General features: G+C 44.2%; 6 protein-coding genes across 7 annotated transcripts; 3 read left to right on the top strand and 3 right to left on the bottom strand.

Annotated features, from left to right (window-relative positions):
• Positions 1-10,504: 10,504 nt before the first annotated feature.
• Positions 10,505-24,767, bottom strand: LOC311113773 (RAS protein activator like-3-like). The gene is made up of 18 exons (XM_084157083.1): positions 23,651-24,767; positions 22,499-22,638; positions 22,172-22,250; positions 20,142-20,209; positions 19,855-19,940; positions 19,639-19,771; positions 19,390-19,488; positions 17,966-18,643; positions 17,705-17,849; positions 17,408-17,552; positions 15,976-16,212; positions 15,480-15,681; positions 12,629-12,720; positions 12,171-12,483; positions 11,876-11,986; positions 11,533-11,723; positions 11,336-11,420; positions 10,505-11,202 (listed from the first exon to the last, which is right to left on the bottom strand). Exons 1-18 carry the CDS (start codon positions 24,279-24,281, stop codon positions 11,086-11,088), a joined length of 3,552 nt encoding a protein of 1,183 aa, XP_084013209.1. The 5' UTR covers positions 24,282-24,767; the 3' UTR covers positions 10,505-11,085.
• Positions 24,768-39,991: 15,224 nt separating this feature from the next.
• LOC311113718 (N-acetylmuramoyl-L-alanine amidase-like) lies at positions 39,992-42,716 on the bottom strand. 2 transcript variants are annotated; one of them, XM_084157025.1, is made up of 5 exons: positions 42,388-42,716; positions 41,256-42,104; positions 40,889-41,099; positions 40,333-40,638; positions 39,992-40,076 (listed from the first exon to the last, which is right to left on the bottom strand). In XM_084157025.1, the coding sequence occupies exons 1-5, from the start codon at positions 42,449-42,451 to the stop codon at positions 40,061-40,063; spliced, it is 1,446 nt and encodes a 481-aa protein (XP_084013151.1). In that variant the 5' UTR covers positions 42,452-42,716; the 3' UTR covers positions 39,992-40,060. The 2 variants fall into 2 exon arrangements, with proteins under 2 accessions (XP_084013151.1, XP_084013150.1); XM_084157024.1 differs by having other exon boundaries at positions 40,344-40,638.
• An 832-nt stretch (positions 42,717-43,548) lies between these two features.
• LOC311113483 (trafficking protein particle complex subunit 5-like) lies at positions 43,549-46,012 on the top strand. Its single transcript, XM_084156707.1, has 3 exons — positions 43,549-43,634; positions 44,224-44,496; positions 44,758-46,012. The coding sequence occupies exons 2-3, from the start codon at positions 44,227-44,229 to the stop codon at positions 45,052-45,054; spliced, it is 567 nt and encodes a 188-aa protein (XP_084012833.1). The 5' UTR covers positions 43,549-43,634; positions 44,224-44,226; the 3' UTR covers positions 45,055-46,012.
• Positions 46,013-46,218: 206 nt separating this feature from the next.
• LOC311113659 (mucolipin-1-like) lies at positions 46,219-66,954 on the top strand. The gene is made up of 14 exons (XM_084156935.1): positions 46,219-46,441; positions 57,386-57,657; positions 57,983-58,150; positions 58,750-58,906; positions 59,666-59,747; positions 60,091-60,187; positions 60,419-60,518; positions 61,047-61,153; positions 61,931-62,080; positions 62,270-62,371; positions 62,461-62,583; positions 63,049-63,255; positions 64,109-64,239; positions 64,556-66,954. The coding sequence occupies exons 1-14, from the start codon at positions 46,396-46,398 to the stop codon at positions 64,590-64,592; spliced, it is 1,779 nt and encodes a 592-aa protein (XP_084013061.1). The 5' UTR covers positions 46,219-46,395; the 3' UTR covers positions 64,593-66,954.
• A 23,232-nt stretch (positions 66,955-90,186) lies between these two features.
• Positions 90,187-109,476, top strand: LOC311113656 (uncharacterized protein). Its single transcript, XM_084156931.1, has 5 exons — positions 90,187-90,943; positions 91,214-91,295; positions 101,214-101,371; positions 101,538-104,072; positions 108,376-109,476. Exons 1-5 carry the CDS (start codon positions 90,280-90,282, stop codon positions 109,389-109,391), a joined length of 4,455 nt encoding a protein of 1,484 aa, XP_084013057.1. The 5' UTR covers positions 90,187-90,279; the 3' UTR covers positions 109,392-109,476.
• A 5,778-nt stretch (positions 109,477-115,254) lies between these two features.
• Positions 115,255-117,552, bottom strand: LOC311113772 (uncharacterized protein). The gene is made up of 2 exons (XM_084157082.1): positions 117,238-117,552; positions 115,255-116,580 (listed from the first exon to the last, which is right to left on the bottom strand). The coding sequence occupies exons 1-2, from the start codon at positions 117,401-117,403 to the stop codon at positions 115,661-115,663; spliced, it is 1,086 nt and encodes a 361-aa protein (XP_084013208.1). The 5' UTR covers positions 117,404-117,552; the 3' UTR covers positions 115,255-115,660.
• Positions 117,553-126,192: the final 8,640 nt, after the last annotated feature.

Here is a 126,192-nt window from a genome sequence, read left to right as displayed (position 1 = left end):
TTAAGTGGGAGAACTTGCACAATTGGTGGCTGACTAAATACTTTTTTTCCCCACTGTACAAATTTTTTTGTATGAACAGTGTATGTGTAATGTGATTTACCCAAATACTTTTGCTGACATCTTGTCTATTTCAAGTCTTCTCTCACTGATCGAGATAAGTGGGTGTCCACCCCAAAATGCTGCATGTCATGATGACCGAGACCTGTCTCGATCAATGAGTGAGAAAACTTGAAATAAACATGATGGCGGTGCACATATTGTTGGATTACTTTATGGCGCAAAAAAAGTATTTATTTTAATAACGGAGCAAATTCAAACTGACCCCCTGCAACTGGACACAGATATTTTGAGACTCCTGTTTCCACGAATCGAGGATGAAGACGATATCGCTAAGGTTGGTCGAAAATTCTCTGTGCTACACCAAACAGTACTTATCCTGTAACTCACAGTAATGGATACCAAAAATATTTGGTTAAATCACATTATCTGGTGCAACAATATGTAGCTAAGAGAACTGGTGATCAGCAGATGATGGAGAGAAATTGCAATTGCAAAGAAACATACAGTAAGTTCAGGGAATGCTTGTAAAGCTTTGGAAGGAGTGTTGTCATGATCAAACTGCCATTCAGCTCTTCATGAGTCATTAGCTTGAAATCCAGCATAATATCCCTCGAGAGGGATACATTTCACTGGATACAGTTCTGCTACAGTGACACACAGGCAAAGGAATTCTGGTTTTGTATCTAGAAATTTCTCTAGGAAGAAGCCCAGGCACCACACGGTAATGTCTGTAAGACTAAAACAAATACTCTATTGTACAGTTTGAACAACAGTTGAACCGTGCCAGCATAATGTCAACATTAGGGTAGACTAGTTGAACATGCATACACGTGCACAGGCACATAATTTACATTTACAACAATATCTAGACTAATAGAATGAAATATGGCATAACCCTCAACCTTTGTACAGTGACCAGACCGTTCAAATGAGCCATGTCTATCAGGCATGCTTAGGAAAATATTTTTTATAGTAAAACCAGCTTCAGTTTTAGTAAATTGTTGTATTATTGTTTCTCCTCACTGTTTGCTAGTAAACTTAGGTAGTTTGCTGGATATGCAATACTTAGATTCCAAAGAGATGTAAATAACAAGTATTGCATCATGCCTATAATTTTGTGAGATTAAAATGCATCCACGGTCATAATCATAACCAATGTCAACCCTCGTCAATTATGTTACATAGCTAGCTAGTAAATGTATTTACAGTTGCTGAAGTTACACATTTGCTAACATGGTAACAAATGTGAGGTGTGGCGTATAACATGTTAGCAGGCATCAGGCTAACTAGCCAGCCAACTCCATTCATGTTCTAACGTTTGCTGGTAAACCTAGCTTTAGGTGGCTGGTTGTAATGTTGTAGCTTGCTGTTTAGCAGCTAGCCATATCTACGACTAAAAAGAGAGGTTTTACAATCGAGATACAAAAAAGCTCAGATTGTAACACTATTATATTTCTAGTCATAGATATGGCTACCGGTAGTTGTTTACCTACCTAGCTAGCTACATAGCTAGCTAAGTTAGCAAACAGAACAATTGTTAGATTTCCCCCCCACTGTAACACAGTAGTAGCTATGTTAGCCAGCAATGCACAATATGGGTTTAAGTAAACTAAAGTTAGCTAGCAAGCCTTTCCATCTACCAGAAGACGGTTAGGCCTATCATTAGCATCGCTATATTTTTCCTGTTCCTTAATTGTTTGAAACCTGGACATTTTACTTCATTTTATGAGGTATGTCTTAACTTGCTGCAAAGTAGCCTATAGCCAAAATCCCACCATAGAAACGTGGATGTAATTATTTTAAGACTTCCTCATATGCGCTCTCCTGTTCTATTGGATTTTCAAATAAACGTTATTTCATTGTCTAGCGGCCAAAGGCATTATTGTCACGACCGTCAAAAGGAGTAGACCAATGCGCAGCGTGGAATGCGAACATACTTTATTATATTCACCACACGAACAAAAACAACAAAACGATACGTGAAGTCCTTGGTAACAAACACAAACCAACACGGAACAAGATCCCACAATACACTGTGCCAAACAGGCTGCCTAAGTATGGTTCCCAATCAGAGACAACAAGCAACAGCTGATTCTCGTTGCCTCTGATTGAGAACCACCCCGGCCAACATAGATACACATGAACTAGAAACTGAAACAAAGAACACAAAACATAGACTCTACACACCCTCAACATAAAAGAGTCCCTAGAGCCAGGGCGTGACAATTATCCTAGTCATATTAGCAACTGTCAAGTTGCGTCAATTCAAATCTGGTATTAGGAACAAAAGAGGTCAATACACGTCTTCTAAAATAGACTAGTATTTTAATTAATGCAAAACCTTCAATGGTAAATATGATGTTCATATATACGGGCTCCCTGAAATACCACGCAGGGCAGACAGAGAACTAATCCATTGTTACAGGTTCTCCTTAAAATACTCAGACAGTTTTTAGTTCCCGCTCTCTGCTGAGCCTATCAGGGTAGAGACTGAGCGTGGTTTAGACTTACTCAGCCAATCCGTTGGCGCACCGGCTGGTCCCAGCCTCTTGGCACTCCACCGTTGCACACTGTTGCCAGGCATCAGTTCTTATCATAACAACCTGTCATGGTGAGAAGAGCCAGCTCCCCTAGACACCATTCCTACGTCCAAGGATGGTTCACAGATCACAAAGAAGCAGTATAGTCTAGTATTTGGAGACACAAATTATTATCTCATCTTACCCCCTAAAACAGCTCCTCACATTAATCACAACTTGCCAGGTGAAACAACCCACATCAGCACAGTACAGACCCTCCATGCCTTAATCATTAATGCGTTCCTTCCAAGCTAGTCATCCCATCCATCTATGAGAATAATAAATCCCCACAATCCCCCTTTTCACACCCACTGGGTGTGAACCCAAAATAAGAAAACACAGGGTGTCATTCATTAAAATACAATACAAACAAAAAGAATCACACTTTTATTAATAGGCCATAATGATACTAAAAAATAAAAACCCTCAGTCCATCTACACCCAACTTGCAAATTGTTGGTTACCAGTCACCAAGGAACTTCAAACCATCACATAAGGAAAGACAAACATTCACAATGGTTAACTTGATTAATAAAGCATAAAACACAAACAGGGAAGTACATTTTGGCCCCCTTTAGACACCCTCTAGAGTGTCACTCCACCAAGCCTGGTAGGTCATATCCTTCATTCCTTAGGTCGGAGTCCGGGATTGGGCCGTATCTCACCATCTGTTAGGAAACCACCTTCTCCATCTCCTTTTCTCACCAACCCTCAGACACAGAGAATAAGCCAACATCCACAAAGAACAAGTATACCCATAGAAGCTATAACTTCACCCAGAATAGTTACAACAATAGTTTTCCATTTACCAAATATGTTATCAAACCAACCGTTTATGGAGCTATCAATTCCAGAGTTCTCAGCCAGTTCGTTCGCCAGCGTGGTTACTCCCTGAAGCACTTTGGTCACGGACCCGTCCGGTGCTGTATTGTTGTTTGAGGATGAAAGTACAGCACATATATCCAAACAGAACACAAACTCCGCCCCGCTCAGCCAAAAGCATATCTAAAGCTATTCTATTCTGCCATGTCATTAAGCTAGTTGTCGCTGTCTGCTCAGCTAATCCCTTTATTGCATCACGAGTGTGGTTTATAAATCTTTGCTGGTTATAGTAAATATAATTTATCCAATCTACGTTTTTATTAATTGTTGACCACCAAAAAAGACTTGATTCAAACCCAGCTGCGATCTGATTCCTAGCTTTGAATTGTTCTGGAACCCCTCGAGGTACTCCTATCCCATCAATATATATCCTTTCATCAAAGGATCCCGGGAGGAGGTCCCACTTTCTACGTGACAACTCACCAGTCTCTGACACGTTTGATTGTTTACGTATGTAGGTGAGTTCACAATCAGTTATCACCACACAACCATCAGATGTCAGCACGGTTCCTAAAATCCTCTGGCTGCAACAAAGAGGAGAGATTAGTCATGGTCTCTTTAGTTGTGATATTCTCTGTGTGGGAGCAGGAGCTAAGATGCCCTACCCTGTATCCTCTCTTACTAGTCCTAGAAAAACAATAAGAATCCCCTGTGACTTCAAACGGAGGCAACCTAGGTTGGGGTGACTTTGTTATCGGGGGATACAGATAGTGCAAGTTACTACAAGACTCTTTCACCACATTCCCAGGTGGCTTGCATGGAGGATAAACCTGACAGAGAGTTAAAGCCTGTCAAGGGGAACGGAGTAGTTGTTAACCTTGGTTTGGCTGTCCCACAGGCATAACAGTCCTCTTTAGACATAGTTCTTGCCGTATACTAAATCCATTCCAACCACAGGTCAAGATTTCTACACCCCGTCTCCACCTGTCCTACTTTCTTCAGGTCTATAGTTTGCACTATCTTTACCACAGCCCCGGTCTCACTACCTCCCTCAGAGAGGTTTACTCTATAGGGTGCCCCAGTTGAAGAGGATATCTCACTTGTTCAGGTCTGTAACCTGTTTTAGCATAATTCAGACTTTCAGACAGTACCTACCCTTATATGGGTCGCACTGCCATTTCTGGTAATTCCCTACTTTCACAATACTACACCTGTCCCTAAACTGTGTATGTAGATTGACATATCCCCCCCCCCCCCGCTTGGTATGAGCAACTACATAGTCCCAGGATGTACATGGTGACATACATATGGTGATGTCCTTCCCTAAAGTCCCTAGTACTTCCCCTTTCCCTACGTCTAGCTGTCTCCTATGCCTTCGTAGACTGTGCTCAGGTATTATTTTATCAACTTGTGTTAGGTTAACTACTACTTCTGGCTGATCAGGAGGGTTTGAGTGTGCTAGGAATATGGCCCCCACAATCAGACAGCTACCTACCGTCGGGAGACCTGTGAATCCCCACCCTCGCCCTGAGAACATGTCAGACGCCAGAGGCCAACCCATTGCTTTTACCTTCTATCGAACTCACACAGGGATGATCAGACAGGGTAAGGGAATCTTCGTTAAGGAACCAACCCCTGAGCCCTAGTGGTGATCGGTTCTTTCTCCTAACTCTGTGTTTGTTCATCAGGTGTAACTGGGTTTACCTGTTTGCAGTGTGTGACATGCACCCAGGTGGATCTAATAGGACTTGATAGGGCCCTTCCCAACAGGCCTGCTTCCAGTTTTTCTTCTTTTAGGGACTGGATCCACACCCAGTCTCCTGGTGAGATAGAGTGGGTCACCTTCTCCTTTAGTTCACCTGTGGGGCACAAAACCTCTGACATACGGGTGTGGTTCATAAACTATCTTCACACATACATGTTCAGCTCTCAATTTCTATTGTTGTTGGGGTTTTTTAAAAGTATTTTGTCCTCTCCTTCGTATATATTTATTATTTAATCCTATCACTCCCCTTTTGACACATGATTTGCCCATGTGTCAATATTACCACCTACCTAAACAATCACTTAGGTAGTATTGGTAATTCATTATCCAATTGCCATCCCTCCACTCTCTCTTCTGTTATTTTATGGTTTAAATCATATATATTATTACCAAATTATAATCTTCTTCACACTTTTCACAGTACTATAAATTACCCTCAACTTAGTAAAATAAACTATCTTAAAGTCCTCCTCTCATGCCTTTAGAATTTACTAGTGTGGATGATTAATTAACACCAGAAGGTTAAAACAGAGTTCAGAGGCAATTGAAATTATTCAACGAAATGTTCCATCCCATAGTATACCAAACATTACCATTATTCTAAATATTAATTCTAAATATTTCATAAATGTTAGTTATCCCAAGTGTTCATTAAGTCCTCATGACATTCATTCTCATAAGAAATCATATATACCCCAAACTCAGCCAAAACCTAAAAAACACCATAAAATTCACTGTGTGTGCTCCTCTAAGACCTATCACCCTTGACCTGCTGAAAACCCTATTTGAAAAACAACAACCACAAATAGCCAGGCCTCACTTAATTTGGTAGCTCACTTTTATGACCTAAATACTGCCTAACTGAGATGAGCTAATCTCTTTCTCCTGGTTATAATCTAAAGATGGTAGTACACACAAAACATGATACAGATATCCCCAGTCTTAACCCATCAATAATTGTTTGTATCAATCTAATTCCTCATAACTAATCCATAAAACCACTCAAAATTCCTAGTGTATACAATGATTATTTAATTGATTACCCTAACTCTGCTACATGTGATCTCATCTCAAATTATCCATTATCAATTATTTGTTCAACCCCCTAGGAAAATATGTCTCCCCTTCTACTGTTCCTGTCCCCCCTGCTTCACCAATCCAGAACCCACCACAGGCTGGCGCTATTCCCCCAGCACAACAGCCAATGTCCCTTGCATCCCCGTAACCAAAATAAATTATCGTTCTAAAATGTACCAATAATTTATATTTTCCCGCTAACCCATTTCAGTTCGCTATTCAATTTCTTTAACTGTTCTCTCTGATTAGGCCCTAATTAATAAAACAAATACTTACTATCGTTGATAAGCATACATTTAATGATGTTCCTAACATTTGAACTCTCTCTCACCCTCCCCTTGCTCCTTCGGGGAAAGCGCATGGGGACCTTGTAACATATTTTCACAGACCTTTCTAGAATACTTCTACTTAAACTATCTAATTCAACGTTTCACATTTCTCAATCCACATAGTAATCTAGGTATATAGCCCCACTGCGAAAGCTTTACTCACTGTCCCTACCTGTTTTCGAACCAGGAACCCTCTACATACATCGCCAGGCACTCCACACCATCTGCGATGCTCTCAAAGTAACTACTTCCAGTTCATAGAGCAAGTGACGTCACCAAATGAAAGTCGCACTAGCTTTTCACCTCAGCAAAAAACTCTCTCTCCCTTCACCCATTCCCTATTGAATAAGTGAGTTTTTCTATTTAACCCCAAAACACGCTACAAATAGTCCATTCAACATTACCAAACTAAATACTCAGTAGCATCCGGTCACCACCCACACTCATACACACAGACTTCGCCTCATGCCACCGAAATGCCAAATAAACCATAATAGTTCAGTGGAGCCCCCTATTGGCTCTCCACTATTGATACATTACTTCCATAACCACATTAGTTATGGTCCGATTACCCATTAAACCTTATTACATGATCAAACAACGCCACAACCTTAAACTCATATGGGGCGGCAGGCAGCTTAGTGACCAATAGCGCCGCGCCAACAACCGAGAGGTCGCCGGTTCAATGAGCAAGCCCATACGTATATATCGTTATAAATTTATAGGTACCTCTCAAACAATCGACCCATGGTGTTCCCAGCCAACTCCCAGTCTATCATGGCTCCAAAAGCCACACTTTCGCTGTCTCCAGCCCCTCCCCTCGCAACTCTACCTTCCGTGTCCTCTGGGAGTAGGCTCTTTTGAGGAGCTGTGTTTCTTGTTTTAGTGTTTTCAATATTCTGCCGTTAATTAAGGTACTTTAGTCTATTTATTTAAATCAAATCATTCCCACCTAATTAGTTAAAGTTGGTGCACGTTTATATTTAAACGATAAACCGAATTATTTCAGTCTAATTGTTTAACCAGTATTTTGCAGGGTCAAACATCAAACGTTACATCAAATAATCAACAAAAAAAAGCCTCATCCCAAGCACCTAAAACCAGTATTATGCTATGTCTAACACCAAACGCCACAGTTCAATCATATCAGCTCAAACGTTTCAGTTCAGTCACACAATTCATCACTTTAGCTTTATGTTCCTAATTGTTATTAACGGGTTATACGGTTTAAGCAACCACAAACCCAACAGTTATCCCCAAATTATACAGTTTGAACAGCCACAGACGTCTTTTGTTTCCCAATTAGTTTTCTATCAAGGTATACAGGTTTATCATTCACACTCTCATGCATACGACAACACTCGCACTGTCTAACTTTTTATAGTACCTCCTATGGGTGTCTTTTGTTAACATTTGCACAATTTAAACTTTATTTCCTAATTGTAATTCTCATTATTTACTGTTTTAAAATATTATTTGTATTCACAGCCAAAAATGGTACACAGTTAAACGTAGTATACAGTTATCACACAGCAAAAATAGTACACAGTTATCGCACTCACTCACAATATACAGTCATAATCCTATCACACAGTCAAATATGTCACACAGTCATAAATGACACACTTACACTCCACACACAATCTATTTGGGCACACAGCCTCTTCTATTTGGGCACACAGCCTCCTCTACTATCTTCAAAATACTCCGCTGAACCTAGCCGTACCCTCGAAGTTACGGACCTTGCCAGTCGCTAGTATTTATCTAAAATTTCCCGAACCTAGCCGTATCCTCGTAGTTACGGACCTTGCCGGTGTAATTCTTTGAACCTAGCCGTATCCACGTAGTTATGAACCTTGCCGATAGCAATTACTTAAGTTAATTATTCCCTGTATCTCCGAACCTAGCCGTATTCTCGCAGTTATAGACCTTGCCGATAGATGTCAGTATTGTCTCCTGAACCTAGCCGTACCCCACAGTTACGGACCTTGCCGGTAGCACAAATACTCTCTGGTACCATGGTTTAACATCACATTCACCAAAGGTTTGCATGTCACAATATTGTGCTTATCTACTCATAATAGTTTCATAATTTAGTTCACTTACATCAAACAGGTGTTTCACAAAATTAATTTGGATAAAGCCAATGTGCAGAACTTTAGTTATATAACAATAGGTGTCTGCTTACCTTTTTTTAGTAGTCCGGACTCTTTGTGAAACACACCGTCCAATGACAGAGATGACCAAATGGGCCGGACAATACCCAGCGAATTCCCTTTACCAGATCACGTCGGAAGTCACCAATTGTCAAGTTGCGTCAATTCAAATCTGGTATTAGGAACAAAAGAGGTCAATACACGTCTTCTAAAATAGACTATTATTTTAATTAATGCAAAACCTTCAATGGTAAATATGATGTTCGTATATACGGGCTCCCTGAAATACCACGCAGGGCAGACAGAGAACTAATCCGTTGTTACAGGTTCTCCTTAAAATACTCTGACAGTTTTTAGTTCCCGCTCTCTGCTGAGCCTATCAGGGTAGAGACTGAGCGTGGTTTAGACTTACTCAGCCAATCCGTTGGCGCACCGGCTGGTCCCAGCCTCTTGGCGCTCCACCGTTGCACACTGTTGCCAGGCATCAGTTCTTATCATAACAACCTGTCATGGTGAGAAGAGCCAGCTCCCCTAGACACCATTCCTACGTCCAAGGACGGTTCACAGATCACAAAGAAGCAGTATAGTCTAGTATTTGGAGACACAAATTATTATCTCATCTTACCCCCTAAAACAGCTCCTCACATTAATCACAGCTTGCCAGGTGAAACAACCCACATCAGCACAGTCCAGACCCTCCATGCCTTAATCATTAATGTATTCATTTACATTTACATTTACATTTACGTCATTTAGCAGACGCTCTTATCCAGAGCGACTTACAAATTGGTGCATTCACCCTATAGCCAGTGGGATAACCACTTTACAATTTATTTATTTTTTTATTTTTTTATTTATTTTTATATATTTTTTTTGGGGGGGGGGGGGGGGGGGGGGGTAGAATGATTATTTTATCCTATCCCAGGTATTCCTTAAAGAGGTGGGGTTTCAAATGTCTCCGGAAGGTGGTGAGTGACTCCGCTGTCCTGGCGTCGTGAGGGAGCTTGTTCCACCATTGGGGTGCCAGAGCAGCGAACAGTTTTGACTGGGCTGAGCGGGAACTGTGATTCCGCAGAGGTAGGGGAGCCAGCAGGCCAGAGGTGGATGAACGCAATGCCCTCGTTTGGGTGTAGGGACTGATCAGAGCCTGAAGGTACGGAGGTGCCGTTCCCCTCATTCCTTCCAAGCTTGTCATCCCATCCATCTATGAGAATAATAAATCCCCACACAACCCATGATAGTTGTTGCATCTTTAGAACCCTTTTCTTTCTAAATTTCGAACATATTTCCATCTCTGTCCATGAAACCACTTGCATGTGCGGTGCGATTTTAGAACGGTGTTTTCCCGCAAATTGCATTTTGGAACATTTGTGCGTAGGCCTACTGCCATGTGCACATTGCTATGCTTAAAATGTGAAGAAAGAATAGTTTATCAACATCTTAAGCTAAACATTCTGATCTGTTCCATCAGCCTTATTATTTGATACCGCGTATACCTCCACTACACTACTTTGCATCAGTTGGGATTAAGTGAGTATACGCAATGCCCCCCAAAAAGTGGGTATACAGCGTATACTCTCCAATAAACCAATTTAACTATTCTCTGACTCCTTGCATGGACATTCTCATCAGTTAATTTTTATTTATTTAGCAATAGTCATTCATACCAAGTAGACCACATAGTCACACACAACACAAGTTCACACAAACACTTTGAAAGGTACATTGTTTGTTTGAGTTTTATTTATTTAATTAAGTTCACAGAAATTGTAAATCTGCATTCAAAATGGAGATGGAAAATGGACAACATTCTAAGAAGTGGTGTATCAAAAGAGGGCAAAGATGTATTTAATTACATATCAAGGTGTGGTCTCCTTACAATTCATTTTGTTAAACATGCAGCGAGCGAAATTGTTCTTGCCGTAGGCTTTTATTAATATTTAGGTTTCTACACTCAAATTAGATCAGTCTATTTCTGTCAAATCAACAAAATGCACTTCCACAAATATTTCATTTCAAGTCCAGTGTACACAATAAGTGCAACCTTAGCGATAGTTTAGCATACCTGTGACTTTTTAGTTCATTTCTGTTTTTGCCATTGGACACTGAGGTTAAGATTCATGAATACATTTGCTCAGTTTTATCATGAGAAAAGCATTATACCTGTATTTCTGAAAGTGACCCACCCATCAGGCAAAACAACATTATTCTGGGGGTTGTATTTGGAAGAACATGAAAGCTATGGGGACTAAACTACACATATGTCTAGATTATAACTCTGTGCTGCCAGTCTGACTTCAGTTGCTGTTGACATGATTAGCCCCGATCCCAGGGTACTGTGTGTTGTTCTGGTCACCGGTGTAGTCTCCACTGAGCTGGTGCCTGTCCTTCATCAGGTCTGCAAACTGCTCCTCCTGAGAACACACAGCAACAAACGGCTCCATTTTGTTTCGTTTTTCAAGTCAAGGAAAATTCATATGTAACCTTAACGCTAGTCATGACTTAATTACTTATCTTAATGATTGTGGTAGATATCGCCAGTCTTACCAGTACGTTCATTCGCTCAGCTGCTGCCACGGCAACGTTCAGCTTCCTCTCGTCCTCCTCCCTCTCCTCCTCGATAACCCCCAGCCTATGACACCGATTAACAATTACATTTCAGTTCATATTCAAACCAAATAAACTCTCATTCATCTGAAAGGTTGTGAATTTTATTTGATGTCCCTCTTACTCCACTGTCTCACCTGAAAGTGGCGCTGGCGAGCTGTTCCTCACGGACAGCCAGAAGATTCCGCAGTTCATTAACCTCAGCCAGCAGGACTGCATTCTGATCTTGGCTTTGGACAATGAAGTCCTCCAGCCGCTTGGCCATCTCCAACTCACGCTCTGTCACCTGCTCCACCCCCAGGCGGAGCTCCGACAGCTCCTGTGCATGCTGGGTAAATCAGAAATTAGAAATCACAAATCAACATCATGGGGATCAAGAAACTTCATCATTGCAGTATTTATTTGATGAGCTAAAGTAATCAATGTGAAAGAGGAAGGAGCAGCATTACTGGATGATAAATAATATGAAGATGAACCCACCCTGTCCAGTAGGTTGATCTCTTCATTCTCTATCTTCCTCTCGTACGGCTCCTTGCAGTGGGACACTTTGATCCAAGGCACTGGAGCAGGAGGAGACTTTACACCAACACTCTGACACAAGAAGAGGGGATGCTTTCATGAGATTCAATCACTCCTCCCACCCATCGACTCTCGACAGAACAACCACATGACAATGCTTGGTTATGACTATGAACCATATACTTCATAAGGATAATATCAACATAAAATAGAATGTTGACAATTGAAACCACATGACCAAGATTTCCAAACTCACGTTCTGTGGTGATGAAATATCAAGTGGAGGGTTGGCTTCCTGCTCTGCATCTTGGTCCTCCAGCGGCAGATTCTCAGTGCTACCCTGTCTCCTCAGTAGCTGTTTAGGGACCGCCGGCCGTCTGTGCGGTGCACTCTGGGTCCTGGATACTGGCTTCCTCGCTCTGGCACTCCTCCTGTCTCGATCAATCCCCTGAAAGCTTTCTTTCCGCTGGCCGCCCTTCACATCCATATGCAGCTGGGAGTTGTGCAGAGGGCTGTACTTGCCCAGGTCTTTAGGGGGCACGTAGGTCGGCTTGGATTGACCAATGTTGCTGTTGTGAGAAAAAAAAAATCAGGACAATAAAGCGAGATGTAAAGAAGATTGTGAAGCTGTGTATGCACACAAGTAGGTCTACAAAAATGTTTATGTGCAATACACATGGGATGCACATACAGAAGAGCACTCGCCAAGCTCACCTGCTAACAGTAATCCGTGGAGCATCTGGGCCCAGAGATTCAGTAATCTGGTTCAGGATTGAAGGCAGAGGGTGCAGTTTGTCTATGGTGTCCTGAGGAAGAGATATGAACAGCATGTTAGCTACCACATAACCTTACCGTGGGAGGTTTCAGTTTCGTTTAAAGTTTTATTTGTCACATGCACAAATACAGTGAAATGCTTAATTTGCAAGCCCTACCCAACAGCGCAGTATTCAATATCAAATCAAATCACATTTTATTTGTCACATGCGCCGAATACAACAGGTGTAGACTCTACCGTGAAAAGCTTACTTACAAGCCCTTAATCAACAATGCAGAGTTTTTTCAAAAGTAAGTAAGGAAATATTTGCTAAAAAAATAATTACAACTAAAGGTAACACAATAAAATAACACTAACGAGGCTATAGCCAGGAGGTACCGGTGTCGAGTCAATGTGCGGGGGTACAGGTTAATTGAGGTAATGTACATGTAGGTAGGGGTAAAGTGACTATGCATAGATGATAAACAGCGAGTAGCAGCAGCGTAAAAAAGGGGTTCAATGCAAATAGAGTAGCCATTTGATTAACTGTTTAGCAGTCTTATGGCTTGGGGGTAGAAGCTGTTAGGGAGCCTTTTGGACCTAGAGTTAGGGCTCCGGTACTGCTTGCCTTGCGGTAGCAGAGAGAACAGTCTATGACTTGGGTGGATGGAGTCTTTTACAATTTTTAGGGCCTTCCTCTGACACCACCTGGTATAGAGGTCCTGAATGGCAGGAACCTTGGCCCCAGTGATGCACTGGGCTGTACGCTCTACGCCGAGCAGTTGCCATACCAAGCGGTGATGCAACCAGTCAGGATGTTCTCGATGGTGAAGCTGTAGAACTTTTTGAGGATCTGAGGACCCATGCCAAATATTTTCAGTCTCCTGAGGAGGAATAGGCGTTGCCCTCTTCACGACTGTCTTAGTGTGTTTGGACCATGATAGATTGTTAGTGATGTAGACACCAAGGAACCACTCCACTACAGCCTTGTCGATGTGAATAGGGGCATTCTAGGCCCTCCTTTTCCAGTAGTCTACGATCAGCTACTTTCTCTTGATCACATTGAGGGAGAGGTTGCTGTCCTGGCACCACACTGCCAGGTCTCTAACATCCTCCCTATAGGCTGTCTCATCGTTTTCGGTGATCAGGCCTACCACCGTTGTGTCGTCTGCAAACTTAATGATGGTGTTGGAGTCATGTGTGCCATGCAGTTGTGGGTGAACAGGGAGTACAGGAGGGGACTAAGCACCCACTCCTGAGGGGCTCCCGTGTTGAGGATCAGTGTAGCAGATGTGTTGTTGCCTACCCTTACCACCTGGGGGCGGCCTGTCAGGAAGTCAAGGATACAGTTGCAGAGGGAGGTGTTTAGTCCCAGGGTCCTTAGCTTAATCATGAGCTTTGAGGGCACTATGATGTTGAACGCTGAGCTGTAGTCAACGAACACCATTCTTACGTAGATGTTCCTTTTGTCCAGGTGGGAAAGGGCAGTGTGGAGTACAATAGAGATTGCGTCATCTGTGGATCTGTTGGGGCGGTATTGCAAATTATAGTGGGTTTAGGTTTCTGGGATGATGGTGTTGATGTGAGCCATGACCAGCCTTTCAAAGCACTTCATGGATACAGACGTGAGTGCTACGGGGCGGTAGTCATTTAGGCAGGTTACCTTGGCATTCTTGAGCACAGGGACTATGGTGGTCTGCTTGAAACATGTAGATATTACAGACTCTGTCAGGGAGAGGTTGAAAATGTCAGTGAAAACACTTGCCAGTTGGTCAGCGCATGCTCTGAAAACACATCCTGGTAATCCGTCTGGCCCTGCAGCCTTGTGAATGTTGATCTGTTTAAAGGTCTTATTGACATCGGCTACGGAGAGAGTGATCACACAGTCGTATGGAACATGGTCAGTGTTGCTAGCCTTGAAGCGAGCATAGAAGGAATTTAACGTCTGGTAGGCTTGCGTCACTCGGCAGCTCGTGGGGGTATTCCCTTTGTAATCCGTAATAGTTTGCAAGCCCTGCCACATCCGATAAGCGTCAGCCAGTGACTGATGTGGTATACTCCTCAATGCCATCGGATGAATCCCGGAACATGTTCCAGTCTGTGCTAGCAAAACTGTCCTGTAGCTTAGCATCCGCGTCATCTGACCACTTCTGTATTGAGCGAGTCACTGGTTCTTCCTGCTTGAGTTTTTGCTTGTAAGCAGGAATCAGGAGGATAGAATTATGGTCAGATTTGCCATATGGAGGGCGAGGGAGAGCTTTGTACGCGTCTCTGTGTGTGGAGTAAAGGTGGTCTAGAGTATTTTATTATTTTTTCTCTGGTGGCACATGTGACATGCTGGTAGAAATTATAGTATAACTAATACAAATAATAAAAACAAGAGAAATTCGAAATAAGAGAGGAAGCTATAGAGAACAGTCTATGTCTCTGGATGCCAGTACCAAATTTACAATGTGCAGGGATACTGGAGTATTTGAGGTAGATATGTACATGAGGCAGGGATTGAGAAAGTGACTGTTGGCAGGATAAATAATAATAGTAGACAGTATGGCAGCAGCATAAGTGGTGTGTGTGTGTGTGTGTGTGTGTGTGTGGTGGTGGTGGTGTGCGTGTGTGTGTGTGTGTGTATGTGTGCGTGGTGGTGTGTGTGTGTGTGTGTGTGCAAGAGTATCAGTGTAGGCGTGCTAGATATAGATATACATGTAAACAGGGCTGAAAAGTGACTGGTAGCAGGAATATAGGAATACAGGAATGTCATAGCATAATCCTTGCCGCACTACACTGCCTTTGATGCAGTTGACTTATGCCTACCTGCTTCATTGGGGAAATTATGTCGACCAGCAGGCTGTGTAGGACAGCCAGACGCAGAGGCAAGTCCACATAGCCATCGAAGGATGTCATTGGGATCTCTATGTCTGGGCTGGACACTGTCTGAAGGAAGCCCCTCATCCTCTCCCAGTGCTGCTGCAGAAAGTCATTCATGAACAGCATGTACTCCTCCTTCTCCCCAAACCTGTGTTAGTGGAAGAGAATGGGGTATGGATTAGTGTTGGAGGAGGGAACGTCTGGTTTGGGAATATTGGAGAGAAGATGTTTATTCTTGACTTGGACCATATAGTTTGAAGAATTGAATGAGTGTCAAGTCTATCATTTCCATCATTCTGTCAGATGTTTTGGAGGTATATTACATCATGCATGATGCTGCTGCATCATATTGTATCTAGTAGCTCATCTCTAAGGTTGGTATCCATGGATACATGGATGAAGTATGATGGGGTGCAGACAGAGGTGAAGCCAACACACTCACAGGGTGAAGTTGGCCAGGTTCTGGATGACCTTGGCGGTGAAAGTGAGGGTGCGCAGGATGGCCGGCTCTGGATAGGGCTGTGTCAGACCAAACAGGGAGGGGCTGAGGATGGCGGGACACAGAAAACGGAGGAATAGCGAGGCAGAGATGAGGCGCTGGCCGATTTCAGGTCGTCCCTGCTCCTTGCACAGCGTCACCCAGCTGGAGAAGACCCTGTTCAGCTCTTCAGGGAAAGATCTGTGAGGTAAATGGTGGAAAGAGCAGTCAATTACAGCCTTGGATTTCCTGTGAGTGAATATGAATCAGCGTTCATTTGATAGCATTCTTCTGGCTAAGACTGCTCTCCCCATTTTCTATTTAAGTGATAATGCCCGAGAGGCTGGTGTTTGGAGGATATATTGGCAGGGTGTTGTTAGACCCGAGACGAAGTCGAGGTCCAGGAAACCGTGCCAATATATCCTCCAAACACCGGCTTGGAGGGCATTATCACTTTTATACAACGGGTTACCAACATATTTAAATAATGATTTACATATTTTCATTAAAAACGTTATTTTTATTAATTTATTCATACTATTTCATCCTTCCACAAGATATAGTCCCGACACAAATCTAGTGTTGCTACCCAAGCCGGCTGGTCCTTCGTTCTATTGGTTCGCGACCCAGTCGACCAGTCTTTTTGTTCTGTATCTATGGACGCGACCCAGTCGTTCAGTCTTTTTGTTCTGTATCTATAGACGCGACCCAGTCGTTCATTCTAAATGTTCCATTGCCATACTGGCTGGCAACGTTCTTATCCCTTGCTTGCTAGCTAGCCAACTACGGCTAATTTACAGTCACGTCAAAAAGTGCAGCCAGAATAACAGCAAAGTAGCTTCATTTGCGTTTGTTTAAGCTGTTTTCTAGTGACATTTATTTCTAGACATCCATAACAATGAGCTAATGAGGCGCGATTTCGCCTGGCATAGAAAATGTGCTCACTCGTCAGGACACTTGTTCAGAGGAGCTAGCCAACACCACAGCTAACACAATCACTTCAAATTGAAGCTGGAAAGACTGCAAACTACAGTAGCTGCACTTTCTTTCGTTTGACCTTTTTTCAATTTACATGTCTTTGTATATATCCATACAAATTATGCCAGCTGATTCATGATTTCGACTGGCTGAGAAACGCTGCCTGTCTGTCTCGTCCCGACTCGTTCATTACTATGGGACAGCTGGAGATCGAATTTGAATAATATTAGGGTTAGGGTTAGGGTTAGGGTTAGGGTGGTAACTTGTGGGTTAGGGTTAGGGTTAGGGTTAGGGTTAGGGTGGTAACTTGTGGAATAGACACCGGCTGGAATGCGGTTTTAACCAATCAGCATTCAGGATTAGACCCACCCGTTGTATAACTTTGCATATTGTTTCCCATCAGGTCTCTGTCACTCACCCGTGCATCTCAGTGATTTTCTGCACTGCCTCCTCACAGCTCTCCCTCAGGTGCCGCTGGTTGTTTGACAGCTCAGAGGCGGGGCATTTGCGAGGGTCCACTTCACAGCTCTCTACTGAGGCATACAGTCGAGTGATGAAGTCCCCTGTAAGAAGAGAGATGGCACAGTTTTCCATGACAACAGTTCATAAGAGGAAGGTCTAAGAAAGAGTTAAAACAGATCCACTGTTACCCAGGGTGGGAAAAATTGTATTTCCAAAAGCCTAAAAGCTGATCTCATCCACAGATATTCCTTACCCAGGGTGTCGATGAGGTACTTCTGCCCCACCAGCTTCATGTACTCATCAATGGCCTTGGTGGCCAGAGTGTTCTCCCTGAAGATCAGTGCCTCTTTCTCCCCAAGGCGCTCCACCTCTGCATTACCCAACTCGATAAGGAACTCCTGGAACATAAACACACAGAATAAGCGCTTCTAGCAAGTTATGACTAGCTGACTACTGTAAAGGTCTACTTTAAATGCTTATCATGAAGCAGCGGTCACCCCTTTGTTTTGCTTACCTTGGCCTTGCCAATGCTTTGCAAGACGTGGACCAGTGCCCCGGCTAGTTCCTCCTTCTCCCTGACAGACAGCAGTGGCTGCAGGTTCCTGCACATAGCCACATAGTCCACTGTCACAAACTCTGCAAACTCCTTATACCTCTCGATGGGCAGCACCTGCAGGTTCTGAAAGCGGGCCTTGACACGGAGCGACGCTTGGGGCCCCAGTTGCTCCTTCGTCCCACCGGCACTAGACGCCTTGTAGGGAATGATCGGGTGCCACTTCTCCTGGAAGGCCCTTCCCCGGATGTCGGCCAGGGATATGGCCACACTGCCAAGGGGATGCAGGGTGGACTCATCCCGGGAGTGACGCTTCTTCTTGGGCTCCTCATCGCGGAAGAGGTGCAGGGTGATCTGGGAGACCGACGGCAAGTTGTCCAGCTCAAAAAACTCTCCCCAGAACAGCTGGCAGCCTCCGACCACCCCGCCGCTGCCCCCAAGCACCCCACCCGAGGCACCAGAGGACCCATCACCAGCCAAGCTGGAGTGATGGGAAGACTTGCCCACGGCTCGGCTGGTGGTGCGGGCGAACAAGGTGCCGTCCAGGTGCAGCTCGCAGTAGTATCGCCTCTTGGGGAGCAGGTCCTTGGCCTCGTTCACCCACAGACTGAGGGAGTTCTCTGTCCGCTCACAGTTGTCCTAACGGAGACAGAACATGTTAGAACATCAATCAGTGAGTATACAATATGGAGTCCTAGAACATCATGGCAATGTGGCATACATTAAAGGAGAAGTTTTCTTTTGTACCAAAAAAATACATTTTTGATGTAATATTCAATTTTGTTGCGACTCCAGTGGTACCTCTCCATTCTATAAGTAACTGCCAAAATAAAGGAAACACTTATGAGGGATAGATAGTACTGTATATTGAAAGCATGGGGTGCTTCCACTCAGGAAGTTCCAGACACTTGTAGAATCTATGCCAAGGCGCACTGAAGCTGTTCTGGCGGCTCCTGGTGGCCTAACGCCTTATTAAGACACTTTATGTTGGCAGTTACCTATAGCAGCAGACTACATGAAGAATGGAACAGCTGGATAGGGGAAACCGCTTGAATCGCACAAAAGGGAATATAATGTTGCGGATAAAGTGTGGAGTGACACAATTTCATGCGTACAACATCTAAAGACCTGCATCACTATATTGAGAGCTTTACTGTTTCTAAAAGGACTTATTTGGGTGTTTTTGGAGCCTTTGTTCAGGTTTTTTCGGGGGCTCAATACTATACAACAAGGATGAGGAAGTGATTCGCTGTTTGGGATAAGTTTCTCAAAAACAAGTGAAATAACAAAGGTGTCTGGACCCTACTATAACATTCCATTTACATAAAAAACTACTTCTCCTTTAACTGGTATGGAAGATTAATGTTTTTAAATAGTTTCTTTACCTTATTGGGCTGAGCAGCCCGTCTCAGGTCCTCTATCCAGCGGTCTCGCTCAGCAGCTGAGGTGCACCCAAAACAGTGGTTGTTCTCTGAGTTTATCACCTAGGACGTCAACAGTCAATACCAACAGTCAATACATGACAGGACAGAGTGAGGCAGAGATGCTATTGGGCAGTATTTAACATGAACTTAGTCAAATCACTTTAAGACATGGGATGAGTGTAGAAGTTACAGGTCAAAGGTCAGGTCTACCTCAAAGCAGTACTTCTCCCCCAGGATGGAGCTGTGTACGGGCCTGATAACCGTACTGGTGTCTGCGCTCAGATCCAGGTTTCCTGCAGCGCTGACTGGGATGGACACGGACTCCCGTGATCCATGGAGCCTGCTGGACAGACAGGAAGGAGGAGAGGAGTCAATGACGAACAGCCTGCCTTACACACCAAGAGCACTATGAGACTGACCGCATACCTGCTCCCTTTGTTCAACCCAATGGTGTTTAACTGGGTATTGCTCTTTCGCATGGCTCCACCATAGAAACGCCGCTTGATCAGCCCCTAGAGACAGAGGGCGGGAAGAAGACCATTAAAGAGGGGGGAGGGAGAGAGAAGAGTAAGAAGATGGGTAGATGAAGTTCAATTCATCCCCAGAGGAATACTGATTAGCAGGCCCTGAATCATACAGAAACGTCAGGAAATCCACAGCTGTTATGAATCATGTAATAACAGTGTCTTATCTGTGGAGTACGCAGTACTCACCCTCACTCCTCCATCTTGGCCCTTCAGTCTGGGGCCTCCAGTAGGGGCCATGTGGTCGGGGCTGCATTCTGCAGGTCCAGGAGATACACACAGTTAGCATGTAAACACACTTTTGACATGATCCCTCCCCTCCCTCGAAAAAATGGCAACCTTTATCAGAGCGCTTCGGGCGTAAAGTGGGCATTGTGGGTTGTCTCTGTTATTGTTGCTCCATATGGAGATATACTGTATATCTTGTTACATATCACTCACATCTTACATATGTACGTCTGTACATTTTCCTCTTTATTTGGAAACCATTGGGGAGGGACAACCTGTGGTTGATCTAATCTCCCCAAACTAAATTGCACAGTCCTCTGAAACCACCAGGGGAAGTGTAGTCATTTCCTCCTTTCTGCATTTCCTCTGAAGATCGAACAAATAACTGCTCAAATAGATGAGGCTGCAAGGCTGAAGATTATTCAGACTGGGTTTGACTAACTAATCTAGAACAGTGCATGTACTGTATAACTGAACATTAATACACCGGCTTTGAAATGTTATTGATAACCACTTTAGCTGAAGTCTCTCCATCCCCGAGTGGCGCAGTGGTCTAAGGCACTGCATCGCAGTGCTAGCTGTGCCACTAGAGATCCTGGTTCGAATCCAGGCTCTGTCGTAGCCGGCCGCGACCGGGAGACCCATGGGGCGGCGCACAATTGGCCCAGCGTCGTCCAGGGGAGGGAATGGCCGGCAGGGATGTAGCTCAGTTGGTAGAGCATGGCGTTTGCAACGCCAGGGTTGTGGGTTTGATTCCCACGGGGGGCCAGTATGAAAAAATATAATAATGTATGCACTACCTAACTGTAAGTCGCTCTGGATAAGAGCGTCTGCGAAAATGTAAATCAGTAAGAAAAGTCTAAAGTAAGAAGGTTGAGGGATGAATAGGCTCAGTGTCAAAATGAGTCAGCCATTGAAAAGTATTCTGACAGTCACACCGGATATTGCTTTTATCTAGTGGCCGAGACAGGGCAGGAACCTTCCAAGTGCAGCCTTAATTTTAGACATTGAATAACTTGGTTTAGAGATTACAAAGATCCTTAGTACCACAGCAGAGCAGAAAATCAGCCGTGGTGTCACTCCACGTGAATAAAACAACCATTGAGACACTTCTTTGGCTAAAAGAATACATTTACCTATGGCAGTAACTAAAGCGATCATACAGTACATCACTTTTCTTTAGAGCATTCGTTAAAAATTCACCTTTTGATATTCTCCTTTCATGGACATAATCAAGTAAAAGATTTGTCTGAATCAATAGCAATTGTGACTGTACAAATAAACGTACACAATTCTTAGAATCTAATCCTTTGCTTACCCAAAGCGCCTCCACATGCAATCCAGCGTCTAAATCCCATCATTGAGAGAGAGATCTGTCGAACCCGCTTCTCCTAATCACACGTAAGAGTGAACACTGTTTCACCTCTCATGGTTCTCCTCTCTTCACCAAATAGGCCTTGCCAGTGTAGCCATCACACAGAACTAATCAATATCCAAAATTCTATATCCGGACTAAACCCACAAGCTAATACTAATAAAATGAACATGAATGAGAGCAGCTACAGACACTGCTTCTTCTCAACCAGCCCTGACTGGTCTTCTGGAACACCCAGATGTGATGCTATCTACCCCCCAAATTTTGAGGAAACAATTTGAAAGTCACTCGCATGCATAATCACGTCAGCTATTTCCTCTGTGTCTGCCCTACCGTTACTCTGATAGACTCTCTAGTGGTTGTGATGCTGCCGAATGGATGTTCTCCTTGCAAAGACATCCCTGACTCACTCTTGCACAGTATTTCTGAGGATCAACCATTTTGATGAGAAAGTGGACTTCACTGTTGATTCACTGTTTTATCTTCTTTGTGTCTCTGATGAGGACGTTAGGAAAGCTATTAGAGAAAGCATGGTATTGGATCATAGTTCTAGGAACCCCATTCATATGAAACACTGCTCTAGTCTAAAGCCATGTGGCGGTATTGGAGTACTGACCCATGTTGACATCTGCCAGGTTCTGGATGCTGAGGTTTGACAGGCAGCTGCTGACTCGGTTCCTGGTCCACATCACTGGCTGAGTTAGGGAGTAGAAGAGACACACACTAACTTAATAACCTAGAGAGAAACCATAACTGTCAACCTCATACAGTCAAGTGTGAGTTTCCATTGAGAGTGCAGTGCTCCCAGTAATAGTACTAACTGTTAAACACAATGCTTCAAGGTTGTGTTGACTCCATGTTGTTTAATGGAAGTGCAATGCTAAGTGTTGTTGTGTAATTTTCAGTGTAGGTGATGTGAATGGTCTGTGTCTGTGTCGTGTACCTCTTCCTCCTGGGTGATGAGGATCTGTCCATCCTCCAGGACACAGTTGTTGATGTCCCAAATGGGGACGTCCTGGGGAGGGGCCCATGACAGCCTGGTTAGCTCTAGGGACGCAGCTGCAGGCCCGCTCCCACCCGCATCTACACACACACACACCATGACAACAGCACAGTAGATCAGTACACAATGGGATGGACCAAATCACTGCAATAGTCACTTGAAATCCTGGCCTTTTTATTTGAACTATCTGTGTGACACAACTAACTAGAGTTGCATGACATAGTCTACAATAGATGCCACTAATTTGGACTAATTTTGATTACCCTAGTCGTGCCTCTGTGATTGGACACAGTTATTTTAACAATACTCTATATCTGTGTCTGACATTGGCACAAACGGAGCTCTCTGAGATTTCCTAATTACAGTATAGTAGGAAACCAGCAATGGTTGTTCTGGGGGATAATTGAGCGCACACGCTGGCCCTTGGATGTTTTTCATTCGGAGTAATTATGGCATTATGTCGTTATCTGACACAGCGCATGGCCACTCCCATTTCTAGTTTGTAGTTGTTGTTTTGAAGCTATCTTCCACTGCCCCCGCCCTCCCCCCTCCCCATCTATGATGAACCATAGCTCTCACACATCCTGTGTCAGTTTTTTTTCTAGTCTAAGTATGGCTGTATTACCGTCAACTTCTCCTAAATCGTATCACATACTGTAAATTTTTTCATCCATATCTGTATCTTCAGGTGTATTCTAGTCAAATAGACCCACTGAAAAGTCCACTCAAAATGGTCTCTGACGTGCATGGGTGATAATAATGGTTTTGGTTTTATGCCAACTTGCTTCTTTAAAGGGTAGAATGCTTACCAACCATGTCAAATGCCATCGTGGGTTCTTAGACACACTAAATGCCATGTATACAACACCAGATATCAGCATTTCACTGAAGGAAAATGACTGAAAATCAAAACTAGACTGAAATCTAGAGACTAACTAAACTTTACCGATTAAAACCTAGAATTTAAAACTGTACTCAAAATGGTTGACATACAGTGATGTAGGAAGAGCATGGCACTGTCATATGTGTGGTGCTAGGTGTGCATTCCGATGCCAAGGCAATCTGCTTATAGTGTGCATTCTGTGCCCTCACCTTGTAGGAGGGTCGGGGTGCTGTTTCTGCTCAGCAGCCGGGGCTTCATGAGCTTCTGCGAGACAGTGCGAATGTACTTCCTGAACAGGGCCCCTCCGCCCCCTTTCTGTGGCGTGTCCGTGGGGGACGGCTCCGATGCCTCTGCGGTGGCCGCCGGTCCCGATGTTGCCTGGGCTGAAGAGGAGGAGGAGGGGGACAGTGTAGTGAACAGCGACCCTGGAGGCTCAGACTGGGCCCTTCTGAAGGGGTTCTTCCTGGAGGCAGGGTTCTTCTCCAGCCTGGGGGCCTCCCCTCCTCGTCCAGCGGTTGAGGCCCTGTCCCCGGGATCCTCGCTCATGGCTTTCCGCCAGCTCTGCATCTTATTACTCCATTTGGTGGTGGTGGTGGTCTTCTCCATCTTCTCTGTTGTTGATGCTGTGACTCCACCCTCTCCTCTCGTCCCATCGAGGGTTGCTGCCTTGGCCCCGGTGTGCCACTTGTAGGTGTTGAGAGGGTCGACGTCCTCAGGAGGAGGGGCGTCTTGAGGCTGCTCAGCAGGGATCTCCTTGTTCTCCTCTGTGGGGCCCGTCTCCTCTGGAATCTGTTGAGCTTCTGGCTCAGATTCATCCTCCTGGTTTGTGCCCATTTTCATCTTGGTATCTGTGACTTTATCTTTTTTTTAGCTTGCTCCTCTCACTGTTTTCAAGAATGGATTGGAATAAATCGTCCTTACCTCCCTACTTGAACTCCCTTCAAAATGTAATCGCTTAGGATGACTAATAATCTGGACATTACTTGTTTTTCTTTCTTGATTCTTTTTTTATTTCTGTGTTCCAAAATGTAATCCGGCAACATCAGTCTGACTGCTTCGTATGTAGTTCCTTTGCTGTGACTCTTCACGCCCTCAACTTCTCACACTCAACGGTTGCTTCCTTTCACTGTGTCACTAACACGTTATTGTTTTTCATGTATTTTAGTATTCTCTCTGCTCTCTCACCTCTCCCCTTCTTCATCTTGCCATCCTATCCAAGAGTTCTCTTTTTACTTTACCTCAAATCCTCCCACCCCTTCTGTAATGTTCTTAATGCCTTACTGGCCCTTGTCTTGAACAGAGTAGTGTTCAATTCCTCCGCTGCTTGGAAGAAATCTCCTCATAAAATCCTCAGGACGTCTTCACGTGTATGGTTTAGGTAACTGAAACTGTTGTTTAGTTTGTGAAGTTGTCCTCCACCTCACAGGAAGTGTGTCAGTTCACCCAATCATTTTGAAAGCGCCAGAGAGGAACAGAGGTCGTTTTCAAATGTTCTTCCCACTTGCCTACCCTTTCTTTGTATATGAAATGTAAATACAGGCTTGGTTTTGATTTGTTAATTTAGACTAGATATCATTTTTTTTGCATCTGTGCCTTCCTTTACTCAGATGGCTCTTATTTCTTCACACCTTCCTCTTTTTTAAATTTATAACATTGATTGAGACATATGCTCTGATGCTATCATAATTTCACAACTCTGTCCTATTCACCAGTTCTCTCAACTATTCGGATCAAACCTGAAGTTCATACATTAACGACAACTAGATGTAAAATATTTATTGAATGATAATTAATAGAACATCATCACCATCTGTGGGTCGTCTGACACAGATACATGTGGTTGTTTGTGTTTAGTGGCTGTTGGGCTCAGTTTCCTGTCTAAACCAGCAGAAGTTCCTGCCAGCCATACAGGTTCACTAGACTCTCTAAACCACTTCCTGTGTTGATGCTGCGCAGTTGTGACACATGCACCTGTTAAATATTTCACTCTCACACACTGGTCAATGTGTGTTTCATGAAATTATGGCTGTGAGTTTGAATTGGACAGGCAGCCAAGAATTCTGATCCAACACCATTGGATAGTTGAAAACAGGGTTACACAATACAGTTCTCTCTGATCAGTGCCAGATTATGCCAGATCAGAGAACCATTTTCAAAGTAGTCTCCTTTGAGTTGTGGATACTCCTTTTAAATGTCTCCTTATGCAACCTAAAACTGACTTAGTTAGAAGAGATACTTGCAACATCCAATAGCTTTGTCAATGACCCACCACCACAACCATCATTTATCTAAACCTTTACTCAGAAACACTGGAGGGCACTATTACACCAATATAACTGAACTGTCGTCAGGAGATAGAATTGAACATACTGTAACACCTATTTTAAAGTCTCTGCATTGGTTGCAGTATCCCTTCTTTCTTTTCTCTCCAAAATTATTGAGCGTGCCGTCTCTAGCCAACTCTCCTGCTATCTCTCTCAGAATGACCTTCTTGATCCAAACCAGTCAGGTTTCAAGACTGGTCATTCAACTGAGACTGCTCTTCTCTGTGTCACAGAGGCTCTCCGCACTGCTAAAGCTAACTCTCTCTCCTCTGCTCTTATCCTTCTAGACCTATCTGCTGCCTTTGATACTGTGAACCATCAGATCCTCCTCTCCACCCTCTCCGAGTTGGGCAACTCCGGCGCTGCTCACTCTTGGATTGTGTCCTACCTGACAGGCCGCTCCTACCAGGTGGCGTGGCGAGATTCTGTCTCCGCACCACGTGCTCTCACCACTGGTGTCCCCCAGGGCTCAGTTCTAGGCCCTCTCCTATTCTCTCTATACACCAAGTCACTTGGCTCTGTCATATCCTCACATGGTCTCTCCTATCATTGCTACGCAGACGACACACAATTAATTTTCTCCTTTCCCCCTTCTGATAACCAGGTGGTGAATCGCATCTCTGCATGTCTGGCAGACATATCAGTGTGGATGTCGGATCACCACCTCAAGCTGAACCTCGGCAAGACGGAGCTGCTCTTCCTCCCGGGGAAGGACTGCCCGCTCCATGATCTCGCCATCACGGTTGACAACTCCATTGTGTCCTCCTCCCAGAGTGCAAAGAACCTTGGCGTGACCCTGGACAACACCCTGTCGTTCTCCGCTAACATCAAAGTGGTGACCCGATCCTGCAGGTTCATGCTCTACAACATTCGCAGAGTACGACCCTATTTTAAACAGAAAGCGGCACAGGTCCTAATCCAGGCACTTGCCATCTCCCGTCTGGATTACTGCAACTCGCTGTTGGCTGGGCTCCCCCTAAAACTTATCCAGAACGCTGCAGCCCATCTGGTGTTCAACCTTCCCAAGTTCTCTCATGTCACCCCGCTCCTCCGCACACTCCACTGGCTTCCAGTTCAGGCTCGCATCAACTACAAACCATGGTGCTTGCCTACGGAGCTGTGAGGGGAACGGCACCTCCTTACCTTCAGGCTCTGATCAGACCCTACACCCAAACGATGGCACTACATTCATCCACCTCTGGCCTGCTAGCCCCCCTACCTCTACGGAAGCACAGTTCCCGCTCAGCCCAGTCAAAGCTATTCGCTGCTCTGGCACCCCAATGGTGGAACAAGCTCCCCCACGACGCCAGGACAGCGGAGTCACTGACCACCTTCCGGAGACACTTGAAACCCCACCTCTTTAAGGAATACCTGGGATAGTATAAAAGTAATCCTTCTACCCCCCCCCATAAAAAAATATATTTTGTAAGTGGCTCTGGATAAGAGCGTCTGCTAAATGACGTAAATGTAAATGTAAATGTTGCCTGTAGTTTTATCATTTATTTTAAAATAGATGTATTGATTTTTAAAGTACTACGTGGCCCTGCACCTGAATACATGTCTGACATGCTTTTAAGAAACTGTATGTGCCCGGTCGGTCCCTCAGATCCTCTTTTAGTTGTTCCAAAGGTGAGAACCAAAACAGTTGGTGAGGCTGCCTTCAGCCACTATGGTCCTGGCCTTTGGAACAGCCTGCCGGAGGATCTGAGGGCCTCAGAAACTGTAGACAGTTTGAAGAGCTTAAGACATAACTTTTTTGTAAATTTATTTTTCATACTGGCCCCCCGTGGGAATCGAACCCACAACCCTGGCGTTGCAAACGCCATGCTCTACCAACTGAGCTACATCCCTGCCGGCAATTCCCTCCCCTATCCTGGGCCAATTGTGCGCCGCCCCATGGGTCTCCCGGTCACAGCCAGCTGCGACAGAGCCTCGATTTGAACCAAGATCTCTAGTGGCACAGCTAGCACTGCAATGCAGTGCCTTAGACCACTGCGCCACTCGGGAGACACTGCGGGGTATGCTTAGTCATACTATCTATTTTATTCCATTGTATATATCTTATTTATTTTATTTTATTTTAATGCATTAGTCTCTCATGTCCACTGTTATTGTTTTACTATTTTAATTTGTCTCATTTAGAAAACCTATTTGTGTCTTTCTAACCTTTTATTTTATTTTCTAAGCACTTTGAAATGCATAATCTGTAAGAAATGTGCTCTGAAAATAAAGTTTCAGGAATCAGGAAAATAGCCCACAGTAGAGCCATTCAACCACAAACTTACATTCATATGCAAAGTGTCTCAAATGATTTCGTACATATTTACTAGTGTGTAATGCAGTAATACTGTGACTAATAAATACTTAATAAGTACTTCTCAAACAGCTTAATAGTCTGGATAATGAATGAATAAAAATGTTCTTTCAAGCATTCTTCATAAGTTATATGAAAAACTCTAATGAAACTGTTTTTTTTGTTGGGGTTCACATCCCCTTTATTTTTATTATTAAAAATAGACAGTTCAAAGGAAAGGGGGAGACGGTGGAGAAATTCAGATGCCCAGTATGGCCCAGAGTTGTGTGTGTGTGTGTTTGTGCTTGAGTCACTCCTCTTTGGGGAGGCTGTTGGTGCATGTGAAGAACTTCCACACACGTCGGAAGAATCGCAGAACGCCATTTTTCTTCCGCTTCTTTATTTCGCCGGACACCTTTGCCACTGAGTTCAACGCCTCGGTCACTCCGCTGCTCACCTCAGAACAGCTCTCAGTAGATAGCTGCATCACCTTGCTGAGGCCATTTCCAGTGTTCAGAAGGTCTCCAATTGTCTCCGTCTTCTTTGTGTCACTGCACACCTCTTCCACTGCGTTCAACACCTCAGGCACTCCTATGCTCACCTCAGGAAGCCTCTCGGTGGATCCGAAATAGGACTAAACAGACAATGCAGAGCAGTGAAAGAGTAAGAACAACAACACACATCTGTCCTTTAGCTGTTTCACAAAACATACCACAGACATCCAAAGTCAAAGATTATAGAAGCTAATTTATAATATTGTCCAGTTTCAGACAACCCTGATACACCCAACTTACAAAGACTTGCTTTTTGTTCCTTACCTTTGGGGGTTTTGCAATCATATTATTGAAGTCTCGGGTCAGCTGATCTTCCAAGTCCTCCTTCAGCCACCCTTTGGGGTTCACCACCTTGCTGAGGACATTTTCAGTGTCCAGAAGGTTTTCAGCAGCTGCTGTCTTCTTTGTGTCACTGGACACCTCTTCCACTGCGTTTGAGGCCTCAGGACCTCTGCTGCACACCTCAGGAAGGCTCTCGGTGGATCCGAAATAGGACTGAACAGACAATGCAGCGTAATGAAAGAGCAAGAACAACACATCTGTCGTTTTTCAAAAAACATACCAAAGACATCCAAAGTCAAAGATTATAGTAGCTAATTTATAATATTGTCCAGTTTGAGACAACCCTGATACACCCAACTTACAAAGATGCTTGACCTTTCAATTACAAAACAGGCTTATTGTTCCTTACCTTTGGGAGTTTTGCAATCATATTATTGAAGTCTCGGGTCAGCTGATCTTCCCAGTCCTCCTTCAGCCACCCTTTGGGGTTCACCACCTTGCTGAGGACATTTTCAGTGTCCAGAAGGTTTTCAGCAGCTGCTGTCTTCTTTGTGTCACTGGACACCTCTTCCACTGCGTTTGGCGCCTCAGGCACCTCACTGAACACCTCTGGACTTCCCCTGCACACCTCAGGACCTCCACTGCACACATCAGGCACTCCACTGCATACCTCGGGACCTCCATTGAACACCTCAGACACTCTAATGCACACCTCAGGACTGCTGCACACCTCAGGACGGCTCTCAGTGGATAGCTGCACCACCTTGCTTAGGCCATTTCCCGTTTTCAGAAGGTTTCCAGTAGCCTCTGTCTTCTTTGTGTCACTGCACACCTCTTCCACTGTGTTTGAGGCCTCAGGACCTCTGCTGCACACCTCAGGAAGGCTCTCGGTGGATCCGAAATAGGACTGAACAGACAATGCAGCGTAACAAAAGAGCAAGAACAACACATCTGTCGTTTTTCAAAAAACATACCACAGAAATCCAAAGTCAAAGATTATAGTAGCTAATTTATAATATTGTCCAGTTTGAGACAACCCTGATACACCCAACTTACAAAGATGCTTGACTTTTCATTTACAAAACAGGCTTCATGTTCCTTACCCTTGGGAGTTTTGCAATCATATTATTGAAGTCTCGGGTCAGCTGATCTTCCCAGTCCTCCTTCAGCCACCCTTTGGAGTTCACCACCTTGCTGAGGACATTTCCAGTGTCCAGAAGATCTTCAGCAGCCACTGTCGTCTTTGTGTCACTGGACACCTCTTCCACTGCGTTTGAGGCCTCGGGACGTCCACTGAACACCTCAGGCACTCTAATGCACACCTCAGGACTGCTGCACACCTCAGGACGGCTCTCAGTGGATAGCTGCACCACCTTGCTTAGGCCATTTCCTGTTTTCAGAAGGTTTCCAGTAGCCTCTTTCTTATTTGTGTCACTGGACACCTCTTCCACTGTGTTTGAGGCCTCAGGACCTCTGCTGCACACCTCAGGAATGCTCTCGGTGGATCCGAAATAGGACTGAACAGACAATGCAGCGTAACGAAAGAGCAAGAACAACACATCTGTCGTTTTTCAAAAAACATACCAAAGACATCCAAAGTCAAAGATTATAGTAGCTAATTTATAATATTGTCCAGTTTGAGACAACCCTGATACACCCAACTTACAAAGATGCTTGACATTTCATTTACAAAACAGGCTTCATGTTCCTTACCCTTGGGAGTTTTGCAATCATATTATTGAAGTCTCGGGTCAGCTGATCTTCCCAGTCCTCCTTCAGCCACCCTTTGGGGTTCACCACCTTGCTGAGGACATTTTCAGTGTCCAGAAGGTTTTCAGCAGCCGCTGCCTTCTTTGTGTCACTGGACACCTCTTCCACTGCGTTTGGCGCCTCAGGCACCTCACTGAACACCTCAGGACTTCCCCTGCTCACCTCAGGACCTCCACTGCACACGTCAGGCACTCCACTGCATACCTCGGGACCTCCATTGAACACCTCAGACACTCTAATGCACACCTCAGGACTGCTGCACACCTCAGGACGGCTCTCAGTGGATAGCTGCACCACCTTGCTTAGGCCATTTCCCGTTTTCAGAGGGTTTCCAGTAGCCTCTGTCTTCTTTGTGTCACTGCACACCTCTTCCACTGTGTTTGAGGCCTCAGGACCTCTGCTGCACACCTCAGGAAGGCTCTCGGTGGATCCGAAATAGGACTGAACAGACAATGCAGCGTAATGAAAGAGCAAGAACAACAAATCTGTCGTTTTTCAAAAAACATCCCACAGACATCCAAAGTCAAAGATTATAGTAGCTAATTTATAATATTGTCCAGTTTGAGACAACCCTGATACACCCAACTTACAAAGATGCTTGACCTTTCATTTACAAAATAGGCTTATTGTTCCTTACCTTTGGGAGTTTTGCAATCATATAATTGAAGTCTTGGGTCAGCTGATCTTCCCAGTCGTCCTTCAGCCACCCTTTTGGGTTCACCACCTTGCTGAGGACATTTCCAGTGTCCAGAAGGTCTTCAGCAGCCTCTGTCGTCTTTGTGTCACTGGACACCTCTTCCACTGCGTTTGACACCTCAGGCACTCCACTGCACACCCCAGGCCCTCCGCTGCTCACCCCAGGCACTCCACTGCACACCTCAGGACCTCCGCTACACACCTCAGGACCGCTGCACAGCTCAGCCACTCCACTGCACACCTCAGGACGGCTCTCAGTGGATAGCTGCACCACCTTTCTCAGGCCATTTCCAGTGTTCAGAAGGGCTCCAGTAGCCTCTGTCTTCTTTGTGTCACTTGACACCTCTCCCACTGCATTTGACACCTCAGGCACTCCACTGCACACCTCAGGACCTCTGCTGCACACCTGTGAACTTCTGCTGCACTCCTCAGGACCTCTGCTGCTCACCTCAGAACCTCTGAACCTCACCTCAGGTCCTCTGCTGCTCACCTCAGGACCTCTGCACCTCACCTCAGGACCTCTGCACCTCACCTCAGGCACTCTTCTGCACACCTCAGGACCTCTTCTGCACACCTCAGGACCTCTGCTGCACACCTCAGGCACTCTGCTGCACACCTCAGGACCTCTGCCACACATCTCATGAAGGCTCTCAGTGGATTCGAAATAGGACTAAATAGACAATGCAGAGCAATGAAAGAGTAAGAACAAAACAATATCTGTCCTTTTTCACAAAACATACCACAGACATCTAAAGTCAAAATGTATAGAAGCTAATTTGTAATATTGTCCAGTTTGAGACAACTCTGATACACCCAACTTGCAAAGACACTTGACCTTTCATTTATGAAACAGGCTTCTTGTTCCTTACCTTTGGTAGTTCCGCAATCATATCATAGAATTTTCGGGTTAGCTGATCTTTGCAACCCTCCTTCAGCCACACTTTGGGCTTCACCACCTTGCTGAGGACCTTTCCATCTCCAGCAGCCTCTTTCTCCACACCGACCAGGGCCAGCGGCTCAGCCTGGACATCCACCACATTGTTATTCGGAGACTCCACTGAAGCCTCCTCGTTGGTGTTGTCAATGTCAGCAGCCCCAGCGACACTGGCCGGGCACTTGGTCTTTGGTCTTTTCTCTTCAATTAGAGTTTCCTTTGAAGAGGTCTCAGAATGTCCATAAAGCTCAGAGAGCTGTAAATGGACAGAGACGTACATAACTATCTGTATAGCACTTTGTGACATCTGCTGATGTAAAAAGGGCTTTATAAATAAATGTGATTGATTGATATCCTATAGCTGTTTCACAAATAAAACAAACCAAAGACATCCAACGTTGATAGTAATTCCTATGTAATACTGACCAACTTTTACCACCATATTATACACAGAAACGACAAAGATGCTTGACATTTTATTCAAAGAAACAATATTGTCATTGCAGATGGCTCTTATGTCTTACCTCAGTGGCCAGGCATGTCTCATCCTTTAGGTGCAAGAAGTTCAACTTCCAACACTCCTCTTTCAGAAGCTGGATGTCTCCGTCGGGCGCAGTGTCCACGATGACATTTGGTATCCTTAATTCAACCGGAACTCTCTGGCCACTGAGCAGGATAACTATCTCTGTCTCTGTTTCCTGTAATTCCAGGCCCCTCTTTGCATCCCAAGTCTATGTAACAACATAATATGTCATTAAAAGACCGTTGATGGTACCAGGTGAGACTGGACACTGGTCCATCATTGAAATGATTGCGAAAATTATGAATTTGAACTGATATCTATTGTTTTTCTCTTTGGGTACAAAAATGAGCTTGCTGATATTTGAAGTGCTTTACAGTGGGTGTACTGTTTGCGCTACATAGTCCTCACCAATTCAGCTACAGAGACCTTCCTCCATCTCTTCCATGTCTCTGCCTCACGCCTTCATGTGAATATGGAAATGTATCAGACTGTGTCTGTCTGCTCTATCTATCAAACTATTGCTATCATCTAATATATTTTGATACATTCAGGTTATCATTTGGCCTTGTGTACTGATGTGATAAACTCAAGTTACCTAAATGAAGTATAAAGTTTCGTACTTCGTATTTAAAAATAGTCTGAGAACACTGCACTTACTCCAGGAAGACTCTTTTCCCTGCCAGGAGCCAGGCCTTCATTGGTCTCAGAGGGAGGTCCAGTGGGAGCCTTCCCTGGGCTTTCAGCATACAGAATTGCCTCTTGAGCATTTTCTGCAATAGAGTCTTCAATTAGTGACGAAACCAGTTAGAATGTGGCAATCAGAGAGTGATATGAATTGGTTCATGGCAGAAACGAACTGCTCCTCCATGGAGAGTGATGAGGCCTTTTTGATTATTAATTTTTGTTGGCCAAAGCCCTGCAGAAAGAGCGAGAGTTACTGAGCACAGTACCCAACACCAGATGTCTACATCTGTCTTTTATTAATTAATGCTGGGAAAAGTTATCTAAATGGGAAGAATATACATTATACCTTACATAGAACAAGACCATGCAATATAAACAATGAAAATGCAGATGAGATTAATGAGACCTTAATTATGATGAGGAAGCAAGTCATCTTAGATTATCGATAAATTGCTTGTATTCGATATGATCCAAGTAACGTTATTTTTCTCAAATGTCGAATGCGTGCAATATCGGTCATTCTCATTATGGGAAGACCTACTTACCTTACATTATATAATTGTTTTGATTGACTTGAATGAAGAATGCGCGTTTGCTATAGATATACTGTAGGTTGGTTGTGATTGTGAATAATTTAACCTCTGAGTGATACACATAGAATTAGGAATTAGAATGTATGTTATTGGGCATTGTGACTCGTATAGAATTATATAATTTTGATTCGATTTCTATGGTGACGCGTTCCTTATTGCGCACAGAGTGCGTAATTTCTGAGCACATTTATTTGTCCTGTTGTATCATTTGCCCCGGGCAAATCCTATTTCTTCCTAATGAATACAGATCCTATAACATTTTTACGCGATGTCACGGGAAAAAAACGTTATTTATGATGGTTTATTGGCATTGAAAGAAAAATACATAAAACATGCAATACAGTATTAAAATGTGTTGGTTAAAAAATCTCTTCAAAGTTGAAGACAATAGGCTATTTAAAGGTGGCTATATGAAATACATTACAGAATCACTCAATACAATTTACACTATGCCTAGATATCAACAAAATAAAATAGTATTTGTCACATGCGCGGAATACAACAGGTGTAGACATTACAGTGAAATGCTTACTTACAAGCCCTTAACCAACAACGCAGTTTTAACAAAAAATAAGTGTTAAGTAAAAAATAATTAAAGAGCAGCAGTAAAATAACAGTAGTGAGGCTATATACAGGGGATACCTGTACAGAGTCAATGTGCGGGGCACAGGTTAGTCGAGGTAATTGAGGTAATATGTACATGTAGGTAGAATTAAAGTGACTATGCATAGATAATAAACAGAGAGTAGCAGCATCGTAAAAGAGGGGGTGTGGGGGGGACAATGCAAATAGTTCGGGTAGCCATTTGATTAGCTGTTCAGGAGTCTTATGGCTAGGGGTAGAAGCTATTAAGAAGCCTTTTGGACCTAGACTTGGCACTCCGGTACCGCTTGCCATGCCGTAGCAGAGAGAACAGTCTCTGACTAGGGTGGCTGGAGTCTTTGACAATTTTTAGGGCCTTCCTCTGACACCGCCTGGTATAGAGGTCCTGGATGGCAGGAAGCTTGGCCCCAGTGATGTACTGGGACGTACGCACTACCCTCTGTAGTGCCTTGCGGTCGGAGGCCCGAGCAGTTGCCATATCAGGCAGTGATGCAACCAGTCAGGATGCTCTCGATGGTGCAGCTGTAGAACAAATATTTTCAGTCTCCTGAGGGGGAATAGGCTTTGTCGTGCCCTCTTCACGACTGTCTTGGTGTGTTTGGACCATGATAGTTTGTTGGTGATGTGGACACCAAGGAACTTGAAGCTCTCAACCTGCTCCACTACAGCCCCGTCGATGAGAATGGGGGCGTGCTCGGTCCTCTTCTTTTTCCTGTAGTCCACAATCATCTCCTTTGTCTTGACCACGTTGAGGGAGAGGTTGTTATCCTACCACCACACGGCCAGGTCTCTGACCTCCTCCCTATAGGCTTTCTCATCGTTGTCGGTGATCAGGCCTACCACTGTTGTGTCGTCAAACTTAATGATGGTGTTGGAGTCGTGCCTGGCCATGCAGTCATGGGTGAACAGGGAGTACAGGAGGGGACTGAGCACGCACCCCTGAGGGGCCCCCGTGTTGAGGATCAGCATGGCAGATGTGTTGTTACCTAACCTTACCACCTGGGGGTGGCCCGTCAGGAAGTCCAGGATCCAGTTGCAGAGAGAGGTGTTTAGTCCCAGGGTCCTTAGCTTAGTGATGAGCTTAGAGGGCACTATGGTGTTGAACGCTGAGCTGTAGTCAATGAATAGCATTCTCACGTAGGTGTTCCTTTTGTCCAGGTGGGAAAGGGCAGTGTGGAGTGCAATAGAGATTGCATCATCTGTGGATCTCTTGGGGCGGTATGCAAATTAGAGTGGGTCTAGTGTTTCTGGGATAATGGTGTTGATGTGAGCCATGACCAGCCTTTCAAAGCACTTCATGGCTTAGTGCCATGTGGTGGTAAATAGACAGCTACGAAAAATATAGATGAAAATTATCTTGGTAAATAGTGTGGTCTACAGCTTATCATGAGATACTCTACCTCAGGTGAGAAAAACCTAGAGACTTCCTTAATATTAGATTTCATGCACCAGCTGTTGTTTACAAATATACACAGTCCGCCACCCCTTGTCTTACCGGAGGCAGCTGTTCTATCTTGCCGATGCAGCGTATATCCCGCCAGCAGTATGTTATCCATGTCGTTGTTCAGCCACGACTCGTGAAACATAAGATATTACAGTTTTTAATGTACCGTTGGCAGGATATCCGTGATCGTGGTTCGTCTATTTTGTTATCCAATGATTGTACGTTGGCTAGCAGGACTGATGGTAGAGGCAGATTACCCACTCGCCGTCGGATTCTTACAACGCACCCCGACCTACGTCCCCGATATCTCCTTCTCTTTCTCATGCGAATGACAGGGATTTGGGCCTTGTCGGGTGTCTGAAGAAAATCCTTTGCGTCCGACTCGTTAAAGAAAAAATCTTTGTCCAGTACGAGGTGAGTAATCACTGTCCTGACATCCAGAAGCTCTTTTCGGTCACAAGAGACGGTGGCATAATCATTATGTACAAAATAAGTTACAAATACCGCGAAAAAACACACACAATAGCACAATTGGTGAGGAACCCGTAAAACGGCAGCAATCTCCTCCAGCGCCATTTCCAGTGTTATTGGATATTTAACATTTTACTGTACTGTTAATATATTGAAAGTGTATGAAAATAGCTAAATCAGTGTTGTCATTTAGAAATTGAACAAATATGCCATGATTGTCAATCCATGCTGATAAAGCAAATAATTATAATTTCAAAATATGTATTATTACAATAATGAAATTAATAATAACATTCAAAATAATGTTCACTGTCTTGAGTTTACAATCATTTGATTGAAATCGAGGCTTTAGGCCTATTTAAGAAATGTTTTATTAATTTTAACTTACACACCTGTTAAACATTTCACTCTCACAACCTGGTCAATATGTGTTTCATGAATTGGACAGATAGCCAAGTTGTATAATTCATTAGCCAAAACAGTTTTCTCTAATGCCAGATCAGTGCCAGATTATGCTAGATCAGAGATTACCCCATGTAAGGGAGGAAGGATGGAAAGGTCCTTTCAAAGTATTCCAACAGGGCCAATTGTCTCCCTACGCCCGCTAAAACTGATGTTTTTTATTTTTTAAAGGCGATGTTTACAGTAATTTAATTGTAATTAACTATTTTAATTAATTAACATTTAACTTAACATGTTGATATAGGCTAAGCGGAGTGAAACCCAGTCATTGAGGGAACATATCCATGCTGGATCCACTGGTAGCCTTGGTTCCTATACCATGTCACTGTCTCTCTCTCTCTCTCTCTCTCTCTCTCTCTCTCTCTCTCTCTCTCTCTCTCTCTCTCTCTCTCTCTCTCGACAGATGCAGCTATACTGATCAAAAATAAAATGCAACATGCTACAATTTCAACGATTTTACTGAGTTAAAGTTCATACAAGGAAATCAGTCAATTGAAATAAATTAATTAGGCCCTAATCTATGGATTTCACATGACTGGGCATAGGCCCACCCACTGGGGAGCCAGGCCCAGCCAATCAGAATGAGTCTTCCCCCACAAAAGGGCTTTATTACGGAAATACTCCTCAGTTTCATCAGCTGTCCGGATGGCTGGTCTCAGACGATCCCACAGGTGAAGAAGCCGGATGTGGAGGTCCTGGGCTGGCGTAGTTACACGTGGTCTGCGTTTGTGAGGCCGATTGGACGTACTGCCAAATTCTCTAAAACGACGTTGGAGATGGTTTATGGTAGAGAAATGTACATTCAATTCTCTGGCAACAGCTCTGGTGGACATTCCTGCAGTCAGCATGCCAATTGCACACTCCCTAAAAATTTGAGACATCTGAGGTATTTTGTTGTGTGACAAAACTGCACATTTTAGAGTGGCTTTTTATTGTCCCCAGCACAAGGTGAACCTGTGTAATGATCATGCTGTGTAATCAGCTTCTTGATATGCCACACCTGTCAGGTGGATGGTTTATCTCAGCAAATGAGAAATGCTCACTAACAGGGATGTAAACACATTTCTGCACAAAATTGGAGAGAAATAAGCTTTTTGTGCGTGTGGAAAATTTGTGGGATCTTTTATTTCAGCTCATGAAACATGGGACCAACACTTTACATGTTGCTTTTATATTTTTGTTCCGTATACAGTTGAAGTCGGAAGTTTACATACACCTTAGCCAAATACATTTAAACTCAGTTTTTCACAATTCCTGACATTTAATCCTAGTAAAAATTCCCTGTCTTAGGTCAGTTAGGATCACCACTTTATTTTAAGAATGTGAAATGTCAGAATAATAGTAGAGGGAATGATTTATTTAAGCTTTTATTTCTTTCATCACATTCCCAGTGGGTCAGAAGTTTACATACACTCAATTAGTATTTGGTAGCATTGCCTTTAAATTGTTTAACTTGGGTCAAACGTTTCGGGTAGCCTTCCACAAGCTTCCCACAATAAGTTGGGTGAATTTTGTCCCATTCCTCCTGACACAGCTGGTGTAACTGAGTCAGGTTTGTAGGCCTCCTTGCTCGCACACGCTTTTTCAGTTCTGCCCACACATTTTCTATAGGATTGGGGTCAGGGCTTTGTGATGGCCACTCCAATACCTTTACTTTGTTGTCCTTAAGCCATTTTGCCACAACTTTGGAAGTAAGCTTGGGGTCATTGTCCATTTGGAAGACCCATTTGCGACCAAGCTTTAACTTCCTGACTAATGTCTTGAGATGTTGCTTCAATATATCCACATAATTTTCCTTCCTCATGATGCCATCTATTTTGTGAAGTTCACCAGTCCCTCCTGCAGCAAAGCACCCCCACAGCATGATGCTGTCACCCCCGTGCTTCATGGTTGGGATGGTGTTCTTCGGCTTGCAAGGCACCCCCTTTTTCCTCCAAACATAACGATGGTCATTATGGCCAAGCAGTTCTGTTTTTGTTTAATCAGACCAGAGGACATTTCTCCAAAAAGTACGATCTTTGTCCCCATGTGCAGTTGCAAACCGTAGTCTGGCTTTTTTATGGCGGTTTTGGAGCAGTGGCTTCTTCCTTGCTGAGCGGCCTTTCAGGTTATGTCGATATAGGACTCGTTTTACTGTGGATATAGATACTTTTGAACCTGTTTCCTCCAGTATCTTCACAAGGTCCTTTGCTGTTGTTCTGGGATTGATTTGCACTTTTCGCACCAAAGTATGTTCATCTCTAGGAGACAGAACGCGTCTCCTTCCTGAGCGGTATGACGGCTGCGTGGTCCCATGGTGTTTATACTTGCGTACTATTGTTTGTACAGATGAACGTGGTACCTGCAGCCGTTTGGAAATTGCTCCCAAGGATGAACCAGACTTATGGAAGTCTACAAGGTCTTGGCTGATTTCTTTTGATTTTCCCATGATGTCAAACAAAGAGGCACTGAGTTTGAAGGTAGGCCTTGAAATACATCCACAGGTACACCTCCAATTGATTCAAATTATGTCAATTAGCCTATCAGAAGCTTCTAAAGCCATGATATCATTTTCTGGAATTTTACGAGCTGTTTAAAGGCACAGTCAACTTAGTGTATGTAAACTTCTGACCCACTGGAATTGTGATACAGTGAATTATAAGTGAAATAATCTGTCTGTAAACAATTGTTGGAAAAATTACTTGTGTCATGCACAAAGTAGATGTCCTAACCGACTTGCCAAAACTATAGTTTGTTAACAAGAAATGTGTGGAGTGTATGTAAACTTCCGACTTCAACTGTACGTCTCTCTGTTGTGTTACAATACTGTAATGTGAAGCAGTGACAACCATAAGGGTGAGCGTTATACGCTGTTATAACTCTAAAACACACTATTATCATGGACATAACAAATTGATACCCCCATGCAATCCAAGTAGACATTTTGACAAAATTGGTTTTATTCCACACTGCTTTTTACATGCTTGTCTTCTTCATTGGTCCTTTTTCAATGAGCTGGTTTCCTGTAAAATATTGCTATAATGAGTGATCAAGATAACACAGGATCAAAATGTGTCAGCAGCATCAATATCAACAGTGCACAAACCGCTCAATGTTGGTGTTTATCACTAATGTCTAATGTATGAAAAAGGGCACAATTGTATTATGACTGAATAGTGTTCCGGTGTTCTGGCGCAACTGTGATGCTCTTTTGATCGTGTATGTATTAAAATGATACATTTGACATTGACTAACAGTATAGTAGCCTATAATACTGACCAGTCTCTCACCCCAAAGTGCTCCCAGCCCCTGATCTCTGAGTAGAGTGCGTCTCCTGGACAGGAGGTGTCCACCAACTGCCGGTGCCCGTAGAGGGTGAAGTTGGACTGCAGGCGCCCGCCATCCACTGCACACTTGGCCAGGTGTTGGCGCACCAGATCCAGGGTGTGGCGCGAGGGCAGAGAGGAGGAGTAGTTGCCGATGAAGGCCACGCCATAACCGTAAGAGTTCTGCCCCCTGGTGTGGGTGCCAAGGTGATGCCAGCCGCGCCCCTCGTAGATGTACCCGTCAGAACCCACCACAAAGCTGAGGGGAACATACATTTAGGAGTTGGAGTGATAAAACAAATTGCATTATCTCACAACCCTGATTCCTGTTATAGCATATTGTCATTATATATTGCTTCAAGTTATACTGTGTAATATCATGTCAAGATTTGCTATGATATGACTGCTTCAGTAATTTTTGGCTGACACAGTACACTTGTCTCCATCTATGAAGCTTAGTGTAAAGGGTTTGTTAAAATCTTGTAATGGATGAGGGGGTCAAAGGTCACCTATATCCAATGTCGGCCCAGCCGCGGTCTTCTTGGTGGAAGCGCTGCATGGCCCTCATGTTCCTGGAGCATTGCCGGAAGGAGCGACAGGGCCTGTCTGGCTGGTAGGTGTGGTGGATGTACAGGAAGGGGAGGGGCAGGGCAAGAGGGAAGGGAGACCCTCGGTAGGGTGCCGCCCCCCACTGACACCGTGGGATGATGGGAGGGCAGTCTGGAGAGGAGAGGTTGAACCAGAGTAGAACAGGTTCAATTACTCTTCATATCTACAGACCAATTTTCTGTAGACTTCAAATTAATAGCCATTCATCACCTACAATTTCATAATTACAGGGGTAAATTATTCCCTCTTCCCCATCTCGAGACTCACCCCAGTATCTGTGGACAAATTCCAGCATTCCGTCTCTCACTGCTTTTTCCACCCCTGTATCATTGGCTATCCACTGAGTGTCCTCCAGCCTCCACACCAAGTATAGGGTCTCCATCACCTGCCTCTGGGTGTCCAGGGTTCCCAGCAGGGCTTGGGAAATCTCCCTGCGCTTGGGGCTGATGTGGCTGTATACAACCCCCAGGTCCTGCCCATCCAGTACATGGTTGTAGTAACCCTTCAGCACCTCGCTGAGTTTACCAGGCTGTTCAGAGGGGGCCAGGGTGGCAAGGTCCATGCCCAAGATGGACCCATCCATTCCCCCGTTGATGAGGGCATCGGTGGCCAGGGTGGGCACACGCGATAGCTGGAACACCCTGGGGTGGGCCACGTTGTCCCAGCAGCCGTCCGGCCCCAGACGCTGAGCGGGTGGAAAGTCCTGGAGGCTAAGGAACGACAACCCTAGGTTTTTGGCCAAGGTGAGGGGAAACATGCCCAGAGGAGGGGTGCCTTCCAGCTTAGCTTTCAGCCCCACCTCGATGCCTAGAAGCATGGGAGCGATGGCCACTGTGGTGCCATCTTGGGTCAGAACGACCCCTCTCTCTGCACCACGGTCCGTCACAAAATGGTGGATGGCTTTGTTGAAGAAGCCAAAGAGAGTGGCGTTGAACACAGAGATGTGGGTGTGGCTGATGTTGTTGGAGGCCCCCAGGAAGTGCAGGGTGAGAGGATCCTCGTGTCCGGCCGTCCTACGGAGGCTCCTCACCAGGGCTAGTGGTGACAGGTCTGGGTTAGAGTCCTCAGCCTGCTCAACGGCACTGATGAAACTGTCCATGTCCCGCAGGTGGTTCTCTGAAACCAAAACAAATGTTTTTCGTTCATGCTACAACAAACTCAGTGCAAACAGTCACCTGGGGCTTCATTCATACTCATATTCATACTATCTTGGGGTATTTAATGTATCGTACACCAGCTAAATACTAGTGATTTTTTTTTGTTAAATTGAGCTCTAAGTTTAATGATAGAAGCATATGTTGCCAATGTAGATGTGTACAGACAATGCAGTATGGCAGCCAAACTTTCAGACATATGAACACAAATAAACGTATAATATCAGTCAATTAACACAACTTACCTGAACAGAGAACGCTGTAGCACGTTCCAGCCACAATGAAGAGCCATACAACCACTATAGTCATTCTGAGTGCAGCTGTATCACACCGGATCCAGACGCTAAACTAAACCCACTAACGATCCCCAGACAAGGTCAACTCAGGCAGCCGATGACAGTTTTAATCTTCTTATCTCTTACAGTCCAGGACTCTGTTATGACAAACCACAACCACTCATGACAAACCACAAGAAGAATGTCCAGGTGCTCAATAAGGCTTTGTTTCAAGTACCTAAAGCTGGTTTCACGTCCCACTTCGGGGAATCAATGTGTTTGTAATGTGGTGTCCCAATAGATGAAATAACTCTTTATACACAGACGCCTCCAAATATTGATTGGTTCTTACCCAAAGTCAAAGTTTGTAATCGGAAAACAAATAAGGCCCTTTCAAGCTTGTGACGAAATCAGGCTTAAAGGGACTAGAGAAGTGTTGAAGATATGCTGGTTTCTGTTAGTCATCACAGTATTGCATACATCTATTACATCCACCTTCCACACATATGGCTGTAATCACACACACATATACACAGACACACACAGATGGTGAAGTCTGGTAAATGTGTTCCACGATGCATAGAGGAGAGGGGCGGTCTGTTTACCGTCAATGTCAGGGAAGCCCAGTAACCTTACTGGAAATGACACAAAACAAATGCCCAAAAAACAACCCAATATAGTAGGCATACACTATAATCAGTGCATGTATGCTTTGTCAGATGACAACAACGTTCCTGACTCATGACATTAGTGTCCCATGACAGGTGGTGTTCATTGGCTTATGAGGTTTTGGTGGTTGGGAGTAAAGGGGAACAAAGTTTATCACCCTTGAGTGACTGCTACTTTGAGAATTGCAGCCAGTGTCTGTTTGTTTTTGTGGGTTTTTTCTATCCCCAAGCCTCTTGTTCCCTATGTTTATTTTCTCTTTGTGTCATTAGGAAAAACAGCCATTATCAGTGTATAAATGGGACAATAGTGGCCTCTTGGATGACAATTAGCTCTTTTTATTATTATTATTAGTATAGGTTAAAAAAAATCCGTTTAAAATAGTGATTTATGAAAACTGTAATATTTTTAATAATTGTTATCAATACCATAATGTTTAAATGGAAGATATTTCAACATTAACATCGTGATGTATGACTGTGACGTTTCACCCGGAACAGGAAGTAAAATGTGTTTGCAAATTGTGCTGCTAAGAACAACAACAGAAATTGGTGAGGAATATTAATTTAAATCATTTTATGAGAATATTTGCTATGTTTATTTCTTCGTGCATGTTTTATTGTTAACTTTCCACAATGTGTGCTCATTGAACGAATTAATCCTTGTTTTTATTCATATTCTGTTAAAAGAGTATCTAGCTAGCTAACGTTAGCTAGCTTAACATCACTTAGAGCCAGCTAGTAGCAGTGCACGTTTTCTGATGTGTTGAAATGGATGGATGGTTGTCAGAACAGTCATTGAGTGATGTTTGGTACAAATGCCGCGTTCAAAATAACTGGGAACTCGGAATTCTCTGACTTCCGACTATAGTGCGTTCAAGACAGCTGGGAACTCTGGAAAATACTAGCTCCGACTGGGAAAAATCGTTTTGAACGGTCAACCAAGTCGGCAACTAAGAGGGCATCCTTCTAGAGTTCTGACCTGAAGATCACTAACGTCATCATTTGACCTCGTTTTTTTCATCAGAGTTCCCAGTTGTCTTGAAAGCACCAACAGTCATGCGCTGCTATTTTATTTTACACCAACATGCTGCTGTTGTTGACAGTCACTCACTCTCCTCACCTTCCCCTCCCCGTGTAGAAAATGGAGACTCGCTTCACCATGGGCAAGTCTGCGATTCTAGAGCGCTCGCTCACCCGACCCAAGACTGAGGTCAGCGTGAGCGCATTCGCCCTACTCTTCTCTGAGATGGTGCAGTACTGCCAGAGTCGGGTGTACTCTGTGTCCGAGCTGCAGGCACGCTTGGCAGACTTGGGTCAAGGCGTGGGGGCCAGCCTGCTGGACGTGCTGGTGTTGAGAGAGAAGAATGGAAAAAGGGAAACCAAAGTGTTGAACATACTGCTCTTCATCAAGGTATGATCAAGAGAACATTGCACATTGTGTGTTTCACATACTCTACTTTTTCATTAGTGTAATAACAACAAATGTATAACATTATACTAACATTCACAAAACATTAGGCTATAATGTAATACCAATAAAGCCTAGGTATACATGGCTCTTGGCTGGAGCAGCGACTTGTCCTCCACTTCAACAAACCTGGCCTCTGACATAAGCATAAACACAAACAAACCTTCACCTTTCTCTGCCTTCCGTTCCCCCTCGATTCCTCAGGTGTCGGTTTGGAGGGCCCTGTTCGGCAAGGAGGCAGACAAGCTGGAGCAGGCCAACGACGACGACAAGACCTACTATATCATTGAGAAGGAGCCCCTGATCAACGCCTTCATCTCGGTGCCCAAGGAGAACAGCACGCTCAACTGTGCCGCTTTCACCGGGGGCGTGGTGGAGGCCATTCTCACACACAGCGGCTTCCCCGCCAAGGTCACGGTGCACTGGCACAAGGGCACCACGCTCATGATCAAGTTTGACGAGGCCGTCATCGCCCGAGACAAGGCACTGGAGGGCAGATAGGATATATAGAGTTGAGAGGTAGTAGGAAGTGTGGATTGAGATGTAAAAGGGATGTACTGTATACCGTATTGGCTGTATAATGTATAGTGCTTCCTTTCCTATGTCCTATTCATTTTATTGTCCTGACAGATGTGGGAGATGGGAGAAAGTACTCACTTTAACTTCCCTATCTGTTGGCAAGGTCAATGTACGTACTTGAATATTGCTACGTGGGTGCAGCCAGTTTTTACAACAATGCATCAATTTGTGTACATAGTTACAGAACTCCCCTACTATGACTAACCCACTATAACTACGACATTATACTTCTTCCACTGCCGTAAATGAACTTTATGGCATTTGCAGAAAGTACACAGATTTGATTCAGAAACGTTAGCTTTAATCGTTATTTTACCTATTCGGTGCATTTGAATCAGTGAGGACAATGACATAGAACAAGGAAAGGAAGCTAGTTGAAAGTACAGTATTCATTCATTCAAAGGACCTACTCTAGAGGCAGATGAAAGGGAGGAGTAACAGTATGGAAAGAGGAGTGTGGATTGGGCAGCTCAGTGATGTGCCGGTAGTTCACTGATGAAAAAACAGAAATGGTCACAATTGAATGCGCTTTATCCTGGACTGATTGTTCAGCAAGATGTAGTTTTTGTAAAATGGAGTCCTCTGATTTAACAGAATTAGCTAGCACTGTACAATGATATGCACTGCAGTCTTATTTGTAATATCTTATGGGTGGGAAATGTTACAATGCTCCCCATTTAGACATTACACATCATTGTGTCATTGTAAATATATGTGTGGCTGCTTTAATGTCCACAACTTATTTGGTGCTTGTATATTGCTTTGTCAAATTGAAATAAATACTGTAATACCTGAAATAATGCCTTTGTATTTCATTGAAATGTAATGTTTAAATTGACCATATGGACCAGAAATTCCATGAGAATAAATACATTGTGTCAATAACATAGGTCTCAAGTTATACATAATTAGATGTTGTGCTTGGTATGTGTTTTACTATTGTCTGCAATTAAATGTTGTCAGGAGGCTGCAAAGAGACGGTAAAGTTGAAGTGGGAGAAAGAGCTGAGAACAAGCGCCACCTTGTGCAGTCACATGATGGTACATGAGTCACGTGATCTCGTCTGAGGAACCGACTCATGTTTTGTCCTGATGCTGAACCTATGCAGTTATTGCAGAACACAGAAAAACGTCGTCCTCATGGCTATTTTCTCGGACAGTTAACTTTACGCCAACAATATACTCGCGTTTTATAACAGCTTTTATTTGCCCTATTTATTCAGATTTTATGTCGCATATTTATTCATAGTTTCACAAAGTTAACATGGCTACAGCAAGCGGCAATTGCAACCACGGCGGCGCCGGTTCAGGTATGTTGAGTTGTTTACAAGTCATTTTCAAGAATTTTCTGACAACATGTTACTTTGTAACTTTGTGTGTTTTAAGTGGTTTGTTACATTGTTGCATGCCTTCCATTGAAAGGAGGGCCCTGAGTATATTCTGCTTGTGTAACGTAGCTCTACAGTGGGCTGTCTTGTCTTGCCAATCATCTCCATAAAACAGACATCTCATTTTAGGGACAAAATTAGTGGTGATTAATCGTGAATAAATGCATTAGTAACATTGTATAACACAGTAACATTGTATAACACAGTAACATTGTATGAGGTTGACGCAGCAGTATCAACAATGTTTTGTTACAATGTTTCCAAACACTGACTGGAAGAAGCGTTATTGCAGAAATGTGTACCATCCACTCTCTTTAGTCAGTTATCACCTAAATGTATTGTTTTTAATCATGTGATCGCTGTTGCTGGACAAGTCATGCAGCTTTGATGTGTGCAATATGAGTCTTTGTGTGTGTGCTATTCCTGAATCATGAATGATGCATTATTTCCCATAGAAACTAGTAGCATATCCATTCAAATAACCAAGATGCTGATAGTCACAATGGCACAATTATTATTGTATTTTTTTACATTTAATAGATAGGGGAGAGTGGGGTAAGTTTTTTAAAAAGTAGAGTATGTAAATATTCATTCTAGCAAATATATATACATATAATTTATTTCAGGATGTTGTGTATGCCTGTAAATAATCAGAATGTAAATATTAGTTTTGAAATCATAGCTTGTCCAAAAAAAGTGGTCTCTTGGCACAGCTTACCACGGGTATGGGGTAAGTTGTGCCGTGGGACAGGGTAAGTTGAGCCACCTACAAATTATCACTACCTTTTTAAAAACCATGTCCAAACACAATTCAAAACAATCACAATAGCTTTTTTTGTCTTTTAATCATTTTACACATCTATTAACACAGTGTTATCACCTAACAAACATTTTGTATATTTTAAATACTTTTAACATAAGCCAGGCCCTGGTGTTACCTCATATCCCAGTGATAATGCCTTGCATTACTACGCCTGGGAAGAAAACACTTCAATTTGCTTAACTTGCCATTGGCTCAATTTACCCCATTGCCATTGGCTCAACTTACCCCAAGGCAAACACAACTACAAGGATGTACTTTCATGCTAGGTTTAGGGCCTCATATTAAAGCTTATAGAGACCCCAAATGATGTATAGAACAATCTTTAAAATATCTGCTTTGGTTTATATGCAAGCATCATGAAACCTCTAACACAATCAATTCATTTGAGTTGGTGAAAACCAGTTTGTTCGACCTAACTTGCTTACCACTTTTTCCATGTGGTTTCTTCCTCCACAGACTCCATGAAATCATGACTTCTTCCTAAATATTTGGTCAAATTATACATTTTGTGTATGGTTTCCTAGAAACAAGAGATGGCTCAACTTACCCTTTGGCTCAACATACCCCACTCTCCCCTACAGACATTCTGGATGAAATAGGCAAAGATGGTTGGCTTTATGTTGACATGCTGCTGACAGAGTTGGCCAATAACAGTTTACACTTGTCAAGTTTGGGGTAAGAAATTATACCTGATGGCCACTTAAAGCAAGGGACATTTTAGCCTTGAAATTGTTCTATTCTATCCCACCATTGCAGTCAATGCTGTACTTCAATTCTCATGAGTCTTGATTTAAGCATTTCCCCTAAATTTCAGGGTTCGTTCTATCCAGGATCCTTGGGACTCCAATGGGGTGAAGTCCGATCCCGTTTAGACTTTTCCTAAATTCTAGAGCGTTGGAAGCTGAAAGAAACTATTGTTTCATGAGCCCCCTCCAAGACCCCAAAGACCCTGACTACTCTTGCTCCCTCCCATCACCATAGCATGTCTGCCACATTTAAACCAGACTGACCCAGTTTCTCCATCTACCATACTCTGTGATAACCTCCCTCCACTCAGTTTCATAACTTCCTCTCACGTGTCGTAGTCTACGGTGCCCATATGACTGTGGGCATAGGCTTTCACTTCTGCACTTCTCTGTGTGTGGTTCAGGGGTTTTGAAAATGTCTTGTAAGCACTCAAGCAGTTATCAAGCATTTTCTTTCTCATGCCATAGTATACTTTAAACTCATTGTTTACAGTACTTCATTTGTGGTCTCATACATGGCATATTATGAAATTATTCACCACACCTTTAACAAGTGATGTGGGGCCATACTTGCGAACATTAGAAACAGTTTAAATGTAAACCTTTTCTCCGTCTCAAAATCTGCATCAGCCAATTACAAATGTTGACATAGTTGGACGTGACCGGAGATACTGGATATAATGACGAGATGCGTGTCTCCGCCGTAACAATGGGATTCGTTGTCCTCAGAGCGGAACGGCAGGCTGTCAAGCTCCCGCCTATTCCTCTCTTTGGATTGGTGGATACATCTCGTTATTTGAATACTTTTTTGAATTTTCGATGAGAGGTGTTGATGTCAAATGCCTGTATTCGATGGAGAGTGAGATAATATGCTATCTTCAAGAATATACATTGACCGTCTAGAATTTCAACGGGGACAACTCCGAGATAGTGTTTTTTTCTCAAAGTTGCCGGGATGTCAGGTGCATCACACTTCTATCAGTACACTTGTAACAACCAAAGCATTATGAAACTTCTATTAGATCAAATAAGCCTCATGTATCTAAATAGCAATAAAAAAAATGTGACTAAATTCGACATTCTCTCATTTCCCCACATACAAAACTCCTCACTTGCTTAATAATGAATGATCTGCTTATGTGGACAGATTTTAGGCGGAGTAAACCCTCTCGCTTCGCCTCTTCCTCCCTGACGTGACTGAACACTTTTTCATGAGAGCGTCCTTAACATAAGTCACATGGCACCATCTGCTAATCAAAGTTACTAAAACACGCACAAAAGTTCAATTGGACAGATAGCTCACAGTGTTGCGAGCCAGGTTTCTGGTCATTTTTAGCTGTTTGCGATGTTCAAATCCCAGGTGAATTTTTCCTTTGAAATGTAGAATTACATTTATTTATTTTTACATATTGTGTTTCGAAGGGTTCGGCTAAAACCGTGTTCAGACCCCTTGGCTTTTTCCACATTTTGTTACGTTACAATGCTAAAATGGATTAAATGTTTTTTTCCCTCATCAATCTACACACAATACCCCATAATGACAAAGCGAAAACGGGTTTTTAGACATTTTTGCAAATTTATAAAAAATACAAAACCGAAATACCTAATTTACATAGGTATTCAGACCCTTTGCTATGAGACTTGACATTGAGCTCAAGTGCATCCTGTTTCCATTTATCATCTTTGAGATGTTTCTACAACTTGATTGGAGTCCACCTGTGGTAAATTCAATTGATTGGACATGATTTGGAAAGGCACACACCTGTCTATGTAAGGTCCCACAGTTGACAGTGCATGTCAGAGCAAAAACCAAGCCATGAGGGAATTGTCCATAGAGGTCCGAGACAGGATTGTGTCGAGGCACAGATCTTGGGAAGGGTACCAAAAAATGTCTGCAGCATTGAAGGTCCCCAAGAACACTGTGGCCTCCATCATTCTTAAATGAAAGAATTTTGGAACCACCAAGACTCTTCCTAGAGCTGGCCACCACTGATGTTTCAGTTATTGTTTTGTTTATTTTTTTTAAATATTCTAAAAACCTGCTTTTGCTTTGTCATTATGGGGTATTGTGTGTAGATTGATGAGGGGGGAAAAAAACAATTTAATCCATTTTAGAATAAGGCTGTAACCTAACAAAATGTGGAAAAAGTCAAGGGGTCTGAATACTTTCAGAATGTACTGTAGTTTAACGTGACTGTTAGATCAAAAACACCACTTAATTTCTTATGTAGGCTACACTTACATGTACAACGTTTTCTATACATTACTATTAGGGCTGACCCCATTTAGTCGACTGGTTTGGTCAACCGTGATTTTCTTTTTTGTAGAGCAGTGGCAAATATATTAAAACAAATTATGGCACAAGAGACACGTCTGATTCAAGCCGGTCTGAGTGGACTAATCCAATGTGGAGATGTACACCAGTATCACCAGTAGTACATTTACCGTTAATTACCATCATTTTTAATCTACAATGTTTGATTGGTTATGGTCATTTCTGTTAATGCATTCAATATACACTGCTCAAAAAAATAAAGGGAACACTTAAACAACACAATGTAACTCCAAGTCAATCACACTTCTGTGAAATCAAACTGTCCACTTAGGAAGCAACACTGATTGACAATAAATTTCACATGCTGTTGTGCAAATGGAATAGACAACTGGTGGAAATTATAGGCAATTAGCAAGACACCCCCAATAAAGGACTGGTTTTGCAGGTGGTGACCACAGACCACTTCTCAGTTCCTATGCTTCCTGGCTGATGTTTTGGTCACTTTTGAATGCTGGCGGTGCTTTCACTCTAGTGGTAGCATGAGACCGAGTCTACAACCCACACAAGTGGCTCAGGTAGTGCAGCTCATCCAGGATGGCACATCAATGCGAGCTGTGGCAAGAAGGTTTGCTGTGTCTGTCAGCGTAGTGTCCAGAGCATGGAGGCGCTACCAGGAGACAGGCCAGTACATCAGGAGACGTGGAGGAGGCCGTAGGAGGGCAACAACCCAGCAGCAGGACTGCTACCTCCGCTTTTGTGCAAGGAGGAGCAGGAGGAGCACTGCCAGAGCCCTGCAAAATGACCTCCAGCAGGCCACAAATGTGCATGTGTCTGCTCAAACGGTCAGAAACAGACTCCATGAGGGTGGTATGAGGGCCCGACGTCCACAGGTGGGGGTTGTGCTTACAGCCCAACACCGTGCAGGACGTTTGGCATTTGCCAGAGAACACCAAGATTGGCAAATTCGCCACTGGCGCCCTGTGCTCTTCACAGATGAAAGCAGGTTCACACTGAGCACATGTGACAGACGTGACAGAGTCTGGAGACGCCGTGGAGAACGTTCTGCTGCCTGCAACATCCTTCAGCATGACCGGTTTGGCGGTGGGTCAGTCATGGTGTGGGGTGGCATTTCTTTGGGGGGCCGCACAGCCCTCCATGTGCTCACCAGAGGTAGCCTGACTGCCATTAGGTACCGAGATGAGATCCTCAGACCCCTTGTGAGACCATATGCTGGTGCGGTTGGCCCTGGGTTCCTCCTAATGCAAGACAATGCTAGACCTCATGTGGTTGGAGTGTGTCAGCAGTTCCTGCAAGAGGAAGGCATTGATGCTATGGACTGGCCCGCCTGTTCCCCAGACCTGAATCCAATTGAGCACATCTGGGACATCATGTCTCGCTCCATCCACCAATGCCACGTTGCACCACAGACTGTCCAGGAGTTGGCGGATGCTTTAGTCCAGGTCTGGGAGGAGATCCCTCAGGAGACCATCCGCCACCTCATCAGGAGCATGCCCAGGCGTTGTAGGGAGGTCATACAGGCACGTGGAGGCCACACACACTACTGAACCTCATTTTGACTTGTTTTAAGGACATTACATCAAAGTTGGATCAGCCTGTAGTGTGGTTTTCCACTTTAATTTTGAGGGTGACTCCAAATCCAGACCTCCATGGGTTGATACATTTGATTTGCATTGATCATTTTTGTGTGATTTTGTTGTCAGCACATTCAACTATGTAAAGAAAAAAGTATTTAATAAGATTATTTCATTCATTCAGATCTAGGATGTGTTATTTTAGTGTTCCCTTTATTTTTTTGAGCAGTGTATTATTATTACAGTCTTACCGTTGTCATTGTCGGAATGGACACGTTGTTTGCAGAGTGCATAGCCTAGGCTACACTTGTGAGAAACAAGTTTTGGTTTATTTCATTCCATTTACGAGTTGTCAATTCTGATTGTCTTAACTCACCATCACTGTGGAGCTTCTCAAAGTAATTTTTTCTTTGCCTCAAACAGCAAGTAAACAAAGTCTGTTTTTACATCCATTGAGAATGACAATAGTTACTCAACATAGCCTATTTGAAAAATCTTTCCAGCTCTCTTCCTTTCGATTAGCCTGCCACTCAGCATGAAAGGGGAAAAAATGTAATGCTCTGATCCGGTGGAAACGTCATAAAATAGGCCTACGTGATTACTTCTTATACCTTGCACAAAATAGCCTACAGCTGTGTCTGTCTGTCCGGAGCTCACTGGCAGGAAACTCTGAGGACCCAGAATATTTTATGTGATTTATAGGATATTTACTTTCACCAGGATATTTTCTACCTGCGGGCTGCAATGTTTTAATTGTTGGCTTTATGTAGACTATTTTTACATATTGGCAATGGCAATAGAAGTTACTTTTAGATTTGTATCATTTTCATTTAGAATTTTGATTAACCACATGACATTGATTTTGAGATATGAAGACATTATTATAAATTAAATTAAACTGTTCCACCAAAATGTGCATATGTAAATCATAACTGGCACAAATATTATTAGAAATGGCAGGATAACTTGGCACTCCAAATGGAAAAGGTTACCGACCGCTGGTGTAGCCTATTACCGGCAACTTCAGGAGCGTAATGGCAGAATCTGGGAGGGCCAGCAGCAGCGGGCAGCGGGAACAGGTTTTTCTTCTTCTGGTTAGGACATATTGATCTCTGGCTCCCTCTTTAGTAATTTGTGTGTCTTCATTTTTAATTGCAGTGCTTAAATATCAGACAAGCTCAGTAGCCTGCATAGTTGATTTTATTCAAACATGGAAAAATACACGTTTTAAAATGTTTACCAATATATTTGTCGAAAGAACAGACGACTCTCGGTCGCCCAATATTTTTTGAAATCGGTGACAACCCTAATTATTATAATCATCCACTTCGTCACATATACGTTTTGGATCAAACATGAAGGACAGTTTTTTTTCCTCAACAAAAAAGCTTGTTGCGAGGTGGGCTCAAACCCATGGTTAAAGTGCGCTATCGATTTCGAGTCAACCGCTTTAGCAGTATGTGCCACATAGAAGCAATGGTAATAATGGTACATTACTTGTTTTTTTCACGATGTACGATAAACGTACGTTGTAAGGACCTCATTTATCTTTTTTACATGAAAGCACATAGATGTGTGTGAAACAGATGAGAAAAAGCGTTAACATTTTGTCTAATGTTAGTACTAGTAGCTAGTAGCCTAGTCAAAGGTGCATCAATGCAATATTGGCACATGACATTGTTACACACGAATGGAACAAAAGTAAACTTTGAATTTATAGGTTTTAAATATCCCTCTGGTGTCCAGGGTTGACCTATTTTAACAAATGCCATTGGTTGGTGGATATAAAGTCTAAGATCTTTTATAGGCTGATGCAGAATTTGTTACAGGAAATAATCACTGTCAGCTGGTGAGGCTAGCATAGGGCTAACGTGTGCCAGGTTATCTGATGGGACCAGCTACAATGTAGCGTTCTATCACGTGCAAGTAAATCAACAATTTTAATTGGCTGATGCGCATTTTGAGACTGAGAAACAGTTTAAAGTTAAATAATAGCAATAACAAAAAGTCCACCTCATAACCATGTCCTCTCGCCACAGGAGAAAATAGAAACAGGAAATGGAGATCACCCATAGTTAAGAGTTGACAGAGAGGTCGAGCAGCTTTGCTTGTTTACTGGTTCCAGTGAGGTTGCGTAGTGTAGCCTACTCTCCCTGTGTGGCCCAGTGCAGACTGATAGCTGCTGATCCATTGTAGTGATACAGAGATACTGGCAGACTGATGGTCACAGTGCTGACTATGACTGACGGACAAGATGCAGAGTTGTCTATTAAGCCTTCTCTACCACACCATCGACTGCCCTGAACTGGAAGAGCAGGATTTTTCAGCGGATTTATTCAGTTTGATTGACTCTATCTCTTAGTGCGGCTTAGTGAGACAATTGCTGTCGGCCTTGATGGCCGAAATGCCCCATCAAGATCTGTCAATTTCTTGGCTCAGGCTCCTATTGCTGGCACGAAATGTTACATAGTGAAATTCTTTCAGCACAGGTCTGAATTGTTTTTGACTGGGAGAGTCACGCAACTGCTGTCATGTCTGTGAGTGTTTGTGACCTTGCAAGGCTCTGTGTGTGCAAGTTGATATACTGTAGGTAGGTCTTCCACCCCTAGATAGGCTTCTCTCATTCACTTGGCCGAACTAAAGATCATTAGAAATGCAGGTGATTATTGTGGATGGCTTACAATAGGTCAATATTCCTAGACAGTCATGCACAGTAAACATTGAGATATCAACCTTGCCTCACACAATCCTACACACACATAATCACAGTGATTCTCTCATCTGCGTCCGTCAGACCAGATTTTGTGTCTTCTGTCTGGTCTGCGAGTTCTGGTAAACTTACATCCTGGTGACCCAGTTCATAACAGCAGTTCATTTCCAAGTTCCACTTCCTTTTTTTCCATTACTGCTGAACTAGCTCTTTTACCCACTAACTAAACTCAGCAAAAAAGGAAACGTCCTCTCACTGTCAACTGCGTTTATTTTCAGCAAACTTAACATGTGTAAATATTTGTATGAACATAAGATTCAACAACTGAGACATAAACTGAACAAGTTCAACATACGTGTGACTAACAGAAATGGAATAATGTGTCCCTGAACAAAGGGGGTTCAAAATCAAAAGTAACAGTCAGTATCTGGTGTGGCCACCAGCTGCATTAAGTACTGCAGTGTATCTCCTCCTCATGGACTGCACCAGATTTGCCAGTTCTTGCTGTGAGATGTTACCCCACTCTTCCACCAAGGCACCTGCAAGTTCCCGGACATTTCTGGGGGGAATGGCCCTAGCCCTCACCCTCCGATCCAACAGGTCCCAGACGTGCTCAATGGGATTGAGATCCGGGCTCTTCGCTGGCCATGGCAGAACACTGACATTCCTGTCTTGCAGGAAATCACGCACAGAACGAGCAGTATGGCTGGTGGCATTGTCATGCTGGAGGGTCATGTCAGGATGAGCCTGCAGGAAGGGTACCACATGAGGGAGGAGGATGTCTTCCCTGTAACGCACAGCATTGAGATTGCCTGCAATGACAACAAGCTCAGTCCGATGATGCAGTGACACACCGCCCCAGACCGTGACGGACCCTCCACCTCCAAATTGATCCCGCTCCAGAGTACAGGCCTCGGTGTAATGCTCATTCCTTCGACAATAAACGTGAATCCGACCATCACCCCTGGTGAGACAAAACCGCGACTCGTCAGTGAAGAGCACTTTTTGCTAGTCCTGTCTGGTCCAGCGACAGTGGGTTTGTGCCCATAGGCGACGTTGTTGCCAGTGATGTCTTGTGAAGACCTGCCTTACAATAGGCCTGCAACCCCTCAGTCCAGCCTCTCTCAGCCTATTGCGGACAGTCTGAGCACTGATGGAGGGATTGTGCGTTCCTGGTGTAACTCGGGCAGTTGTTGTTGCCATCCTGTACCTGTCCCGCAGGTGTGATGTACTGATCCTGTGCAAGTGTTACACGTGTTTTGCCACTGCGAGGACGATCAGCTGTCCGTCCTGTCTCCCTGTAGCGCTGTCTTAGGCGTTTCACAGTACGGACATTGCAATTTATTGCCCTGGCCACATCTGCAGTCCTCATGCCTCCTTGTAGCATGCCTAAGGCACGTTCACGCAGATGAGCAGGGACTCTTGGCATCTTTCTTTTTGTGTTTTTCAGAGTCAGTAGAAAGGCCTCTTTAGTGGCCTAAGTTTTCATAACTGTGACCTTAATTGCCTACCGTCTGTAAGCTGTTAGTGTCTTAACGACCATTCCACAGGTGCATGTTCATTAATTGGTTATGGTTAATTGAACAAGCACGGGAAACAGTGTTTAAAGCCTTTACAATGAAGATCTGTACAATTATTACAACGTTTCTTTTTTTGCTGAGTTTATATGGTCCACATTTCTCTTCTAAGTCTGTTATTATTATGTGTTCGTTTGGAGGACTCAGGTTGAATTCAGCTTTCACCAGCAGTCTCTTCACTGAAGGTGCAAATATTTTAGGTTTTTATTACACCTTTATGGTTTATGTTATCGACGACATCAATCAAAATGTGTAGCATCGCACCTTGAAGCTCTGCTCCTTTGACAAATGACTACCTAGTCAGACGGGTGTAGTCGCATAGCAGTAGCCCAACCATCTCTGGAGTCTTTTTGCATCTTCCAGCCATCTCCAGTGGTGTGTTTCTGTCATCCTTGAGTGGCAGAGCTGCCAGCCATAGCACACCAGTCACCCGCTTCTCTTCCTCCAGGGAGGCTGTCTGTCTCGCCCGGCCCAGCCCAGAGCCTCTGATCTGGGTGTTCTTTTTAGTAAGCTGGCCTGTGTCACCTCCAGGGTTTTACTAGATAGAGACGTGATGAAGGATGACTATATGAGGTGAGGGAGATTAGGAAATGTAATGAATGAAAGCTGCCAAAACTAGTACAAGAGCCGTCACAAAAAGAAAGAGATGTGTGTAACATTACAATACGTAGCCTATTCATCATTATAAACTGAGTGGTTCGAGCTCTGAATGCTGATTGGCTTACAGCCGTGGTATAACAGACCGTAAACAATTGGTATGACAAAACATTTATTTGTACTGCTCTAATTACGTTGGTAACTAGTTTATAATAGCAATAAGGCACTCCTTGTTGCGTCGTACATAAGAACAGCCCTTAGCCGTGGTATATTGGCCATATACCACACCTCCTCGTGCATTATTGCTTAAGTACGCAACTGTGTCAACGGTTCAAAGCCACAACACTGGTTAAACAGTGTTCGGGCTCACAGAGGAAATAGCACTAATATGGAGTGCCGTTGCGTTGTGCTATTGCAGATTACATTGGAGTTTTGCTCAGTTATCCACTGACTGTTCATATTAGTCAGACTCACTATCCTTCTGTCATTGCTAACATGTTTTTTCTTTCTTTTTCTTCCCTTGCTCTTTATGTCTCCGTCTCTCAGAGAAGGACAGGTTGGTTTCCTCTGTGTCACCTCACGGCTACGGCTCCAGCGACAGCAGCGGCAAGCATGTTCACCACAGACCCAGCCATGGCAACCCCCAGTTGCCCACGGCGAATGCGGGGGGCTGGCTGGGGGCGGAGCAGGAAGAGGAGGCCCTGCGCAGGAAGCTCAAGTACTTCTTCATGAGCCCCTGTGACAAGTTCCACGCCAAGGGCCGCAAGCCCTTCAAACTGGGCCTGCAGCTGCTCAAGATTGTCATTGTCACCGTGCAGGTAACTACACACATCGACTCCCCCCATGACAGCCGCTATTCTGTTTCATATGTACTTTGAGTGTATGAACAATAAATGTTAAACGCCCTCATGGCAAAGCTCAGGTTTTATGGTGGGACCAACAACCTGAAGTCCATAACAACTGACAATTTGTTTCATATGGGTTATGTTATAGTTGTAGAACAGTCACTTTCCTTCAATAAAACACTTCTCTGACTCCCTCCCTCCCTCCCTCCCTCCCTCCCTCCCTCCCTACCTCCCTCCCTCCCTCCCTACCTCCCTCCCTACCTCCCCCCCTCCCTCCCTCCCTCCCTCCCTCCATCAGCTGGTGTTGTTTGGCCTCAGCAACCAGATGGTGGTGACGTTCAAGGAGGAGAACACATTGACCTTTAAGCACATCTTCCTGAAGGACTATGACGAGGGCTCCGACGACACGTTCGCCGTGTACACAAAGAGTGATGTCAATGAACACATCTTATATGCCTTAGACCAGGTAACAGTCTCTAATGACACCTGGGTCATGTTCATTAGGGCATGCAACGGAAAATGTTTTTAAAAGGAAAATGTTAATGAGAGTTTCAGGAAATCTCTCCGTTTGGTACCTAATGAACAAGACCCGGCATACAGACTGATATGTAAACATGTCCATGCAGTGCAAAGAAGGACCACATCTCATCCCCTTCATGATTTCATCCTCAACTTTCAACTAAAAGTCTCCAACTCTTAGGCCCTGTTTGAATATTTAGAATGTATCCTTTCCTGCCTGCATCATTTGAAGTAATCACAGATCTGAGCGAGTTTGATTTCATCCTCAACTTTCAACTAAAAGTCTCCAACGCTTAGGCCCTGTTTGAATATTTAGAATGTATCCTTTCCTGCCTGCATCATTTGAAGTAATCACAGATCTGAGCGAGTTTGATTGGTGAAAGCGGTAGTGTGGAAACGTTCACTAGTTACGTTCACTAATCGTCCACTAATCCGCATAGAGATCAGTGCTTACCTCAAATTATGGAGGAAAGAGGGAGGAGTTATTTTAAAATATTAGAGCAGGGCCTTATTCTCCATCCTTGTACCCTTCCTCCTCCCGCACAGTATTTGGTGCTACCCGAGACCACGGTGGGAAGCTATGCGTATGTCTATGGGGTCGGGGTGAACGGGAGTGCCCTCTCTCTCTGCCAGCAGTACTACAAGAAGGGCAGCATCGATCCCGCCAATGATACCTTCAACATTGACCCTCATGTTATCACAGGTACGTGGATATACTTTCTTGCATTATGCCAGCGGTCCCCAACCCTGGTACTAGAGCTAGGGCCCTGGTCAAACGTAGTGCACGCCATAGGGAATAGGGTGCCATTTGGGACTCAACCTAAATGTAGTTCTGTTCCAAAACGCCTGATTTGGCTTATCATTCTTTTGATGATTAGTTGACTGGTTGAAAAAGGTTGAGTTTTGTGCCAGATTTGAACAAAAGCCTGCACGCCTTGTAGCTTTTCAGGGCCAAGTTTGGTGATTGACCATTGCTTTATGCCCTAGCCTTGTCTAGCCTGAAGTTAAGTTATTTAATTTACTGTAACAATGGGGACTACCCAAAGAGTTGCTAAGCTGCTTATTTCCAGTACCACGTCATATTTTCAGTAACAGTTCATCGTAACTGTATAATTTTTTATTGACTAAACATGTGTATAAGTACTGTATTGTTCCCCAATCATGTGAATGTAGCAGAAAGCCCCACTTCCTTATATGAGCTGACACTTGAGACAATACTACTGACTAAAAGGGAAACACATTAAACAATAAAAATCACCTGGTATTGAAATGGCCTGCCCTTTGACTCTTGACATGATCACCAGAACAGAATAACCATAGACATATAATTACTAGAACAGATGTTTATTTCAGTGTAATGGTAATTCTATTTCAATGTAATTCTATTTCTATAAGGAAAAACATTGACAGCCCCTGAAATGACTAACTTCTCTCTCTCTCTGTCCCTCTGTCCTGTTACTAGAATGTGTGGGGGTTAACCCTCTGTCGGTCCCTCAAGCGCCTTTAAGCATTGACTACAAGAACTTTACCCTCAAGTTCCACAAGTAAGGCTTCATTTTTCAAATGTCTTTTCAAATGACTTCGGGCTCCCATGTTTTCTGTCTGTCTACAACTAAGATAGATGGGACATCCATCTTTGTAGTATCTGACTGTTGACAAGTGATTGTATCTCTCACACACATCCACAAACTGTTTACACACTACCTATAGCCCTGGGTTATGTTCATTAGACGCCAAACAGAAACTAACAAAAACAGGGAGGGTCTACCTTGACTTGTCCAATAAGAAACGTTTTTGTTTTGTGTCTGAAAATGTTTCTCTTTGCTTTCACTTTGACACAACCCTGGTATCCCTCTTCATTTTTTATTTTCACTCTTTATTGTCTAGACTCATAAACGTGACGATACAGTTCCAACTAAAGGCCATCAACGTTCAGACCATCATCAACAACGAGATTCCTGACTGTTACACGTTCTTCATAACGGTGATTCCCTCCCCCACCACTTCCTGCAAATGGTCCTACCCAGTCTGTGACTCATTGTAACCTTTTTAGTGTTTAGTAGTTGCTGTGGAAACCTGTATATTAGAGGTAACCTATAACCTGTTTCTTATATTATCCCTTGAAGAGTCTGCCACTGTTTTTTCTATGTTTAATTTTAAGTGCTAGTACCTGTATCAAAGTCTGATCTGTTGTTCTTTCCATCTGTTTCTACAGATAGTCCTGGACAACAAGGCTCACAGTGGTAAAGTGAGGATCAGTCTGGAAAACCAGGCTTTTATAAAGGAGTGTAAAGACCCCAGTGTGTCTGGCCATGGTGAGATAGAGACGTTTTTTTTTATTAAACATTTATTTCACCAGGGTAATATTAATTAGAAACCAAACGGGAGAAACGGACTGAAATGTAGGGACTACCTGAACGTCTTCCGTTGGCAAAATATTTTTCTACGGTGTGCCCTAATTATTATGACCCAAGAGAATCTCTTGAGGTTGAAAAACCAGTTTTATTCGAGAGAGACCTGGTAAGAGAGTCAAAAATAAATAAATAAAAATCAGCGTGTGCAAAGGTCAATACAAAACGACACACATATTGACCAAACAGAAATTAACCGGTACAGCTTGTACCACAAGACAAAGACTATGTAAACACTAAGCAATTTCCCCTATCGCCATCTTCATTTGACCTCCTAAGACATTTCTAAACGTCGCGTAAGAATTTTCACTTAGTCACGCATTGATGTCAATGTGAAATGTTGACTTAAGTGGAAGTAAGGATTCACCCCAATGTTTCTACTTGATTAAAGCCACTGAATTCTCTCTCTTTCCTTCCCTCCCTCCCTCTCAGCGGAGAACCACACGCGGCTAACGTTTGACGTGGTGGTGGCGATCGTTTGTATGCTGTCCCTGGTGCTGTGTGGCCGCTCCATACTCCGAGGCATCAGACTACAGGCCGTAAGTTACTGGGAGGTAGAGGGTAGGAAGAGACAAAGTGGTTAGAAGGAGGAACATCCAATCTAGTGGTCCTCTATAGCTCAGTTTGTATAGCATGGCTCTTGCAACGCCAGGATAGTGGGTTCGATTCCCGGGACCACCCATACGTAAAATGTATGCAGGCATGACTGTAAGTCACTTTGGATAAAAGCGTCTGCTAAATGGTATATATTATCTGAGAACATACTGTAGATACATTTGTTTGCTTGTTATAGGGTTGGGGAGTAGGGTGGAAGAAATATATATATATATATATATATATATATATATATTTGTTTGTTGAGTGGATTGGCATTCTTTGAAGTGATTCCACTTTTGGAGTAATGTTCTGCAACACTGTCACGATCGTCGGGAAGAGAGGAGGACCAAGGCGCAGCGTTGAATGCGAACATATTTATTTATATAATGATCACACGATCAAAAACAACAAAACGATGACGTGACAGTCAATGGTCAAACACAAACCAACACGAACACGAAACCACAATGAATGAATGCCTAACGGCTACCTAAGTATGACTCCCAATCAGAGACAACGAGCTACAGCCGTCTCTGATTGGGAGCCACCCTGGCCGACATAGATATACAACAACTAGAACCAACACACATGAAAACTCACACCCTGGCTCAACATACTAGAGTCCCCAGAGCCAGGGCGTGACAAACACGAAAACCGAGTGTGTGAATACTGGTCTTTCCAGTAGGGCCACCCAACTCCTCTCTGTCTCTGGGTAACAGGAGTTTGTCGAGTTCTTCAAGACTAACCTGGGCCGGAATGTAAGCTGGGATGAAAGGATGGAATTCATCAATGGCTGGTACATCCTGCTCATCATCAGTGACGTCCTCACCATGATCGGCAGCTTCATCAAGATCGCCATCGAGTCTAAGGTCAGTCCCCCTCTAGGGGACTTTTTCTCTACTGCTCAGAGTAGAATAGAAAAGCTTTATTTTTCCCAGAGAAAAATGCTAAATAATTATTTAAAATCGCCAGCCAAAACATTCTTCTCAGTTTGGGTAATGACAAAGACAGTTGTGCTAAGCTCATGAGGCATTTATGAGTTGTATATCTCCCTACAGAATTTGTCATCGTATGATGAGTGTGGCATCCTGTTGGGGACCTCCACCTTGTTGGTGTGGGTCGGAGTCATTCGCTACCTCAGCTTCTTCCAGAAGTACAATGTAAGTTGCCTACAGTATACACACACACACACACACACTTACTAACTATGACAGTGATTCACCCACACTCCTGGCTCTCTCCCTCTCAGATCCTGATCGTGACCTTGCGAGCTGCGTTCCCCAACGTAATCCGGTTCTCCTGCTGTGTAGCTGTGATCTACCTGGGCTACTGCTTCTGTGGCTGGATCGTGCTGGGGCCCTATCACGTCAAGGTACAGACTGCCACCATTTTGAAGCACAGACAGAAATGCTAACAGAAGAAGATGTAGGCCAATAACAGAGTGGGCCGGCAAATTGATTGAAAAGGAATGAATCTGGAGGGGGACACCCCATATGGTTCAGTGATGATTGCACAATTGTGCATTGTGGGATTTTACACAATAATGACGTACTGTGATAATAATATGTGATTTGTGTATTATTATAATTCAATATTTACTGGCCCTTATGGATGTAATTTTATTTTTTATGTTTGTGTGTGTACTGAATCCTCAATAATTTTGAACCAATTCACTGTTTATATCATACAGTGAGAAAGGTCATGTTAAGTCATATGGTTGTCTGTGTAATTTAGGTCTCTCTCCCTATCGTATTCAATTCATTAAGCTGTATTGCTATGAAATACATGAGACGTAACTGTTTCCCTATCTCTCTCCCTCACTCTCTCCCTCCGTCAGTTCCGCTCTCTCTCCATGGTGTCGGAGTGCCTGTTCTCGCTGATCAACGGCGATGACATGTTTGTGACCTTCTCGGAGATGCAGGAGAGCAGCATGCTGGTGTGGGTGTTCAGCCAGGTCTACCTCTACACCTTCATCTCCCTCTTCATCTACATGGTGCTCTCGCTCTTCATCGCCCTCATCACCGGCGCCTACGAAACCATCAAGGTAACAACAAAGGGCAACATTTTCCTCAGGCAAAAGAGCACAGATCTGTGTAAAAACAAAAATAGTAAAACTCATAATCTGCTGTGTGATTTAATTAGAAAATGTTCTTCAACGATGTACGTTTATAGAGACCAAGGTACAGCCAAGAGTCATGAGACTTTAAAGCCCTTTATCTAAATATTATCTATGAAGGAAGTTAGAGGTCATTTCTCAAGCCATTGCTAACTAGCGTTACGGAAGTGACTGGAAGACTATAATATCTACTAGCATGCTTGCAGTTACCCTGAACTTCCAGTCATTGCTCTAACGCTAGTTAGCAATTGCGCTAAGTCTAGTTAGCAACTTCCTTCAAACTGCACACCGAGACATAAAAATAGTATCCACGAGTTCATCAGACTCTGGGGAAGTAGATAAAGGACTTAATTGCCAAAATCCCGAAGTATCCCTTTAAACGGACTCTAATCCAAATGAATGTAAAAGATAAGCACTGTATAATTTCTTATTTGGTGCTTGTCTTTTACATTCATTTGGAGTTGAGGCGTATAGCTGGGTTTACACAATAACTTCTGTGGGATGTGGATTCATATTTAGAGTTGCATTCCTCATAAAGAACAGTCATGTTCACTGCTCATAGCGGTACAAACGGAAGCCAATTACAAACAACAACACCTAGTGAAAGCCAACCGATCATGATACACACACTGTCCGCATCCCAAATGGCTCCCTATTCACTATATAGTGCACTACTGCCCTGGTCAAAAGTAGTGCACTACATAGGGAATAGGGTGCCATTTGAGATGCAGAGAGTGAGTAACCTAAACATGGATGCCTGTTTCCTCTCCTGTCCCTCCAGCACCAAACCCAGGAGCCCTACCACATTACGGACCTGCACGCCTTCATCGCAGAGTGCACTGACACGCCCAGCTCGGGGAAGTTCCAGGGCCTTGAGACCTCGCCCTGCTCCTTCTTCTGCTGCTGTGACCGGTAGGTCAGAGGGCACAGGTCAAGACTGAAGTTAGCGGTCAAGGCCGGGTTCAGAAACCACCCTCCAGCGCCTAACCTCTTCAGTGTTTGCAGATCTGAAGGAGTCCGATGGGTGTAAGATGATGGTGATGGCTCCACCTAGCCTTGATGGGGATGGATTTTAGTCTGTAGAAATGAACAGCAGTAGATGCCACTTGAATAACCAGACAATAACAGATGCATTCACTGTTATCCTTTCTATCATGGTTGAGAGACGTCTATATTTTTCTACATGTGTATGTGCTATCGTGTATACAATGTTTGTTTCTTCCCTCAGAACGACAACATACGAGGATGTCCTTTTGGTGAACTGACTGGGCTGGGGTGTCTGGACCTACAGCGCTTTCTGCTGGCCGGAGCGCCACACTGCATCCAGATTTTCATTGTCATTACCATCAAATCTGGGTCAGACATGAGCACGTACTTGAATGAGGAACCTCAGTTCAACCATGTACAGACAGAGGACTATGAGCTGAAAGCCTAGTCTTTTTTGAGTGGATTCATTGAAGAGACCGCCTGCGTTTTGTGAATTTTATAGGGATGTTGCACAGTAACATACAACTCAACACAGCATTCCCCACACAGAAAGAGAACAGTATTTTGCCAAAATCTGGATATACGCACGCAGTGCTAGCACAGCACTCTTCAAAATCCATACTTGCTGAGGGCCATAGTGCAATGTGGAATGTCTTGTTAGCACTAATGCTAACGTTTAGCTGTTTTTAATTGTTTTACATGGGTTTTTAGGTGTTAAGCTGCACAAGGGACAAGAACTGGAACTGTACAAAGCATGTTTTTATTATATATATATATATATATATATATATATATGTCAGAAGTTCTGGTTATATATGAAGGGGATGACAATGACATGCATACTTCCTACTAGGCCAGAGACTGCTCTGGAGGAGCACTTCCACTGTCCCTAAGGAGAGAGCACTTAAGCCCAATTTACATGACTCACACAAGAACGTTCTTGCCCTGTCATGAGGCGCAAGCCCAGCAAGAACTGCTGAGAGCAAGGCTGGCTTCGTCGCAGCGCTTTGGGTTACCACCGTTGCACTCAGAGTTCAAGTAAGTGGAACTTAAACCCTGCACTGCGCCTGGACCCAATGGCTCACTTAGTGGCCTTTAATCTTTGCTCAGATGTACATATACTGCCCAATAGGCTGTGTTTAGACAGGCAGCCCAATTCTGATATTTATTCCACTAATTGGTCTTTAATCACATCAGATCTTTTTCAGAGCTGATCTGATTGGTAAAAAATACCAATTAGTGAAAATAAGATCAGAATTGATCTGCCTGCCACACCCAGGTACTGGTGCTGGTCTCCAGGAACAGTATCCATAGAATTGTTCTATAGTTTGTTGGACACAGAAAGAGATGCAGTGCATCATCTCAAGCACACCTACAGTACCAGACGTTATAGTAGGTGTTAATCCGAAGACACAGCACACAGGGTAAATGTCAGGACTATTGTTGATTTGTACGTGTCAAGTTGTCCTGTTCACGATGCACAAATGATGCTTTTTATCGCTACATGCTGAACACCGCTTCATCAGAGTTCATTTGAAAGGGGACCAGCAGTGAAGTAGTCAAATCCTCTCTGAATCTCAGAAACCCACTAACGCACTACCCATCATGGCACAACATTCCGGTCGCAATGGAAATGTGACTTTCCAATTTTGCCTGACCTAAATGTAACTTCCTTAAATGAGGAAACTAATGATGGGAAAATGGAGAGTTCATCTATTTTTTGTGAATTTTAAAAGGCCTAAGCTCCAGTCATGGACAATATGGATGGAGAAGTGCAGATATTTGCGAGCACTGCAGTAATGCCTGTGATGTTGACCCAGAAGAATGCTCTTACATATGTTTCGTTCCCATTCTGTTTCATGTCTCATAATGATGTCTAGTTTAAAACGAACGATTGCTTTGTCCTAGTGAAAGTTTAAAAAAATATATATATATTTTTTTATGTTGGATTGTTTCTGTATCTAGAGAAAAACGCACAAGGGGAGTGTGGTCTTCAAGTTCAGGCTCCAGAAAGGGGTCATGCATTGAGCTTTGTACTCCAATCGATATTGAAGGAAAAAAACTAAACGTTTTTAATATGTTATAGGCCTGCTTCCATTTTGGTCCCTAGCTCCTTCTAAACGGTGAACATTTTAGCGTTGATAGATTCCAAAGAACCTCACAATGTGTAGGAAAAGTTGAATGGGAATGGCGCCACCTAGCCTCCCAAATAGGCTAAAAGCAGAGCTTTCACCATATAACTTTCACTTACCCAGTTCTTTAGGATCTGAGAACACCAAAGGGCTGGAGGCTACGAGAAGTGGCTAGGGGCCGTAATGGTACTGGGCCATAGCCTGTCTGTCGGTTAGTGAAGAGTCAGGTAGCTCTTATTTTAATGGTCATATTGTACATTTAAATTAAATGTATGTTCTTAACTAAGCAGTACACACATAGGATTTGTTTTTGGCCTTGCGTTTGTATATTGTAGTATTAGACACTTAGATGTCCTGTTCGAGCAGTCTGTAGACATGTATACAGTTAATTATGTAAACTTTTCTATGTTGATCTTACTTGAACATTGTTTTGAGTATGTTGGATCTCTGTGCCAAACTCAGTATGATGCCAAACCACTGATGATTAAATGCCTGTCTGTTTTGTTTATGTTTGAGTTACAGTGCCTTGCAAAAGTATTCGTCCCCCTTGGTGTTTTTCCTATTTTGTTGCATTACAACCTGTAATTTAAATTGATTTTTATTTGGATTTCATGTAATGGACATGCACAAAATAGTCCAAATTGGTGAAGTGAAAAAAAAAAAAAACTTGTTTCAAAAACATTTTAAAAATAAATTAACGGAAAAGTGGTGCGTGCATATGTATTCACTCCCTTTGCTATGAAGCACCTAAATAAGATCTGGTGCAACCAATTACCTTCAGAAGACACATAATTAGTTAAATAAAGTCCACCTGTGTGCAATCTAAGTGTCACATGATCTGTCGCATGATCTCAGTATATATATACACCTGTTCTGAAAGGCCCCAGTGTCTGCAACACCACTAAGCAAGGGGCACCACCAGCAAGCGGCACTATAAAGACCAAGGAGCTCTCCAAACAGGTCAGGGACAATGTTGTGGACAAGTACAGATCAGGGTTGGGTTATGAAGAAATATCCTAAACTTTGAACATCCCACGGAGCACTATTAAATCCATTATTAAAAAATTGAAAGAATATGGCACCACAACAAACCTGCCAAGAGAGGGCCGTCCACTAAAACTCACAGACCAGGCAAAAAGGGCATTAATCAGAGTGGCAACAAAGAGACCAAAGATAACCCTGAAGGAGCTGCAAAGCGGAGATTGGAGTATCTGTCCATAGGACCACTTTAAGCCGTACACTTACGGAAGAGTGGCCAGAAAAAAGCCTTTGCTTAAAGAAAAAAATAAGCAAACATGTTTGGTGTTCGCCAAAAGGCAGGTGGGAGACTCCCCAAACATATGGAAGAAGGTAATCTGGTCAGATGAGACTAAAATTGAGCTTTTTGACCATGAAGGAAAACGCTATGTCTGGCGCAAACCCAACACCTCTCATCACCTGAGAACACCATCCCCACAGTGAAGCATGGTGGTGGAAGCATCATGCTGTGGGGATGTTATCCATCGGCAGGGACTAGGAAACTGGTCAGAATTGAAGGAATGATGGATGGCACTAAATACAGGGAAATTCTTGAGGGAAACCTGTTTCAGTCTTCCAGTGATTTGAGACTGGGACGGAGGTTCACCTTCCAGCAGGACAATGTCCCTAAGCATACTGCTAAAGTAACACTCGAGTGGTTTAAGAGGAAACATTTAAATGTCTTGGTCAAAGCCCAGACCTCAATCCAATTGAGAATCTGTGGTATGACTTAAAGATTGCTGTACACCAGCGGAACCCATCCAACTTGAAGGAGCTGGAGCAGTTTTGCCTTGAAGAATGGGCAAAAATCCCAGTGGCTAGATGTGCCAAGCTTATAGAGACATACAGTGAGGGAAAAAAGTATTTGATCCCCTGCTGATTTTGTACGTTTGCCCACTGACAAAGAAATGATCAGTCTATAATTTTAATGGTAGGTTTATTTGAACAGTGAGAGACAGAATAACAAAAAAATCCAGAAAAATGCATGTCAAAAATGTTATAAATTGATTCGCATTTTAATGAGGGAAATAAGTATTTGACCCCTCTGCAAAACATGACTTAGTACTTGGTGGCAAAAACCTTGTTGGCAATCACAGAGGTCAGACGTTTCTTGTAGTTAGCCACCAGGTTTGCACACATCTCAGGAGGGATTTTGTCCCACTCCTCTTTGCAGATCTTCTCCAAGTCATTAAGGTTGAGGCTGACGTTTGGCAACTCGAACCTTCAGCTCCCTCCACAGATTTTCTATGGGATTAAGGTCTGGAGACTGGCTAGGCCACTCCAGGACCTTAATGTGCTTCTTCTTGAGCCACTCCTTTGTTGCCGGGCGGCAGGTAGCTTAGTGGGTAAGAGCATTGTGCCAGTAACCGAAAGGTCGCTGGTTCTAATCCCCGAGCCGACTAGGTGAAAAACCTGTCGATGTGCCCTTGAGCAAGGCACTTAACCCTAATTGCTCCTGTAAGTCGCTCTGGATAAGAGCGTCTGCTAAATGACCAATTTTTTTTTTTTTTTTTTTCTGTGTGTTTTGGGTCATTGTCATGCTGGAATACCCATCCACGACCCATTTTCAATGCCCTGGCTGAGGGAAGGAGGTTCTCACCCAAGATTTGACGGTACATGGCCCCGTCCATCGTCCCTTTGATGCGGTGAAGTTGTCCTGTCCACGGCGAGTTGAGTTGATGCCAAAGAGCTCAATTTTTGTCTCATCTGACCACAACACTTTCACCCAGTTCTCCTCTGAATCATTCAGATGTTCATTGGCAAACTTTAGACGGCCTGTATATGTGCTTTCTTGAGCAGGGGGACCTTGCGGGCCCTGCAGGATTTCAGTCCTTCACGGCACAGTGTGTTACCAATTGTTTTCTTGGTGACTATGGTCCCAGCTGCCTTGAGATCATTGACAAGATCCTCCTGTGTAGTTCTGGGCTGATTCCTCACCGTTCTCATGATCATTGCAACTCCACGAGGTGAGATCTTGCATGGAGCCCCAGGCCGAGGGAGATTGACAGTTATTTTGTGTTTCTTCCATTTGCAAATAATCGCGCCAACTGTTGTCACCTTCTCACCAAGCTGCTTGGCGATGGTCTTGTAGCCCATTCCAGCCTTGTGTAGGTCTACAATCTTGTCCCTGACATCCTTGGAGAGCTCTTTGGTCTTGGCCATGGTGGAGAGTTTGGAATCTGATTGATTGATTGCTTCTGTGGACAGGTGTCTTTAATACAGGTAACAAGCTGAGATTAGGAGCACTCCCTTTAAGAGTGTGCTCCTAATCTCAGCTCGTTACCTGTATAAAAGACACCTGGGAGCCAGAAATCTTTCTGATTGAGAGGGGGTCAAATACTTATTTCCCTCATTAAAATGCACATCAATTTATAACATTTTTTTGTTGTTATTCTGTCTCTCACTGTTCAAATAAACCTACCATTAAAATTATAGACTGATCATTTCTTTGTCAGTGGGCAAACGTACAAAATCAGCAGGGGATCAAATACTTTTTTTCCCTCACTGTACCCCAAGAGACTTGCAGCTGTAATTGCTGCAAAAGGTGGCTCTACAAAGTATTGACTTTGGGGGGGTGAATAGTTATGCACGCTCAAGTTTTCTGTTTTTTTGTCTTATTTCTTGTTTGTTTCACAATAAAACATATTTTGCATCTTCAAAGTGGTAGGCGTATTGTGTAAAACAAATTATACAAACCCCCAAAAAATCCAAAATAGGAAAAATGCCAAGGGTGGTGAATACTTTCGCAAGCCCCTGTATATATTATTTGCATGAAGCTCAAATCTAGGCCCATTGTCAAGCTTACAGTATAAAGTGTGTGAAGTAAAATCATGAGTTTACCTCAGGATGTAATTACCTGAAGTTACCAGAAGGGGGAATAACGGCTTTTGCATCCTTCATGTCTGACCCCTCAGACTCCGACAATAACATCCTACAGGAGGAGGATAGACAACCTTACACCCAACATCTGTTTATTAGACAGAGACAACAGGGATATAATACAACAGAAGACTAAATGTATTATAGTACAACAAATACCATAGATACATTTACACAATTCATGTAACATTCAATATGCACAAATTCGGCACAGTCCAGATATGAAAACGGCGATGGTAGATCTCCTTAAATAGAACACTTGAACCCATATCCTGGTACCACAGGAGGTTGGTGGCACCTTAATTGGGGAGAACGGGCTCATGGTAATGTCTGGAGCGGAATCAGTGGAATGGTATCAAATACACGCGTTTGATGCCATTCCATTCGCTCTGTTCCGGACATTATTATGAGCCGTCCTCCCCTCAGCAGCCTCCACTGCCTGGTAATGTACCTTTCCTAAGCAGCCTTTGGCAGCTGATGCAGCACATCATTCCTTCCAGTCCACTAAACCTAATATCATCATCCATTATGCACTGTCCTGGCTGCCCATCCTTTAGCTGGGCTCTTGGCCCATGCCCATCTCAGTGACTCACTCTTTGTTTTTGCACTCTAGTAGTCTACTGGGTGTGTCCAGTGTGTGTAAGTGCACACCACTTGATGCTGATGATGTGTCTTTATTTTCTTCCACACCAAATACAAACATATACATACGAACCACGACTTACAGACGCACACAAACAACTACATCTCCTCTGCCCAGACCCTCATGCTCACACCTCCATCCCTACTGCCTGCATTATTATTTGCCACTTGGCCTTAAATTGTACCAATTAGTTTTTTTCGGTCGCCCATGCTAACTCAATATTTCAATAATAAATCATTTGATTTTTCCATTGTGTTAATGATGGTGGATTGATTGATTTTCATGTTTTTTCAAGATGAGTGCTGAGAAGAGAATCATCCAGGCTATTGGGTATCTCACTACACCCCCATATTGTTTTTCATTTAACCTTTATTCATACAGGTTATTTTCATTAACATATGTATTTTGTAGTAGATACCTGTTATGAGCTGTGGGTATGCTTGTGGTTGTTACATGGTGCCCTCAATACACAATGACTACTCTGAGGTAATGGTCTATAAGGTGTGGTCTTTGGTGTCTGTGGCATTGTTATTTCTATAGTATTTCATTTGCCGTTTGATAATGTGTTCCAGTGTGTCAAAGGTGGCCTCACGTTTCCAGACTGACAAACAATGATGACCTAGAGAGGCTACTGGAGTAAAGTGGTGACGCACTAGACTTCCATAATATTTTGAGATGATGTTCACTCTAATTGTTGTCTTTGTAGACCAAATACTTTGTACCCAGGCCAGAAATGTACCACCATGACCCTTTTCTTCAGCATGAGTGTACGTGTTTGTGCTGGTCTGACTGTCTGTATATCTGCCGGTCTCTCTGTCTGTCTGTTAGCGTCTCTGGATGTGTGTGGGCTTGCATGGTTGTTTTCTCTGTGCCGTGGGCAGTGTTTGCAGCTGTACCTGGAGCTGCATACACAAAGTATGGCCTGGGTTAGTGTTGTTTTGGCAGATGGGCGAAACAACAAGACCACACTGAAAGACTGTGAGCCAACAAGACAAACGGTGATGAAAGAAACCCCTTTGGTTTAACAATTAATCCCAGTTTCCATAGAGACCAATACTGAGCCACACCCTTATAGGACAACATTACAGAGCATTGAGGTGGGTGGGCAGAACCAGGAAGTGACTGGATTTTATGGTTTTACTAACAACCCAATTAAGGATATTGGATTGCAGCCGAATACACACACACACAAACATACTATAAAAGCTACGGCGTCAGGGAGAGGCTCTCCGTTCCCTAGTTTCGGCAATAGGCCCTAGAAGATAGGAAAGGCTGACAGGCTGCAGATGTAACAACTGCCAGAGCCCTGTGAATAGCTGAGACAGACAGAGGGGTCAGACAGACGGACCGTATGAGTCACCCGCTTCCACACACACTACAATGAGTTGAGGTAAACACACACACACTGTAAGAAAGGCCGTTTGAAAGGTGAGGATCCCTATGTCTACATCTTTCACATCACTCTAGTCCAGAGTGAATGCATCATGTCTGTTTCCAGTCTAACCCTCTCTTCTCCTGCCACTGTGAGTTGGGACTTTTCTTTGCCCAAAGCTTCCTCCTTCATTGTGCCTCTCCTTCGTTCTTTCTCTTTGTCGTCTTGCTGTATAACAAACTAGTTGTCAGATTTCTTGGCCCGATTCAGTCTCTTTCAATCTCTTTCTGTCAATCTCATAGTCTTTGTATATTTCCCCTCTTTTCATTGATTCCTATTGTAAAGCCAGCAGCTGCAACTGAGGGAACAGAAACAAGCTGCCACTCCCATTGTAGGCAGTCATGCTGAGGCTGTTTATCTTCATAAGCACCATCGTCACTGTCTGATGAAAACCTCATCTCCAGAACAGAACATTTTCAGGAAATTAAAATAATGATAATATTTTCCCATTAACAAACATACAATTATGACACTTCAGAAGCTATTTTGAATAAATGTTGTTGGTCCTAGAGTCATGAAATGCTCAGAGTACACTGAGTTACTGCTTTGCAAAAACTGAATTACAAGGTTTTCATCAGACAGCGACATTATGCTAATAAATAAGACCTAACCAGGACCGTGAACAATGCCTTTCTCAGTTGAATAAATATGCCTATTCTTCATTGATATCAAGAAACTATCAATTGCATTCAAATCGATTTTTGAACAAACTGAAACCTTTACAGACTACCGTGTATACATACTTATGTAGCCTAGCCTATTTGTTTTGCCTTAAAGGCATCCAGTGTAGGCCTAGAGTAGTTGAAATATTAACCATGCAGCTGGATTTTGGAACTTCATACACAGAGAATGGGGGGGGGGCATTGTGGCAAGGCCCTCTAGCGCACAGAAAATAAGAGGGGGGGCGGTGGTTTAGCATATGACATCATCCCTATTTTTAATTAACCTCAGGCCATGTTCTTGATTGGTTCCTAGCTGGAGAAATCGATTTTTTTAGGCATGCTTCTCCTTCAATTTCACGCCCGCGCGACTATGTGGTAACTCCCCTCATTCGATTCCTCATCTCGATATGTAGCTTCTGCGGTCCTACGAACGTTACTAAAGGAGGGATGCACGCCGTTTGACAAGTCAATTGAATCCACAGCTTCATTGTGGAGTTAGTCAGTATAGGGAGGCAGCTGCACGTTTGATTGTTTGTCCTCTAAATTTATAACCTCCGCGTCGACATATTTGGTCTGTTTTTGTCCAGCCAGCGAGGAAGCAGCCTAAAAAAGGAGTAACGTTAGCTTACGACTGTCTCTGCAAGAATTTGGGTGAAACGCTGCGAAGCGTGCCTCGACATTCTTACGGTGAGTGGGATTTGATGCATTGTAACACGAGCCAGCAAACGTCTCGCAATAACCAATTTATTGGATACATTGTTGCCATTTCGGCTTTTAAAAAAGTATTTTCTGCTAATTCATGCTGGTTTGTCGTGTTTAGCGTTACACAATGGCTACTACATCATCCAAACAAAGCTCATGAAATGACAGATCAAACGTTCGTTGTTAAAAGCCCATGTTTTCCAACTAGATTGATGTAATGTCTACAACATTGGTGGTGTTTGGGCGGTGGTTTCAACAAGGATGTGGTGGTTTGTTTTCACGAAAACAGCGGTGTCAAGGCGCATGAGGTGACTGGACACGCAACTGGATATGTAGCCTACATGTTCATTTAATCAATCATTTATTGACTAACCTCGGCACCAAACTTCCCCCAATTATGTCCCAGCTCAGACGCCCATTGTTCTGAGAACGAGAGGGCCCCAAATGGCTCCTGCAAAACCGGGGTTAATTTACCGTTCATGATTGTGTCCTGAGATTTGGCCTCTGCTAAATTTTCTGTGGATCACCAGTAAGCGCTCCTATGAAACAGCGTTTTCTAATGGAGAGCAGGTGGAGCGCGAGCCCATTATCGATTGATAGCCCAATCGAAAGAGCATCCTTTAATGTTCTTTCATCGATATATAGCCACATGTAGTCTAGATAATGTATTTGTTGATTACATTGCTGAATCAATATCACATTATACAAACCATTAACATCCAGCTGCAAATCTAATGTGAGCATGTGATGGGGAAATTATGTGAAAGGGAAACTGTGATGGGCAGGCCTATATGCTTCTCTATCACGTGGAGATTTTGAGTGACTTTTTACACCAACAGCACTTCAGTGGCTTACCTGGTTAAATAAAGGTGAAATAAAAATAACTAAAAAAGTGAAAACAGGAGTGTCTGGCTCACGCGCCTCCAGGTCTGGAGATGTCTGCTAGATTATAACGCTCACCAAGATTCACAGCGCTGTCTGTTTTCACTCACACCTACACATCCAGAGATATCACCAGTGGCCGCTCCTGAAAAAATTCTCAGGGGGGGCAATTTTTCTGATGATTTAGGTGACCTACACATATTTTTAAAAAGATATGTCCAGCAACAACATGAAGACAGGGGCAGCATATAAGTCAATACCAGAAGCATTTATTGACTGATCTCAAAAGTGTTGGCTTACAAAAGCAAAATAAGTTATCACAGTAAAAATAATCAAGGGTGTTCTTTCACATTCCTCAACACTGCATAAACAATATGCATTTCCATAAACAAATGAAATATCAGCTGAAAATACAGCATCTTGGTATTTGTTCAGATTGCAGGATCAACAAGAGCTTTTACCACATTTTTTGCCTCATGGTTGAATTGGAAATATGTGCACCTGAGCATAATTCACAACAAGCAAGCAGGAGCTTTTGATAGAGGCTACTGAAAACATTGATGCAAGTTATTGGTAATAAGACATTTTTATAGACTTCCATATTCTGCCCTCTTGTATAGATTTGTGAAAATGAACAGTGATAGACATTTTGCCTGAAAACAGAATTTGAAAGTAATTTCTAGAAAAGGTAAACACAGCTATCTGTATGGCTTTGTAAAAATGAACAACCATATTCTGGCCAATTGTATAGATTTGTAAATATGAACAACCATATTCTGGCCAATTGTATAGATTTGTAAAAATGAACATGAACAGATTTTTTTTTCTTTTACTTTAAAAAAAAAATGAAAAATAACTATTTTAAACAACATCAACTGTGAACTGATTTGGGCGTGTGTGTGTTAAAGAGACAGACAGGGAGGGACAAAGAGAGAGAGAGGCTACATTACTTGTACTGAAACTGTTCTAGCTTGCTGCATGATCAAATTCAGCTGATGCGCATAGCAATGCACGTAATGGGCATTCTTGAAATGCTCACGCACCTTTTGCTGCACACCAGCCTTCTCTCCTCTCATCACACTGGCTCCATTGTAAGCTTGCGCAATGAGTTTGACTTTCTCGTCGTCGGCAAAAAGACCGTTCAGTCTCTCCAAAAGCACACTGGCGATTGAGACTGAGGTTGATTCCGAGATGGGAAGGAACTCAAAAAAGCGCTCCTGCACTTTGTGGTTGCTATCTATGTACCTCAGCACAAGCACCAGCTGTGTCTGTGTAGAAACGTCCGTGGTCTCGTCAGCTTGGATAGCTACGAAGTTCGCCGACTTCACCTCCTCCACAATATGTTCCCTCATGACCGCTAGCATACACTCCAGTAGCTCGTTTTGAATGGTCTTTGATGTGCCCTTGAAAACTTTAGCATTTTTAAGATGGTCATCAAACACCTCATCTAATTGTGCCACAAAGTTGACAAGTCCAAGAAAAATACCAGGGTTGGTGGAGCCCTCAGTTTCATCTTTGCCTCGCAAAGCTAACTCAAACACTCCGCAAAACTTCACACACTGGATTAGCCGGCTGAGGATGTGGCGGTTCTTGCTAACCTCATCGTTGTGGCGGCGGACAGCTAGCCTGTATCCCTCATCCAGTTGAGTGGCAATGTTCACTCTCCCCAAAGCAGACAATCTCAAACAGCTATCCATGTGGGTCTTTGACAGCTCATGTTTCTTAATCTTTTCTGAAAGATGGTGCATGTCGGTTACACCAGTCGCTGTCCAAGCGGTGCTGTCTGCCGTGCCGCCTTCAGGGTGAAAGAGTATGCAGGGGTAGCAGAAAACTGCATTAGCTACATCGCAGCCTGCTAGCCAGATTTTTCGTTCGTACCAATTTTTGGAAAATCCTCGGGTGTAGGACTTTCCCCCTTTTTAGTAGAAACCTGTTGAATTTGGTCTGGGAGGTCCTAATTGTTTCGTTGCCAATTTATCTTGATTTGTTCGCCGACAAAAAGGAACTTCTTTCAAAGAGACAATCGAGTTGCACTGAATGCTAGCCATTTTGACAGTAGTAGTGAATTGATTGACGCTGCTACCCGCTCTTTTCTTAGTTACGTATGACGAAAGCGCGTAAGTGCAAGCCCTCAGAAACCCATAGAGATTGTATTGAAAGCTCTGATATTTGAAAAAAAAAGATTTTACATTTGAGTCTATGAGACTTCTGGGGCGATTTTCAACCTGACTGAAATCGCCCCAAAAGGGGCGGGGCCATTTGAAGCACGACTTTAGCCTGATTGGACATTTAGTGGCAGATCAGACGTCTAGATTAGAACACTGATAACTACTGTTGCCGTGATATAATTGATTAGAAAAAAAATCCCTTCCTTTTCCCGTTTGGCAGTGCGTCGCCCATATCGCCCTAATGAACACACCGCCCCTGGATATCACCCATGACAACAGATTGACACTGGGCAGAGGGAGAGTTCAGAAGCATGTCAGATCCCAGTGATACTCTGTCATCTGGGTTTTGGCTCCAAATACATCTTGCTAGCTACTATTTTGTATTTTATTCAAGTGGATAAAGTAGTGATCTAGGCAGTGAGGTAGTTCGTCTATGCCGAAAAAGTCCATCATTGAAACCAGATCCTAGTCACTGCTTTTGCCTAGGTTGTGTTGACGAGACTACCCTAAGTACAGGTTTAGGATCAGTATTACCAACCCTAAAATCATCCTTATCTATGTAGTTATTGAAAGAAAAACTGACCTTAGATCAGCCTCTGTGACTTGTGGAACTAACGTTCTCTCTACATGAGTCATGTAACATGATTGGCACCCAACTAGTCTTGGAATGTAAATGCTCTGGTGCTCTTCAAATGGTTCCTCTCCTGTAGTGTAGACTCCCTTGTTAGTCAGCATGGCGCCCCATGGGGCAGCTGCAGTTGTCTATTTTAGGTAAGACTCTCACAGAAATACAGGTGGTTGGCATTGCATTGTTAACGATCGTGTGACCGGACCGCTGCTTAAATTGGATACAGCCGTAAAACTCTGCAGGTCAGTATCTCGTATTTCGTTGGATGCCTTCAACAAATTCACTTAAATAATGGCCTTGGGAGTGTGGTTGTCACAAAAGTGTGCTGTTGACTCAAATAGCTTTCCACTTTATGGTTGCTAATGCTCCCTTATTTGCTCTGGTTATTGTTGGTGCCATGTGAAAGCATCAATGCAACAGCTGCTGAGATATTACGCATTGGATGGCAAGGTCACTGGGTTCAAATCCATTTTCTTCGCCCTGCATAGTGAGCAGATGATATACTACCCAATTACACACACCACACACACACCCTGACGAGACTAACTATTATCTACCCTATCAACAGCCATAAATCTCTCCATTTGCTGGATTACATACGGCATACATCTGCTGTGAATACAATTACGGTAGGTTTCATCATACATTCTCTCACAGGTTTCTATGGTGTCTCACTGTGTCCTTCCCAAATGGCACCCTATGCACTATATAGGGAGTAGGGTGGCATTTGGGATGCAGACACTGTCTCCAGTCTGGAAGGGCTGCTGCTGGCTGTCCTATGGGAAGCTGTGTTTGGTTGTGCTGCTGTAGAGCTTGTCACTGGGTGGTCTGTGCCTTGGCATTCAGCATTCGCTCTTGTAGCCATGAAGCAATGGACACACTGCTTTTAGACTCAGTGGCTGCCTGGCATTGCGAAATGTGGCTCTGTGCTCTGCTATGATCCAAAGTGTTGTTCAGCACATTCAGGAATCTGGTTTGGTCAGATCTAGTTTGTTCTGGTCTGACCTTGAGATGCCTGCTCAAATAACTATTAAGTCTTATTTTATATTTTTCCTATGAGGCTTCACCTAAATCTATTCACGCTGTATCCCTCCCGGTAGGCTATAACCGTATCTGATTTGTTTTAATGGTGTGCTTTGGGACAAGGTTTGATTGTGGTTTCATTGACCCCAAGGTTTGAAGTGTATGTGTGACGGCACTTGCTGTGTGTGTGTTGTGGCTGGTTACGCATATCCTGTGTTCCTCTGGTCTGCCTCTCGACCCATGAGTAACCCAGGTCTGTGTGTTCAGTAATAGAGCAATGGTGTGTCTGCCCCCAGAGGCATGGCAGCCAGCCAGGCGGGCGCGATGGGATCAGTCCATCTGGCCTGGGCTCACCCTGGCTGCTCAAAGCCCTGGTAACTGATCTGGCCCTGAGGCAGCAGCACCACAGAGCACAGCTACTTCCCAGTATTGACTTTCTTCCTGATCCCCAGAGAGGAGAGCCCTGTTGCCATCACACTGTCAGCCTCCCCATCCCTCCAAAGCCTGGTGTCCCTGGTCTGTCATGGCTTCATTTCAATTAGTCTTTCAGTGATTCCCCGCAACCTATCCCCTTGCCTCCTTCTCAAACCCCTCATACCTTCTCCAATGCGTTTTGAGAAGGAGGCTAGGAGAGAAGATGCGAGGAATGATACATTTAGAGCCCTGGTGTCCCAGGTCTGGTTGTTCTCGTGGGATTTTTGGCCAAAGCCAAGCGTGCCAGCTGCTACCCCTGTCCCCCTGCCCTGGCTGGGCTAATCCAAACCCCCCTCTATGCCCCAGGCCAAAGGGTGCTCAGTGGGCACAGGGGCGGACAATGGGACCTGTCTGTTACCTCTTAATCCTCAATTACCCACTGACGACCAGCACACACACACCTCCCCTCTGCCATCTCCCACCCTGCGGGAACATTCGTCCCCATTTGCGCATTGTCCCGAAGAGACCCCCAGACCAAACTTGGCTCAGAGCTGCTTTGAACCTGGTCCAGCTTAACCAGATTGTGCTGACTGCCTGCAGCATGTAGGCTAGTGGCTAGGCTAGCCGCTGAGTCCATTCCCTTCTTATTCCCCCCATGCTAACTGACTAGGTTACACCATTCTCTTATGATTCCCCTAACACTAACTTGTTAGGCTAACCCATCCCATCTGATTCCCCCAAGGCTAATTGGCTACGCTAACTATCCACTTAGCCTGTAGCATGACTCGCCACAGTCTTATCCTCCTCATCCCATTATCGAGCGCTTTAACGTCACTTAGCACCTTCTCCATGTCCCCCTATGGAATTAATTAGCGTTAACATGTGGTTTAAGTACACAGTCCAGCTAATTAATTGTTTAGCATGGAAAAGCCTATGCTTAGTGTCCATCCTATATGTCAGGACAGCAGCTCTAATCCTGGAGGGCTGCAGTGCTTGCAGGATTTTGTTCCAATGCAGGACACATACTTCAGCCAAGCAATCAACTAATTATGGTCTTCCATTAGACCAGGATAGGGTTTATTCACAGGAACAAAAGCCTGCACACACTGCAGCCCTCCATGACTAGGAGATGTCCACCACTGATCCATAGAATATCTTAGAAGCATCTTCTTTGTTTTCTCCGTACATCTATGGTCTACCCAAGTTGGCAAAGGGGCTTTGTGCCCTGCTGTCTCCAAAGGGGTCTACCCCAGCCTCCTCAGTCATCCAGGAAGTGGGACTGTGCAGGCACATCATACAGGTCTTTGTCTAGTGATAGCAAGCTCTGTGGTGCGCTAACTCTACATGGGGCGGGGCTTCCAGTAGACCCTCAACCAACCCCCAGTGCAGGGGACACCCAGTGAGGGGTGGGGTGATGTAGGAGATGGGCGCTGGGTGGGGTTGGGGGTAGAGCTCTGCTAACTGACCTGAGACCGATGGACCCTGACATTATACATCGGGTTAGATCCAGTTTTTTCATCAATAACTAGGGTACGGACAGTTCTCGGGTATCACTAAATTGACCACTAACATTTTGAAGCTGAGCCATTTGCTCGTGCTCTGCTGCGCAGTACAGTCATATCTGACTAAGATCATAACAATGTTCCTTGAGTTTTGTCGCGATTTACAGCTAACTGCTCTCATGTCTCATCATTGAGCAGAGCAGCCCCTGGAGCCCTTGCTATGGTTACTCACGGACTCAGAGCGCCGGGAGCTTGTGACAGATGGAGAGGAGTAGCTAAAGGATTTACTAATGGAGGAAGTCATTTCTGATTTCAGGCCGTGCCTTACATTTGTCAGAAGCAATCGGGCCTGAATGTCGCAGGCATGGGTAGGGTTCGGGCTTATAATTCATGCCCGTGTAGGGCTCTAGTAGGGGGTCCCATGTTGTTTTGGATTATACCCTAAGCCATTTAATGCTGGCTGGCTTGGGTAGGGGGATCCTGTGTCATTTTTTATATTCGATTTGTCATTGATATCAAAGGTTTTATGCTTAAATTCTGTCTCTAACTGAAATGAGAGCTACCTCTTCAGTGTACTGCCACTGCCAGATGAGATGCCATGGGCTTTAGTTAGTTAGTAGCGATGGATTTTCAGGTTGGCATGAGCTCATATTCCCAGTGAGTAATTCCATTCCATTGTGTCCATTGTGCCAGTGGTTCTGGTTAAACAGAAGGGTAAAGGTCAGTAAGCTATCCTCTATGGGAGAGTTGCTCCTGTTGAGATGTCCCATAGGAGATCAGCACCCTGCCCTCACCCTCAGGTCACTGTGAAAAGCCTGCCACCATAGGGTGTGCATGGGAAGGCAGCGGTGCATAGCTTCACTGGGAGAGCCCACAGTAGTGTGTTTGTGTCGTCCACCATGGCCTGCGTTTGTTACGGAGTGGCTGTGGATCTGGCTTTTTCAGGATCTTTAGTCTGCAGCACTAAAATATTCTGTGCATGTATATTTTCTCTACGATCAGAACAGGCTATTCAGGAGAATGTATACAGTCATTGGGCAAATGGTCATGGTGCTCATTTAATAAAGTTGGATCAAAGCTGAATCGATGTCTGCAAGATCATATAATCAGTGTTCTACGTAACAGAACCAAATATAATAGCATTGTAGTATAAAGTTACTGTCAACAGTGCACGCCACTAGGAAAAATACACAGGTAGGCTATGCTACAGTTTAACACAATCTGCTCTAAAATTAGTTCACGCCATCATTAAAAACAACACTATGCTACTTCGAAACAACACTTTATAACTCAAGAAGATCTAAATGCATATCCCCTTTTTTTTTTTTTTTTTTTTTTTTTAAACTGATTGAGATCAAATGCTGAATGATGCTGCGTGGATGTTTCACCGGAAAAACGTATCATGTTGAATGCGGTGGTGCTTTTGTCTTACAGTAGCGTTATTCTATGCTATTATGTTCGGTAATGTAGAATACAGCGATCCTTATGTGATCTTGCAGACACTGATTCAGCTTCGATCTAACTTTATTAAACGAGCACCATTCGCCTGACCAGCCTGTTCTCTGCGCCTAAAGTAGAGAATATACACGTATGCAGAAACATTGGATCTTTGAGTGCAGCAGACTAAAGATCCTGAAAAAGTCGGATCCGCAACCACAGCCTTTTTGTTATTATCAGACGCCAGCAGGGACTGAGAAAGAATGCTAACGCCTCTCCCTCCCTCACTGTGTCCCAGAAGGAATTCTTTGGAGAGGAGCTGTGTTTTGTGTGTGGTTTCCTGCCTCTTGTGCAGTGTGTGGAAGAATGCGGCAGTTGCGGTTAGAGCGAGTGTTGTGATGTGAACAATCCGCCCCCCAGTTGGGGCTGCCGAGGACATCACTCTCGCTCTCTCTCTCACACACACACGCCTTGCCACTTAAGGCCCCTACCCGTCTTATCCCCTGCCTACTAGCCTACATGGAGCCTCATAGATCCACTCACCCGCTGCATCCTCCATATAGAATCTTATCATAATCTCATGCTGCACTTGGCACAAGTTTGCTCAAGATATTGTAGGCCTGTTAAAGGTCCAATGCAGCCATTTTTGTCTCATTATCAAATCATTTCTAGGTAACAATTACAGTGAGGGGAAAAGTATTTGATCCCCTGCTGATTTTGTACGTTTGCCCACTGACAAAGAAATGATCAGTCTATAATTTTAATGGTAGGTTTATTTGAACAGTGAGACAGAATAAAAATTTAAAAAATCCAGAAAAACGCATGTCAAAAATGTTATAAAATTGATTTGCATTTTAATGAGGGAAATAAGTATTTGACCCCCTCTCAATCAGAAAGATTTCTGGCTCCCAGGTGTCTTTTATACAGGTAACGAGCTGAGATTAGGAGCACACTCTTAAAGGGAGTGCTCCTAATCTCAGTTTGTTACCTGTATTAAAGACACCTGTCCACAGAAGCAATCAATCAATCAGATTCCAAACTCTCCACCATGGCCAAGACCAAAGAGCTCTCCAAGGATGTCAGGGACAAGATTGTAGACCTACACAAGGCTGGAATGGGCTACAAGACCATTGCCAAGCAGCTTGGTGAGAAGGTGACAACAGTTGGTGCAATTATTCGCAAATGGAAGAAACACAAAAGAACTGTCAATCTCCCTCGGCCTGGGGCTCCATGCAAGATCTCACCTCGTGGAGTTGGAATGATCATGAGAACGTTGAGGAATCAGCCCAGAACTACACGGGAGGATCTTGTCAATGATCTCAAGGCAGCTGGGACCATAGTCACCAAGAAAACAATTGGTAACACATTACGCTGTGAAGGACTGAAATCCTGCAGTGCCCGCAAGGTCCCCCTGCTCAAGAAAGCACATATACATGCCCGTCTGAAGTTTGCCAATGAACATCTGAATGATTCAGAGGAGAACTGGGTGAAAGTGTTGTGGTCAGATGAGTCCAAAATGGAGCTCTTTGGCATCAACTCAACTCGCCGTGTTTGGAGGAGGAGGAATGCTGCCTATGACCCCAAGAACACCATCCCCACCGTCAAACATGGAGGTGGAAACATTATGCTTTGGGGGTGTTTTTCTGCTAAGGGGACAAGACAACTTCACCGCATCAAAGGGACGATGGACGGGGCCATGTACCGTCAAATCTTGGGTGAGAACCTCCTTCCCTCAGCCAGGGCATTGAAAATGGGTCGTGGATGGGTATTCCAGCATGACAATGACCCAAACACACGGCCAAGGCAACAAAGGAGTGGCTCAAGAAGAAGCACATTAAGGTCCTGGAGTGGCCTAGCCAGTCTCCAGACCTTAATCCCATATAAAATCTGTGGAGGGAGCTGAAGGTTCGAGTTGCCAAACGTCAGCCTCAACCTTAATGACTTGGAGAAGATCTGCAAAGAGGAGTGGGACAAAATCCCTCCTAGATGTGTGCAAACCTTGTGGCCAACTACAAGAAACGTCTGACCTCTGTGATTGCCAACAAGGGTTTTGCCACCAAGCACTAAGTCATGTTTTGCAGATGGGTCAAATACTTATTTCCCTCATTAAAATGCAAATCAATTTATAACATTTTTGACATGCGTTTTTCTGGATTTTTTTGTTGTTATTCTGTCTCTCACTGTTCAAATAAACCTACCATTAAATTATAGACTGATCATTTCTTTGTCAGTGGGCAAACATACAAAATCAGCAGGGGATCAAATACTTTTTTCTCTCAATGTATGTCTATGGCAACAGCAGTGAGTGAGAGAACATCTTTCATTTAGTCCAGACAGACTGAGACAGCCATGCAACTGGGTTGAGAACAGAGCTGGGCTCATATGCTCAGCAGAGCCTCTCCTGTCGTCATGCTGTGAGTAATGACTATCTTGTGTGTGTCGGTGGATTTCATCAGGAGATTGGATCTCTTTGCGTGCCGTGTTTTCTGAGTGTTCTGTGGTGATGCAGCAGAACTCGGCAACACTGCCTTATATGGGCAGACGGAGCAGCAGTCTTACGCTCTCTCCACACCCCACACACACACTTCACCCCATCTTCCAATCTTCCACCACCGATACTAACAGTTCATTCAACTTCCCCCTCTTACTAAATATATTGGCTCCCTCTTTGGACAGGCTGGCAGTCTAGATAGGCCAGTTGTTCTGGCTTTCCCTGCTCAACTATTCCCCCCCCCCTCAGTGGATAGGAAGTATTTAGGAGGCTGTGTGTTATCTCATGCCGTTGGTAGGTTAATGACTGCCTTGGGTCGTATTCATTAGGCACTCAATGGAAGAAAATTGACAAATGGGGAGGGATTACCTGAACTTGACCAATAAGAAACGCTAGTTTTCGTTTTCCAGTGCAAAATGCTTTGCTACGATTTTCCCTAATGAATACGACCCTGGTGTGTGTGGATCTGCCTTGGTCAAAATGCATTGTTGTAACTTCTAGTGAACTTGGTCAGTTGTTGAATTTGACTAGTTAATGCCGCTTTCCTGTCTGCAGGGAACTGGTCCAATAATGAATTCCTAGTTCTGTGTAGGAAACCCCCTTCCTTCCCTAATAAACCACTCCTCCTTCTCCAATACTCTTTTGTCCTTGTAAACTCCTGTCTTCGTAAAGCCTCTCTCCCTCATTATCCACCCTCCTTTCCTGTCATACCCCTTTTACACACACACACACGCACACACACACACACTCTGTGAATGAGGGCTGTGTTTCCTCTGGCCAGAGCCCCAGTACTTTGGAGGCCTCCACATAGCAAGGCCTCACTCAGTCAGACAGCAGTCCATTAATGAATAGCCAGAGACTGAGGCCCCTGTTTGTTAAACACCCATGGCGCTATACAGCTCGGTTACACCATAGTCTCAACAATTCAGGCCCAGTTTAGTCTTGCTAGCACACACTGTGTTAAATGCTCAATTGGGTTGTTTCTGTCAGGCACAGGGTTTGCTTTGGTAGTGCAGTCTAAAATGGAGGTCTATTGTCCACGGTCTTGTAGTCCAAGATGATGCAAGTACACTCTGTAAAGCACGGTGGAATCAGAAGAATGCACAATCTGGTAGAACGGCCCCTGCTCTCTCTCGCACGCACACACACACACACACACACACACACACACACACACACACACAGAGTATATACTGAACAAAAATATAAATGCAACAATTTCAACGATTTTACCGAGTTACAGTTCATATAAGGAAGTCAGTCAATTGAAATAAATAATGCCCTAATCTGTGGATTTCACATGACTGGGAATACAAATATGCATCTGTTGGTCACAGATACCTTCAAAAAAAAAAAAAAAAAAGTAGGGGCGTGGATCAGAAAACCAGTCACTGTGGTTTGTCCACCATTTGCCTCATGCAGTGCAACACATCTCCTTCGCATAGATGATCAGGTTGTTGATTGTGTCCTGTGGAATGTTGTCCCACTCCTCTTCAATGGCTGTGCAAAGTTGCTGGATATTGGTGGGAACTGGAAAACGCTGTCGATCCAAAACATCCCAAACCAAACTCTGGTAACAGCTCTGGTGGACATTCCTGCAGTCAGGATGCCAATTACACACTCCCTAAAAACTTGAGACATCTGTGGCGTTGTGTAACAAAACTGCACATTTTAGTGGCCTTTTATTGTCCCCAGCACAAGGTGCACCTGTGCTTTTTTTGTGGCCAACATTTTTGAGAAATAAGCTTTTTGTGCACATGGAAAATGTCTGGGTTCTTTTTATTTCAGCACATGAAACATGGGTCCAACACTTCAGTGTATATATTCGGACACACCCTTCCTCTGACAGCTGTTTAGAGGCTGCTACCCTGCGGAGCCTGATCGGCAGAGCTGGAATGTGGACGAGGTGGCTCGGCTCACTGACAGATGCCCTGGCCTGAGCCCTCCCCAGGCATTCCAGCACATGTGCACACGACACTGTGCCTCAAAACCTCAAACCTTTATGGCAAATGTACCCCTCATATTTCCCCTCAGCACTTTCCCCGTTCACAACCCTCTGTGAGCTACCAGAGAGAATAATCTATTTTTCACCCGTGGTTAAGACTGTTATGACACTAAGCTGACATCAGTATCCCCAACCCTTCTTGCTCTTTCTTTTCTCTTTCGCTCTCCCTGTAGTCCGACTGCATTACCAACCCACTCAACGCAGCTAAATCCCCCTCTGTTTGTATTAAAGGGGTATTAAAAGTGACCCATTTTGCTGCGCATCACTGTCTGATGTGATGCGTGGCTAAAACATGGTTGGCACTGTAGGATGATTGCAGACAGCTGTAATTAAACTGCTAGGAAAAAAATGAGAGAAAGCAGGGGTGAAAAAGAGCGGGGGAGTTAGAAGATGCAACGCAGCGAAGATGAGACTGAGGGGCAGCGAGTTTCTTCCGTCTAGACAGCCCACCCCAACAGGCTTACGATGACAGCGTTAACCACACACCCAGAGAGAGAAACCGACGACCTGCGGAGTACACTGTCTTGTCGGTTAGTACCCAGCCACTGTTGTCAGACTGCAGCCGGGGAGCAATTTCCAACCGGCTTATGAATTTGCATACTTCCAACACATGGCAATTGTTGCCAGGGGTATTGAGCTAATTGTGATATTAGCTGCAGCGCTAGCTGGAAAGTACGCATGCTGTGTCCTGAATATGGTATTAGCCCCTTTTTTTTTTTTTACTGATTTGTTATGCAAATGGATGGAGGGGAGTACAATGGCTCTTTATTTCATAAAAATGCATGAAGCCTTTCATATCTATCGGCAGTGCAATCTATTCTATCGTTTTTTGGGGGGTGTTGCCCTTTGAATAATTCCAATTGCATGTCTATGATAAGAATGCCAGGGATGGAAAGCCGCTCCGAAATTCCCAGAGAATTTGTGTCATAAGGACATTTTGGTGATGAGTGGTTTTAAGAACGATGCAATAGTTTCAATAGGAAATACTACAGCTAGCTGCTCTGAAGCAGAGGAGTCTCTAATACCCTCCCTAATCGCCTTGCTACAGTTCAACAAAGCTCTTGATATGCGTGTAGGGTTTTAGTGATGCCGCCTCCAGCTACCCAGAGGTCGGCTCAGCTCGTGGTAGGGAATGCGATACAGGCAGCACTTTGGTAAGCCCCTGGCGTTAGCGGTTAGGTCAGCAGCCCCTGGCGTTAGCGGTTAGGTCAGCAGCCTAACCTAACTGAGTATTGAGTTGAACTTGTGATATTGTGAAGAGATGATGACCAATTAGTAAATGGAGTTTAGCCATGTTTCCTTCCCAAATTAGATTTGATAATGGATTTGATTTAGGATAGAGCTTTTCCAAGTGCTCAATATACTAGCTGATTGATGAAACTCTACTGGTTTGTAACTCATCGGCAATAATCCAAACTTGATTCAGCCAAGTCACTGATAACAAATTCTGTTTCACAAAAACATCTTGGGTCATCGAGTTGAAGCATGATATAATGTAGTGGACATCTCTAAAAATAGCTGGCAGCGCTTGGCTAGCGTAGCCCTGAGCAGTTGACCAACCTTTATTCAGCCAAGTAGTTGATAACAAATTCTCTTTCACAAAAACATCTTGGGTCATCAAGAGTTGAAGTATGATATTATATCTATCTATCTATCATTGAATAATGTAGAGATCTGTAAGAATAGCTAGCAGCTCTGGCGTAGCCCTGCTCAGTTGACTGAAGGCTGCAAGCTTGGCCCCTCTCTCTCCTCACTGGCCCCTCTATCTCCTCACTGGCCCCTCTCTGTGCTGGAGATATGTAATAGGAGCGCAGAAAAGGGAGGAGGCGGCGAACATCCTGTCTGCCTGCAGTATGAAAATGTATGCACTCACTCACTAACTGTAAGTCACTCTGGATAAGAGCGTCTGTAGCTCAGTTGGTAGAGCATGGCGCTTACAACGCCAGGGTTGTGGGTTCGTTTCCCATGGGGGGCCAGTATGAAAATGTATGCACTCACTAACTGTAAGTTGCTCTGGATAAGAGTGTCTGCTAAATGACTAAAATGTCATGTAAATGACTAAAATGTAAATGTAAGATGTTGGAGCCAGAAGGAAGAGGAGAGGAAAATAAATCATGGATAACTGCAGTGACGGCATTTTGTTTGTACTCTCTGGTTGAAATAGAGGTCAGACCATTGGTTTGGAGGGAGAGAGATTGGGGGATTTTGAGAGAGGGGTGCATGTGTTTTGGGGGAGGGGTGTTGGTATTAGTTCTATTGTCTGTCTGCTATCAAACTGACCCAACTAGTTCCACAGGATCTCCACAAGTGGTCTCTTTGTTCATTTGCCTTTCCAATAGACTGGGCTAATGTGTGGTTAGGCCTCACGTGTCGCTCACAAACAGGCCAAGGCCAAACTGTCTTGAAGGAAAGAAATTCCTCTGTAAACATTCAAATGAGTGAATAAGTAGCAAACTGAGGATTGTGTGGAGAGTTGGGGACAAGGTGTTCCACTCTATGGTATGTGTCAACGTTAATAAGTAACTGAATAGAGCCCTGGGGGAGTCTAGTTGCTGCTTGGCCTCTACAGGTTTCTCTATCTACTCCACTGAAAAGCCCCTCTATGGAAAGTTGTCTTGATGGAAGTTTATCAAACTATTAACGATGACCTCAGTCAGATGGCTTCTGCATAAGTCTCTGTCTGTCACTGTGCTCTCCCAGTCCCTTCCTCTTCCATCTCTTGCACACTTCCCCCCCATCTCTCTCTCTCTCTCGTGTGTGCTCCTCTCTCTCTCTTCCTCCTCTCTTGCCAAGCCTTTTTTGTTGAGCTCCAAACAAAGATTTCTGCCCAGACCGTCTGTTGACTGAGAATCGATCATATAGCGTATAGAGGGGGTAGAGTAGCTGAAAGAGATACAAGTGTCTAAGAAAAAATAAAGGAGTGAGGGAAGGTGGGGGTGAGGGGGATACTGAAGAAAAATCAACTATTGTTGTTGGTGCTGGGGTAGAGGGGCAGTTGGACAGGGGGAGCTAGAGGAGTGGGTGGGAGGGCTTGTAATAGAAAGGGAAGGAGGGGGTTGTGGAACGTAGATGAGGAAGAGCAGCAGGCCACGTTGGCAGGGGAAGGCAGCCTGCCAGGGTTCCAGGGGCTGCAGTAAGGCTAATGAGCCCCAGAGCGTCTGGATTTGTCTGTTTCTACTCGTACAGTATTGTCCATTTGAGGCCTCCAATAACCAGCGTTTGACTCTTAGTAATCGCTGGCTGTCATCGTGGTCAGCATCTGGGCTGGCAGCACCGAACAACAGAATCACTAACAAATGGGACATGTGGTCCTGGTTTTCCAGACTCTCTCTCTCTCCTGTGGCCTGTCAGGAGATTGCAAGGCCTTGCGGTCTTTCAGCACTCCATCCACAACTCGCTCTCCCTCACTCTCCATATATGCTGGAGGACATTTTGGTTTCTGTACACTAGTTATTGCATGTCAAAGTTTTTATAGTACTCTGACAATGCCAGTTTTTAATCATGGATCGTAAATGTCTCTGTTCTCAGTCTCTGTGATCCTCACATTGTATTGGTATCAGACAGTGAGTGACTGTGCACTTTAGAAACAAATCATCATGTTGGCTTCTCTCTTCCTGTTTTTCCAATAGTTTCAAATTCCTCGGCGAGACCATGTGCCTCATGGCATTTCCGTAGGTTTTAATGTTTTTTAAATGCTACAAGTCTACGACTGCATGGTTTCATGTGTGGCTATTCTGATCATATACGTGAGGAGTTATTTGTAGTTCTATGATTAAACATGTTTTTTTTTCCCACACCAATTTGAACATCAACATTTATGAATCTCTCTTCTCTTTTCCACTCCAGATCCGAGAGGTTGGTGAGAAGACGTTGGTTCCACTCCGGGTTCAGTGTGTTTGTGAGCAGCTGGATCCGGTAAGTGAGACCGTTGCCGGGCCTACAGGGGGATGAAACCGGATGGGGTTGCCATGGAGCCCACAGAAGCCGTAGGAGCTGAGCCCTCTGCCCAGGGGATGGCCACCGACGAGATGGCCCCCCAGCCAGCCCCTGCAACTTCCCCGTCCCCTCCATCACAGCCCGAAGACAGCCGAAACACCACAGCTCAGCCTGAAAACCCCACAGCATCCGCTGCGTCCAAGGAGGTCAATGGGGCCAATGGCAAGGCAGCAACTGACCCCAAACCCAAGGCTAAAACCACCGTGGGCTTGGTTAAACCGTGGCAAAGCACAGCTGGTATCAAGACCACAACAGGTCCGGCGTCAGGACCCAGCACCTCTCGTCCAGGCACGGCCCCAAGCCACATGGCCAATGGATTAAAGCCCTCAGCCAGTGACCAGGCCAAGAAAGCAGCTCTGGACAAAAAGAAAACCACAGCTGGAGCACTGGCGTCAGCTGCAGCCACAAAGAGGTCTGTGGGGCCGTCCGCCGCTTCCACTGTCAGGACCCAAACAAAGGTGGCTGACAGGAAGGCTGTCGGAGCCCCCAGGTCCACCTCTGCTACCAGGCCAACCAACGCTACATGGACTGCGGCGACGGGGCCTGGCACTCCAACGAGGAGACCTCCCCCAACTGGGCCCATTAATGGGGCCGGGGCCAGACCCAAAACCACAGGTGAGGAGGTGAACCAAAGACTATACACACACAAACATACTACAGAGTATTTAGTCCTGTTAATCATGCTTTGGTTAGACACACAACTTTTGTTTTCCTTTGTCCCATGTTGAGTTTTTAGTTACTGTCCTACATTTTAGAGCTCACCGAAACCCACCTGTGCTTGGCTGCAGAAACATTTGCTCTCCTCAACTCCTACTAGACCAGTCCTTCATCCCAGTCCTCGTCTTCATTCCACTTTCCTTTTTCCTCTCTGTCTCTGTCCTCTAGCTCCCAGACTTGCTGCCCCCAAGCCTTCCAGCACTTCAGCCGCGGCCAAACCCGATAGGACGGCGGTTTCCAAGACAACCAGGTAAGGCAGCCTATTCCGTGACAGCACCAACACCGGGCATGCAAAGTGATTTACAGGCCAGTGAAATTTTGTGACCAGCACCGGGCATGCAAAGTGATTTACCGGGCAGTGACATTTGTGGCCGGCAAGTGCGCATTTGAATGAACTCAGAGGGGGGGAAAAAAACCCAGGCACTGTTTATAGTTCAAAAACAACTTCTCACATACACAACACCTAATACAATCACCCAAGATCTGAGGAGCCGCTTCACACAAAAGGCATCACTCGACAAATCGGATCAGTGAACGACTTGTTTTGCGAGGAGCTGAAATGGCGTGTCGATGAAAAGTGGCCATTGTGAGGCCGGCCAGTCTGTTATTGACTGTCTCAAATGGCACCCTATATTATATAGTGCACTACTTTTGACCAGGGCCCATAGGGAATAAGGTGCCATTTGGGATGCACACCTAGTCTACTCTGAGTCACACTAACAGAAATAAACCTGAGACAGTGCTCTTCTCTCACACTGCCCCAGTCAGCACCACAGTGTTACTGAATAACATGGGTTATTCCCCCCAAGGCGGTGGTTATTCACTGGGGCTCTGGCCTCTCCCTCTCTCACACTCAACACTACGGGTCTGTCTCAATACATGTAATGGTCTAAAGTGGCTACCTCATCTCTTGATGGAGAGGAGGTTGCATTAGACTTTTGAGATACACCCACTATATGGCTCCACACCTAATCTCTCGTGGACAGACTGTGAACATAAATGGTAGCATAGATCTGTCATGATACAACGGAGCGTGAGATAATGAGCAGCATTAGTTCATGCTTAGGACAAATCACGATTTCGCAGGTGTTAGCATCTTTTGTATTTTGGGAGGGGACATTTGGCCCATAGACTTGCCCGTAACCTGCAAAGAGAGAACATTGCTTCACCCGCTATCTTCTCTTAACGCGTATGGACCCAGAACTTAATCGAGCATCTGACCAATTACGCAAGACTTTGGTTCTGGGTTAATCGAGATTACTCCACACTCAGGTCTCCACAGGACATACTGTTCAGCTCTTAGCTTCAATTAGATTTCTCTTCTCCCACTTCTTCCCTAATGCTCTGCTTTTATTATATGAGATGAAATGGTGAACTGACTCAAACCAGTTTAATTTGTTATTTCTGAATCCGGGAACACACTCACCTTACCACTCACCACCACCCCCTCTTTTGTTAGACTAAGGACAAGTACGAGTTGTCTCTTTCAGCTGGTGTTTTGACAGGTCTACGTGTTGGACTTGAAACTGGCACCACTTAGACATGTGGAGTAGAGATCTATTTTTGCCTGTTTTGCCTCGGTTGGCACTTAATCTGAGCCTGTCTTATTAATGCATGTGTCCTTATCCTTTGAATGATGCAGATGTGGGATGGTTTCAGCTGCAGGATTGTGGTTACGATAGTTTCCCTGAGTGAATGACACTTGTTTTGGAAGATTATGACATCAGGCTTTTTTTCTGTGTGTGATCACTGGTCAGGCATGTGGATGGGGGATGATTTTCTTGGATTTGTTTAATGGCATGGAGAAGCAGCAGGTCACTGTGTGTGTGAACATACAGTGTGTGTTTGACAACAGTAGTGGTAATGGTAGTAGTGTTTGACGACAGTAGAAGCAGGTTGTGTGTGTGTGATCATGCTGCTTGTGTTTCACGTCAGGAGCAGTGGCAGCCAGACTGTCTCTCCATCCATGCAGGGCCCTGTTTCTGCCTCCCTGGGTGAGCCAGAGCTAGTGAACAGGCCTCTCCCAGCCAGAGCTGTGACTGCTGCACTCTTCCATTAGTCATGAGTCTATGAGCAGGGCAGACGGCCCGGGGCTCATATATAAAATCAATGAATATAACGTAACATTACTGTTCCGTTTCACCACCTGCAATAAACCGTCAGACGGCCCATAAGGAATGTTCTATAGAACGTTGCCATAGTTACACATTGGCAGAGAAATAGAGTTTTCTTAACTATTCATCTTAATTGCCCTAAGGGGTGAAATAAATTGTACTGGATAAGAAGCTGAAATCAATGTATTAGACGAATGGGTCGCAACAAGGGTGAGTGAGATTGGATGGGAGCCTCAGAACAAGGGGATTGTCTACAGTTGACAAAAGCAAGGGGATTGGGGAGTGTGGCAACTGACAAGGTGAGTTATGATAATGGATTAAAGAGAAGGGCTGTTGTCGACTGTAAATTAGCAGATGTGCTGGTACCTTGAGGCATCGCAGAGCTGTTTTAACACCTGGCCTCGTGTGCCACGCTTCTGGCACACACTGCTGGGTTGTGTTCAGTAGGGCAGAAACTGTGAAAGGGGGGTGTTCTACCTGAACTTGTCCAGTAACAAACACATTTTATTTCTGTTGCAAAATGTTTTGCTACTGTGTGCCCTACTGAACATACCCCAGGTGAATGAGTCCACCAATCCCCTAATGCATCTCTCATCAGAAGTGATCAAGATTGATTGCCACACAACCAGTCAGACAGACAGCTGGATGGCTTGATTATCTGTCTGGGCACAGTAGGGGGTGCCATGGCAACGAAGGGGGGGATTCTAATTCCATGTATCTGTATTCTCTCCTCCCTCCTCTTCTCTCTTCTATCCGGAGCCGGTGTCCTTGTCCTGTTTGAGCAGTCTGTTTTTGTCCGCCCCATCCCTCCATCTCTCCTCCTTTACTCCTCCCAACTGCCTTCTGTTTATGTACACTACCAGGGATTTAGCCAGCACCCCTTCCAAACCCTGCCGCTGCTCCCCTCCCTCCCCGTTGAGCGCATCTGTCATTTTGGTGGGCCTTAAGACTCTCTCTGAGAATGGGAGGAATCCAGGGTGTTTTGTAAGATGGGATCATTTGTGTTGAGAGCCATCCATATGGGAATGCTGTCAAAATGGTCACAGTAATGAAATGGCAGTTACACCTCATATGATCTACACTGAACAAAAATATAAACGCAACATGTAATGTGTTGGTTCCATGAGCTGAAATAAAAGATCCCATACATTTTCCATATGCACAAAACGTTTATTTCTCTCAAACTGTGTGCACAAATGTGTTTATCCCTGTTAGTGAGCATTTCTCCGTTGCCAAGGTAATCATCCACCTGACAGGTGTGGCATATCAAGAAGCTGATTAAACAGCATGATCATTACACAGGTGCACCTTGTGCTGGGGACAATAAAAGGACACTTTAAAATATGCAGTTTTGTTGCACAACACAATGCCACAATGTCTCAAGTTTTGAGGAAGAGTGCAATTGGCATGCTGACTGCAGGAATGTCCACCAGAGCTGTTGCCAGAGAATTGAATGTTAATGTCTCTACCATAAGCTGCCTCCAACCAGTGGTGGAAAAAGTACCCAAGTGTCATTCTTGAGTAAAAGTAAAGATACCTTAATAGAAAATGACTCAAGTAAAAGTCACCAAGTAAAATCCTACTTGAGTAAAAGTCTAAAATTATTTGGTTTTAAATATACGCAAGTATCAAAAGTAAATGTAGTTGCTAAAATATACTTTATCAAAAGTAAAAGTATAAATCATTTCAAATCCCTTACATTAAGCAAACCAGACGGCACCATTTTCTTATTTTTTTTAAATTTACAGAGAGCCATAATTTACAAACGAAGCATACGTTTTAGTGAGTCTGCCAGATCAGAGGCAGTAGGGATCACCAGGGATGTTCTCTTGATAAGTGTGTGAATTAGACAATTTTCCTGTCCTGCTAAGCATTCAAAATGAAACTAGTACTTTTGGGTGTCAGGGAAAATGTATGGAGTAAAAAGTACATTATTTTCTTTAGGAATGTAGTGAAGTAAAAGTTGTGAAAAATATAAATAGTAAAGTACAGATATCCCCCCAAAACTATGTAAATAGTACTTTCAAGTATTTTTAATTAAGTACTTTATACCACTGCCTCCAACGTCATTTTAGAGAATTTGACAGTACGTCCAATCGGTCTCACAACTGCAGACCACGTGTAACTACGCCAGCCCAGGACCTCCACATCCAGCTTCTTCACCTGTGGGATCGTCTGAGGGGGGCCTGGCTCCCCAGTGGGTGAATTTATTTCAATTGACTGATTTCCTTATATAAACTGTAACTCAGTAAAATCTTTGAAATGGTTGTATGTTGCGTTTTTATATTTTTGTTCAGTATATTAGATGGCAGTCTATGCAGGTCAGATACCTTTTGACTTGCAGTCTGACTCAAACATGCATTATAACAAAGAGGGTTGTTGAATAACTAAAAGTAGAGAATTGACTGTCACTCTAGCTCTTGTGCAATGCAATCACACAATTTTCCTGTCCCAGCCTCCCTCTTTCCTTTGGGGATGAAACCATGTAGTTTCGGCCCCAGTCTTGACAGGGAATAGAGTTACTAAACACATCCAGCATTATGATAGTATAGTAGCTAAGGCCTCAGGAAATGGGCTGTCTGGATCAGTTGCTAGAGGTTTCCACAGCAGCAGAGGCACTTCATTTAAGGCCCATCTCTGGATCTGTTGCTAGGGGTTTCCACAGCAGAGGCAATTCATTTAAAACCTAGACAAAGCTGATTTTAGGTCTTCTTGTTCTTTGTGGTGATGGGATGCTTCATTGCCACTGGGACAACACAAGCCCCAGGAATGCCTCCTGTCTCAATAAGCAGCACAAGAGGGGGCTGTTTTTGGACGGCTCACAAGCCAAACAGGGCACTGTCAGAGGCAACGTTCCATCAGCTAGAAGGTGGCCCTGGAGAGAAGAGGGGGAGAGGAGAAACTCTGACAGGGAAGATGGTCGTCCTCCAATAGGGATAAAGTGTACCTCCGGGGCTCTATCTCTCTCTGCTTGATTAAAAACTGCATTTTTTATGTATCAACTTGCGGTGCCAAGGGAGTCTGGCTTCCTGGCTGTGTTTGACATTGGAAGAAGGGGGAGGGGTGAGAGGGGGAGACTCAAATGAAACTATCCTGGCAACACTTTCGCTCTTACTCAACAGATGTTACACAGCCTATTGTATTATTGATGCTGTCGTCACATAACATTGATAAATATTGTTAATTGCCATTGAATTCCTCATTCAAAAGCAGAGTAAGCGGACATATTATTGTAGAAAAAGGCTTGAGTGTTGTGCATGAATAATACTTTCTAAGCTTTGAAATGAAGCCTCTGTTTTTATGGCAAAGCTTTAATAGGTTGGCGACGTCTTGAATACACCTGGTCAGTTATTGTATCCTCAAACCGGCTGTGAATCTATTGCACCACTAAGGTGTATCAACCAAGTATATACTTTGAATCCCTTGTTGACACTAACCAGTCCCTTGTTGCCACAACAAATATACCAAAGCAGCTGAACTACTGTGCCACCCAAGCAGTTAATACTGTATGGACTCCACTGGGCTTTGTCTCTCTGTGAAGACAAGATGGAGGGTTATGTGAGGTTAACGCTTTAAGCACAGATGACTGACCTCGCCTCACCCCCCCCTCCACTCCATCTCTCCCTCCTTCCTTTCAGAAGCAATTGCGCTCTCTCCCCATTTCCCCCACCTTAATTTAGTGCTCCTGTCGTTTCACGTTCCCTACGCGGAACTCACCCAGATACGAAGGCAAATTGCCTCCATGTGCTTTTCGTGATCTGTCCATTCTCTCCCTCTTTTTTCCATCATGTCGTTCTCTCCATCTGTCGCTCGCTCACTCATCACTGCGTACCTCAGTTTGTCATTTATTTCCATCAACCTCTTATTTCCTTCCTTTTCCTCCCTCATTTAATGCCGTTTCGTCTAACGCGGCTCACCCCGCCCGCCTGTCTTCAACTAATGCCTCATGTCATCTGAAGGTACAGCATGACAGTTGTCTCTTTTTTCGCTGCACTTTACCATACAATCAAGGTTCTGCTCCCTCTGTCCCATCGACGCACCCTATTACTGTATAATAATGGCAATACTTAAAGGCCTTTGAGTCGCCAGCCTTTATTTGATCCTGCTAACAAATGGAAACAAATGGCCATTGTTGGGAAGACATTTGTGTGACCAGGCATGCACGGCCAGACCACTTCAGGCCCCTCGTACGTCCATAAGTTTGTCATTGTGAATTAATCTATGTTGTCGGCTGTGTCATACCATGGCGAACCAATCAAAAGAACAGCAAAACAGCATGACGGATATTGGGGTAATTGACGATGAATCACAACAATGCCTTAAAACGGTCAGATCCTTTGTTTCTTATCCTTTTTGTTTTAGATGCTGTGTATGTATGAATCGGTTCTGTAGTCATAGAAATGATATGGAAAGCATTGATTTGCACAAATACAGTGCTGCCATTGTTTCATTACACCTGGTTCTTGTGTGTGCAGAAGAACTCTGGTAGCGTAGTATAGCCTTAGGCTAATCATATGAATTGCCCATATAAGCAACTGTTTTGAATGTAGGTTACTGTAGCGCTTTGTAGCATGGGTTACAACTCCTCGCACAAGCCTGTCAATGTGAATGCCTCACACCAGTCTGTACATGTAGATTGCACACACCAGTATCACATGTATCCAAGCATTGCTCTGTATACGTACGTATGGCACCTGCTAATGTGAACGAGCTGTTACAAATGGCAGATCTAGGATCAGCTTACCCTCTCCAAATCCATTACCTCAGCCAGGAGAGGGGTAATTTAGAAACTGACTGCGACTCTGTTAGGGGCTGATTAAGCATATGGCTATACAGTCACCTGCCACAACAAGACCACTTGGTTCTTCAGGTCAGACAGTAGACTAGAGGGATAAGGGAAGTGGAGGGCAGTAGGAGGCTTGGGAAGGTCATGCTCCAAAAGATTAAGGATTGCCCAGGGTCATGTTCATTACATGTTCGCAATGGAAAAGGTTTTGCAACAAAAGGAACATTTTGTGTTTATTATTAGACAAGTTGTTATTAGACAAGTATATTACCTACTGTTCTGTTCAGTTTTGTGCCTACTGAACACAACCCAGGAGTCTTGGGAAGGTTGAGCTCCACGGTTAAGAAGAGGGAGCGTTTTAATGGATCAGTGGCTCATGTCCACCTCCTCTAACCCCCTTAGATTTGAGGGGTAGACTGGGAGCTTAATAGCCCATCGATTAGTCTCCTCTCTGTCCTTGGAAAAGTACTACTCTCAACCCTCAGCGAGTGCGACCCTCCCCCACATCCTGTTATTTTTCCACAATCACTCTTTCCCACTCCATCATTACCTGCATCCTTTCCTCTTCCCCTACTAGGCTGGGATTAGAAAATCACTAAGCGATGCGTTGCAGGCAGACAATGAATGGTTTTCTGTTACCTCTTGAAATTGCTTTTATGTAGTGAAGGACAGGTTGTCTGACAACCATTTACTCTTCTAGCTTACTGTATGGTGAGCAGGTGAACAACCAGTGCTGACTTTCTCAGGTTTAGAGTGAATTGATCATAGAAAAGTCCCAAGCCTATTAGCGTACATTAGGCAGCTGATTGTATGGTACTGAACCAAAGTCATACACTGAGTGTACAAAACATTAAGAACACCTGCTCTTTCCATTATTGACCAGGTGAAAGCTATGATCCCTTATTGATGTCACTTGTTAAATCAACTTCAATCAGTGTAGATGAAGGGGAGGAGACAGGTTAAAGAAGGATGTTTAAGCCTTGAGACAATTGAGACATGGATTGTGTATGTGTGCCATTCAGAGGGTGAATGGGCAAGACAAAAGATTTAAGTGCCTTTGAACGGGGTATGATAGTAGGTGCGAGGTGCACCGGTTTGAGTGTGTCAAGAACTGCAACACTGCTGGGTTTTTCACACTCAACAGTTTCCTGTGTGTATCACGAATGGTCCACTACCGAAAGGACATCCAGCCAACTTGACACAACTGTGGGAAGCATTGGAGTCAACATGGGCCAGCATCCCTGTGAAAAGCTTTCGATACCTTGTAGAGTCGGTGCCCCTACGAATTGAGGCTGAGGGCAAAAGCGTCTGCAGCTCAATATTGTTTTGTACACTCAGTGTACAATCAGTCAGTGGTATTCATTCTTGTGAACAGCAGATGGTGTCCATTTAGCCCTTGAGGGTCTTCTCTGAACTCATTTTATATTAAAGCAAATTGGGTCTGTTTTTATTGTTATGTGTTTAGTCTTGCCATACAACATACTCTTAAATCCCATGTCTGCTATTGTCTGCTAACATTACATCTCTGCTATTGTGAAATTCAAATCAAATTTGAATGGTCGTGTACACACAGTTTGCAGAGATGCGGGAGTAGCGGAATGCTTGTTCCTAGCTCCAACAGTGCAGTAATACCTAACAATACATCCCCCAAATAAAATGAAAGGAATTAAGAAATATAGAGACATTAGAACCGCAATGTCACAGTCTGTAATGTATATGATGGTGTGTATAGACATTATGAATAGAAAAGGTTTGTACAGCAGTAGTTATATAGGATGATCCTTGACTAGAATACAGTATATACACATGAAGTGGGTGAAACAGTATGTAAACATTATTAAAGTGTTCAATGACTATGTACATGGGGCAGCAATCTCTAAGGTGCAGGGTTGAGTACTGGGTGATAGCCGGCTAGTAACGGTGACTAAAGTTCAGGGCAGGGTACTGGGCGGAGGCCAGCTAGTGGTGACTATTTAAGTCTGATGGCCTGGAGATAGAAGCTGTTTTTCAGTCTCTCGTTCCCAGCTTTGATGCACCTGCACTGTCTCCGCCTTCTAGATGGTAGCGGGGTGAACAGACTGTGGCTCGGGTGGCTGAGGTCCTTAATGTGATCTTCTTGGCCTTGCTGTGACACCAGGTGCTGTAGATGTCCTGGAGAGTAGGCAGTGTGCCCCCGGTGATGCGTTGGGTGGATCTCGCCACCCTCTGGAGAGCCCTGCGGTTGCGGAGGGTGCAGTTGCTGTACCAGGCGGTGATACAGCCCGACAGGATGCTCTCAATGGTGCATCTGTGAAGGTTCGTGAGGGTCTTAGGGGCCAAGGCGAATTGCTGTTGCGCCTTCAACACGGTCTGTGTGGATGGACCATTTCAGGTTGTCAGTGATGTACACGCTGAGGAACTTGAAGCTTTTCACCCCCTCCACTGCGCTCCCGTTGATGTGGATGGGTGCATGCGCCCTCTGTCTCCTGAAGTCGACAATCCGCTCCTTTGTTTTGTTGACGTTGAGGGAGAGGTTATTTTCCTGGCACCGTTCCACCCTGTACGCTGTCTCATCGTTGTTGGTAATCAGGCCTACAACTGTTGTCGTCTGCAAACTTGATGATTGAGTTTGAGACGTGTGTGGCCACGCAGTCATGGGTGAAGAAGGGAGTACAGGAGGGGGATGAGCACGCACCCTTGTGGGGCCCCCATTTTGAGGATCAGGGTGGCGAAGGTTGTGTAAGTCCAGGACCTAGTTGCACAGGGCTTGGTTCAGACCCAGGGCCCTGAACTTAGTGATGAGCTTGGAGGGTACAATGGTGTTGAAGGCTGAGCTGTAGTCAGTGAACAGCATTCTTACATAGGTATTCCTCTAGTCCAGATGGGATAGGGCAGTGTGCAGTGCGATGACGATTGCGTTATCCATGGATCTGTTCGGCGCGGTATGCAAATTGAATTGGGTCTAGGGTGTCTGGTAAGGTGAACGTGATATGGTCCTTAGCTAGGCTCTAAAGCACTTCATGATGACAGAAGTGAGTGCTACGGGGCGATAGTGATTTAGTTCAGTTACCTTCGCTTTCTTGGGTACAGGAACAATGGTGGACATCCTTGAAGCAAGTGGGGACAGCAGACTGGGATAGGGAGAGATTGAATGTGTCCGCTAACATTACATGTCTGCTATTGCTGTACTGTATCATTACGCCCTCTTGGTCAGGTTATTGTAGACGTGAATGTGTTCTCAATAACCTACCTGGTTAAATAAATGAATGAAAATGTTGTTCTTCCCCAGGTCTGCCACTGGTCACACTGGCCTGTTAATTGGCACATCCAAGCCAGCCGCTGCCGGCTCCAGCAGACCTGCAGCTTCCAGAGTCGGCACCACAGCCCCCTCTACTGGCAGGACTACCACAGCGCAGGCACCCAAACCTACAGGCCCTGCCAAGAAAGGTGCACATGCCTTACAAGTTGTTTTGTACCATGAATGAAACCCACTTGAATCTAGTTGTATTGAATAATATATTAGAAATGGTAGCAATTGGTGCCGACATCAACTTGAGAAGGTACCATTTTATATTTTTAGTTGTAGTCTTTAATTATTTCTGCTCTGTTACAGATGTCAGCAGACCAGCAACCACTGCCGCAGCCAGAAAGCCGGCAACATCCGCCGCTACCAAAACGACCAAATCTGACCCCCCTAAAGCGGCTGCAGCCTCCAGACCCGAGGCCACCTCCAAAAGGCCCCTTCCCACCAAGGTGGCAGACACCAAGCCAGCCCGCCCTAAACCACAGGACCCCAAGCCCCTGCCCACACGTAAAGCACCTCCTACCACGCGGCCCACTGCCACCCGACAGCCCCAGGGCAAGACCCCCCCTGTCTCCCCCAGCAACAAGCCCGTGGGCAGCACCACCCCCCAGTCGGTCAAACGAGGCTCCAAACCCACCCAGTCTGTCCTGCCTTTCATTGCCAGACCTGGAGCTCCCAAGTCTGCAGCCACAGCATCTGCAGCAGTGGCTGCTACAGCAGCAGCTGCCACGGCAACAGTCGCCGTGACTGACGCAGCAAAGCCAGAAGTGGCAGCTTCAGAAGTCCCAGCTCCAGCGTCTTCGCCAGCAGTGGCCCTGGAGTTCCAAGAAGAGGTTTCAGCCCCAACTCCTCAGGATACTACTTTTCCATCTCCACCACAGAGCCCACTCAGGCTGGCTCCTGCTGCACCACAGGGCTCACTAGTCACTGTTGCCCAGGAGGAGGGGTCTGAACGACCAGAGACTGCCCCAGCAGCCCCGACACAGCCAGCACCAGACCAGACCTTACCCCAGGACATCCCCACAGCAGTGGCTAGGGCTATACCCAGCCCTCCGGATGCCTCCGAGAAAGCCCAGCTCAACATGGACGAAGAGGAGGACGAGGAGCGGGAGGCCAGCCAGCAGGTGTCCGTGTCAGAAATGAGCGGAACCCAGCCCACAGAAGAGTCCAGGCCTGGCTCGGCCGGCCCTGCGGGCTCGGGGTGGCGTGCAGGCGGCGCACTGCTATCGGAGCTGGACTCTGAGGAGGTGAGCTGCAGCCAGCAGGGGGCGTCGGAGCTGAGCGCCCCGGGTGTCCTGGAGGGCACAGAGAGCATGGATGACCTAGGAGACGCCAGTCTGAAGGGCGCCATCGACATGGAGGGCATGTCTGCCTCGGCTGGCTCGCCTGACTTCGAGAAGGTGCCCGACATCCCGACCAATGATTTTGATGACTACGATGACGATGGAGACCGGGTGTGTGACATGGAGGTGGGTTCAGAACGGGCGGATGACCCGAGAAGAGTAAGGCATGACGAGGATGAGGATGATGATGTGGAGATGGCCAGTGAGGGGGTGACTGAGAGCGGGCTGGAGAGCTACGGGAATGCAGACGAGGATGACTTTGCGGAGGATGAGAGACTGGACAACCTGAACCGAGCCCCGCCTGCCCCGCTGCTGCCCTCTGCCCTGGCTGCCCAGTGGGACCAACCCAACCCCAACTCCTTTTGTGACCCCTGGGCCCAGCCGCACCCCCAGGCTGCCTCAGCCGGCCCCCTGCAGACCCCTACCAGCCCCTCAGACCCCTGGCAGGCCGATATGGAGACACCCACCTGGCACTCTTCTCAGCCCTGGCTGCAGCTGGCTGCCACACCATTTGTTCCAGCCCTGCAAGAGCCCTCACCCCAGCCTGCCCCTGCATCTCCACTTGAGAAAGACACCCTAGCCCCGATGCAGTCCCTGTCCCCCACAGCTGCCTCCGGCCGTGGCATGTCACACTCCAGCACCCTAAGCGCTACAGAGCTGGCTGTCCACAGCAGCAGCGAGACCAGCACCCCAGAGGAGCTCTGCGACTACAACAGCAGCTCCGGGGTGGAGTCCCGCTCTGAGGGGGGGAAGCTCCACACCCCGCCTGCCGCCCTGGCCCCCGTGCTCTCCCTCCAGCCTGACCTGGAGGACCAGGACCTGGGCATTCACCTGGAGAGAGGGGACGGAGAGGGGGAGGAGGCAGAGGCCCTGCAAGCCGACCAGGTCCCAGGGGACCCCGCCACAGCACCCACGTCCAACCCCTCGTCGTCCTCCACCACGGAGGATGAGGCCAGTGACACGGAGGGCGAGGCCCAGCTGGACGAGCTGGGCCAGGGCATCCATAACGCCACTTTCGACAGCAAGCCCGGCGCCCAGCGCTGCCTGTCCGCCCTGGAGGAAGGGGAGGAGACCAGCGGAGGCGCAGAAGAGGGCGGAGACACCCCCCAGTCTGCCAACTCGGCGGCATCCTACGCCTACGACATGACTGCGTCCAACTCCAATGCCCACTCCACGGCTGAGAGCTGCACTAAGAGCCCTGGCATCTTCTCCCTGGAGGAGCTTCCTGAGGAAGCCAAGGACCCGTCGCTCATCCAGGAGCTGACCCTGCCGCCGCCCCAGCAACAGGCTGCCTTGGCAGACTCCCTTCCAGTCTCCAACCCAGAGGAGCAGCAGTACATGTTGTGTGGGAAGCTTGAGGCAGAGCTGGGGGACACGGGGGATCTGAAACCCCTGGACCCCGCGCTGTTCGCGGCCCCCCAGCAGCCCGGGGAGTGCCCCCGTGTCACCCAACCACCCTACTACTCCACTATATGTGAAAACACTGAGAACTCTCTCACAGGTAACGTATAGTCCCGCCCCCACCCCCACCACACCTCCCTACATACCCAGTAACGCACCTTTATCGCACCTTCATCGTTGTTTGTCTCCAATCTCTCCGACTGGGGTGGATGTGATCAAAATGTAGAAGAAGGGAAGGGAAGAAAGAAAGACTTTAAATACAGCAGTGCCACTTCCCTCGTATGATATCACCTTATGAGGATATGGCTTAAAACTCCTGTATGTGCAATAGCTATTACTATTACTATTAGAATGTGTGATTATTTTCTTTTTTTTAATTAACATATCCTGAAACATGAACTGGCATGGTTTGATTTGGATTGACTGGGTTGTTGTGAAGCAGCTCTTAAGAAACGTAACAAAAGAAAATGTGGGATGAAATGTTAAACTTTGTATTTATCCGACACTTTTTACTGAACAAGAAAATGCTGGTGAATGTTGATTGTATTTTGTTGCTCTTTTCCATCATTAAGAAACTGACATCTGTCCTCCTTCCCCTCCCCCGAGCACTCCCCTTTCCTTCTGCACTTTAAGGTTAGACTGCCCCCCCCCCCCCCCCTCTTTCTTACGTTTGTCCTTTTGGAGTATTTACCATTACCAAGCTTTAAATAAAGATTAGATATTTAACATGACTCCTCTCTCCCGGACAGTTTTATTCAAGTGGGGATTGGGGAGTTGGATGGCACATTTGTACTTATCAGAGATATTAAGTCGTATAACAGAAGTCGAGCTTGTGTCAACCTTATGTGGGAGACATTATGTTCAGTGAGGGGAAAAGTATTTGATCCCCTGCTGATTTTGTACGTTTGCCCACTGATAAAGACATGATCAGTCTATAATTTTAATGGTAGGTTTATTTGAACAGTGAGATACAGAATAACAACAAAGAAATCCAGAAAAAACGCATGTCAAAAATGTTATAAATTGATTTGCATTTTAATGAGGGAAATAAGTATTTGACCCATCTGCAAAACATGACTTAGTACTTGGTGGCAAAACCCTTGTTGGCAATCAGAGGTCAGACGTTTCTTGTAGTTGGCCACCAGGTTTGCACACATCTCAGGAGGGATTTTGACCCACTCCTCTTTGCAGATCTTCTCCAAGTCATTAAGGTTTCAAGGCTGATGTTTGGCAACTCAAACCTTCAGCTCCCTCCACAGATTTTCTATGGGATTAAGGTCTGGAGACTGGCTAGGCCACTCCAGGACCTTAATGTGCTTCTTCTTGAGCCACTCCTATGGCCGTGTGTTTTGGGTCATTGTCATGCTGGAATACCCATCCACGACCCATTTTCAATGCCCTGGCTGAGGGAAGGAGGTTCTCACCCAGGATTTGATGGTACATGGGCCCCGTCCATCGTCCCTTTGATGCGGTGAAGTTGTCCTGTCCCCTTAGCAGAAAAACACCCCCTTAGCATAATGTTTCCACCTCCATGTTTGACGGTGGGGATGGTGTTCTTGGGGTTATAGGCAGCATTCCTCCTCCAAACACGGCGAGTTGAGTTGATGCCAAAGAGCTCCATTTTGGTCTCATCTGACCACAACACTTTCACCCAGTTCTCCTCTGAATAATTCAGATGTTCATTGGCATACTTCAGACGGGCCTGTATATGTGCTTTCTTGAGCAGGGGGACCTTGCGGGCGCTGCAGGATTTCAGTCCTTCACGGCGTAGTGTGTTACCAATTGTTTTCTTGGTGACTATGGTCCCAGCTGCCTTGAGATCATTGACAAGATCCTCCCGTGTAGTTCTGGGCTGATTCCTCACCGTTCTCATGATCAATGCAACTTCACGAGGTGAGATCTTGCATGGAGCCCCAGGCCGAGGGAGATTGACAGTCTTTTGTGTTTCTTCCATTTGCGAATAATCGCACCAACTGTTGTCACCTTCTCAGCAAGCTGCTTGCCGATGGTCTTGTAGCCCATTCCAGCCTTGTGTAGGTCTACAATCTTTGTCCCTGACATCCTTGGAGAACTCTTTGGTCTTGGCCATGGTGGAGAGTTTGGAATCTGATTGATTGCTTCTGTGGACAGGTGTCTTTTATACAGGTAACAAGCTGAGATTAGGAGCACTCCCTTTAAGAGTGTGCTCCTAATCTCAGCTCGTTAACTGTATAAAAGACACCTGGGAGCCAGAAATCTTTCTGATTGAGAGGGGGTCAAATACTTATTTCCCTCATTTAAAATGCAAATCAATTCATAACATTTGACATGTGTTTTTGTTGTTCTGTCTCTCACTGTTCAAATAAACCTACCATTAAAATTATAGACTGATAATTTCTTTGTCAGTGGGCAAACGTACGAAATCAGCAGGGGATCAAATACTTTTTTCCCTCACTGTACCTGTGGGGCATATGGATTCAAAAGCACTAATGGTCTCCCAGCAAGGAAGCATTCATACCTACATCCTCACATGCCTATAAACACATACACTCTTCACCCTACTCCCACCATCCAGAATAGGACTCAACAGAGACATGGAGGATGTCAATCAAACTCCCCACCTCCCCTCTGCTCCTTCTCCCCCTACCTTCTGTGTCCCCCCGCTATGTAAGACCTGGTGGAGTGACCCTTCCTTGGTCAGCTGGATCCCTCCATCACCAAACGAACTGAGAAACAACATCAAGAAGGTTCACCATCATCCAAACAGAAGAGAGGATATCCACCAGTGTTTTTTCTTTTCCTCTAGTAATGTGTGTTTTGCCTTTTTTGTTTCCGTTCTGCCTGGCCTCTGCATTGTTTGAGATCACTGTTGTATCTACAAGTGCATGTCCACCGCACACCATTTAACCGCACTGTTGAACTACTTTACACTTGGGACGCCTTGTTTGCATGTCACTGACTGACTGACACTCATTGGCTTTGGTTTGTTGAGGGCTTGGTCCCAAATGGCACCCTAAATAATGCATGGGCCCTGGTCAAATATGGTGCCATTTGGGAAGCTGTCCAGTTCACATGTGGTGCTGCTGTCTTTATGTACTGATGCATGGTGAAAGGTCTTGTCTTGCATGTGTTTCACCTACTCACCAGCTCCCCACGGGGACGGAAGGAAATGGTTGTTTGCTCACAAGCTTTTCTTTATTTTTATATTACAAGACTATAGTTGGTAGTTACTGCATATACAGGAAGTTGGGCTGCTTTATTGCACAAAACCTTTGCACAAAAGAAATACTATCAGCATATTTTGTTTGGGAAGTCATATTTTGAAAAGGTTAATGAAATAGCTATATTTGCTCTCTGCTTCAACATCTCCAACCAATGCTCCACCCCTCCCACCTCTCCCCGCTGTCACCATTTCTCCTGTGCTCCCATTGCTTCACTTCACCCCTGTCCCCACCTCTTTTTACACGCTTTGCTTTTCAGGCTGTCAATGTTGCACACCTTGCCCATGATATCATGTGAGTGAGGAGGTAGTTCCTGGGTTCAGTAGACGTCTATTGACACACCTTGGCTCTCCTAAACCATTAAGCCCAGCTACAATTGTCAATTTAGCGTTCAAACAGCCCCTATGCCAGAAATTTATGAATATCTACTGCCAAAATAATGGAAACGAGTAAATGAGGGTTGCAAAGTATATTGAAGCAGGTGCTTCCACACAGGTGTGGTTCCTGAGTTAAACAATTAACATCCCATCATGCTTAAGCCATGTATAAATATGCTGGGTTAGCTATTATTTTGGCTACCATGGCTATGCCCCCCCATAGGATGACAATACCCCCCACAGGGCACGAGTGGTCACTGAATGGTTTGATGAGCATGAAAACTATGTAAACCAAAGGCCATGGCCTTCTGTCACCAGATCTCAACCCAATTGAACATTTATGGGAGATTCTGGAGTGGCGCCTGAGATTTTCCACCACCGTCAACAAAACATCAAAAATGTAATTTCTCGTGGACGAATGGTGTCGCATCCCTCCAATAGAGTTCGACACTTGTAGAATCTATGCCAAGTTGCATTGAAGCTGTTCTGGCTCGTGGTGGCCCAACGCCATATTAAGACATTGGTGTTTCCTTTATTTTGGCAGTTACCTGTACAATATAATATTTGTAAGTTGCCTGTGACGATACACAATACATCACTTTTCACCAAAATTACAATCTCTCGAAGCTACATATTTACTGTGTGTAGAATACCAGGACACTACATCAGTCTTAAACTCCTCCTACTAAAGTCTCCTTGGTAGACTACAATACCCACAGTCTCTGTTCTCTGCTCTCACCCACACTGCACCGCTCTCTCTCACTTGTCCGTCTTTCCCTCTTTCTAACACGCCGCCTGCCGGGTGATCTCCACTTCCTCCTCGCAGGGCTCAACGCACTCCCCCAGCCACACTACCGCCGCGACCACCACCACGACCCCAAGCCCCACTGTGACCTCTTGACCCCACCCAGGCTGACCTGTGCTGACCTGCCCCCCCGGAGCCCTCGCCTGCAGGCCAGCCCCCAGCTCCGCAGACTGGAACGGCACCAGCAACAACTACTAGAGATGCAGCAACGCAGAGAACAGCAGGGCAAACCCAAAGAAGAAAAGGACGAAGAGTCGAGGAAGAAGAGAGAGGAGATGAAGAAAAAGGAGGCGGAGCAGCAGGAGGAGAATCTGAGGAGGGAGGAGCTGGAGAGGCAGCGGCGGGACCTCCTTCAGCTGCAGCAGCAGCAGGAGGAGCTGAAGCAGAGACAGCAGATCATGCAGTGGCAGCAGGAGCTGGAGGAGCAGACGCAGCAGACGTCACCGCAACAACAGCAGCCCCAAAAAGGTCAGGCAACAGTGCTGCTTTCGCCCTCCTCTGGTCTCCATACCATTTATGAAGCCTTGGAGAGTGATGAAGAAGAGGGGAAGGAAATCGTGGTTCATGTCCAGCTCGAGCAACAGGAAGAAGCACCGCTGGAGAAAGAGGTTGACGGTAACAGCGACCGTCGAGAGGTATTGGACGAGGACGGAGCCGATAGCAAGTCCACCTCCACTCTCAGTCCCTCTCCAGACTCCCCCGAGCAGGGAGAGTCCCAGGATGCCTCCTCAGCCCCCGTCTCCCCAGAATGCCCACCTCCCCTGGACCTGGACTGGGGGAAGAAAATTGATATTGTCCAGCAGCTGATCAACCAAACCCTGCTGCTGACGGGCAACGGCTGCTCCTCCCTGCTCCTGCTTCCCGGGGGCAGAGGGGGCACCCTGAGCCCCCTGGAGGCCAGCCTGTGGCCCAACCTGCTGCCCCCCCTCACCCCTCCCTCAGCCACGGTCACGTCGGTCAGCAGCTTCTCCCCGGAGGCCCCCGGCCAGTCCCCCCAGGGCGAGTGGACAGTGGTGGAACTGGAGACACACCACTGAGGGAAGTAGAGAGAGACACACACACACACACACACAGTGAAGACTCAACACTAATGGTCACACACACTGCTCCACAATGTTATTCAAGGTCTGTCAGTCACATCACTGCTGTACACAACACTGCAACACAACACTACTTTAACCCTTACACTGTAACACAACGCCTCTCTTGCCTCTATTTGCCATTCAACACCACTGCAAATACAACACTACTGTTTGATACACTGGACTGATACCACTGAATCCTCAAACATGATACCTTTTGAATGGGTGGCAAAGGACACTGACACCACAGTCATATCAATCACAGACTGACTCGCACTGGAATTTTACACCTCTCTCTCTCATGCCAAAACAATGTGCCATGTTAGGTTACACACCAACAGTCCCAGAAGGCCACTACCTTGATTAGGCTGGTTCACTGAAGCCTCTGGACCAGCTATTTGGGTAGAATGAACAGTGACAACTTGTTAGCCATGGTCCATTTTACTGAAGCCAAAACTACTGTATTCATTGCACATGCGCAATATTTTCAGATGGGGACCTAGCTGATTCAGTTTACACTGGAGATGTTCTACTACAGACTGTTTAGGATTAGTATAGATCAGGGGTCCCCAACCCTGTTCCTGGAGAGCTGCCCTGCTGTAGGTTATTGCTCCAATCCCAGTTCTAACTAACCTGGTTCAGTTTATCAACCAGCGAATTATTAGAATCAGGTGTGCTAGATTAGGGTTGGAGTGAAAACCTACAGGACAGTAGCTCTCCAGGAACAGGGTTGGAGAGCCCTGGTATAGATGTTTAACTGACTGATATTCCCCTTGACTAATATTGGTCTGAATTACTGATGACAAACTGCACTTGACTAGACCAGTATCCTATAATGATGACCCTGAACCTGTCACTCACTCAAAGTCTGCTTTGCTTTGTGCTTCAAACTGTTTGATTTACTCTAGAGAGCAAAAAATCTTAGAATCCCTAGAAGGCCCTCAAATTGCTGAGGGCCTTCATCATTTCTAAGGATTCTATTTCTATGGGCCAAGTTCCGGTGTTTCTCTGACATCAAACCAGAGGCCTGCCACCAGCTGAGGTATAACACTGGTTGGCCGTATGTGTTCAGGGTGGTATTTCAATAAGCAGGAACTATTTTGTGATCCAGCTTTGTGAAATACACCTGGGTGCTAATGAAATGAAGGATATTTGTTTCTATTGCATGCCACTGCTGACTCTGATGAAGGCCACCAGAAATATAGGTTTATTTATTTTCAGAAGCACTGTCTCATGTCTTTGTTCTGGAGACTTGGCCCCATATCCTGGGTGGTTTTCATCATGTTTGGTCTCGTTTCTGTGGTTATGGATGATGTCATAATGGGGTGTGGGGGGTGGGAGCGGTCATGACTGATACGAGGTAATGGAGAAATGAACAGGGAATTGAAGAGTGTCCGACAACACAAAGACTAGATTACTCTGGGGATATAACCGGTTCTTCTGTGAGGCTGCTGGGTCCTAGCCTGGTCCCAGATCTGTTTGTGCTGCCCATCTGCCCAACTCCTATGATAGCTTGGAGTGGACAGAGGGCATAGGCGTTGCCAAGATGACGCAAACAGATTTGGGACCAGTCTAGATGGGTCCAGACCAGTCATGTGTTTTTGGGGGAAATATTGGGGTTAGTCATTAACTATATTTGATGGATGATGGTACAGACTTGTCCTTGTGGATGTGTGTACATGTATGTTATGTGTGTGTCTGGATGGAAAGGAACTGCATATGAAGAAAACAATTTGAAGTACCTCAGTGGATTGTGAATATGGATGGATTATAGAGCCTTTGAAAATAGATGATTTATTGCGCCATGTCAGATCAGGTTTCAAACTGAAGGTACATGAGTCAAACACTTGTGTTTACTATAAGGGTACTTGTGTTCAAATGTGAACATGCGTTGAGCTTCACTGAAGTTGACTTTCCAACAGGAGTCATCTATTCAGCAGAAACATGGCTTTTTAATTGTGGTTGAACTTTGAGCCCTAAGGACAGTCCACTGTGTGTGGGGCAACGTCCCTGGGTGGACAGAAACAGTTGGTTGTCCCAACAGGGTTTGGGATGAAGATCTGTGAACGCTGAGACCGACACGCCTTCATATACCATAGGGATGGACTCAACAGTCGATACAACTACACTCTGCTGTGAGGCCAGGGCTAGCAGATACTATATGTATCTGGAAATCAAACCCTTTTCCACCAGAAGCACAGCAAGCAAGGGCCCTTTCTATAAATGGTAGCTAGATTCTCCACAGTGTCTTTTTCAAGCCGTTTCCATGTGTAGCCAAGTAGCTGCCATTTTTTAAGGCAGGTTGGTACGTTCCGATTTGAGGGCTCGGCCATTTCTACTCCCAAATCCCAAAGCGGCACGCACAATGCATCGGTCAAAGCTGGACTTTATCTCTTGTGTATTTTAAATGTCTTGTCACTGTAGTGTTTTGTATACTGTTAGTGTATATTATTACTGAAAGGAGACTGAGACCATTTATTGCAATGAAGGGAACCCACTGGATTTTTATTTTGTACTGTGGAGCATATTTTAGAAGTATGGTAGATTTAAAAAGAGGTAACATTATTTATAGATTTAAAGCAGATATTGTTTTAGAGAATGAAGGTTAATGGTTGTAGATGTAATGGTTTATTTAAATTCCCCCAAGATGTGACAGTTGATCTTCTGTGGGGACTATACTTGTAGACCTTTTGCTTTTGTTTGTATGATGTTTTGCCTGCATTTCTTAAAGATCTTTTCAATAGTTATCAGGGGATATGAAGTGAATAGACCGTGTTCAGTGCCAGTGCTTCCATGAACATGCTTGATACATTTGTATTTGTAACTGATCAAACCATCTACAAACATATCAAACTTTCACATCTAACTGGTGTAGAAATTATATCATGCAAGTTACAGAACTATCACACCCAATGGAGCATGTCTGGGAATCACTAGTACTGAAATATATGGAATCTTCCCATTTTTGTAAAGTTTTGTAATTTATTTAACAATAAAGGGAAACCCCCTTGTAATTACTGTCAATATTTTAGTTGAAATGACGTTGGCATTTTCACATGTTGTGGAGTTGAAATTACGGCAGCTTGTTTAAATACGTAATATTTCCTTGAGGTTCTGTGACTTTGTGAAGGACTAATGTGTGTGTCAATATTTCAATGCATTTTATTTAGAGAAAATAAAATGATTTTCATTTGCAATAAATTGTTTTCCTTCATTTATACTTCAACCCATGATCTATTAGAACAGTGGCCTGCTGCCCTCCCATGGTAAGTGTTGGCCATAGCAAGTAGAAAGTCAGCTCTCCTTTCCAAATACCACCTTGGGGCTAGATTCAATCCATAGCGCAGAAGATCTGCGGAGACTGCATTCATGCTCAATGCTGCATATGTCAACTTAATCGGAATCATGCAGATCTTCCATGCAACGGATTGAATTAGTTATCGTCTTGTTACATAGCTTAGAGATTTACATTTAAGAAATTGCAAGAGCGGGTGATAATGCTTGTTTTTTTTATATATTATTTTTATAATGGAGGAAAGATCTTCCTGTTCCACCATGCTGAATTCTCAATGTGCAGAGAAAAAAACATCTCACTAGTTCTCCCTTCATCTTTAACAAACATCTAAACATAACTCAGCTCAGAGTTGTGCTATGTTTGGTGATGTAGTGATTCAGGGGGAATAGACAAGAAAGTAGGGTATGTCCACACTCCTGGGTCATAAAGGTCCAGACATTGCCCTTAGACATATAGGTCTAGGATCAGTTTTACCCTCCACTAACCATAGATCAGTCTGTAGATTGATGAAAAATAATGACAAATGCAAGGAGTAAACATTTAATGGATCAATAAGACTATTCTCGAGACATACCAAAAATAACTTGTTTATAATGACTACAACAAGAGACGGAACAGCAGACCTGTGAGTTTAACTACTCTGTACTGTTAGATCAAAACAACTTTATTTACAGTTGAAGTCAGTTTAAATACACCTTAGCCAAATACATTTAAACTCAGTTTTTCACAATTCCTGACATTTAATCCTAGTAAATTCCCTGTTTTAGGTCAGTTAGGATCACCACTTTATTTTAAGAATGTGAAATGTCAGAATAATAATAGTGATTTATTTCATCACATTCCTAGTGGGTCAGAAGTTTACATACACTCAATTAGTATTTTGGTAGCATTGCCTTTAAATTGTTTAACTTGGGTCAAACGTTTCGGGTAGCCTTCCACAAGCTTCCCACAATAAATTGGGTGAATTTTGGCCCATTCCTCCTGACACAGCTGGTGTAACTGAGTCAGGTTTGTAGGCCTCCTTGCTCGCACACGCTTTTTCAGTTCTGCCCACAAGTTTTCTATAGGATTGAGGTCAGGGCTTTGTGATGGCCACTCCAATACGTTGACTTTGTTGTCCTTAAGCCATTTTGCCACAACTTTGGAAGTATGCTTGGTGTCATTGTCCATTTGGAAGAACCATTTCCGACCAAGCTTTAACTTCTTAAACTGATGTCTTGAGATGTTGCTTCAATATATCCACATAATTTTCCTTCCTCAAGATGCCATCTATTTTCTGAAGTGCACCAGTCCCTCCTGCTGCAAAGCACCCCCACAGCATGATGCTGCCACCCCGTGTACGGTTGGGATGGTGTTCTTCGGCTTGCAAGGCAACCTGTTTTTCCTCCAAACATAACAATGGTCATTATAGCCAAACAGTTATATTTGTTTCATCAGACCAGAGGACATTTCTCCAAAAAGTACGATCTTTGTCCCCATGTGCAGTTGCAAACCGTAGTCTGGCTTTTTTATGGCGGTTTTGGAGCAGTGGCTTCTTCCTTGCTGAGCGGCCTTTCAGGTTATGTCGATATAGGACTCGTTTTACTGTGGATATAGATACTTTTGAACCTGTTTCCTCCAGTATCTTCACAAGGTCCTTTGCTGTTGTTCTGGGATTGATTTGCACTTTTCGCACCAAAGTACGTTCATCTCTAGGAGACAGAACGCGTCTCCTTCCTGAGCGGTATGATGGCTGCGTGGTCCCATGGTGTTTATACTTGCGTACTATTGTTTGTACAGATGAACGTGGTACCTGCAGGCGTTTGGAAATTGCTCCCAAGGATGAACCAGACTTGTGGAAGTCTACAAGGTCTTGGCTGATTTCTTTTGATTTTCCCATGATGTCAAACAAAGAGGCACTGAGTTTGAAGGTAGGCCTTGAAATACATCCACAGGTACACCTCCAATTGATTCAAATTATGTCAATTAGCCTATCAGAAGCTTCTAAAGCCATGATATCATTTTCTGGAATTTTCCGAGCTGTTTAAAGGCACAGTCAACTTAGTGTATGTAAACTTCTGACCCACTGGAATTGTGATACAGTGAATTATAAGTGAAATAATCTGTCTGTAAACAATTGTTGAAAAAATTAGTTGTGTCATGCTCAAAGTAGATGTCCTAACCAACTTGCCAAAACTATAGTTTGTTAACAAGAAATTAGTGGAGTGGTTGAAAAACGAGTTTTAATGACTCCAACCTAGGTGTATGTAAACTTCCGACTTCAACTGTACATAGAACGTTTTGCAACGAATTGCAAAAATCTCTGAAGCTGGAGACTTATCTCCCTCACTAACTTTAAGCATCAGTTGTCAGAGCACCTTACCGATCACTGCACCTGTACACAGCCCATCTAAAATTAGCCCACCCTACTACCTCATTCCCATATTGTTATTTATTTTGCTCATTTGCACCCCAGTATCTCTATTTGCACATCATCTCTTGCACATCTATAATTCCAGTGTTAATACTAATTGTAATTATTTTGCACTATAGCCTATTTATTGCCTTACCTCCATAACTTGCTACATTTGCACACTGTATATAGATTTTCTGTTGTATTTTGGACTTTGTTTTGTTTTACCCCATATGTAACTCTGTGTTGTTGTTTTTATTGCACTGCTTTGCTTTATCTTGGCCAGGTCGCAGTTGTAAATGAGAACTTGTTCTCAACTGGCTTATCTGGTTAAATAAAGGTGAAATAAATAAAAAATTAAAAACAATAGAAAAAGTATATTTATCTGAAACCCACAGAATGAATGATCCAGAGTTGCTTTGCTTTTCCAAAGAGTGTTGTCCATCTTCTGACAAGATGTCTTTGTCCTAATTTGTTTATTCTTTGTGTTTCCATCCTGTTTGTTTCTTTCTTTGTGGTCTTTCTTTCCTGTGTAAGTCAGTATGTGCAAGTCCGTATATGTTCAGTTAGGTTCCCCTTCCTATTGAAGCTTTTCCCACAGTCACCACAGCTAAATGGTTTCTCTCCTGTGTGAGTCAGTATATGCCTCCTTAGGTCCCCCTTCTGAATGAAGCTTTTCCCACAGTCTCTACAGCCAAACGGTTTCTCTCCTGTGTGAATCCTCATGTGCCTGGAAAGATGTCCTTTGAGTTTGAAGTTCTTTCCACAAAAGGGGCAAGTGCAGGGTCTCTCCACCTGACAGAGTCTGACATGGGTCTTCAATTTACAGGTGGAGTTGTAGCGTTTTTTGCAGAAGCGGCATTCGCTGGGTCTCTTTTTGGCGAGAGTCACATGCCCCTGCAGGTCAGCTTTCAGAGCAAACGTTTCTCCACAGTCACAGCAGCGGTGAGTATTTGTAGACGTGGTGCTGGGTTTGGAACAGTGTTCCCCCATTGATAGGTTGGGATCCAATGGTGGGCTGCTGTCAAGTCTTACTGGGTCACTGATTACAGCTGAGCTGTGGCTGGAGGCATTGTTTTGATTATCTGGAGGGTCACAGGGAATGTCGAGACCCTTTAGGTGGGTAACAGTGACAAAATGTGGGAGACCCACTGGTTTAGAGTTACTTTCTCTGTTCTCCACTGTCTGGGTTTGGGGAAGAGTAAAGGACTGAAGTGGGTTCTCCTGATCACATTTACTTTTCAAACAAGGAGGAGGGAATTTGAACACTATGATATCAGCCTCCTGCCCTTGAAGCTGCTCTTCCTCCTGACTGGTCCAGAGTTCCTCCTGTTCCTTTTTAATCTGTGTGGGTTCTAGGTCCTCCTGCTGCAGACTGGGTCTCCACTCCTGCTCACAGTGCTGCTGCTCAGGGGGATCCTCCTCTTCAGAGACAGCAAGAGAGAGCTGAAGGGACTCTAGAGGGAAGGCGAGGAGGAGCAGATGTTATCTATACCACCTAAATAAAAAGAACAATCTATGATCGAGATATATATATATATATATATATATATATATATATATATATATATATATATATATATATATATATACATACATCCATACATACATACATACATATAGACATGTGTATACATATAGACAGACATGTGTATACATATAGACAGACATAGACATATAAACACATAGATATACAAACACATATATACACAGAGATATATATATATATATATATATATACATACACAGAGATATATATATATATAGACAGACATATACACACACACACATATATATATATATATATATATAGACAGACATATACACACACACACATATATATATATACACATTTACATTTAAGTCATTTAGCAGACGCTCTTACACATATATATATATATATATACATATACATACACATACATACAGCTTTTAGACATGCCTGAGTGCGCATACCTAGCTATATGCTATTTCAATAGATTTTCGTGAAACTTTTTCATCATGCACGGTCAGTTTATTTATTTATTATAAAATGGTGATCATTGTTAGCCTAAACAACTTAGCTCTCCATCAAGAAGAATTGTAGCTAGATATTTGTAGATCTACATACGAACCTTTTCTACATAGTTTTATGTCCGGTGTCATCCGCAGCAGTCTCCGTAGCCGATCATTCTCCTCCTGGTACTCGGCTACCGTTTTCTCAACTGCCCCGAAAATCTCCACAGCAGCCGCCGTTAAACGCTCATTTAAGAACACGCGCAACATCTGTAATGTAGACATTTTCAGTCGACTATGAGGTGAGTATTCAACTAGTATGGCAAATATACTGATAACTAACCCCTTTTGTCTGTGGTATGACTTCGTCCAGGAGGAAAAATGCTGGCCACAAACAAAACAAACCCTCTCCCAGTTTTACATCCGTATTGTCTTCTTCTGTTTGTAGTAGTCAGTGGTGAGCCCGTGAACACATCACAGCACCCCCATGTGGATGGATGCTTACTAGAGAATATAATGTTTCTAAACCAGCCAGGTCAGCCGTGATACAAGTCAGTATTCGAAGTCAATCCATGTCTGAGGACGTCGGGAGATGACGTGGAAACCGACCACTAGGGGCAACAGTGAGCGCTGTTACCTTCAAGTAGGTTTCGGTTCTGCTAGGGTGTCGTGAACGGGGATGGCGGATGGGCGTAAGCATCTGCCTCTGGTGCCAAAGGCTGCATTAACTCCGAAATCTTAAGGTTTGGCATTAACTCTGAATGGTTAAGGTTAGGGTTAAGGTTTGGGATAGGCTTAAACAAAAATCTGAAAAACAACTTAGCTGGATTCAAACATGCAACCTTTGGCACCAGTGGCAGACTCTTAGGTAAAATGTTCTGCCTCTGGTTTTTGAGATTTATATTTTACGTCTATCCCAAACCTTAACCCTTACCTTAACCATTCAGAGTTCATGCCTAACCTTAACCTTCAACATTTGGAATGAATGTCTAAACTTAACCTTAAACACTTTGAAATGTGACATTTGGAACAACTTCGAAATTCGATGTTTGAGAAACATGGATGAACATCTAATTCTGAAGTGAGACTGAGAGCTTGTTGTTCTAAACACTTCTACATTCTTGTGGATGCTACCATGATTAAGGATCATCCTGAAATAATCCATGAAAAATGTTGAGTGAGAAAGTTACAGAAGCACAAATATCATACCCCCAACAAAATGCTTACTTCCCCTGTTATTGTAATGGTGAGAGGTTAGTATGTCTTGGGGGTATGACATTTGTTCATCTTACTTTCTCACTCATCATTATCAGGATTCATTCAGGACGACCCATAATCATGGTAGCATCCACATTAATGTAGAAGTGTTTAGAAACATATTATATTGTTATTTACAATAAAAGTGACTCTAAAATGACACAATACATTATTTACCATTCATTTCTATTGAGCACAAAATAATCAGAAACACAACCAAAACAAACAGCAAATGCATCCAACAAGTCTCAAGCTTGATGTAGTCATTGCGTGCTAGTTATATGGGACCAAATACTAAACTTTTGACTACTTTAATACACATGTAAGTAAATTTGTCCCAATACTTTTGGTCCCCTAAAATGGCGGGACCATGTACATAAAGTGCTGTAATTTCAAAACAGTTCACCTGATATGGATGAAAATACACTCAAATTAAAGCTGTCAGTCTGCACATTAACCTCACAGTCATTGTATCATTTCAAATCCAAAGAGCTAGAGTACAGAGCCAAAACAACAACAAAATGGACACTGTCCCAATACTTTTGGAGCTCACTGTAGGTCAGATCAGCGGTCATGGTTGATATGCATCAGAAATAGCTTCATAATAAGATAATACATCAGTGCATTATCACTTATCTACCTACAACATATTTGGCTTGACAGCAGCAACAAAAAACCTTAAAGCCATTTTTCTGTTTCACTGTTTGCGTAGTTTCTGCTATTTGCCTTTGCAGGGCAGTATAAATATCTAGCCAAACTCAACTTGACATTTAGTATCTTCTCTCTCAAGTTGAAACGCAGTTTGCCCATAATGTTAGCACCGCAGTGACGAACCAGGGATATAGCTTGAAAACGTACCTCAATCCAGGGATGGTAGGTGTCACTCAGAGGAGGCTGCTGAGGGGAGGACGGCTCATACTAATGGCTGGAACGGAGCACATGGAACGGCATCAAACACATAGTAACCATGTGTGTTAATGTATTTGATACCATTCCACCTATTCCGCTCCATCCATTACCACGATCCCGTCCTCCCCAATTAAGGTGCCACCAACCTCCTGTGGTGTCGTTGTACTCCTTCGATTTCGTGGCTGGGATAATGATATAACTAGAAGATTGAAATAACACTCATTTTGAATTAAACTGCCTTTTTGTCAGCATGCTAAAGATAGCTAATGCTAATGCAGCACATTGGATTCCACAACACTTACTGCAGCTACTCACCCCAACGCTGGGCGTTGCATTTTAATGGAATCCAATGTGCTGCTTTAGCATTAGCTACCCTTTAAAGAACAGTTTTTAATGTAACTTTTACTGTGCATGATTAAAAAGTTGTCTGTCACGAAAAGCTTATTGAAATAGCATATTGCTTGGTATGTGCACTCAGGCATGTCTAAAGGCTGTAGGTCTATATATCATAGAGATCTATAATTCAGTTGTATCATTCAATTGTTCTATTTAATTCTATGGTATACAGATAACCTCTGCTCCTACTCGGCTTCCCTCCAGACTCCCTGCAGCTCTCTCTGAAGAGAATGTTCCTCTTGAGTAGTAGCACTTTGAGCAGGAGTGGAGCCCCAGTCTGGGGCAGGAGGACCCAGAGCCCACACAGATTAAATGGGAAATGGAGGAAGTCAGGACCAGTCAGGAGGAAGAGCAGCTTCAAGGGCAGGAGGCTGATATCATATAGTTCAAATTCCCTCCTCTTTGTGTGAAAAGTGAATGTGATCAGGAGAATCCACTTCATTCCTTCCCAAACTCACAGTGGAGAACAGAGAGAGTGCCTCTAAACCAGTGGATCTCACACCTTTTGTCACTGTTACCCACCTAAAGAGTCTTGACATTCCCTGTGACCCTCCAGATAATCAAAACAATGCCTCCAGCCACAGCTCAGCTGTAAGTAGCGACCCAGTAGGACTTGACAGCAGCCTACCATAGGATCCCAACCCATCAATGGGGGAACACTGTTCCAAACCCAGCACCACGTCTAGAAAAACTCACCGCTACTGTGACTGTGGGGAAACGTTTGCTCTGAAAGCTGACCTGCAGGGGCATGTGACTCTCGCCAAGAAGAGACCCAGCGAATGCCGCCTCTGCAAAAAACGCTACAACTCCACCTGTAAATTGAAGGCCCATGTCAGACTCTGTCAGGTGGAGAAACACTGCACCTGCCCCTTTTGTGGAAAGACCTTCAAACTCAAAGGACATCTGTCCAGACATATGAGGATTCACACAGGAGAGAAAACATTTAGCTGTGATGACTGTGGGAAAAGCTTCAATCGGAAGGGGAACCTGAACTTGCACATACTGACTCACACAGGAGCGAACGTCCACAAAGAAAGAAACAAATAAAGAAAACAGGATGGAAACACAAAGAAGAAACAAATTAGGACAAAGACATCTTGTCAGAAGATGGACAACACTCTTTGGAAAAGCAAAGCAACTCTGGATCATTCATTCTGTGAGTTTCAGATAAATTGATGTCATGAATTGACTTTTGTAAAACGTTCTATGTAAATAAAGTTTGATTTGATCTAATAGTACAGATTAGTTGAAAACTCACAGGTCTGCTGTTCAAAGTCTCTTGATGTATTCACATCATTATAAAACAGGAATTCCTGGTAGTTTGTTTTGGAATGTCTCCAGAATAGTCTGATGGATGTTATTGATACATTTAAAAAAAATATTTTCAAAGAAAATGTGTCCTTGCATTTGTCCAATATTATTTTTAATCAATTTAGTCTTAATGCTGCTCATTTATGATATTGATTTAATCTTGTATATTACATTTTTAAAATACTGTTAATGTTCATACAGTGTATGTGGTAGGCAACTACAGACTGATCTATGGTTAGTGGAGAGTAAGCTGATCCTAGACCTGTATGTCTAAGGGCAATGTCTGGACCTTTATGACCCAGGAGTGTGGACATACCCTACTTTCTTGTCTATTCCCCTTGAATCACTACATCACCAAACATAGCACACGTCTGCAGCACTAACTGGAGATACTGTCCTCAGACATTGAAAATCTAGGGCTTGATTAATTCCATATCGCAGAAGATCTGCGGTATAGTGCAATTTAAATGTAAAGGTCATTTCCTATTGAGTCGACATATTGTATGCGGTGTTTACTGTGACTGCAATTGGCGCGAAGGCATGAACATTGCCTTTAAATTTCAATTGCACTATGCCATGGATCTTCTGCGATAGATTTCTAATATATAGACCAAAATCCCACTAATTTACCATGCCTGCTTCTTTTTGCATGCTTTTTTGTATATCTGAAAGGGGTAGGTGGTAAAAAACAAGGAAAAATAAAACCCAACTAAAGACCTAGGACTCTATTCAATCCGTATCACAGAAATTCAGCATTACAGCGTGATTGAAATTTAAAGGCACTGTTCCAGCGTTAGCAGACTGCATTCATGGCATATGTGGGCTCAATCAGAAAATACCTTTAAAGGTATACTTCGGGATTGTGGCAATGAGGCCCTTTATCTCGTGGATACCATTTTTATGTCTCCGTTTTCAGTATGAAGGAAGTTAGAGGTAGTCTATGGGTATCTGCTAGCATGCTAGTAACGCTTCAGCAAGTTTTACTTCAACCTCCAGACCAGTGATGATGGAAATAGATAACTTCATGTGGGGAAACAGTTTTAATTAGTAATAGGGTGATTTAGGATGGTGAACTGAATTGAAAGACAACACATTGTAACACAGGCGACTCCTGACAACTGCAACAGCTTGGGACTGATGTGAAAGCATGCACTAAACCAGAGAATGCGGTTATCAGAAGCAATTACAAAGAATGTCACAAGCACTTAAAACAGAGTTTTCACTCATACAAAGTGCACTTATCAGGAATCGACTGTAAATCATTACTTCCCTAAAGACTCAAACAATATCACGAATGAGCAGCATTAAGTCAAAATGTATGACAAAAAGACAGATGGAAGGAGATATTTTCTGGAAAGTGTAATCAACCAGACCATTTTCTCATCACCCTAAGATTCCAAAACAAACTACAAGATATTCCTGTTTCTAATCATGTGAAAACATCAACAGACTTTGAACAGCAGACCTGTGAGATTCACATAATACTGCATACCACTGTTTGATCATTACCTCTCCCTTCAATTAAAATGAAACTTTATTTACATAGAATGTTTTACAAAAGTAAATTAATCACAAGACAATGGCAAGATTGGTCCAGAGGTGCTTTGCTAAGAGTGTTGTCCACATCCTGCCTTATTTATTTTGCCTTTTGACAAAAGATATTTGTCCTATTTCACTTTCTTTCCGTTTTCATCCTGTTTTCTTTCTTTGTTTCTTCCTTTGTGGACCTTATCCACATGTTTCAGTAGATAAGCCTTATGAGTGAATCTTTTACCACAGACGAAGCAGCCATGTTGTTTCTCTCCTGTGTGAGTCTGTATGTGCACCTTCAGCTGCCCCCTCCGATTAAAGCTTTTCCCACAGTCATCACAGCTAAATGATTTCTCTCCTGTGTGAGTCAGTATATGCCTCATTAGGTCCCCCTTCTGAATGAAGCTTTTCCCACAGTCTCTACAGCCAAACGGTTTCTCTCCTGTGTGAATCCTCATGTGCCTGGAAAGATGTCCTTTGAGTTTAAAGGTCTTTCCACAAAAGGGGCAGGTGCAGGGTTTCTCCACGTGACAGAGTCTTCTTGGCGAGAGTCACATGCCCCTGCAGGTCAGCTTTCAGAGCAAATGTTTTCCCACAGTCACTACAGTAGTGAGTTTTACTAGACGTAGTGCTGGGTTTGGAACAGTGTTCCCCCATTGATAGGTTGGTATCCAATGGTGGGCTGGGATGCAATGGTGACAGCAGCCTAAGTCTTAGGCTGAAAGTTCATGGCTTGAGTGGTGGTCATCTCAGGGTGGTGATCAAGCAGTGAGAGAAAGAAACAGGTCTGGCTTTCAGGCTAACATATCCTTCATATCACCGAAATATCCTTCATTTGGTCTATGCAACTATGCAACTGATTACAGCTGAGCTGTGGCTGGAGGCACTGTTTTGAATGTCTGGAGGGTCACAGGGAATGTCGAGACCCTTTAGGTGGGTAACAGTGACAAAATGTGGGCAATCCACTGGTTTAGAGTTACTTTCTCTGTTCTCCACTGTCTGGGTTTGGGGAAGAGTAAAGGACTGAAGTGGGTTCTCCTGATCACATTTACTTTTCAAACAAGGAGGAGGGAATTTGAACACTATGATATCAGCCTCCTGCCCTTGAAGCTGCTCTTCCTCCTGACTGGTCCAGAATTCCTCCTGTTCCTCTTTAATCTGTGTGGGTTCTAGGTCCTCCTGCTGCAGACTGGGTCTCCACTCCTGCTCACAGTGCTGCTGCTCAGGGGGAACCTCCTCTTCAGAGACAGCAAGAGAGAGCTGAAGGGACTCTAGAGGGAAGGCAAGGAGGAGCAGAGGTTATCTATACCACCTAAATAAACTTTCACTTTTCACACAGGGAGTAGGGAATATGGAGACTTTGATATCAAAGAGCCCTTGAAGCTGCTCTTCCTCCTGACTGGTCCTGACTTCCTCCTCTTCCTCTTTAATATGTGTGGGCTCTGGGTTCTCCTGCCCCAGACTGGGGCTCCACTTCTGCTCACAGTGCAGCTGCTCGGCAGGAACCACCTTTTCAGAGACAGTGAGAGAGAGCTGCAGGGAGTCTGGAGGGAAGGAGAGATGATGGAGCACCCTTTAGACATCAGTGTCTATAAAAATGTAAGTCTGTAAATTGATATTGCAATTCAAAAATTTAAAACTAGACTCTAAAGACTATTTCCAATTACTTATCAATAAACTAAACATAAAAAGCCATTTGTTTTCAACTTTTTTCCCATCATGAATTATATGTTCAAATCACTTCCTGGTTTTCGTGACAGGCAAGGTTTTTCTTCATTCACAGTAAAAAATGTAAAACAACTTCTTAAAATTGTTTAGCTGGTGATCACTGTTAGCCTAAACAGTTTGTTAATTAAGTAGAACTGTATATAACTGTATATATCAGAGAGATAGTTAGAGGACTTAGCTTGGATATAACCGTGTTTTTGCATGTACATTGACATTTTGGGCTTCCATCAGATACATTCTAGAAAGCGAGACATCGCATTGGCTCGTTTTTTGTGCATTATGAGCTCAAACGGACATCTTTTCAATTAGTAGAAAAGCCATTTTTTGAGGTCTGTGCAATTTCTCAAAGCGCCTGAAGCAGTCTAGGACGGCTCATGCGAGAAAGCATGTTAACACGAGAGGGGGAACACCAATTTACACATACCGGAACATTTACCTTTTTTTAAATGGGAAAATGCGGTAAAGCATCATCTCAATTCCTTCAGTATCTCTGGCTTCCACCATTTTAAAGTAGTCAACTGGGTGGGGGTTCCTATGGGTTGGGAGCGCTCTGCCAATGATCAGCGCATTGTCTTCTTCAAATTGGGTGCTATGGTTTGTTAATTGCTTTAAGCTATATCCACGCCATCTAGTGACCACAATAAATTAATGACACATAATTTGGTGCAGGACTCCAGCACTGCAGGTGGCGGTTAATTACCAATTTTAGCTTTACATTTTTTTCAAACACAAAATAAAAACCTAATTGATTACTTTAAAAAGTAGATAGCCTCAATGGTGCTGCCCATGCTGTCACAGACACCATAATGGCACATATAAAGTTTTGATGTTTTTCCATCTCTATATTTACATACAAACCTATTATACATCGTTTTATCTCCGGTGTAATCCGCAGGAGTCTCTGTAGCCAATCATTCTCCTCCTGATCCTCTGCTACCGTTTTCTCAACAGCACTCGCCGTTAAACGCTAATTTAAGAACACACGCAGCAACTGTAGTTTGGACATGTTTCAGTCGACTGAGAGTTGGGTATTCAGCTAGTATGGCTTTGTCCATGAGGAAAGAATGGTGGTAAATTAACAAACAAAACAAACCAGAAAATCCAGTTTCACTTCCGCATTGTCTTCTATTTGTATCAGTGAGGGCGAGTCCATTTTCAGTCAACTGAAAGTTGTGTTTTCAGTTTGTTTAAATTATGTCTCGTTGGCGAACGAATGGCTCTTTTCGGTAAACGTCGGGAATCGCTTTCCTATCACATTTAATGTCTTATTTAACTGGCTGTGTCCCACCCTTAATCTTGTAAAAAATAGCCTTCTCTCTTCTGTCCCTTCCTGCTGTCCTCCCCTCCCCGACTTTCCTCTGTACTTGAAATAAATGCCTTCCCTTATTATCTCTATTCCACTGCTCCTGCCATCTCTGCACAATCACTGTATATATCAGTCTTTTTGCCTCTGCCTTGCTCATTGAAACTTTTAACATCAACATCCCCACTACTAAGTGCTTGTTTAGCCTGTTCATCTACTTCCTCATTCCCCTCCACCCCACATGGGCTGGGACCCAAGTAAATCTTATCTGTATACCCATCTGTTTAATCCTGCCATGGGTTTGTAGCACCTCACAAAGCAGGTCTTGTCTGCTACGTGAGCTAAAGGACTGGAGACTCATTAACACTGCACATGAATCAGAGCAAATAACTACTCTGTCTTGTTTGACTTCCTCCACCCACTGCAAGGCCAACAGTATGGCCATCAGCTCCGCCATATATACAGCCAGATGATCTGTAACGTTTCCAGACTTCCACCCCACATTCCTGCACTACAAATGCTGACCCAGTATGTCCTGTCCTTGGATCTTTTGAACAATCTGTGTAAATGGCCACAAAATCCTGATACACAGTATCCAGACGTCTCTTAAACAAATCAGATGGATCAACACCCTCCCTAT

The sequence above is a fragment of the Coregonus lavaretus genome, assembly GCF_964263955.1.
Source record: "Coregonus lavaretus genome assembly, chromosome: 40".
Lineage (NCBI taxonomy): Eukaryota > Metazoa > Chordata > Actinopteri > Salmoniformes > Salmonidae > Coregonus > Coregonus lavaretus.
This window is presented reverse-complemented; position numbering and strand designations above follow the sequence as displayed.

Excerpts from the sequence above, each read along its gene's own strand:
- LOC311113659 (XM_084156935.1), top strand. The coding sequence starts at position 46,396 with ATGGCTACAGCAAGCGGCAATTGCAACCACGGCGGCGCCGGTTCAG. Across the intron at positions 62,372-62,460 it reads GCTTCTTCCAGAAGTACAAT|ATCCTGATCGTGACCTTGCG; the intron begins GTAAGTTGCCTA and ends TCTCCCTCTCAG. Across the intron at positions 63,256-64,108 it reads GCGCCTACGAAACCATCAAG|CACCAAACCCAGGAGCCCTA; the intron begins GTAACAACAAAG and ends CTGTCCCTCCAG.
- LOC311113718 (XM_084157024.1), bottom strand. The coding sequence starts at position 42,451 with ATGACTATAGTGGTTGTATGGCTCTTCATTGTGGCTGGAACGTGCTAC. Across the intron at positions 40,639-40,888 it reads TGGGCCGACATTGGATATAG|CTTTGTGGTGGGTTCTGACG; the intron begins GTGACCTTTGAC and ends TGTTCCCCTCAG. Across the intron at positions 40,077-40,343 it reads GGGGCTGGGAGCACTTTGGG|GAAACCAGCTCATTGAAAAA; the intron begins GTGAGAGACTGG and ends AATATTTTACAG.
- LOC311113483 (XM_084156707.1), top strand. The coding sequence starts at position 44,227 with ATGGAGACTCGCTTCACCATGGGCAAGTCTGCGATTCTAGAGCGCTCG. Across the intron at positions 44,497-44,757 it reads ACATACTGCTCTTCATCAAG|GTGTCGGTTTGGAGGGCCCT; the intron begins GTATGATCAAGA and ends TCGATTCCTCAG.
- LOC311113772 (XM_084157082.1), bottom strand. The coding sequence starts at position 117,403 with ATGTCTACATTACAGATGTTGCGCGTGTTCTTAAATGAGCGTTTAACG. Across the intron at positions 116,581-117,237 it reads CATAAAACTATGTAGAAAAG|AGTCCCTTCAGCTCTCTCTT; the intron begins GTTCGTATGTAG and ends CCTTCCCTCTAG.
- LOC311113656 (XM_084156931.1), top strand. The coding sequence starts at position 90,280 with ATGAAACCGGATGGGGTTGCCATGGAGCCCACAGAAGCCGTAGGAGCT. Across the intron at positions 90,944-91,213 it reads GGCCAGACCCAAAACCACAG|CTCCCAGACTTGCTGCCCCC; the intron begins GTGAGGAGGTGA and ends TCTGTCCTCTAG. Across the intron at positions 104,073-108,375 it reads CACTGAGAACTCTCTCACAG|GGCTCAACGCACTCCCCCAG; the intron begins GTAACGTATAGT and ends TCCTCCTCGCAG.
- LOC311113773 (XM_084157083.1), bottom strand. The coding sequence starts at position 24,281 with ATGAAAATGGGCACAAACCAGGAGGATGAATCTGAGCCAGAAGCTCAA. Across the intron at positions 19,772-19,854 it reads GGGTTGAACAAAGGGAGCAG|CAGGCTCCATGGATCACGGG; the intron begins GTATGCGGTCAG and ends CTGTCTGTCCAG. Across the intron at positions 16,213-17,407 it reads AAAATCACTGAGATGCACGG|ATCTTTCCCTGAAGAGCTGA; the intron begins GTGAGTGACAGA and ends TTTACCTCACAG.